The sequence below is a fragment of the Astyanax mexicanus genome, chromosome 18, assembly GCF_023375975.1.
Source record: "Astyanax mexicanus isolate ESR-SI-001 chromosome 18, AstMex3_surface, whole genome shotgun sequence".
NCBI lineage: Eukaryota > Metazoa > Chordata > Actinopteri > Characiformes > Acestrorhamphidae > Astyanax > Astyanax mexicanus.
Genome location: NC_064425.1, coordinates 13575297 through 13678477, shown reverse-complemented (window position 1 = coordinate 13678477; position 103181 = coordinate 13575297). Strand labels below are relative to the sequence as shown.

Below are 103181 nucleotides of genomic sequence, written 5' to 3'. Positions count from 1 at the left end.
TACAATACAAAAATATGTTTTTTTGTGTGTCACTGATGATTGTTTTAAGTGCATCTAAGAGTTATTGTGGTATAATATACCATACTTTTGTGGTATACACATGTAAAGAATGAATTCCCCAGCACTATCAAAAAGATCTGACTGCTGCATATTTTATACCCTAGCTAGCTCCTGATGTTAGTGCTGTTTAGTCCTGCTGTCTTAACTGCTCACTGATGAGCACTCAGCAGTGCTCCAGCTCTGAGATGCTCTCCTAAATGATGCAAGTCGTAGAAAAATTACACACTGTGGTGTCTAGAGTTATACTGAGAGATCATACTGTGTATGTTCACTTCTATGCATTTTAATTGGCTGAAATGTTTTTGGTCTTTCTAAGTGAGACGGCATTTGGGCTACTGTAACTCACGTATCTCATTATTGAACAGTCATTGTTCATTATTCATGTTTTATATGTTTACATCTATATTATGTAGCATTTTTTCTTTAAAAAAAAAATACAAATCTGTGTCAAAATTAACTTCTGGCTAGACACGCTATCAAATGCACTGTGTGCGTTTTTGGAGCAGCATTTAGTCATTTAGCATTATATTTTATTGTTATTTTCTTAGAGAAAGGTTAACTCCTCTTTATAGTTCATGCACATCACTTGAAAGGGAAGCGAGTGACATCAGTCAGAGCCTCTTTGCCGGTGTTGTGCTGAATTCAGCACCCCCGCCAGGAAAAGCACCCCCTCTCGGAGCGTATTTCTAAGTGATGTTAAAGTGCTTTTATCAAGAATACAGTGCGAAGCCGCTGCCATGAAGGGGGTGCTTTTCATGGCGGGGGTGCAGATTTTGGCACTACTATGGTGCCGAATTCAGCACCCCCACCTGGAAAAGCATTCCCTCACGGGAGAGGCTGCAGGTATCATGACTATTTTTCCTTATTGCTTAGAAGTCAGCGTAGCTTAGAACAGCATATTGGGTATTTTAATTTTCCAAAAAAAAGTTTAAAAGTCAAGAAGACGTACGTGCGCACTCCCGAGTGCGGGTGCTTTTCCTGGCGGGGGTGCTGAATTCAGCACAACACCGGTTCTCTGCAGCTTGTCCAAAAAGTTCTGTAACATAGTTCTGTTAGTGTTTGAAGAGCTTTTTGACTTGATAAATGACTTTGACTTGATAAACTCCATGAAAACATCTCACTCCTATTGAAAATGTTCACAGATTGGAAAACTCAATAGCTCAAAAAACTGTGCTCAACAGTCAACAACACCTTTTTATAATGATCAATAGACCCGCGGTTTAGCTGCACTGTCAACACTGTCAAAGATGCTGGCAGCACTGATGGATAATTGGCACGAGTTAATTAGCAGGACATGATCTAACCCTCAGAATACAGATTTTTCTTCTGCTTTTATGAAGAAGATTTACATTTTAAACGAAAGAGTGAATTTAAAACACTAATGACTTGCAATGAATCACAATAAGCCCCATGAATTGTGGATAATCCGGCTTAATTCCCACAAACAAAATGAGAAACACCAACATTAAGGATGCTCTGAGTTCTTCTGCAGAGAATATCTATCTGCAAGCTCAGAAGAGAGAATACACTAAAAGACTGCCTTATTTTATTATAAGGAAGTCTGTTTGCTTAGAGAAGATCTTTAAAACAGTACTTGGTAGTTATTACTATTCACTTAAGAACAGATTTAGAATCTGTTCTTAACTTTAGAACACCAGTTTTTCTGTTTGGGGGATGGTTTATGAAATAAAAAGGCCAGTGTGAAATATAAAATATTGCACACAGGCTTCCAATGCAATAGAAAAAAACTATAACATATTTCAGTTAATTTGATTTATTTGCTATATTAATTTTACAGTATAATATTAGAGTCTTTTTTTCTTTTCTGTGCATTACAGACAGAAAACAGCATTCTTACATTTTTTTTTCTTCACTGGAGATAATGTAGGTCTGAAACGATTAAAGAAGACAAAACCGTGTGCAGTATATGTTTTTAATATATGCTTTTTTATATTAAACCAGGTAAACAGTCCTGCTGTTACAGCTGTACTCGGTGGAGTAGTGGAGTAAATGTGAGGCACTCATGATCACCTTATCTCTACTGCTGATACAATCTCAATAAGTTATGCAAGCATGCGTAATTAGCATGCATCTGTTGACTACATGTACAGTCACCTCTTTTTCTGGTGCTTTGATGGGAACTGCATGTTCTTCAGTTCCATAAGTTTGGCTCTCGCTCGAGAACAGAGGCCTTGGCAGAGCTAATGAATGTATTGTAGTTATTACAGTCTGCCAGTTCTTCTGTACAGCAAAAATACAGATTTGTTAAGAACTAGGGTCTCTTATCATGCTAAATAGAGAATAGAGCTCCAGCTTCAGACCAGGTTCTTTCTAAGACATTATAAGCCTGGATATGTTGAATTTACTTGAAAACTTAAGTTAGCATAACTTAAAACATCAAGCTATTACAACTAAAGAGGGAAGTTGATTTAACTTTTTTTATTTTAGTTAAACTGTAAGACCGAACAAGTTAAGTTTACTTAACTTTTTTAAGGCAGCTGATTTGCTCAATTTTTGCAAGTAATGGGGAATTAAAACTTGAGTTAGCATAATTTAGAACATTAAATTATTACAGCTAAAGGGGAAGTAGATTTTTTTTTTACTGTAAGACCAGATAAGTTGAGTGTACTTAACTTTTTTAAGGCAGCCGTGTTGCTAATTTTTTTTAAGTAATGCGAAATTTAAATTTGAGTTAGCATCAATTAAAACATCAAGTTATTACAACTAAAGGGGAAGTTGATTTATTTCTAAGTAGCCCAGGGGGAATCACTACACACTGATGGTGAGTGTCAGTCAGAAACTGTTGGACACACCCAGTATGCAAATAGATTGTGACAGAAGCCAATGGAAAAGAAGCTGCCAATGGCAACAGACTAAACTCAGTTATTATAAGTTGGTTCAACTCAATTATCTCAGTTTGAATGTTTATATGTGCCCATAAATGTTCAACTAACTCAAAATAGCTGAGTAACGTTAAGAAATCTCCAATTTTATGTAAAACAGACTTAAATCATTTGAGTTTAAACAGCGTATGGGTTTACAGTGCAGTGCTAAGCTAAAGGAGCTCCTGTGAGCGTCAGGAAGAGAGGAGCACTGAAGGGAGCGCTGCAGATGTCCGCTACTTTCTGCTGTGGGGAGCAACTGTTCGTCCTGCTGGTCTCTGTGTAAATGAGCCTGGCAGGCCTGAGGAATGCTGGGAAGAGTCCTGAGGGTTGGAGAAACTGCAGGAGGAATCAGGACAGAGGGTTAGCCTGGTGCCTGCTGACACAGGAAGATACTGAAATCTGGCCTCGTTCTCCACAGGGCTTTAGAACTGTGACGGGCGTATACATGAACTCCTTATCCTTTATCCTTTCTCTTATTATTTTCATTTCTATTAATCTTACTTTTTTATTTATTTGTTTTTATTCATTCATTCATTTATTTCATTTTGCCCATATAAGTAAACTATTTGTGTACTCAAAGTGTACCATTTGTACACCCAAAGCATACTCAAAAAGTATATTTTACATCCAAAAGTAGTCCAATTAAGTTCCAAGAAGTATTGAAATAATACACTTGCATGTCTTCTACAAGTAAATTGATCCAAGTGTTCTTACTACATAATATATACTTGGGAAAAGGGCCATTTCTCCTAATGGGTTCCATTTCTGTCCCTAGGAAATTGTGTGTATGAATGTGCACTCAAAATAACTTAAAAATACATTTTATTACTAAGCATAGTATCTTGCACCTTGCACCATCTTGCAAATTGCAAAAGTAAGATATATAATAAAATAAATAATAAAATCTACATAGAACACTAAAAAATATTTAATTTGTTACCTGCATTTGTTAGTTATTATATTTCATGGTAAAGTTTATAGTTATAGACTCTCTCCTAACCCTACCCTAACCCTAACTATAAACTTTCTCATGAAATATAATAATTAAAATCCTCATACACATTTAATCCAAAATACACATTTAGGTCGTGTCCCTGGGTTTCACTCATTCTTGTTACTGTAACACTTTTTCTAAAAAATCTTAAAATCCCTGGAAAGTGCCTAGTGTCCTCATGCTATTAGAATAACCGTCATTTAGCTATTTTCCTTGGTTTTGCTAATTTTATGCTAAAACTCATTCCTGTTACATTCATACCTGTTACTCAAAACATAAAATGTAACAGGAGTGAGTGCCAGTAACAGGAGTGTGTTCCAGTAAAAGGAATGAGTGCCAGTAACAGGAGTGAGTTCCAGTAACAAAAGTAAGTGCCAGTAACAGGAGTGAGTTCCAGTAACAAAAATAAGTGCCAAGAACAGGAGTGAGTTACAGTAACAGGAATGAGTGCCAGTGACTGGAGTGAGTGCCAGTAACAGGAGTGTGTTCCAGTAAAAGGAATGAGTGCCAGTAACAGGAGTGAGTTCCAGTAACAAAAGTAAGTGCCAGTAACAGGAGTGAGTTCCAGTAACAAAAATAAGTGCCAAGAACAGGAGTGAGTTACAGTAACAGGAATGAGTGCCAGTGACTGGAGTGAGTGCCAGTAACAGGAGTGTGTTCCAGTAAAAGGAATGAGTGCCAGTAACAGGAGTGAGTTCCAGTAACAAAAGTAAGTGCCAGTAACAGGAGTGAGTTCCAGTAACAAAAATAAGTGCCAAGAACAGGAGTGAGTTACAGTAACAGGAATGAGTGCCAGTGACTGGAGTGAGTTACAGTAACAGGAATGAGTGCCAGTAACTGGAGTGAATTACAGTAACAGGATTGAGTGCCAGTGACTGGAGTGAGTTCCAGTAACAGGAGCAAAGCTCCCTGAGTTTAACCAGTACATGTTTTGAATAGTTAAATGTATGTATTATTAGATTCAGAATTGAAAAAAAAGGCACCCATGTTTTTGGACCAACTTTTTAAAGTTTGGATCACCCACAAAAAATAAAGAATTGGACATGTTTGCTACAGTAGTCTTTGACTTGATTGATTCAAAACCTTTAGATCAATAGTAAGTCATTTTTCCTGCTTGTTCCCATGTTTTATTAGCCTGGTCAGAGCGTGGGGTCTGTAAGAGGGATGTTGTTTGGTTTTAATCCAAATTAGCTCACGGACGGCCTTCCTTTAGCAAGGTCCCACTATTGTGTTCGCACGTTCGTGCGCTCAGGATAAGAGCCGCCCACGACAGAATGAGCCGAGACTCATGGGTATAAAATTAAATAAATAATAAAGATCTCTGGACCTGCCTGTCATCCATCTCGCTTTCTTCTACCTGACAACATCCTATAAAACTGTTCCTCTCCGGTGCTTCAGCCCTCCCATCACATCTAGTGTCTACATGAATCATAATTAGTGATTTGCATGGTTGTTTGCATATACACTGTGCACTTTGCTGAGAAGATCTACACTGGTGTGAAAAAGTGTTTGCCCCCTTCGTGATTTCTTATTTTGTGCATGTTTGTCACTCTTAAATGTTTCAGATCATCAAACAAATGAAAGTATTAATCAAATACAACACACATAAACCAACAAAAATATTAATATTAAAGGGAGAAAGTCTCTTTCTTATGGTGGAGTCATGAACGCTGACCTTAACTGAGGCAAGTAATCTGCAATGGTTTTTGACCTCTTGGATGAGTCGTCGCTGCACTCTTGGGGTGATTTTGGTTGGCCGGCCACTCCTGGGAAGATTCACCACTGTTCCAAGTTTTCAGACTAATAGATCTTGATTACTTTCTTTCTCATTTGTTCCTGAATTTATTATTTTTATGTTGGCATGGTGTCTAGCTTTTAGGTATCTTTTGGTCTACTTTTCTTTGTTAGGCAAGTTCTATTTAAGTGATTTCGTGATTGAGAACAGGTGTGGCAGTAATCAGGACTGGGTGTGGCTAGAGAAGTTGAACATGAAATAAACCACAGTTAAAAAGTTATGTTTTAACTGGGGGGCAAACACTTTTTCACACAGGGTCATATAGGCTTGTTTTTTTTCTCCCTTAATAATAAAATTTATTTATTATTTAAAATAATTTATTTAAAATATTTATTTATTTAAAAACTGCATTTAGGTTACTTGTGTTCTCTTTGACTAATAATTAAACTTTTTTGATGAATTGAAACATTTAAGAATAAAAAAAAGAAAAAATAAGAAATCATAAAGGGACGAACACTTTTTCACATCCCTGTATCTCCTATCTGTCAGTCTTGATGCTGTCTGTCAGTCTGTCCATTCAGGACAATTGTTCTCCTAAAAAATCTATTTTCTAGCATTCTCAGCCCATGGACTACAATGACTCGACTGAACACGTGACGCTGCTGCGTTCAGCCTCGCCCACCTTCTGATTGTTCGTTTCCAACACCTGTTTTTACTTGTATAAATAGCCCTCTGTTTCCTTTGCTCCTCACCGAGTATTATCTAGTTTTCAAGCTCTGTTGCGATGCGGTTTCCTTGCTTTCTTGCCTTCTTGTTATCAAGCCTTTTCTGTTCTTTGTTTACTCTCTTGCCTAGCCCTCTAGTTCTGCTATTGATCTTTAGTTACCGATCTTGCTTTCCTCTTTGACTACTCTCTTGCCTAATCCCTTTTACTCCTGCTTGTCGTACTGTGTACCGACTCTGGTTTTGGCTCTATGTTCTGGTATGTTGCTATTTATTGCTGCCCTTTTGTTCACTTGCTGTACTTTGGGATCTATGTTTTTCATAGACTGTGTATAGCTGGACAGTGCATCTTCTCTCAAAAGTGAAGCCACCACAGGTCGGGCGCCCCCTGCTGTTCGGTTTCAGAAAGCCGTGTAACCCCACCCATTCCCATAGGTTTCAATGGCAAAACAGACAACTTTCAATCACGTTTTTTTCTACTGTAATTCTACCTCCATTATTTAAATGCAACAGCTAGTGTAACCTCTGCTTATATTGTCAAATTTTTATATCCCCACAGAATTTGTTTTTAAAAACGTTATTCAGCTCTATTCAAAAAAGGTGTGGTTATTGTAAAAGGGCTGGTTATGGGCGGGACCAATAACAGACCGTCATCTCCGCTCCGCCCCGCTCTGCAGCCTGTGACCGCGAGGCAGCCCTCAGGGGTGGGGTTATTTAAATGAGTATCCTGTCTCTCCACAGTCTTTATCCCTCCTCTGGTCTCTACTGCGCAGACTCGGGTTTCGGGATCTCCAACATGGCGGAAGATTTTAGCTTCATTTTCATTGAATGAATGGGAACAGTGACACAGCGTCCATCTTTTTTTACAGTCTCTGGTGTTTTTAATAGACATGTGTTTTCTAATCAGCACTTGTCTCACTCTGTCCTGGCCCAGCTGACACTATCACTGAACTATTCAACCAGACCTGTTTCTAATTCTTAGGAGATGTTCTACTAATAATGGTTTGCTGTTCCTTTTCAATTGGTATTTCTAAATTGCAGTCACACATTAGGAAGACAAGGCATTGGCCTGTTGTCTCTCCCCTACACTGCGCTCATTAATAAAAAGCTCTGTTAGCTTTTAGTTTTCATTGCAGATTTGGGCCTGTTACTGGAGTTTAATGCATGCAGAACCTGTAATGGGTGTATCCTTGGCTTGTAAAATTGTTTGTTGCTGTTTATGGATGAACTGCTTTCTTCATTTGCCAGGATGCTTCATTTAATGCCGTACAGAAGGGAGTGTTGAGTTGTTCTGGTTTTCCGTTCCGCCTCTTGGTCCACATCTGTCAGTGGCCATGAGGTTGCCCTACTTTGCTAATGAGAATGAATGAATCCTCTATTTTCCAGTCATTTCTGTATAATAAAACCCTGACTCTGGTGCTCTCTCTCTCAGTCATGCACTATATACCAAACAGTCAGAGGTGTAAAAAGTTCTGCTGTTTGTGTAGATATGAGTTTTTAAAGTCAGCTGCTGACAGTTTTTGTGATATTTTCCTGGACACTAATGCCAAAGCATTTTCACCCCTGTATGAATTTCCAATTTTGGCTGGCTAATGCGGATAATCCAGCGTTAAAATGTTCTCCTTCTCTGATCGTCGCATCACTGAACTGGAGTTTTCTCTTAAAGAAACTGTCCTCAGTATCAGCGGTTGGTGGAAACTTTTTGGGGGCTTAATTCTTGGGTCAGCTAATCCTTTTCACTTCTACTTAAACGCTGAAATCTGAAGAAGAATCCAGCAAACTTCAAATCATGAGATAGCAGTATGGAAATTATGAAATGCTACCTGAGGACAAAGCTGTCAAAAGTATTTATGTTCACATAAAATACAAAATACAGATACTAGGATTTAAAAACCTGTCCGTAGAAGTTAAAGAGATAAAACTACTGCTTTCAAAACTACTTATGAACTAAGTATAAAAGTAAAAGTAATTAGGAAAGACAATTACGAATATACAGTATATCTACACTGATGGTGGTCTGGAAATGATGTGTTTAGGTAAATTTCTGGTGTATTGCTATCTTGGTTGCGGAAAACACAGGTGTTGCACTGACTGATTTAAACCCTGACAACAATTAGCTGTCAAATGTTCATTGCTATCTTTGGCAACACAGTTGTGCCATTTGTACACCCCCACTTATTACACACAAGAACACACAGCAGTGCACAAACCCAACTTTTACATCAACGCTAAACAGAATAGCTGTTCTCGTAAATGAGCTGCTGGTACACCTTCACAGCGTGAACGAGCAGGTCAGTTAAAGAAGCTTAGTTGGACTGAGTCTCTACACGGATCATCTTCATACTAGACTACATACGTATGCTATGTTCTTACTGGAGTGTGGGGAGTCAGAGAAAGTGAGAGAGAGAGTGAGAAAGAGAGTGTGTGAGAGAGAGAGGGAGATAGTGAGTCAGCTGGTGGAAGCATTTAGTAGACTCTGAGGCTGAGAAGTGAGGGGGATTCTCATTATCACATCATAATATCACAGTGCTGTTCAGTGAGTGTGCACCAGCAAGTGAGAGATTAACAGTGTGTGTGTGTGTGTGTGTGTGTGTGTGTGTTTTTCTCTGTGATTGGCTGAAATGGCTCGTACTGTTCAGTGTTTTGGCTTTATTGTCACTAATCGCTGTTGTCTTGTTTTATAAAGCCCTGCTAAAGACTGGGATTCACACCCCCTTTATTTACAACCCCAGTTCCAATGAAATTGGGATGTTGTGTGAAACATTAATAAATCTGAATACGATGATTTACAAATCCTTTACATGTAATGTTCAATTAACTTCTCTACAAACTTCTCAACAAGATATTTAATGCTTTAAAGGATAAACTTTATTGTTTTTTGCAGATATTTACTCATTTTGAATTTGATGCTGCAACACTTTGTGGTATATATTGTGGTGGTCTTATAGGGCTAAATGATGGTAAATGTGTGTGTGTGTTGTACAGTGCAGCACGTGGTGGGAGTAGTTGAGGCTGAATGAACAGGATGAGTAGAGCTGGGTTTTGGAGGGTGATGTACGAGGCCGCTCTGCTGCTCGTCCTTGGCCGGCGCTGATTAATGAACACACACTGTCCCATGGTGGGCTTCACTGGAGTGTGTGGAGCTGTGAAAAGTTCTCTAATGCTGAATGAAGCTGTGTGTGTGTGTATTCAGTGTGTGTGTGTGTGTGTGTGTGTGTGTGTGTGTGTGTCTGTGTGTTCACACAACTCATTCACTTTCTCCTATTCACTATTTCTTTTCTCTCTCTTCCAATTTATTCCTGATTTCACTTCCTATCACTCTTTTTTTTACTCTTTCTCTCGCTTTTCTTTCTTTCTTATTATTATCCATCTTTTCTGTCTTTTCTCTCACTTTTCTTTCCAATCTTCCATCCCCTTAACCCTTTCTTTCTTTCTTTCTTTCTTTCTTTCTTTTTTCTTTCCCTCCTCTCTTTCTTTCTCTCGCTTTGCTTTCTCTTTTTCCTTCTTTCATTCTCTCCTACTTCTTACTTTCTTTCTTTCTACCCCTTCTTGTCCTTACCTTATTACTTATTAGTTGATCTTCCCTTTCCTCTTTCTTTCCCAGATCTTACGCATTCTCTTTTGAGGGAAAAGACTAGCATGTTAGATTTTTGTTTTTGTATATTATCGCCTTGTTTGACATGCTTGTAACATGCTTCCTGACACTGACCAATAGGAAGACAGGTGCACAGATGTAAATATGGCAAAAAGAAAGCAGAAGAAACAGAAGAAAAGTTTGTTGAGCTGTAGCAACAATACCCCTGCTTTTATTTTGTTTATTCTTCATGTATTTATTCTGTTTATTCCTTTATTACGTTTACATGCACTGAAACCTAGCTAAAGTAGCTACATCTTTACCATACCTCAAGTTCTCTCTGGGGTACACAAAGCCTGTGATGGCCACTTTGGGTCCTCCAGTAACAGCCCATAGTCGCTTCTTCCTCTCCTTTTTTAGTTTTTCTGAGCACAAAGGTCTACGATCAAGCAAAGCACTTCTGTAACCATGATTATCAGGTACTATCCTCCTCCCCCATGATGACCTACAAACTCACACATCGACGTAGATGATAATTGGTTTAGTTTCCCAAATACGACACGAAACAAAGATAGCTGCTTAATCTGACATAGTACAGATAGTGAGGGACAAAATTGTTCTGTAGTTCTCTTTGTATTTTCTAATTTATAAATCACTTTGAATGAACGTTGTGTATGAAAGCTGCTATATAAATAAACTTGCCTCGTCTAAGATCAAGTATTTACCACTTTTTTATCGCTCTATTGGGTGACGAGTTCATACACTTCTTGCAGATGTGGTGGACACCACACACACACACACACACCAGGCTTTGCCTCAACATGCCGATGAGTCATGTTTTATAAGTTGTTGTTATTGTGCTTCCTCTATGGTCTGCAATATGTAGGTTATACAGCTTTGAAACCATGGTAACCACTGAACCACTGAAAAAATGATCAGTCATTTTCTTCAGATGTTCTTCAGTTCATCTGCATCCATCCTGAACCCCATGGCCTTTAAAAATAATAGCTTACAGTCTAAGACAGTATAGTTAGAGGATCTGAGATAAAAAAGCTTGGAGTCTGTGGATATAGGCTATCTAGAATCTATCTAAAAATAGTCTGAAGGTCTGAGGTGAATAGATATGAGCCTGCGGATATAGTTGGGAGATCTGAGGTGAACAGCTCTGAATCCTTGAATATAATGCAAAGATATGAGGTAATTAGCTGTTAGTCTGTTTAGTAAGCTCTGCGGTGAACAGCTCTGATTCTTTGCATTTATTTAGAGGATCTGAGGTGATCAGCTCTGAATCTATAACTATGCAGGGAATATATCCAAGGTGAACAACTGAGTCAGTGGATATGGGGTATTTAGAAGATATCTAAGGTGATCAGCTCTGGATCTTTGACTACAGTAGGTGAGCAGCTCTGTATTTCTAAACACAGTAGATGAACAGCTCTGGATCTTTGACTACAGTAGGTGAGCAGCTCTGAATATGTGGATATGGGGTAGTTAGAAGATATCTATGGCAAACAGCTTTGGATCTTTGACTACAGTATGTGAACAGCTCTAAGTCTATGGATTAAGGCTAGTTACAAGATATCTGATGTGAACAGCTCTGGATCTTTGACTAGAGTAGATGAACAGCTCTGGATCTTTGACTACAGTAGGTGAACAGCTCTGGCTCTTTGACTACAGTAGATAAACAGCTCTGAGTATGTGGATGTGGGCTAGTTAGAAGATATGTAATGTGAACAGCTCTGAATCTTTGACTACAGTAAATGAACAGCTCTGGATCTTTGACTACAGTTAGTGAACAGCTCAAAAAAATGGGGTAGTTAGAAGATATCTATGGCAAACAGCTTTGGATCTTTGACTACAGTATGTGAACAGCTCTAAGTCTATGGATTTAGGCTAGTTACAAGATATCTGATGTGAACAGCTCTGGATCTTTGACTACAGTAAATGAACAGCTCTGGATCTTTGACTACATTTAGTGAACAGCTCAAATTCTTTGACTACAGTAGGTGAACAGCTCTGAGTCTGTGGATATAGGCTAGTTAGAAGATAACTGAGGTGAGCAGCTCTTGATCTTTGAGTACAGTAGATGAGATGAACAGCTCTGAGTTTGTGGATATTGGCTAGTTAGAAGATAACTGAGGTGAGCAGTTCTTGATCTTTGAGTACAGTAGATGAGATGAACAGCTATGAGTCTGTGAATATAAGCTGGTTAGAAGATATCTGAGGTGAGCAGCTCTGGATGTTTGAGTACAGTAGATGAGATGAACAGGTCTCAGTCTGTGGATATAAGCTAGTTAGTTCTCCCCACCCCTCAGAGAGGAGCGCATGAAGGAACCTCCAGTTGGTTTGGATGAGGTGATGATGATGATGTGAGGTGGTCTGGGCAGTGGGCATTCATGGGTTAATGTGAGCAGGAGAAGACAGCAGAGACAGCAGAAGCTGCAGGGCTGCGCTGGTGGAGGATTCTCACGCTGTCTGAGCGGCTGAAGGTTGGAGTGGTTGGAGAGCGGGGGGACGGGGGTTTATTGTCGGTGAAACCACGCGGCGCGTTAGCGTTTCCATCTCCATCTGACGCTCAGACCTTCGAGCTCCAGCGCTCAGAACATGTGGAGATAGGGAGAAGGAGCGGCTGAACTGACCGGGGGAAGTTTTGAAGCCACTGTTTGGGGTTCCTGGCTGGAATTGGGACGTGTGTGGAACTCATGCTGCTGTGGAGAAGCTGAGCTCTGGAGGAGCAGTGATTGGTTCACCTGTGTGAGTCTCTGCGGAAGAGAAATTTATGAGCTCGGATTTTGGATTTCAGAGCGACGTCGACGGATCTAGCCCGCTTCCAGACCCTGGAGATCACTTTTAACGGTAGGATTTAGGCGTTAAAGTCCGTGTTTGGTCGTGTTTGTGGCGTGGTGGTGGGTGAAGGTATCTCAGGGCGTGTTTGGGTTCAGGTTCTGCTGCTCAGAGCTGCACCTGTTGGGGAGTCGGGGAGTCTCGAGGACGCTGGATTGGCCAGTTAAAGTGGTGCCTCTAATAAAACCTATAAAACACGTGTAATCAGAACGTGCACTATACATTTGTGCTGCTGCTGTTTGGTGTTGTTCTGGTTGTTCTGCCTATTATTATTTCATCATTTTAATGACTATTTTAGTCTGATTGTATTTATTGTACATGTGGTCTCTGTAATTGTAGCCTACTGCTTGTTGTACAAGGTTGTATTATGTGTTGTGTATTAATGGTAGGTAATATGGCCCTAAAATAATATCACAATATTTTAAGAAGGAATTTACGATAATATTGGAATTCTAATGGTATCATCTGATAACTGTCTTTTTTTTTCTAAGAATAATCTGTATCGAATGGTAAAGGCCAATATTTCAAACTTACTTCAACATTTTCAAAATTCAGTCAAAAATAATTAATTTTAAATGTTATTAAAATCTTGCATTCATTTAAAATCTTTATTTTTTTTTTTAAGTTATAAAGTTATACCAGTGTCTCTTTGTAAGTTCTAAATGTGTGTATCGTCATCAACAGACACATACATATGTAATATTGAATATCAGGGTATTTTGTAAGGATGCACCAATGTGGAAATTCTGGGACGATGCCAAATCTTTAATTGTATTATTCTAGTTTTCAAGTTTTAAAGTTATACCAGCAATTTTCTGTAAGTTATAGACTAGGTATTTGCATTATTAAATATATACATGTGTAATATTAAATATTGGGGTATTTTTTAAGGATGCACCGATGTAGAAATTCTGGGACGATGCCGATATTCCATATTACCGGTACACATACACATGTTGTCGCTTTCCAATGCAAAACATGTATCTCAAAAACAGGAACTTTACAGCAGCGCGATTAAACCTTCTTTACTTACAATGGAAGTCAATGTTAAAAGGTTTTATTTCAGCAAATCTTTGGACAATTTCTGTTGGTCAAGAAATTTTGAGACAGTGTAGAGGTCAGATTGTGTGTCAAATTATGTAATAAACTCAACATAAAAAGGAGAAACGTTTTCTTTTTTTTATTGGACAGCGAGGATTAGAATGTGTCAATGCCGATATAAACATTTATAACCATCACCTGAGAAATATATTAATTAATTAATCAATTAATTTATTTATTTATTTAGCTAACTTGTCAATTCATTTTACAGAAGCACAGTGAGTGTCAACCAATTATAGTAGCATGGTCAGCATCACTTGGTCCTTTTTCCAGCATACAATACATACTGTTTATATCAGCAAGTAACGTTTTAAACATCGTCCAAATCGGCCAATGCATATTTTTCTAAAAATTAAAAAATTAAATTAAATTAAATTAAAATAACACACTCCTTCTCATTCAGTGTTTTTCTTTATTTCTTTATTCAATATATTTTCGACATTGTAGATTAATATTAATATTAAGACATGAAAACAATTTAGGGACACATATGGAATTATGTAGTAAACAGTAAAAAAATGTGTTTCTCCTCCACAATCCCCTGATCTAAACCTGATGAACTGAGACGGTGATTTGAGGTGATTTGTGATGAGCTGGAGCTACACAGCGTGAAGAAAAAGCAACAACTATTGTTCAGCACCTCCAGGAACTCCTTCAATACACTGAGAAAACTATTCCAGGTGACTCTCCCTCATGAAGACACTGAGATTAAAATACCAAGAGTGTGCAGACCTGTCCTCAAAGACAAATGTGATACTTAGAAGAATCTAAAGTATAAAACATTTTCTGGATTGTTTAATACTTTTAGTTAACTAAATAATTTTGCCTGTGTTCCTGTACAGCTTTAATATAGTCTTCAAAATTAAGTTTATAATGTAAAAAAATAAATAAAAATAAACAAAACACACTGAATGAGAAGAGATGTTACCAGACTTTTGACTGGTGCTGTAAATCATCGTGATCACACAACCTTTTTATAACCTTTTATCTATTGTTGTCATTTTGCTTGCTATCAAGGTGTTGATAAGAAGGTTTTGTGTAACTGTGACAGTGTATTGTGCCATTATTTTATGAACATACCAGTGTCTTAAAAGTGTCTTTAAAATGACAATATTATTGTTTGTCATAATTATTTCTGGGATGATATAGTATTGTCCAAAAAATTAGATACGTAAATATTCTTATTTATAATATATTTAAACGTTCATTGCTCTTTATGATGATGTGATTGCATTATTTTGTTTTTTAATACAATTGATATATTAGGGCTGGATGATATAAAATGCTTGAGCTATTCTCGATTACAATATTTGTTCTTACACAACTTCACTTTTTTATTCTTAAAAAACACATCATTTAAAGTGATGCACAGCCTATTGTTTCCTTTTTCCATTTAATTTAATTTTTTATTTTTTTTACTATATTATTAATATATCAGTGGCTAAAAATCCTAATGTGTCTTAAAAAATGACAATATTTTAGTTTTTTTTGTTTGTTTTTTTACAATTATACCTGGAACTTTACTGTATATCGTCCACAAATTAGATGTCTAAATATTCTTATTTATAATATATTTAAAAGTGCATCACTCTTTGTAAGTGTGTGATATTCTACTATTAATATATCAGTGGCATAAAAATCCTAATGTGTCTTAAAATAACAATAAATACATATATTTTTTGTATTACAATTATTTCTTGCACAATAGCAGTTATATGCAGGTTATTGTCCCAGGCTTAGTGAGGAAAGCTGCTGCTGCTTCTGCTGCTGGGTAAAACTTCTTTACTTTTGTATTATGTACATTTTATGCAGGTCCGATATGGAAAACACAAAAACACAATAAACTAAAAAGCTATTGTTTATAATTAGCGCTGCTTCCAGGTGACAGTGGCCCATCCATCTCCTCATAGTGGTGATTATTATTATTATATCTCACAACTCTAGTGTGTTCCGCCAGAGAGTGCTCTGACAGTCTGCGCGAGAGCTGGAGGAGAAAGGGGGGAGCCTCTCGCGCACAGATCACTGTGGATAGAGATCAGTCTTTAGGAGCAGGAGTGAGTGTGTGTGTGAGTGTGTGTGTGTGGCTGGCGGGAGGCTGAACTGCAGAGGAGATGCTGCTGAATGCCCCTGAATTCCTCTAATGAAGCTGCTGTAGATGCTGCTGATGCTGAGGCTGCGCTGTGTATGAATGTGTGTGTGTTGAGTATGAAAGAGAGAGAGAGAGAAAGAGAGAGAGAGAGAGAGAGAGAGAGAGAGAGTGTGTGAGTGACTGAGGGGTTGATATAGAGGACTGTACCTCGTCCCGACTGCTGCTGCTGCTGCTGAAATATTAACTCTGGATCTGAGGGCGCAGCTCCATGCTGCTGCTTCAGGAGTGGAAAGAGTCCAGCAGGCGGTCAGGCTGAGCCGCCCCAGAGGACCAGCCTGACCTGACTGCTGCTGTTTCACTGGAGCTGCAGCCAGAGCCGGAGGTCCGCCGTCGGATGGAGGTCACCGGAGCGGACCCCCGGACCCTGGAGGAGGGCTCGGAGGGAGAGGGGACACCCGAGAGCCTGAAGAATGAGGACGGGGTGCTGCAGTACTCTGGAGAGTGCGATCAGTATGGGTAAGAAATTGACAGGGGTTTACAGCTTGGCATCTTTTTGAGGGGGTGTTGAATTCCTTCACTTTAAGTGGATACTTTTTGTGTTTTGAAAAGCTGTGAAGCTTCCTTGTGTCGGGTGGTTTCGGGTGGTCGGTGGTTGAAACTGGAGGTTGCAACATATTTTTATACCATATTTCTGTTGTAATATATTTCAAATCTCTGATGTAAAGAACATCATGAATAGTTTGGGGTTTGTAGGGTTTGGCTCAATAATTCACACACAAAAAAAAAGAAAGTAGTTTGGCTCGTTTTGGCAACTGCACTTGCACAGGTCTCAGACTGGCTCTTTTTGTTCAAGGACGGGACTTCCTTCACTTTAAGTAAATACTTTTTGTGTTTTGAGAAGCTGTGCTTCCTTGTGTTTAGTGGTTTTGGGTGGTCGGTGGTTGAAACAGGGGCTTGCAACATATTTTTATACTATATTTCTGTTCTAATATGTTTCAAATCTCTGATAAAATCAATGTCATGAACAGTTTGTAGGGTTTGGCTCAATAATTCACAAAAAATAAAGAAAGTAGTTCGGCTCGTTTTGGCAACTGCCCTTGCACACATTGAGAGGGGCAACTAGATTGGCTCTTTTTGTTGAAGGACGGGACTTTCTTCACTTTAAGTGGATACTTTTTGTGTTTTGAAAAGCTGTGAAGCTTCCTTGTGTTTGGTGGTTTTGGGTGGTCGGTGGTTGAAACTGGAGGTTGCAACATATTTTTATACCATATTTCTGTTGCAACATATTTTAAATCCCTATTAAAAAAAGAACATCATTAACAGTTTGTAGGGTTTGGCTTAATAATAATAATAAAAAAAGAAAGTAGTTCGGCTTGTTCCGGAAACTGTCCTTGCACAGATCTCCACACTGAGAGAGGCAAGCCAGCCACCAGCAACCGGATTGGCTTTTTTGGTGAAGGATGGGACTTCCTTCACTTTAAGTAGGTACTTTTTGGGTTTTGAAAAGCTGTGCTTCCTTGTCTCTGGTGGTTTCAGGTGGTCAGTGGTTGAAACATATTTTTATACCATATTTGTGTTGTAACATATTTCAGATCTTTGATAAAAACAGCATCATTAATAGTTTGTATTGTTTGGCTCAATAATTCACAGAAAAAGAAAGTAGTTCAGCTTGTTTTGGCAACTGCCCTTGCACAGATCTCCACACTGAGAGAGGCAAGCCAGCCTCCAGCAACCAGATTGGCTCTATTTTGTTGAGAGACTTTTCCAAACCTTTCTGACAATTTTGGCTGAATCTCATACACAGAGCAACTTACATTCAAATCAAAATTTGTAGATAATTATGTGTGATCAGGATGTGATCAGTGTAAGAAATTGCTAGGGGTCCAAGCACTTTTTACAGCTCGGCTGCTTTTGGGGGGGTGTTTAATTCCTTCACTTTAAGTGAATGCTTTTTGTGTTTTGAAAAGCTGTGCTTTCATGTATGTGGTGCTTTTGGGTGATCTGTACTGTGTCAGAATGTTTCAGACTTTTCTGGTTTTCTGATTCCTCAAATCATCCAGGCAGTTGATTAGTTGGCTTTGCCCATCTGGCACATTCTGTCTTTTCTTTGTTATTAAAATGTATTGAATCATTTATTGCCTTGAGTTGTGACTTGCTGTGATTGTGATTTGTTGCATTCACACTGTTTAGATCAGTTTATTTGGTACTGCTTCTAAAATTCACCCTTCAAAGACTTTAGTTTAGTAAGACTTTAACTCTGGTAACTCATCCTGTGCAACAGATGAACTCTTGGTCTTCCTTTCCTGGGGCGGTTCTGATGAGTGCCAGTGACTGCACTTGAGGATGCTTTCAGTTTTTTAAATGTTTTGGATTAGCTGACTAACTGACTAACTCTTTACTTTGTTGAGTAGTTGGGTAATTTAAGTTCTTGAAATTTCTCAGATTGACTAAAGGAAATTAAGTGTAACAAAAATAACTTAATCACATTTAGACTCTCATCTCAGGTATTAGTCACTTCTATACATATTTTTTTCTTCTGAACGCTATTATATTGACATGTCTTGGTTAATATTTGCTTGATTGAGTATTATAATTGGTAAAAAAAAAGATGATTCTTTAAAAAGAAAATGTTTTAAAAATGGTCTGTTTGGAAAGTTGTGTCCTCAGATGAACGTCCTGTCCTGAGCAGAGAGTGCCTGTAATCAATGTGCTTTTACTCTTTTAGTTTTACTCTTTGTTGTTTATCTCTCCCGAACTGCAGCGTGGATCAATGAGCATTTCCTCTTTTTTCCGTGAACACGTGAGCATCATTGGCTGCATTCACATCACCAGGCTGAAGTGACTCAAATCTGATTTTTCTGCCTTAATTTTACACAGATCAGATTTTTTTTCCAGTATGACTCACAGATGAAAGTGAGTCATATTAATCACACTTTATATGTGGTCCTAGATCAGATATCTATCTGATTTTTGGGAATGGAACATTTAGGTGGCCAAAATACTTATAGGTACGTCTGTTCACTAGGTGGTAGGGCTGGGCGATAAGCCCACAATTTAACATTAACATTATATAAGGCTGTATGCATTAATTAATGTATCACTGTGTGCATGTGTGCTGTTTCAGGAAGAAGTTTGTTCACGTTAGACAGATGCAGATGACATTTATTACATTTTTGAATGTGAATCGTTGTGACCGAATTTTGGGAGCTGTTATTTTGTGCTTTTGAGGCTGGTAACTCTGATGACTTATCCTGTGTGACAGAGGAAACTCTTGGTCTTCCTTTCCTGTGGCGGTCCTGATGAGTGCCAGTTTCATCATTTTAACATTTTTGATGATCTTTGCAGTAACTGCACTTGAAGATACGTCCAGTTATTAAGATATTTTGGATTTACTGACCTTCATTTCTTAAAATAATTTTTTTATTTTCTTTGTTGAGTAGTTGAATAATTTAATTTTAAACTTAACCACAATGAACGCTAAGCTGAACAGTTGGTGAAGCCGTATTAGTTTCTCTCTGGTTTTATTGATATGCTCATTAAAATAACACATAACAAGCGGGGCTTTTCAGATGGAGTTGAACAGGTTGATTCTGATGGAGTATAAACGCTGAATGATTGGTTTATTTAAGAAAGACAGAATCCTTGTGATTGCAACATGACCTGCATAACCCTGCTATTTATGCTAAGTGTGAAAAATAGCATGCAAAATGGTAAAATATAGATATATTCTGCATTTTTCAGCCTTCAAAAGCAGCAGAGCTGCTGTATTATTCAACAGAGTGAGGGAAAGTGAAAGCACCATCATTTTAATGCTGTAAAATTGGACGTGTGACATTTAGTTATAAAAAAAAATCTGAACTGAATAGCAGTTGATGGCAGGTGGATTAGTCATTCACTTTCTTTGGTGCCCCACTGGACTCCACCTGGCTTTAAGCCATGTGCTCTCATAAACTGCATGGGGGGCTCGGCTCTACCGCCTCATGAACTCGAACTGTACAGAATAATCCAAACAGAAACAGAGCACCTCTCAGATCCTGTACTTAAATAGTAGTGTTCTTTATCTATACTTTACTGGTGTATTTATTTTTAAATATATTGTATTTTCACACAATTATCTAAACTTTCTCCTCCTTACATTTTAAAAATAGCCTCGTTACTCCTATTTAATTTCAGCTTTTTCATTCTGGCTTCTTATCCTTCAATAAAACCCCTATCCACACACACACACACACACACACTCCAGCAAGAGCATAGCAGATGTATGTAGTCTAGTATGAAGATGATCCATGCAGAAACTCAAGAGGACTCCAGACAAACGTCCAACTAAACTTCTTTAATATATTTACATTCTACTAAAATAAATGTATTTTCAATGGGCATATATGCAGCTGAAACACTAGGGAGCCTAGTGCATCCCAAATTTATCAATATAAACATTTTAATATAACATTATAGTCATTATGACTTTTAGAAAAATTGGTTTTGGGGAAGGAGGGAGGGGGGGGGGGTAGTGCACTAAAGGATTCTGTGGCGTGTTCTAAGCTTTTAGTCTTATTGGCATTTTTTTACTTTTAATATTACTTTTACTATTACTTAATATTTTTACACCTTCACTAAAAAAGTAATATTATGATAATAAAGTCATGATATTATGAGATAAAAGTCATAATATTATGTGAACAAAGTCTGTAATTTATGAGAACAAAGTTGTTATATTATGAGAATAAAGGTGTAATATTACATTAATAAAGATGTATTGAGTATTAATATGGTAATGAAGTCATAATATTATAAGATTAAAGTTGTAATATTATGTGAAAAAAGTTGGTAAATTACGAGAATAAAGTGGTTACATTACAAGAATAAAGGTGTAATATTTTGAGATTAAAGTCAAAATATTACAAGATTGCTATTGTGTTTTATACCTGTAAGGACTAGGTTATAGGTGGTGGTGGAATCAAAAGCTAAAACACAATCAGATTTGTGCTCTGTAATGGAAAGAAGAACATCTAATACCTGATAACACATGCTGGTATTTGTATTAGTTAATACAGAGTTATATACAGAAAATAGAGTGCATATTGGTCCTTTAATAAATGATAGTTTTTTGAGAAATAGTTTGAGCTCTGTTAGAATAAAGTGTTCTGAGACGTAAGGCCAGTTTTTAAAGGATCATCCCAGCAGCTTATAGGGCACAGCCTGTACTGAACCGCCAGTGCTACTGACCAATACGCCCCCTCAAATCAAAGGCCGCAGACACGGATACAGTATAAATGGTCTGCTGAAATGGATGCTTGGTGAGAGTAACCAGCGAGTAAACGTTCCTCAGACACAGGCTTTTCTCCTAAATGGAGTTTGAGGAGTGTGTGGAGGTGGGTTGAGGGTCATAGCGATGTACAACTGATAAAATGCTAAAAGTACAATGTAAACAACTCACAACACAGAGCACTAACACATCCACACATACAGGTTTCTGCCTGTTTGAGATTATTACTGAGATTGAGATTATAGTTTTTATTGTTTATCAAAAAGGAACCCCATGCAAACTAAATCTAAATAAAATAAAACAATTGGCTAAAAATTTTTCATGTCATCATTTACAGGATGCAGAGGCTGCTGCACAGTGTGTTCTCTACCTGGCAATCCAGGGTGTGGAAATTGAAAGACTAGGAAATGGTCAGTGGGTGGAAAAAACAGCTACTCAATTTTACTGTCACATAAAAAATTACTTAAAATAAATAATTAACTCGAACAATATTCATGATTGCAGACTGCAGATTTTGTATTTATTGAGCTATTTACTGTATTTAATGTTTACTTGCTTGTTTTCAGTTTATATGCATGCACTAGATTTGTGTTTTTTAATGTTGTTATATTTTTCATTTTGTTTCACTTTTATTATTTTATTCAAAAGCCTTGGTAAGTAACTGTTTACAAAATAGACTAACTTTTAAAAAAAAAATCCGTTTTTTTTATTAAATGTAGAACTGTTATATTTATACTTAAAAAAAAACTTTAATATTTATTTTGTTGCAGTAGTATAGTATATTATATTTTATAGTATAGTATATTTTGAAGTCAATTGTATTATCATTAAGAATATCGTTATTGCAAATATCCTGAAATATCGTGATACTATTTTAGGGCCATATCGTGTTTATACTTATGAGTGTTCTGATTGGATAGAGCACACCGCACTAATAAATCAGTTTGTTTTTTGTCAAACAATCTCTTTGTGTTGACACATGATTTGTTGGCTGTTTTGTTTTATGAGTCTCTGAGACGCTGCTCTGATTAATGAGCTGTTTCTTTGGTACAGGCCTGCGCTGAGATGTGTAACATACGGTCACGCATTAGAGAGGTTTTGCTTTTTTTTGCTTGCAAAACAGTGTTGTGCTATAAGCGCCGTGAGCTAAAGTGTTTTTAAATGACTGGTGTATTAAATCTGCTGTAGATTGATTTATTTATTGATTTTTTTGTCAGATATGAGCCGCAGCCAATAGGAAATTGATGCGATTCTTCAGAAGCGGCAGGCATCTAAATAATTAGCTTAATTAAATATGCCGTCCCGAACCACTCAGCTCGGCTATTATACTTCCAGGCACATGATTTATTCTCTGTTTCATTTGTTTGGATAAAAAATTTACACACAATGTGTACTGTAATTTATGGAGGAGCACATGCAACATTAAACATTAAAACAGAGGAAAAACAGAGGACTTATTTAATAAAAAAACTGTGTTCAAAGTTGAAAATGAAGAGAGATTCTGATTTGCTTTTTGTGATTAAACAGAAGAGTAGAAAATATAAAAAAAATATATATATATATATGCTCTGCATTTTTTGTTCCTTTAGCCAGTTGCATCCATTTAAACTAACACTAATATAGGATCAACCAGTGTAAACACACATCTCACTTTACAATATAGTATACAGAAAGTATGTTTTTTTTTTTTCGGAACTCTCCCATAAATATTATTTTCACTCGGTCTCTTTCTTATTATTGAATCATTAACACTGACCTTAACTGAGGCGAGTGAGACCTGCAGTTATTTAAATGTTGTTCTGAGTTCTTTTGTCACCTCCTGGATGAGTTGTTCATGCCCTTTTGGGGTAATTTTCATCAGGAAAGGTTCACCAGTGTTCCATGTTTTCTCTATTTGTGATTAAAGCTTTAGAAATCACTTTGTAATCTTTTCCAGACTGATAGATGACCAATGACTTCTTTTCTAATCAGTTTTTGAAAGGTTGAAGTTTTTTTAGATCTTTTAGCTTCTTCATGTTGTTAGACGATTCTATTTAAGTGATTTCCTGATTCTACCGGTCTGGCAGTAATCAGGTTGTGGTTGTGGTTATTAAAATTAAACTCAGCTTTCCAAAAAGTGTGATTAATCACAGTTAATTTATGGGGGCGGTCACTTTTTCACAAAGGGATAGATTTGGAAAGTTTTTTTTTTCTCTTAATAAATTAAATTTTTATTTAAAATGTGCTTTTCATATTTTCTCCAGTTATGTTTTTTATGATATTAAGGTTTTTTTTACTGAAAAATGTAAGTAAGAAAAAAATACAAAACAGAAGAAATTTGTAAGCATATAAATATTTTTTATGCCACTGTATATAAAGGCTTTATGGTCTCTCTCACCTCAGCAGATGTCGGCCTTCCACACGGCGGTCTGATTTCATTTCCTCCTGATTTACAGTCACCAATCCCATTAGGTTCCTCTGGCCTGCTGTGAGTTTGGTGGCTGCATCTGTGTGCTGTAGGCAGTGGCCAGCAATTAGCCCAACGTCCTTCAGCAGCTGATGGAAGACTGGGCTGGACTTACCGGCTCAGCTTTTACTCTGATTTGCACCTGGCTGTGACCCAGTTGTCCGTGCTGGCTCTGCGTGCTGTGTGCGGGTTCTGGTGCCAGAACCTTGTGTTCTGCTGGGCTCTGTGAAGCTCCATGCTGTGGCCTTGCCTTCAGTAGATGCTGCAGAGCTCTCTGCAGAGCTGGTGGGTTCCCCCGCTGGGTGTCCGGATTGCCCTTAGAGTCCAGTAAACTTAACTTTACAGTAAATCGAGATTCTCTGTTCTTTAGCTGTGTAGTGTGCAGTTTCTGTGCTGCATTGGGTGAACTTGCTGAATATGTGTAAAGAGATTTAGATTTAGATCTCAGACAGACAGTATTATTAATTAATGTCATACAATATTGATTACAAGTTACATTGTGTAGTTTCAAAAACGTATAATAATGCTTTTACAGTTGTGATGTGTAAAAATGACTTGGCATTATCTCATAATACTGACTTGCCTTTATCTCATAATAATGACTTGCTATTATCTCATAAAAATGACTTGCCATCATCTCATGATAATGTCTTGCCATTATCATTTAAAAATATCTTGCCAATATCTCTTAATAATGACTTGCAGTTATCTCATAAAATGACTTACCATTAGCTCATAATAAAAAATAACCATTATCTCATTATATTAACTTCCCATTATCTCATTATAATGAATTGCCATTATCTCATTAAAAAGACTTGCCATTATCTCATTATAATGACTTGCCATTATCTAATTTTAATGACTTGCCATTATCTCATTGTAATGCCTTGCCATTATCTCATAATAATGACTTGCCATTATCTCATTGAAAAGACTTGCCGTTATCTCATTATAATGACTTGCCAATTTCTCAAAACAATGAATAAAATAATGTTAACATTTTCTCATAATAACGTCTCTACAGTATTATCTTTTAATAATGTCTCAACATTATAATTTCATAATGATGGCACAGGAGGATTATCTCGTAATAATGTGTCTGTGGTATTATCTCATAGTAGTGATTTGCCATTATCTCATAATAATAACTTGCCAATATCTCAAAATAATGACTTGCCGATATCTTATCATAATGTCTCTGCTGTATTATCTTGTCATAATGACTTGCTGATATCTCGAAAAAAGACTTGCCATTAGCTCATAATAGGAACTTTTCATTATCTCATAATAATGTCTTTGCAGTATTATCTCATTATAAATCAGAGGTAATGTCTCATAATAATGACTTGGCAGTATCCCATACTAATGCTTGCCATTATCTCATAATAATTAAATGGAATTATCTCATAAAAATGGTTCAGGAGTATTATCTCATAATAATGACAGCAATATTATCTTACAGTAATGATTAGGCATTATTTCATAAAAAAAAAAAAAAACCATTATATTAGTGTCTCATAATAAAGGCACAGCATGGATTAATAATAATGACAAAACTAAAAGGTCATAGACTAAACACTATTTCATACTATTATGAGATATAATAATAATAATAATAATAATAATAATAATAATAATAATAATTCTTCTTCTTCTTCTTCTTCTTCTTCTTCTTCTTCTTATTATTATTATTATTAACATTATATTAGAATTGTAATGTGCCATTATCTCATTATATTGACAACATTATTATTGCATAACAATAATAGCTTAGCATTATATCATAATCGTGATTAGGCATTAACTTATTATTTTAACAGAATTATTATTGTATACTAATAACACTCTGTGGGAGGAGTGATGGGCTCACACACTCAGATCACTCTTAGTGTCTCCAAACATGTAAATAGACCAGATAAGGGACAAGACAACACCCGTACTCACTGTACATCAGTTCATTATACATTTAAACATATTCTCAGAGTTTAAATCCCACATATAGAGCTTGTGTCGTCTCTGGAGTGGTAGAGAAAAGCAGAAAGCAGCTGCAGCCACTCTATCAGAAATAAAAGTTCTGTAGACCGTTCATAGAGTCTGTTACTGTTCAAAAACGTGTTCAGTTGTGTGATGGATGGCAGTACGCCCCAGGAAGTCCTTGTTTACAAGTTGAATTGCTTTGATACAGAGCATTCTCAGCTTTCTTTTAAGTACAGTTATGAGGCTTTCTGAAAGGTAAACCCCAGAGAGGGTTTAGTGGCAAGTTTTTTGGGTTTGATCGAACTTTTTGATCATTTCTAGTTTTTTTAATCTGTCTGTCTGTGAATATAATACACCTACCTGTCTAACGTCTGGCTTATTGGTTTGAATTGCTGTTAGGGAGAAGATGCCCTTCCACCATGTGACGGCAGGGCTGCTCTATAAGGGGAACTACCTGAGTCGCTCTTTATCAGAGCGCAGCGACAGTGACCAGCTCGCTAACATCTCAGTGGAGGAACTGGATGGTAAGTGTTTTTTTTTTTTTTACATTGTACACACCCTTTATCAGCCTCCAAAACTCTGCAGCAAGCAAACTTTATATCCTGAATACATAAAGTTCTTTGGCTTATAGTTTAATAGAATTATTTCTAGTCTTCATATCAACACCTGGATTGGTAAATTGGTAAAGATCCAGGAGAAATCTGGATCTACACTTCTGTTCTTCAGCTTGGCTGACAGGATATAACATATTTAGTTAAAAATAAGTATTTCCTATTGCGTTTTGCTGTTTATATTTTATTTTTTGCATCTGTTCAAATCATATGTGGTGCTTTTTCAGGTAAAAACTCTGTGTCGCTGTATAGCTCTTTTTTAATGGACTGTTTTAGGGGAGTGTCCAAAATGACCGGATTCCAGCTTTGCTCATGAATATTCATACATGCAAACAGCATGCAAATATCTCTCCTCTGATTGGCTAGGAGCACTGCGACGCCCCTCCGCCGCTCTGCCGCTCACTGCCTCCCACCTCCTAACTGATGAGCGGTGATGTTGCGTCGCTTCAGCTCCGCCTCTGGGAGTTTCTCGAGCCAAGGTGGGCTGGTCTGTGAGTTTCTGCCTACGTAGGCAGAAAGATAATTCAAAATTCACCTGTTTTTCGGAGGGGGGGAGGGGGGATTTCTTTGCTTAGCTCCTGCAGACAATGGGGGCTGCAAAACAGTTTAATGTGCAGGTGTACACATTCAACTCGGAGAGACCTACTGTATTCCACAAAAAACAAGAAAAATCGGATTTTCGCGGAAGGTGAGCTTTAAAGAATGTATTTTCCACCAAGCTTTAGTGTCGAGAGGTAATATCATCATTAGTTTGGCTGATGTTGTGTTGTTTCATGTGTGTTTGTGTCTTTGTTTGAAAAAATATTGTAAAGGGAAGGTGAGTGAAGATAGAGCTGTAACTGTGGTATGTTTGTGTTTGCAGATTTACTTACTTACTTCTCCTGCGAGTTGTGGGATTTTCACTCGTACAGGTGCATCTAAAAAAATATAGAATATCATTGAAAACTTTTTTCATTAATGCAGTTCAAAATGTTAAACTCATATATTATATAGATGATGATTATGGATTACCCAAAAATCAGTGTCTCAGAAAATTAGATTGTATAAGACCAGTTGGTACTTTTGGCAGTGTATGCAGTGTGCAAAGTCCTGCTGGAAAATGAAATCTGCATCACCATAAAAGTTGTCAGCAGAGGGAAGCATGAAGTGCTGTAAGATTTTCCAGGAAAACGCTGCACTGACTTTAGACTTGGTAATAAAACACAGTGGATCAACACCAGCAGATGACATGTCTCTACAAACCATCACTGATCATCAGTAAAGTTTACATTTTATTTGTAAATCAGGGGAGCAGACTTTGGAGGGAGAGTGGAGAGACACACAGACCAAGCTGCTTGAGGTCTAGTGTGAAGTTTCCACCAATCAGTGATGGTTTAGAGAGACATGTCATCTGTTGGTGTTGGTCCACTGTGTTATATCAAATCCAAATTCAGTGCAGTGTTTTTACCCTGAAAACTTTTATAGAGATGTGGATTTCATTTTCCGGCAGGATTTGGCACACTGCCCACACTGCCAAAAGTACCAATTGGTCTTATATAATATTCTAATATTGAGAGACACTGATTTTTGAGTTTTCATTGGCTGTAAGCTGTAATTATCAACAATAAACAACAATAGATCACTCTGTGTAATACATGAATTACTGAAATAAAGTAACTTTTTAATGATATTAAATTTTTTTGCACATGCACATGTAGTTCTGGCAGCAATTAAGGAAGACTGAGCGAGTGGACCAATCAGTGTCACACCTTAGCCTTTGTATGTCTTGTGTTTTTCCTCTCTTTGTCGTTTCTGTCCTGCTTTTCTCTCTGTTTCTCCTGTTTCTCTTTCCCTCGGTCTGTTTTGTTTTCCTTGCCATGTGTTCTATAGCACATGGCCCTGTTTTGTTTCTGTCTTGTCTGCTCCCTTATCTTAGTTAGATTTTCCTAGTCTTGTTTATTTGGTTTGTGTTTCCCAACCCGTGTTTGATTTGTGTCTTTATTTACTTTAGTTATGTTTAAAATATTTTTACTCGCACCTTCATCCACTCTCTCATTCCTCACCATCTGTGACACTTAGGTCCCGTCCACACAAAGCCAGATATTTTTAAAAACGGCGGTTTTGTCTCTGTTTTGGCCTTCCGTCCACATGAAAACAGCGTTTTCCGTCACTGAAAACCAGAGGTGGAAAGTAATGAATTACATTTACTCAAGCTACTGTAATTGAGTAAATTTTATGAGAAATTTGTTATTTTTAAAGTTTTTAAAATAGGTAATTTTACTTTTACTCAAGTACATTTTGACACAAGTAATCTACTTTGCTACATTGGAAAACTCTCCGTTACTGAGTAAAAAATAAAATGCTGGGAAAAAAACAATTGTCTGAATAATAAAAAAAAACTGGCGTGGATGCGCCGGCGCACGGATGCTCGTGTGTAGAATAACGAGGCAATAACATCCTCATGCAATGCAAAATGTGCCCCGCCGGACAGAGCTGTCAGCTTTCAAAACTTCCACATCAAACCTGTAAAAGCAAGTGGTGGTTAAGTATTTTTATCATTAAACAATCTGCTTAAATGTTAAAAAAAACATGTAAATATCAGTTAAAGCATAGCAATGGCAAGTTAAAAAATAATAATGAACTGTAAAACTGTAAAAATACAGTTTATAGCCACATATATGATCATAACTTTTTAACAGTAAAGAAAAAAAAATGGATCATAGAAACCTATGCCACTAAAAATGTTTTATGGGGGGCTCTGAACAAATACTGCGTGAAAGGTTTAAAATATTATGTGAAACAATAGTTCATTAAAAACGACTTTTTTACATCAAATAATTAAAAGAAACTATGTAACTTTTACTCAAAGTACATTTTAAATTGAGTACTTTTTACTTTTACTCGAGTAGATTTTTAGATAGGTACTTTTACTTTTACTTGAGTAGAATTTTAGCAAAATAAAGGTACTTTTACTTAATTACAGTTTTTCAGTACTTTTTCCACCTCTGCTGAAAACAGAGCTTTTTGAAAACGCCTTCCTAGCGGAGCCGTGTGGACGGGGAAAACGGAACTTTCTGAAAACGCTGACGTCACACAGCGAGTCTGCGCATGTCTGCTTTTTGTTTAGCATTAGCTTAGAGATGGGGAGGGGACTCTTTTTGCCGCAACAACAGCGAACGCCAGCAGTATGTTTACAGTATATTACACACAGCTGATCCAACTAATGAACTAACTGCCCTCTCTGACCCAACAGTGCGGAACTACCCAGAACCAGCTTTCAATGCTGTAACAAGTTTTACCAGTGTAGCTGAAAATTAAGTAGTTGTTGCTGATGAGTGACGAGAATCCCTTTTCATTTCAGCGTTTTTAAGTGGTGTGGCGTTTCCGTGTGGACTGGGATATTTCTGAAAACGCTGCTTGTGTGGACGAAGATATTTTAAAAAATGGAGGCAAAAACCTCTGTTTTTAAAAATATCCGGATTCAGGCCTTACAGTGTTGTTAAACTGTTGGCATAGTTTACCTCAGCTGTAGTAATATGTCTCAGTTTAATACTGGGTGAGCTTTAATTGCTTACATACTGTACATATGTTTATGTGTTGGTTCATTGACTCAGGCTCGGCGTGGCTCTTTGGTTAACGAGCAGTTTAATGAGCTTTGTTTAATTATTCAGAAGCTAATTTGGTGTTTTGTTTTATGATCTGTTGCTAACATTTTCATAAATATATTTTTTTATTACTCAGCACATATTTTCAAGGGAGTTGCTTTGCTTTCATCAGCACAGAGTTCACAAGAGGCAATGAAAGCAATTCTCCAGCCCTAGAAAGGAGCACTGGGTGTCCCGGAGCTGTGGGGATTTATAGCACTGCTACAGGCTATTCACCTGCTGTATGCTGCTGCAGTTCTTCAACTTCTCATTTTCTCTCATACCAAAAGATGATATTGATTAAACATTATAGAAAATTCATGGTTAACGAGTTGGTTTCTTGTTATTATTCATGTAATGAGGATGCGCGCTGTGTAAGCTTCTTTCAGGGGCACATTTTGCAAGCTTACAACCACAAACCTAAATGTATTTAATTAAGATTGTAAGGGATAGACCAACACAAAGTAGCACATAACTCTAAAGTGGAATGAAAATAATAGATGATTTTCACAATTTTAATCAAATAAAATCTAAAGAATGTGACAAAAAGTGCAAAAGTATTCAGCCCCCTTCTTTTCTGAACTCTCTTAATAAAATCCAGTGCAATCAATTTAGTGCATTCAGAAGTCTTAGCTTAGTCAAGTCAAGTCAAGTCAAGTAGTTTTATTGTCAATACTGCATATGTACAGGACATACAGAGAATTGAAATTACGTTACTCTCCTTCCCAATTTTACAGCACAGATAATAGATATAATAAAGGAGAATGGGAGACACTATGTGTACAATACAGCAGGGACACAAATAGACATACATGAGACAAAAACAAGGTGCAGTGGTGTGGGGGAGGAATAGATATATAAATAAGTAAATAAGTAAAAATAGCTATATAATTATAATATAAAAGAGTGGGAAACACTATATGTTCAATACAGCAAGACACAATAAACATACGTAAGACAATAGTGCAATATTGATGGTGATTGAGATGGAATGACAGTAAAAATAGTAAATAACAGTAGTGCAAATACGGTATATGGTATATGGTAGTTGCTTAATAAGAGTCCAGCTGTGTGTAATTTAGTCTCAGTATAAATACAGCTGTTCTGTGAGGGCCTCAGCGGTTTGTTAGAGAACACTAGTGAGCAAACAGCTTCATGAAGACCAAGAAACTCACCAGACAGGTCAGAGATAAAGTTGTGGAGAAGTTTAAAGCAGGGTTAGGTTATAAAAACATATCCCAAGCTCTCCTTTCAGTGAATTAATAATGCACTCCGTCAGTTTATATAAGATGTGCTGCTGATTAATATTGAAGTGAAATCACTTTATTTTTAGCAACAGTTTATATAATGAGACATTCTACACTGATTTATTTAGTTTAGCAGTAACTGTTTAAAATGTATATTTTTTATAGTGTAAAGTAGAGCTGGGAGGTATGGTAAAATACATGTTTTTATGATACACATTATTAATCTCAGTGTTTTGACATGCAGGCAAAATGCATCAGCAGTGTCAGATTCTTAAAAACGTAGTTATTTCAGTGTTCATGAAGCACTGAAGAAATCCTTGATATGCTTAAAATGTGCATTGCTGAAACGATAGGAAAATTGATCACAATACGATATGATAAAATATTGTCATATTACCAAGCTTCATATTGTTCTTTATTTATGAGTGTTGATGCTGTGTCTCTCTCAGCTTGTCCAGAAATGTGTGTGTACAGCATGTACTTTAGTGTAATTATTACTCTTTCTAACTGTAAAGAGAGCCCACAAGCAAGACAAAACATTTCTCGCATAATTCAAAGGACAAAAAACAAAGATAAAAAATATATATTCTACATTCTATAAAAATAAAATGTACAGTACCAGTCAAAAGTTTGGACACACCTTCTCATTCAATGTTTTTATTTATTTATTTTCCCCCTACATTATGAATAAATAGTGAAATCAACCAGACTATGAAGGAACACATAAGGAATCATGTAGTAACTTAAAAGTGTTAAAAAACAAAACAAAATACTCTTTAAAGAAGCATGTAGGTGCTCTTATCTTGGGAGCTGTTAACTTGCGATTTCTGAGGCTCTGATCAACTCTGATAATTTTTCTGTGCAATAGAGAGAACTCTTTGCTCATTGTTTCCCAGGGCAGTCCTGATGAGTGCCAGTTTCATCATAATTTTAATGTTTTTGATGCTCTTTGCGATGTTTTTGATACTTTCAAAATTCTTGAAATTCAAATTTTGGGATTGACTGTCCTTAATTTCTTCATTTTTCTTTACTTAGTAAAGTAGTTCTTGCCATAATATGGATTAGAACATTATTTAAATAGGGATGTTCACTGTATACCAACTCTACCTCTTCACACCTTTACAACTGATGCTCTCAAGCTAACACTAAGAGGCAAGAAATTCAAGTAATTAACTTTTGATAAGTTCAGCACAGCTGTTAACTGAAAGCCTGAATTCCAGGTGACTCTACCTAATAAAGCTGACTGAGAAAATGCAGCTAAAATATTACTAAATACTAAATAATTCCATATGTTTTTTTCTGTTGACTTTAGTATTAATCAGTATTAATGCAGATAATTTAAAATAATAAAAAAACACAGCATTTAAGCTTGTTTTGTGTAACATCATGATATTTTCAGAATTAGAGTACATCAGTTTGTCACTTGTTGTTGTTTTTTTTAATCTCTGATAGATGTACAGCGTCGTTCTGTCATCATGTAAGAATCCTGTCACACACACATATATTGTGGGCGTGTGTGTAGAGTGAGCAGAGCAGTGTGTTTGGAAGAGGATTTGTCAGGAAGTGCTAGAAAACTGAAAGTCTCTAAGAACTGGGTTTAAACAAGCCTCAGACTCGAGCGGCGGCTCAGCGGCTCTCTGATGCTCTTATGTATTTATTCATGAGCCATTTGCCTCTGTATTGACAAATAAATCTAATGCCTTTGATGTCTGTGCACACTTGCGGGAACAATAGCGCTGCTGGAAGACTCTGCCGCTGTGCAGAATGACAATAGCCGGTTTTGCTGCGTCTCAGCAGATGCAGCTCTGGAGTGACTCTGGAGTAGAGGTGTTGATGCAGATGTGCAGGGCTGATGATGGAGGACCATCTGGGTGACTGGGAGCTGCTTTTATATACATGAGGTTTATTTTCTTACACACACGCACATACACACACACACACACACACACACACATATGCGTAAAATAACACATACTAACACACTTTCAGTCAAGCGCTTTATAGCAGCACCCATAATGTTTACAGTTTTTATAAACTGAAATTGTACCAGTGACCTCAAATAGTACACCAAGCAAATCACCCTGTAAACTACTTTTACAGGCTTTTCACAAAAAAAAGATATATTTTTTTTCCTGTAAAACAGGGGTATTTAATTAGAATTCAGTATGGTCCAGTTAGAGAAAATTTCTACAGGCCAAGGTCCGGACCGATTGTTAACTTGTGTTATAATTAAGTGCTATATCCTGTAAGGTTGTTTGAACTGAATTATGAAAAAATACATAATAATAATAATAATAACAATAATAATAATAATAATAATAATAACAATAATAAATGCCTCTCTGGCCAGATTTTGTATACATTCCTCGCCTGTCTCTTTGTCGCGCTGTCACGCTCGGCGTGACATTAGTTTCCGCCCGTTCTCATTTTTCCGCCCGTTCTTGGGCTCCCTATCTCCTTATAAAGGCGTTTTTTCACGGCCTCGTCCCAATTCAACAGCTGGACCGCGACCCTGATAACACGGGTTCTATCCCACGTGAGGAGCAGTGTGTTTATTTATTTATTTTTTCCTTACCGCGTCTGCACAGATCTGATTGACTTAAAGCAGGGGTGTCCAAACTACGGCCCGCGGGCCATTTGCGACCCGTTTCCTTTTTTAGAGCGGTCCGCGAGGTATTTTAGAAACAGAATGAAAGTTGGCCCGCTGTTAAGCAGGTTTTTATAAGAAGCGGAGAGGGTGCGCAGTTGTAGGGCAGAAAAAAGTGCAAACGAGTCTAAAAGTTGCCGTAATTAAGGAGTTTAATATTAAGAGACATCAATTTGAAAAATCTTAGTTTACACAACACTGTCAAAGATAAAGATAGTAAGTCAAGTAAAATGGTGTGTAAATGAAAATTATTATTTAAAGTATTATTTAAAGTGGTATATTTCATTATTTGATTTATTACAGAGTGTGGCCCGTGACGTCAAATATATTTGTCCTTCTGGCCCCCAACAAAAAAAGTTTGGACACCCCTGACTTAAAGAGAGCGTTTGGTTATCTTACCCTACACGTGATTGGTCTGTGAGTTTACTGCGTCGCAACAAAGCACGTATACAATTAAATCTTTCTCGGTAGGTTTGGGTCCGCATTGGACAACGCTAGGCTCCGGACCCGGACCGCGGTCCGCCCATTAGTGACCTCTGCTGTAAAACATATATTTGCAATATCACATTAACCCTAGAATGCTAACGCCAGGTGATTTTCACCCGCGCAATTTTTTCATGTGATTTTCATTTTATTGCTGCTGTCTGAGCTGCATGGGACTTTGGGGAGCTCATTCAGAGGCTCATTGATGTCATTAATGTTATGGTGGATTCCCTCCTCTCATCTATGTTTTTTTCATCCTACGTTAGTGATATAGAAAGTAAGATATTTTATTGGTGTAATTAACCTGATGTTAGTGTGTTTGTGTGTTTAAATCAGGCGCTCACATGTCCCAGAAATGGGTGAACCAAAGACAAAGCATCCCAGTTCCCAGTTAAGTTATCAAATGTGGTTATTTTCTCTATTTCATATAAAGCCATTGTCATATTCATCTATGTATTATTAAAGATGATCACTCCTGTGACAGCCACTTTCTAGTGAGAGCTTGCTTTTGGCAGCAGTGTTCTCATTAGATATTTATCCCTTTGTTTTTACTTTTTTTGGGGCATGAGCCTGAAATATAAATTAAATAAAGAGCTTTATTTAAGTGATCTATAGCATACCGGTCAATTACGCATCAGGCAGCTTGATTTAGGATGTGTCGGTGTGTCTTTGGTATTGTGAGGGCACAAGAAATACACCTTGCGCAGCTCGAAACGCGCAAAAGGCATGAACTAATTCTCTTAATTAATCATGGGTGTGTTTTTGGTGTAACGTGAAATAAACCAATCAGTGTGTTAGTTGTCATTCCCTTTAAGATGCAGGTGCGCTCTGATATTGGCATGTTGGTATTTTAACCAGCCCTGTGTTCCCCTTATGACTATGCCTGTAGCTCCGGCCCTCGTTACTTGTCCCCAGACGTTTCCTGTTTCATGTCTCCTTCTGTATGCATGTATAGTCCTTTTGTGACTTCTTCTTGGTTCTTGTGCATTTTTTCATCTGTCAGGTTGCTTGTTTCTGCCAGTCTGTATGTACTCCGTGTTGTTTATTGTTTCAGTTTTCGGTTTATTGTTTGTTTGTCTTGTTTGTTTAATAAATTAACTTGCAATTGGCCCCACTCTCCAAGTCTCCCTTGCTCTCAACCTGACACAATGTTATTTTATTCTTTATTCTGTTTATTTTTAATGTGAAAGCTAGATTTATTTCTAAGCTTCGACACTATTTTAACACTTTTCTGTTTACTGAATAATTCCATAAGTTTTTCTTCGCAGTTTAAATGACTTGAGGATTAAACTACAATGCAGAAAATTTCAAAATAATGAAAATTATTATTCTCTTCCAACCCCATGAATGTTCCTGACTGTAAGGAACTGTATGAGACACCTGTAGATGAAAGTCTTCTGGCTTTAAAAGCAGGAGGTTTTAGGTTTTAGGTTTGTATGTGTGATACCGGCTGCTAGACTGTGAACAGGCTGTTATTGAATTGTCTAGAAAAAAATGTAATAACGTTAAATAAAGAGATGATTGAATACGTTATATAAGAATAACAACATGTAAGCAGGCTGTCTGTGAAAATATGACCCAGCATGCTTTTATGTTATGAACGGTTGCTGCATTAGTGTGCTGTCAGCCTTAATTGTTCTGAATCACTCAGTATGTAATAAAGTTCATGGCTGTGTTTTTAACAGCGGCGTATGAAAACCCACTCATGTAAAAGGCAGGCAGTGAAAAGGTGGTTTGAAGCCATACTAATACAAAAACACACAAAAAATCAAGGCATATTCTTGTCTATATTTTATTTAAATGGCAATTTAATAAAGCCAGTTATGCACAAGATTTAAAGGTATTTGCTACGGGAGAGGGAGGTGTTGGATCCAAGTGGAGAGCAAAATAGAATTTTTTGTTTTTATTTTATATGTGGTATATTTATAATTATTTCTTTATTTGATCAATTGTTAATAAATATGCTTTAATATTATTTATATTGTAATTTATTTGTATAGGACAAAAAAATGTGAGCTTGTGGAACAGATTTTTACAGAGGAAACCGGAAAATCAGTGGAAAAATAAATGTTTCAAAAGAGGTGTAGAAAAAAAGGCAGAAAAGAGAACAAAGGAAATGCCACACTTAGCAAATATAAACAAAACACAGCTTTTTTTGCTTTCTTTTGAGATCTCCTTTTCTTTTCTTATACACTCTGTTATGAGTTACCCCTCTACAAAGGTGCGACTGAGAAGTGTCGTTGCAGAACTGCCCATCATTTACCCATAATTTTGATTAATTTAGTGTATACAACTTTTTTTACATTCTAGTTTTAATATCCAAATATTCTTAATAATGTTGATGTTATTGTTTTTTAAAAGGTTTGTGAAATTGCATTACTATGTTATTAACTCATCATTATATCAGTGGCGTTAAATAATTTGTAGCAGTTATTTCTGTCATCACCACCTCGGTAAATTAAAAAAAAGCATTCATTTTAAATATTATAAAAATGTGGACGTTTACTTTGAAATCCATAGATTTAAACAAAAATATATATATTTATCATTTATTATTATATTAACAGTTTTTACAGTTTTTATAGTGAGGCGTGGCATTTCCCTCATAATTTCACAAATCAAGAAGACACAAGGTCTGCAGTTGATTCCAATAATGTAATAGATAGATAGATAGATAGATAGATAGATAGATAGATAGATAGATAGATAGATAGATAGATAGATAGATAGATAGATAGATAGATAGATAGATAGATGTATATTGTAACTGTTTGTCATTAAACAAACCATATCAGTGATATAGCAGAAACTTTAGAAATCCCCAGAATCAATAATCAGTTACAGTAGATGAATTCAGAATTCCACTACACATCATCTATTTAAGTCAAAATCCCTCTCAATGAAGTAGGTGTTTCTTTTTCAAAGTTCACAGTACAGAATGTTCTACAAATGGGTTAATTTAAGATGCAAACTACTGGTAACAGAGTTTGGTAGGGAGGGTTCTTCAGTGAAGGTGTCATATTGTGTTCCTTATTGAGCTGGATGTACACATATATGCAGTATGAGTATAAATGCGACAGAGCCTAGAGAGGGATGCTCTGTATAGCAGTGGAGTTAGAGTCTCCACCCTCTGTACTGCAGCCTTCACTCTGAGACATGCCTTTCTTTAGTTTTCCTCTGGCAGTTTTACTGCAGCTCTAATTAGATCCACCTGTTTCTTACATCCTGATGCTGCTAAAGGCCTGATGAGCTGAAGTGTTCCATTAGGAGTTGTAAATAAATAAAAACTGGTTAATGTAAGAAATTGCATTGTTTCCAGTAAAGTTTAGGAGGCTTTCTCTGTGTAAACCTCAGTGTAAAATATAAATAAATGCAAATAAAAACAGAATGCAGTGGTTTGATTATCTTATAGACCCATTTTTTATTTACAAAAGAACATAGAACACATTTCTGATGGGTGTAAGATCGCAATGCTCAGGGTATAAGAGTCTCTTATATGCAAAGCTGCACCTAAACATGGAACGTAATTTTTAAATTTAGTAAAACTGTGAAAACTTTAGATATCCCACCATCTACAGCCCATAATATCATGAATAGATTCAGAGAAACAGGAGATTTATTTTTCAGCCTTTTGTTTCACTTGTTTAATTGTGACTAAAATATGGGTCTATAAGATTTGCAAATGATTGCATTCTGATTTTATTTCTTTTTATCTACATGTTATACAGCATACAAACATTTTTTTTTGAAGTTGGTGCTGTAAAATGCTGGACATGGCGATATTACAGCAGATGCTGGTGATCTCCAGGCCCTTAAGTAGCACTGTATTAAAACAGGCTGTACCGACTCTTAGTAGTTTCTGTAGACTAACATAAGGGTCTAAAAGGTTTGCAAACTATTGCATTCTGATTTTATCTTTATTTATCTAAATGTTATACAGCAATCACGTTTTTTTTTTTTTTTTGGAATTGGTGTTGTAAAATGCTGGACATGAGGACATCAGATGCTGGTGGTCTTTAGGCCCTCAGGTAGAACTGCATTAAAACAGGCTGTACTGACTCTGTAGTTTCTGTAGACCAGGGGTGTCCAAACGATGGTCCAATATTATTTTTGAAATAAAATGAAAGTTGGCCCACATAAACCCAATCTAAAATGCTCCTCATCTTTTTTTCTTTCTTGATTATGCCTTCATTAATGTTCCTGAGCTTTTGAGAGAGCATGGAAATTCCAAAGAAACAGAAAATAGACAGCAATGCAGAAAATTTCAGGCACATTGGGAAAATGACTGAGTTCAGAGGGAAGTGTGTATGTTTAATTTGTCAGGAATCAGTTGCTGTAATGAAAGACTATAATATTAAGAGACATTATGAAACAAAACATCAGAAAACATCAAAAAATCTTAGTTTACACAACACTGTCAAAAATAGATAAAGATAGAAACTCAAGTAAAAAGATCAAGAAAATTTATGATTATAAGTAGTATATTTAATTATTTGTTTTATTAAAGAGTCTGTGGCCTGTGGCTGCACATATATTTCTCCTTCTGGCCCCCAACAGGAACAGTTTGGACACCCCTGCTAAGACTAAAAAATGGGTCTAATAGATTTGGAAATTATTGTATTCTGATTTTATTTCTATTTATCTATCTATTTTATGTTATATAGCATTGTTGGTGTTGGATTGGTGTTGCAAAATGCTGGACATTACATTCGACCAACAGTCACATTTTTGGGGGAAAAATATTGTAAAAAGCCAGTTTGTTGAACTGAGCTCCATCACTAATGGACAAGTGGCTGTCAGTATGGAGGAAGCTCAGTGAGTGGTGGCGTTCTGCTCTGCTCCACAGATGGCCGGGCTTAAACTCGTGTACTGTATCACCCAGGCGAAATTATTCAGCGTTGCACATGGAGCTGCAGCAGCCTGTGCAGTCACGGTGTTCTTTAGCGATGTGACACTCCGCCTCTATTTAAAAACAGCCGTGCCGTACTCCCGCCAGCTGCCGCGAGCGCTCTCCTCTCAGATGAAGCCAGTTATGAAATATGCATCCAAACAGCCGAGGCTTCGCCACCGTCCCGAACGGAGAGCCTCCACCCCTCAGCAACAGATGTAGAGAGAGTCAGGACGAGGCAGAGACCCAGTCTTCAGCTATGTATAAATAACTTTAACAAAAAGAGGCTCTGCTCCTTTTCAGTTGGATGCACATGAAATTGCATGATTCTTTTCTGGGTATTTCTCTCTCTCTGTTATTTTGCCCTCTTTGTCTGCCTTTTGAGTTTGGTAGTAATGGATTACATTACATTACATTTAGCGGAAAAAATAATGATGTACATTAGCAATAGATGACATGAAATCTAAGGCAAAACATTTTAGGTGGCCTGAAAAATAGTTGTGGGGAACAGTGGGATAGAGGAGGAGAGGATGGGATAAATAAAATGAGGTTAGAAGTAGTTAGTTGGTAGAGGTGTTAGGAGAGTAAGTGCTCTTTGAAGAGCTCTGTCTTTATGAGTCTCTTGAAGGTAGTGAGGGACGCTCCTGCTCTGGTAGCAGTTGGTTGTCTCAGTACAGAGCCCTAAGGAACCCCAGTGGATAATGAGTGGGATAAGGACAGCTGTCTTAGCCATCACACCATCACAGGTTTACGTAATCGGAATACAAACAGTCACTGTAATCCATTATAGCTACATTTAAAAAAAAAACATAGATATTACAAGATGGATTACATTACACATTACAGCTTAAAATGACTCACTACTGTCACTGTGTTTGTTTATAATTGACTGAGCGAGCAATGGACAGTGAAACTGAAACACCTGTCATTTTAGTGTGGGAGGTTTCATGTCTTCATTAATTGCACATTGCACCAGTAAGAGCAGAGTGTGAAGGTTCAATTAGCAGGGTAAGAGCACAGTTTTGCTCAAAATATTGCAACACACACAATATTATGGGTGACATACCAGAGTTCAAAAGAGGACAAATTGTTGGTGCACGTCTTGCTGGCGCATCTGTGACCAAGACAGCAAGTCTTTGTGATGTATCAGAAGCCATGGTATCCAGGGTAATGTCAACATACCACCAAGAAGGACCAACCACATCCAACAGGATTAACTGTGGATGCTGTAAGAGGAAGCTGTCTGAAAGGGATGTTCGGGTGCTAACCTGGATTGTATCCAAAAAACATAAAACCACGGCTGCTCAAATCACGGCAGAATTCAATGTGCACCTCAACTCTCCTGTTTCCACCAGAACTGTGTGTCAAGACAATAAATTATTGTGGTCTAAAACCAGGTGTTTCAGTTTCATTGACCAACCCCTGTATATATATATATATATATATATATATATATATATATATATATATATATATATATATATATATACCCTGCTTTTGTTGATGTTCTTTTTTAATTTTTCTCTCTTTTTTAAAAACTCAAATGAAGTTGTTGGAGAATCCTGAGCTTGCACTCTATAGTACGGGCTGAAGCGGGACAAGGAGGAGGAGGTGGGAGGAGGTTTGTGGAGGGAATAGAGATGCTGACTCGCCTGTTTGTTTGTTTTGGCAGAAATCCGCGAGGCCTTCAGGGTTCTGGATCGAGATGGAAACGGCTTCATCTCCAAGCAGGAGCTTGGCATGGCCATGCGCTCCCTAGGGTACATGCCCAGCGAAGTGGAGTTAGCCATCATCATGCAGAGACTGGACATGGACGGTAAGTTGCCGTTTTTGGCCAGTTTGCACATAAGTTTGTTTTTACACAGTACAGACATACTGTATGATTCAGTGATATACAGTACCAGCCAAAAGTTTGGACACATTCGAAGACTATGGTAAAGCTGTACTGGAGCACATGCTGAATTATTCTGTAAACAGAAAGTGTTAAACAATCCAAAATATGTTTTATATTTTAGATTCTTCTAAGTAGCACATTTACCTTTGAGAACAGCTCTGCACACTCTTATTTATTTTCATTTCATGTGAAAAAAAATACCCCATGAAATAGTCAGCTCTTTATTAAGAAATGTTTACATATCAATGTCCAATCTTGTTATTGTTTACTCCAAACATGTCTTCTGTTCTGGTGTCCAAATAATTCAACTTTTGACTCATCTGTCCAAAGAACGGTATTCCAGAAGTCCTGGTCTTTGTCTGCATTCTTTCAAGATGTTTTGAGATCTTTTTAAATGCCTTACCAGACTCATATGCAGCCACAATCTTCTTTTTGAGGGCCTCAGGCAGCTCTTTGGATCTCACCATGGTCCTCATTCTTACTTTAACAGTCAGGGACACAATTTCTGAGGTTTAAATAGGGCCAGCCTCGTTCAAAATGCTGGATAACAATGTTCTGGTCATGTGCACTGGATGTGATACACCTGTGTGATCTTAACAATGGGTCAATATATAAGGGTGTCCTTATTTATTCCTCACCAGAAATTGCATACTTTTTAAATTACATTTTACAGAAAGTTGTAAAAAGGCTTTTCTTAATTTTTATTGTTTAGTCATATTACTTGGATCTCTCAGTAGTGTTAAAATTGATATTAATTATCCACATGTCCAAATATGTTAAGAAATATACAGATTTTCATAGGGTGTCCTTTTTTTCACCTGGAATAGTTTTCTCAGCGAAAAAGAAGAAATAGAATATTTATGTATTTCAAATAAATCGAAATTTCACCAGTCAACGAGTGCTGCTTGTTTTTTTTCTATTTTTGATAATTTATTTTGTTGTCAGGCACCTTGTTGTGTAGTAAAGTTGCGCCAGATCCATCCACATATATCATGAAGGGGCAAACACTCGTTTACAGCACTGTATATGGTGAAGTTATTACCTCCCCATGAGTATTTGAGGTAAATACTGTGAGTAGTGATATTAATAGTCCCATAAAATTGTTAGGGGAGCCCAGTCACCCCGGGCCTTGATATTACTTCCCTGCCAATAGTTACACCACCTTTTTCACGCCAGCATTAAATGGTCTTCTTCCAAACAGCCATAAATATGAAATCTGTTCCTCCTATATACATATATAGCTGCTCTTTATTATGTACTGAAAATTATACAGCATAACTGAAGAGCTGTTAAAGTTCAGGTACAGACTCAGGGTATAGTCGCATAGAGATTATATCTCATATTTAGAGAATAACACCTTTGTTTGTGTCTTAGGCAGTTGACTGTAACCATAAAGCATCTGCACTCCATCAGGCTGCCCTCTATTCTCATTAGCGCTCTCATGTCCCTCATAGCTGAACAGTTCAGTGATGAATAGCATATGGTAGCTTGCAGGCTCCAAAAATGATGGAGTGATGCTGAGAGAAGAATACAAACAGTGACCAGCAGCACTGTTCCTGCAGACGTGAAAACACAACACTGCTGCAGATCAACCGCACACCACTAAATTCACAAGTCTTAAGTCTGGATAAGTGCAAGAATTCATTGTTTGGTTTTATTTACATGTACATTTATTAAATGTTTATGTCCTTAATATTATGTGATAATGCTGATTTGGTCTATTGTGTTTACTTGTATGTTTGTTCACATACAGCTGTGGAAAAAAAAATTGAGACCACTTAAAAATGATGATTTTCTCTGATTTTACCAAATTAAAAAACTTCTGAAAAATAATCAACAGGAAGATGGATAATCACAAGCCATCAAACCAAGCTGAACTGCTTGAATTTTTGCACCAGGAGTGGCGGCATGAAGTTATCCAAAAGTAGTGTGTAAGACTGGTGGAGGAGAACATTCCAAGATGAGCTATTCCACCAAATATTGATTTCTGAACTCTTAAAACTTTATGAACTTGTTTTCTTTGCATTGTTTGAGGTCTGAAAGCTCTGCATCTTTTTTGCTATTTCAGCCATTTCTCATTTTCTGAAAATAAATGCTCTAAATGACAATATTTTCATTTGGAATTTGGGAGAAATGTTGTCTGTAGTTTATAGAATAAAACAACAATGTTCATTTTACTCAAACATATAACTATAAATAGCAAAATCAGATAAACTGATTCAGAACCTTTAGTAGTCTCTTACACACAGAATAAACTATATATTTCCCAAATAATAACTGTTGTTACTAAGGATGCATAAATACAGAAAGCAGTATTGTAATCGGGAATGATACCATGCAAATGTGCTCATACTCATACCCTCCAACTAGTCTCCAATACCAACATGCGATACCAAGTGCATATTGCTGTAATTACCAACACAAAACTTTAACTCAAATACAAAATATATACATATTCAGTCCCAGATCCACAAAGAGAGAAAGAACTAAAAAGTAAAAAGTGAAATTTTGCTTCAAAACATTGCTTGCTCAGCCTCAACTCCTGTCTTATTACTTCCTGTTTGTTCCTTAAAAGTCTCATCTGATTGGCTGGTGTGGTACTGATGTGACATGATGATGCTGGAGAATTTAACCTACATCCATAGAGTAAAACTAATCTCAATTTTATATTACTTATTAAGTATTACTTAGTGCTGGGCAGTCATACTGTATACCGTAGGAGACACTAGAACCAGGATGCGTTTTTCTCATACCGCCATACCACTAGAGGTGCTGCGGAGCGCCGTGTAGAAGCCTCACTCTCTCTCTGCCTGCAGCAGAAACATGAGAGCAGAACTCCTGCAGCTTCTGCTGTTCTTCGTCATGATATGAGTAACTATAGCCCTGTTTAAATATATTAATGCTGTAGTAGCTTAAAGGATAATATTAATGCACACTGAACTAGATGTATTTGTTCACTGGAGAACCAAGGGAATTGTGATAAAGTGATAAAAAGCTGCTTAAATATTTAAATGCCTCAAATGGCTACAGTAATAACACACTGTGAATTGATATTAAACTTGTGTCTTATTTGTGCAATAAAGCGGTTGAAAAATATATATTTTGAATACTTACATGTTGAGTATTTTAGGTTCATTTATAGTGTTTATGGAACTATTTAAAATAGTTTAGTAAAGGTAGCCGTGTTAAAGGAGTTAGCATATCTCTTAAGTCTGATTTCTTGATATATTGTGTAATTTTGTGGGACAAAGTAAATCCAATATTGATCAACTTTTTAATTTAAAGCCTTAATGTTTGATATTATATTCACTCCTAACAGTACAGTAAGTCACAACCCGTATTAAAGCCTAGTCATGCAAAAAACTAAAAATAATTAATAATGAAAAATACTGTGATATACAGTGAAACCGCCAGAATCTTGCAAAATACCATGATATGAATTTTTGATCATACCATCCAGTACCATCCAGTACTAGTATAATTACTTTTATAATCCAGTACTAGTATAATTACTTTACTCTAATAACTACATGTTACACAATGTTCCTAAATGCTTAAGTACAAAACTTTGGTTAGAAAAAAAAATGGTATTGATGCTCCCCTAGTCATAACCATTAGAAAATAAATCACAATATGATAAAATATCGATATATTGCCCACCGCTAGTTGGCTGTATGGAATGGAATAGAAATGTACCTTGCGCTTTTCGCCTTAATCTGAGCATTTGTTGCTGAAGCCGCTTAAACTCCCCTGCAAATCTCAGAGGATGATGTTCTTATTCAGAAAGCTCTTTACATCGACTCTATCTGATGTCTTATTCATATTCGCCCTGCCAGGCAGGTGTACATTCACCGTCTGACACATCTCAGATACCATGATCAATCAGGCTGCTTTGTCTCGCTAATAATCTGCTGCAGCAGAGCCGTATTCTCACAGATATTTGCTCTATTTTCTCTTCGGGATTCTTCGGGATTGCACACACAGAGACACAGATACGGCCAGACGACAGGAAAATCATTTTCTTACCGAATATTTTATAGAGGCTTTGAAAGTTAATGGTGTGTGTAATGTGAGTGAGTTTGAAGGCCAGTGCGTGGGGGAGAAAGCTGGGGGGTCGCTGACCTCACCATTAGCAGAAGGCCAAACTCATTTACACCTGCTCCTTATGAACCCACAGCACTGCTGGGTGATGCCTCATGTATGCAGATGATGGGACTGATGAATCCGCTGTGAGGGGAAGATGTACGGTGGAGTCTGATCTGAAGGATTTAAAGACTCTTTGCTTTGCTTATTAAACGGGACACGTTTGGAACTATTTTTGTGTGAAGAACATTTAGAGCCCTTTTTTAGTTAACTGTGCACTGTGTAGCTTGGTTTAGGGCGTGTCAGTGTGTCTTTGCTATCGTAACGACGGGAAAAGTACACCTTGCGCGGCTCAAAACTATTTTGCTATTTAAACCTCCTGTTATGTTCTGGGTCAAATTGACCCATTTTAAAGTTTAAAGATTTCTTATTTAACAATTTCTTCTGCTTGCCTTAATTAGTGTAATCAACATATAATATAAAAATGGTTCATCTCACATATTTGCAACCACTCCCTGCAAAAACAAATACTAAATTGCAATATTATGTTTCAATGTTATGTAAAACTATTGTGTTTTATATGTTGGTAGGTCTTTCAAAAGTAAGAAAGTAGTGAACATTTATTTTTTTTATGAAAAACGAGTGTAATATCCTAACTGAATCATTACCCATTACAGGTAAAGAACACCATTGAATTAAATATTGGTAGAATAATTAGTAATGGAGTTAGTAAATAAATATTCACACTGCTTTTTAGGATTTTTTTGGTTTCATTTGTATACTTTTGTTACTAGGGATGCATAAATACAGATCCCATTACTGGTGTCGATCCCTATACCATGCTGATGTACTGATACTCATACTTGCCAGCGAGGCCCCGATACAAAATGTTGTGTTATTTACCACAATTGGTTGTTAATTACAGTGATTTTTGTCTTGGCACTATGCCATGCAAGCCATTTTTGCCCAGTATCTTTCTTATGGTGGTCATGAGATATGAATGCTGGCCTTAACTAAGGCAAGTGAGGCCTGCAGTTCTTTGGATGACGATGTGCGGTCTTTTGTGACATCTTGGATGAGTCATTCCTGTGCTCTTGGGGTAACTTTGGTTGGCCGGCCACTCCTGGGAAGGTTTACCACTGTTTCACGTTTTCGCTGTTTGTGGATAATGGCTCTCACTGTGGTTTGCCGGAGTCCCAAAACTTAAGAAATGGCTTTTTAACATTTTCCAGACTGATAGATCTCAATAGCTTTCTTTCTCATTTGTTCCTGAATTTCTTTGGATATTGGCTACTTTTGTTTGTTTTTTGTAAAAAAACTTCATTTAAAAACTGCATTTTGTGTTATATTGGCAACTTGCCTTCTTGATAAATTGATAAGACACAGCGAGACCATCCATCTATCTGCCAGTTAAAGGTCTCAGCACTTTGGCGATGGTCTTTGGCAGTCAGTAAACATTAGCTGAATTTGATCAGTCAGTGTAATCAGATGGGTGAGGGCTTTACAGCTCTGGAATGGAGTTAAATTGAGTGCAGTTGACTCATCTTCTGATCTTCCGGTAACTGTGAGACATGAGGCAGGACAGGGACTCGCTTCAGAGAACTGGCCGTGTCGGTCAGGTCAGCGTCAGCGAAGGAGGAAGAGGAGGAGGAGGTAGAGGAGAAGGAAGAGGAGGAAGATGCTGCCGTGACATTTAAAAAAGCAACTCAAGTCTCAGTTTATTCGGCTTTACCTCTTCCGGTGATGATTCATTCAGCTAGAGTGAGGGAGTGAGGGGCAGCACTTGAGTTTAAGGTCCCTACTTAAGATCCCCGTAGAAAATTCTCAGTACATAATAGCCTGCAGTAAATAACACTGTCTGCGGTGGTTAATAGACACCTTCTTATAGCTCTGCATATGACAGTGCATATAGTCTGTTGATTTGATTATTTTTTTCTGATTTATGTAAAAATACATTAATAGGTACAGTCCCATCCAAACGTATTGAAACAGAGAAGCCAAACCCTTCATTTTTGCTAAAACAGAGCGTTTTGACATAATTTCAGCCGTGCAGACGGTTGTGGTTTTTGTACAGCATCAGATATAAACCAGCCTTTTCCATACTTGGTTTCCCCCCCAGTTTCCCAGTTTCTGACCCTCACAGTCAGTGTGTAATCTCTCCACTTATGCTGCCTTATTTAAAATTATAGCTCATACAGTATTGTGATTAGCTGACTCTATGTTGTAGGCTGTAGGAGGCCATCAAACCTAGGGATGTAAGAAATTAAGGAGGCTAAGTAATGCAGTTGTGGTGTTGAAATCAAGAAAAGCTGTGATTACTCAACATTAATTTGACAGTCCAAATTTTATGTCATCACCAAAAATACCAGTATTTCTTAAAGAGTATGTATGAATGAGAAAGTCAATAAATTACACTTTATTTTAAATCCGTTTGTTTAATGTATTATTTTTGTTACCATAAAGGAAAGCAAGATTATGCAGTTCTGTTTGGACATCCATCCAAAGTGTTTGGATCATGACACTTCCTCCACTGTGTTTCACAGATGAGCTGGCATGATTGGAATCATAAGCAGATCCTTTCTCCAAACATTAGACTTTCCATCACACTAGTAAAAGTTAATCTTTGTCTCATCAGTCAATAATCAGTCCACAGGCTTTTCACTGTACTTCTTGGCAAAATCCAGCATGGTCTTTCTCTTTACCTTGCTAATAATGGTTTGCATCTTTTGGAGAAGCCTCTGTACTTTTGTTCATAAAGTCTTTATTGAACAGTAGATTGTGGTACTGTCACTCCTGTCCTCTGGTGGTTGTTGCTGATGTTACTAACAGTTGTTTTCGGGTCTTTTTTATAGCACTCAACACAATGTTTCTCTCATCATCTGCTGTGGTTTTCCTTGGTCTATCAGTTCATCAACAGCTATTTACTGTAGTACACCAGTGACGACTTTCTTCTTCAGGACATTCCAAACTGTTGTACTGGCTGTGGCCAATATTTGTGCTCTAATTGCTCTGACTGATTTTCCATCTTCTCTCAGCTTCACAGTTGCTTGTTTTTCACCCATAGACCGCACTCTGGATTTCATGTTGGTTACTCCTCTAACTATAATGCATCAATGCATCAGACAAATGTCTTCACAGATAAAACCCAAATTTGAAACTGAGCGTTCAGACACTCAGCGCTAGATCCATGTAGGACACATCTGTCACATCTTTTCTACAGACAATAGGTGCTATTTTCTAAACTGTGTATCACATAATATACCTGTAAATAAGAGCTGAAATGTAAAACAATATCTATATTTTAATGTGAGAACCAAATGTTTTCAGCAGAAATAAAGAGATTTGCCTCAATGTTCCAATTCTTTTGGGAGGACTGTATTTAGGATTACACACTGTGCCCTGATTTATGAAACATTTACTCAGTAAATATAAAACCTATAAATTAATGTCCACACTGTTTAAAAAAACTGGGTCTAGGGAGGATGGCATCTTTAGAACGAGCAAAATAACACATGCTGTTCATGTTTATCTCAATGATTATGCAAATTGCTAAGTGCAAATTAAAGGAGGTTTCAGTGCAAATAGAGTAGTTTAGAAGCTGCAGTCCAACACTGTATTGGGTCTTAACAGCAAACAGATGCTCACAGTTTGGGCATCAAGATGCAATGTAAGCAAACTGCAGATCTGTCACTGGAGAATTTGAGACTATCAGTGGTGCTGTTTTTCACTTTTTGACAGTGAGGCTGTTGTTCACTGTTGTCGCAAAAAAAGAGAATTAAGAATGGGCCAATAAAAACGCTACTAAAATCTTGAATTGAAGTCATTTTATTACTAGGGATGGAGGGTGGATGACACTCTCTCCCTGCATCACTCCTACGTTGATGTCAGTCAGCACAGGCATCTGTTTGCTAACTTATCAAAGCTGAGTCGCTGCGCTTTCCTCCGAGTGTGCTGTGAAGCTACTTTGTGTCCAAAAATGCATTTTTCAAGATTCTGCCGGTTTCATGGTATATTACGGTACTTTTATTATTATTATTATTATTATTTATTTAGATATTTTTGTATGACTGGGCTTTTGTATAGGTCTTGGGGGTCACAAGACCAGGCGGACCATGACTGTCCGCGTTGTGTAGTTTTATTTCCAGAAAGATGCGCATCGAGTTACAGCATGGGGTATGCGGCTCCACAAAGCTGAGCTTCCAGTGTGTTAGCTTGTTATGCTAACTGGCTAGCATTATTATCTAGTGAGCTGTCCCAGCGCAGCGAGCTTGTTTGCTGCCGCTGTTCTACACTGTGTGATCCTACACAGTGCTCCGCAGCGCCTCTAGTGGTATGGCGAATGAGGGGTATGAGAAAAAACTGACACACGGTATACCCTATCAACCACCCAGCACTAATGCTACCCAGTGATGCTGAATCAACAGCAGTTTGAAAAGAGGTGGAGTCTGACTTAACATGTATGGGAGGAGGCATGTTCTATCTACACTTTACTCTCCTGGTGTTGGGGCATCACTAGTGATATGGAGAGTGCAGCTGCGTGAGTGGGGTAATCAGTTTAGCTAAATTGTGGGAAACAGTTGGAACAATGCATTAAAAGACATTAAACCCATTAACAGTCTCTGTGTTTCTGTTTCTTCTTGCAGGAGATGGACAAGTAGATTTTGACGAGTTTATGACGATACTGGGCCCCAAGCTTCTGTCTTCCGACACACGGGAAGGCTTCCTCGGACAGACGATAGATAGCATATTCTGGCAGGTAAGCATCCAAAGCATGAGATTGTTCTGTACCAGTGGCGGATGCTGGTCTTTTAAGGAGGGGAAGCTCAATTTCGGCCTACATCTTAACATATGTAGTTTTATTTATACGTAAATTCTACTCTCCCTGAGATTTTTTTTTTTTTGTAAACAAAAGGCATTATTTTCAAGTTTTCACTACACAACAAAAAGGTACCCATTCTTTACATTGAACAATTACATAAAAAAAGACGCTATGACATGAATAAACATAAAATGATCAGTAAAAAAACATTACGCAAAATCTTTAAAGTTGGTAAAGGAAAAAATGCACGTAAATTTATTTTACATAGTTTTAATTTCTTTAAATAATCCCTTTAATAATTTAAATTATTTTAATTATTTTTAATGATAACACAATACTTACTACTGGCCCCTGTTCATTTATGTCCTGAGATGGTTTCATCAAGAGGCAGGGACAACAGTACAGAAGTCAGTCTCTAAACACAAGCAACTACAGAAAAGCACCAGAAATAGAAGCTAGATTTGTCGCTAGTCGTTTTTAATAAAGAAAATGCAGCTATAAGGATCAGGAAAGTCTCAGGTTCAACTCAGAACACAATGAAAATGCTTCCATCACGGAGTTTTACACTAAAAGATCGCTCATTTTGCTGTCAATCAAAAATGGACTCCGCCTCAGACAGATCATCCAATCATCATGCAGAAGCTGAGCGTCCGGGCCGGCCGAGGCCAGCCCACTGCTCCATAGACCCCCAGAGACGCTGAGTGTCCGATGGGCGGGACAAAGCCCAGCATTTATCCAATGACTCGTCTCGTTTCGCAGCGCGCTTTGCTCCGCTATTGAAGTCTGTGCACTGTTTAAAGCAGCACTGTGAAGCTGCGGGAATGAGTGAGAGGAAAGCCGCGGCGTTACCGGTGATAAGAAGCTGATTCTGAACTAAGTTCAGCGCGGTGTAGCGCATATTTAATCAGTGACATGTACACACAACAGTATATATTTAATCACTTATTTTTTTACATTTTAGGAGAAGCTGAGCTTCCCTTGCAGTCTTAGAGCAATCGCCACTGTTCTGTACATATCTCCACAAACATGCTAATATGGAGATGTTTGGGGCTAAATGGTCATCAAGATCTGTTTTACAGTATTTAGTGTATGAATGATGTGCCTGTGTTGTTCCAACACTGCCAGAGCTTTTCCACCAAAAGAACTCTGGTTCTTGAACCAGTTCCGTTCAGGCTAGAGATGGAACTGATCCGATACAATATTGGTATCAGGGCTGATATTGACGTAATTTAACGAATCGGACATCGGGTGACCGCGGCCGATCCACTTACCGATCCATATTCCAGTCCGCAGCTTGAGCTGGACAATAAACCTGCTGTACCTTTAACGCGATTCACTGATCCATATTCCAGTTCCACAGTTTACCCTGAACCCCCAGCAGCTTCAGTCTGCGGCTGACTGAGTAAACTTTAGCTGTTTGTCTGCAAAAAAAACGGCAATTGTCTGGAGAGTTTTCACTTTGGAAACGCCAAACAGCAGAACGCCTACATGTAATATTTGTAAAATCAGCAACCAAAGGATGAACACATTAACATCTGCAGTCTGTTAGCCTAGCTAGCATCGGGCCAACAGCTGCATTTTTTTTGTTGTGAATATAATAGGTATAGCCATAATCCACACCGAATATCAAACCACAGATCCTACCCACCCTAACCAGCACTAAAAAATCTGTTATTTAAAAAAACAGTGATTAATTAAGCTAGGAAACACGATTAGCCATTGGCCACTGAAGATATTCCACTACGCTACATGTCAAAATAAGTCTCCTGCGCAACCATTGCAACCTGTATTTAATATTTAACATATTTAATATTTAACTTTTTTAAAAAATATTTACAAAAAAATAAAATATTTAATTTGAAAGAAAACTATTGTGTGGTCTGTTTCAGCCTCATTATGTAACCTTAATCATAGTACCAATAATAAACTAAAAGAGCCCTTTTATCAGTATTTGTATCGTATCTGCAGTTTTATATTAGTTTTATATCGGAATCAGATCTGAGCTGAAAAAAGTGGATCATCCCATCACTAGTTCACTAGCTTACTGTATAAGAACCATGGTGCTTTTCAGCGAACCAATCTCAGTTTGTACCAGTTTCAGTGCAACCATCAAAACATCACATCATACATCATCAACAGAAGGCGTTGCACAGCAGTGGTGCTCCTGTACAAACAGACACTCCCACAGATGTCACAATGTGCCTACGTTTGTTGGTGGAAACGCATATGAACCGGTTCAAAATTAGGTTTGGGAACCAGAACGGTGCCGGTTTCACAACAATGGAATCTGATATAGGAGTTATAGCTGTGTAATCCTGCCGGCGTGGTGGGACCAGGATGCTGAAGCTGTGTGATGGATGGATGTGTTTGGTAGCAGCATGCTGGGATAGAATAAGTGGCTGTAGTAGCTGCTGCACCTTTAGCTCCAGAGCATGATGGAGGACTGTTTGATGTTATCTGGTAGGATGAAGTACAGCAGTACTGGGTCTGGTTGTATTAGTGTGGTCTTGGCCACGACCTTGGTTGGGCTGTCAGGACATGTCAGTTCTCTCCATTCAAACAGCTGACAGACCTGCAGAGGACAGAGCGATCTTCTCCACCTGCTGCCTGTCTGACTTAGCATAGGAGATATCTATTTTTAGACATTTATTAATGAATGTGGAGGTAAAATGTCATTAATAAGGAATTTTTAATGTGGGATTAAGATGGGCTGCGGCTGACGGGCTTCTTTGATGTGGCTATCTTCTTCTTAAAATGTACAAGAGGTTTGTTATGATTAAATAAAAGCTTCAAATTAAGTTGAAACTCACAAAAATGAGACTTTAAAAGCAAATTAAAGAAGAGAAGAGGCTAAAAACAAACTATACCCTAGAACTGCAAGCTAGGGAAACAGCTATAGCTAAACCCCCAAACCACAATGCTCCCTCCACCATGCTTCACAGTTCAGATGAGGCTGTAGTGTTGGTGTGGAGTGTTCTTGGTCTTCATAAATCATGTCTACTTCAAAGTAATGTTTGTTAAACACAAAAAAATAAAACAAGAATTAAAAACAAACTACATCTTAGGGCTGCATGCTAACGAAAACAATTCACTCCATGAATCACTGTGGATTTGAGAGCACACAATATTGTTTTATTTCCCTGTAAAATGTTGGCTTCACTATATAATTTAATATTTCTTCAATGACTGCAACGTAATGCACCCAGGCCTCAAGGCAGCAAGGCTTCACAGGTGGAAGAAGGATTTGGAGGATTTTTTTTTTCTCTAAACATAGCATTCTGATATCAGGGCATGAGCATAAAATGTATGGATTTCTAATTTGTGATTTTTGTTTTATTATTCATGAGCCTCAAGAGCATGGTGGATTTGACAGCACACTATATCAGATTCTTTTACTTTTACTTCATTGAGGTGTTTTATTTACTTATATAAGTTGAGTGTTTTGGTCTGTGTTTTATTGAGTGGTCTTTGTTGACGTAATGCAATTATTCACAGTGGTGTTCTTTAATAGCAAGGCGAACTGTGCTCTCTCAGGGCTCCGGCAGCTGACGGCAAGCTGCATGACCGGGATTCAAACCAGTGGTACACTCTTTTTTTTTATACCCTTTATTTCTGAAGAAATGATGATAAAAGAGCAAAAGTCGCAATGCTTTTTTTTTGGATCTTGTCTGATCTTAGAAAGAAGTAAAGAGGTGTTAGCAGGTCTTATAGAACACAATGATTCCAGTCGTGATCCAGCTGATTAAGGTCAGCAATTGACTCTCATCTTTACATTTTCTGGGTCCTCTGACTCATTCATTTCTCCTGTAATGTACAATAGAGCATGCAGTGACTAAGCTCCCACCCCCCCCCTCCCCCCCAGAGCGCTGTCTGGATGTGCGCTGAGTGCCGGGGGACCGGTGGGTGTTTTTAGTCCACACTGTGTTTCCGTGTGCGAGGCTCAGATCTTGGTGCCGACATCTGAGATGAACCCAGCCCTTCTCCAGAGGTGGCTGCTGGGCTTCTAGCGGAATCATTTGGGAAGGACAGAAAGGAAATTACAGCCACATCATATAGAGAAAAACTTTTTAACATTTGCTCTACTGATTAACGTGCTAAAGTTAATTAGATGTTCAATGGTGTAATTTCTTCTTGAGGTGATAAAAGCAAGCTGAACTAATGAACCCAACAAAGGAATAAAACATTAAAGGTGCAAACTAGCATCAATGGCTAAAACAGCCACAAACCATGATCCTCCCTCCACCGTGCTTCACAGTTGAGATGAGGTTTTAGTGTTGGTGTTGAGTGTGCTTGGTCTTTTCCCACAAGAATTATGGAACATCCAGGTGGCCTTTAGTAAATGTTAGGCACTAAACTACAGTGAACCTAAAATTAAAGGAGAACTCCAGTGTAAAATGGACTTTTGTTGTAGTAAAACATGATAAAAAGTACTTACCTTTGATGAATAGCACACCTCTGTTCTCCCACAGCGTTTCGAGATCCAGAAATCTTAACAGTTTGTCCAAACACCCGGGGCATATTTTGCCCCAATAAATCGTATTTTCCTATGTTTTACAAGGCTAAAAGTAGCTCTACACCTACTTGCTAGAATCAGGAGAGCCCAGACAATTAAAACAAGGCATTATTAACTTAAAAAGTGAACAAGAAGCTTATTAAAAACCTCTGTTTACATCCCATAATGCTAGCTTAAGCTCAGAGTGCCGCCATCACTGTACTAAAAATAACATAGACATGTATATACATAGACTCCGCATAGCCTGCCTCCTGACGCCGGCTGCTACGCTATGCGGAGTCTATGCATATACATGTCTATGACATATCAATACAAATATGGCGACGCATGTAGCTGAAGCTAGCGTTAGAGGATGTAAACAGTGGTTTTAAAGTTTTAAAGTAATAACTTTTAAAGTTATTAATGCCTCGTTTTAAATGTCAGGGCTCTCTGGATTCTAGCAAGGAGATGTGGAGCTACTTTGAGCTGGATAACGGTGGAAAAGCGATTTATCAGGGCAAATTATGCCCCGTGTCACCCAATCTGAAGGATGTTTGGATAAACTGTTGAAATGTCTGGATCTTGGAATGCTGTGGGAGAACGGAGGTGTGCTATTCATCAAAGGTAAGTAATTTTAATCATGTTTTACTAAACCAAAAGTCCATTTTACACCAGAGTTCTCCTTTAATAGCTTAAATTAGCTATTTAACTTTTTACATTCAGATTAGCTCTGAATCATTTTGAAAGGAAAGGATGTATATTATAGCTAAGAACAGCCACATTATACAGATAAACCATTAACTTTAGTTTACTGATTAAACTGCCTGCTAAAGTAAATTAGATGTACAATCAATTTTAATCAATATAGATTTAAAAAAAAATAGAAGAATAGCATATGTTGCAACTGAGTTCATCAAAACGTCTACAACTGCTCTATTAGATAACCTCAGTCTCACTCTCTCATTAGTCACTGCTTTCCTCTAATTAATCTACATATGTCTGTCTAACAGCCAGGTGTACTTTGTCTGTTTCCTGTTTTTCATCATTCCTTTAAATAGCTGTATGTTCCTGAGCTGCAGCTGCAACAACAAAAAAAGAAAGTGAACCTTTTTGAAATGTCTGGATTTTTGTGTAGATTACTAATAAATAAATGCTGATAAAACAGAATTACTCTTCATACATTGAGTAACAGTAAGTGAATCATCAAATTTAATAGTCTCTAGATTAAAGCTATGCAAATGGTCGTTATATCGATTTTTGTTTTTTTAAATACCATTTTCTCCCCAATTTTACACGGCCATTAGGTCACCCCACGGTTACCCAACCCACTCATTAGGACTCCCCCAATCACTAGTGATGCCCCAACACCAGTAGGGTGAAGGCTAGTACATGCCTCCTCCGATACATTTGTAGTCAGCCACCACCTCTTTTCGAACTGCTGCTGATGTAGCATTTCCGAGTAGCATCACGGCGTACTCAGAGAAAAGCGAAGCGACTCGGTTCTGATACATAAGCTCACAGACGTCTTGTGCTGATGGACATCACCCTATGGGGAGATGAGGAGATAGAGGCCAATTGTGCTCTCTCAGGGCTCCGGCAGCTGATGGCAAGCTACAAAACACGTAGTTATCAGCGTTAAGTGTATTAATTGTATAGTATTCTTTAGGAAATTAAGAAATCTGGGTCATTTCAACAGTTTCAAGAGATGACTTACTTGTTGCAAGTTTTGCATCTGCGTTATATTATGCAGTTAATTCTTGGGCGGCACGGTGAGTTAGTGATTAGCACATAAATACAAACAGCAAATTTACAAAAAGTAGAGCTTTTACAGCACTGTTTTCCTGAACACATCTCAACATAACAACACCTAGTTTGACAAATCAAATCTTTCTGGTGTTAAATCAAGTGAGCTGCTGACGGAACTGAACATTTACACATGCTGGCTGAGGGCATCCAGCAGAAATGTGAAACTAAACTTTCGTCTACAGCTTGGCTCAGGATACAACCTACTTTACCCAAAAATGTTATTTTTTACTGTGTTTATGTTTATTTGCACCTGTTCAAATCAAATGTGGTGCTTTTTTCAGGCAAAAGCACTCGTATTGCTTAGATAAATGAATTAGTGTGATTTGCTTAGGCATCTAAAACTTTTGCACAGTACTGTAGATGCAGTCCCCCATGTGGACGCTGGTTTCTGGTTAAGAGTATGTTGTGCACAATTGGCTGCTGCATCTCACCAGTGTGTGTGAGCGTGTGGGTGAGTGCAGAGTGTAAAATGTGAGGTTAATGTGACCTTGGGGGTCCACAAAGTGTACAGTATGTAAGTTTAAATGTTCAATAACTTCACTCATTACACATTGAGTCAGGTGAATGATTTTGTAAATTCTAAGCATTTGAAAAAAATCTTTTTTTAATCACAAAGTCAAATAACCTTCAAGCCAGACTCTGGGAGGAGCTCTGCTGAGTCCTCCCTCTGAAACGGCTGTGTAAACATCAGTACACCCAGCACGGCACTTGAGTAAACACGGGAGCTTATTGGAGAAGATCGGGAGACTCTCCTCAAGGCCAGTACTCTCACAGTCAGACTTTTATTGGCTGCAGTTAGGATCATAAATATTTGGACATTGACACAACCTTCATGATTTGGGCTCGGCATGCCATCGCTTAATCCCTGTACACTTCAGAATTCATCCTTCTGCTTCTGTCTTCTGTAACATCTTTAAGAAACACTAGTGACCCAGTGCCACTGGAAGCCATGCACGCCCATGCTATCATACTACCACCACCATGTTTAACAGAGGACGTGGCGAGCTTTGTGTCACGCTGTTTCGAGCCGTTCCAAGCCTTCTTTATACTTTCTTCTTCCCATCATAATTCTGGTACAGGTTGATCTTATTTGTTTTATTTGTCCAAAGAACTCTGTTCCAGAACTGGGCTGCCTTCTTTAGATTATTAAAATGTTTTTTTGGCAAAGTCTAATCTGGTCTTACTGTTTATGATTTGAACCCTCTGTATTTGCTCTCATTAAGTCTTCTCTTTACAGTAGACTGACAAACTGATACACCTTCTTCCTGTAGAGTGTTCTTCACTTGGGTGGATGTTGTAAAGGGTTTTTTTGAGAACATCCTGAGAACATCCCCTTCTTTTGTCTTCTCTTGATGTTGAGGACTTTTTGAGTTCCTGAGCTCAACCACGGGACACTTTTTTTATCAGAAAGTTTCTAAAGTGTTGATTTGGTCACTCCTAACATCTCCACTATCTCTATCTGATGGATTTCTTCTTTTTTTTAAGGCTAATGATGAGCTTCCAAATTCGAATAGATTTCAGACCTTTTAACTGCTTAACTGATGATGGATTAATGAGGGAATAGCCAACGCAGCCTGTAAAATAGCTTTTGAGATAATTTGTCCAATTACTTTTGAGCCCCTGAAATGAGGAGGCTTTGTAGATAAATGGTTGTAATTCCTAAACAATTCATAGGATATTTTTGTTCAACCTCTTGAATTAAACCTGAAAATCTACACTTCAATTAAAAACATCTAATTTATTTTACTTTAAGTCCAGTGCAGAGACCACATTATGAAGAGTGTGTCATTATTTATGATCCTGATTGTATCAGTACAGATCAAGACCTATGAATGGTCTCCAAACACATTCCTTACTGAAAGCCTAAGCGTTCCATAAAGCACAGAAAACGAGCCCAGTTCCTAAAGCTCTGCCGGGGCGAGTCTCCTCACAGCACAAGGCACAACGCTGGTGGGTTTAATTATGTTTTATGAATGGCTCCCCAGGCTTCTTGGAAGATGCAGGCGTTAAGTATTTATTTGCTGCGCCGCTCGGCTCTATCAGGCCTGCTCCGTCCTGCACCGCCTCACTTCACTGCTCACGCTGCCCAGGGCACCTCTTACTTACTGACGCTGGTCACACGTATCAGGTCAAGCAATGAACATGAAGGTGCCACGATGTTGGTGTTTTGTGTCTGTCTTAATATACAGTATATAAGTGGCAGAGGATGTTTTCATGAGGCTGTACATTTGAGTTTGTAGATTTTGTTGTCATGGCATTCTCTTACCATCAGAGGGCTACCTTGAGCTCAGGCTCTGGAAATCACTTATTAGGAAAAGAAGAAGTGGGCATTGTTAAAAGCATCACAGCCACCTTGTTTAATTGTATAAAATATATATATAATGGAAAAAGGTTTTATGGAACGAGGGTCCTATTATTTTAACCCAAAATATACATTTTACTGAAAATGTGGAACAAAGCAGTAGAATATTTAAATCGAATTGACTTGTAGCTATGTAACATTTCTTATACGTCTGTATTGACTGTATTTACAACTGTATTTATTTCATAGACTCTTTTAGAGCTTAAAACACCGGTAATTATTCTCTTTGGTGTGCTAACAACAATGTGTTTGTTTGTTTGTTGAGATTGATTCAAGAGCTATTTTCCTGTACAATTCAATTACTTTGAAAACAATAAAACATTAACAAAAATGTGGCCATTATGATCTGCTGCAAACAGCTTGTTTGCTGCTGTCATGGCTGTTTGAATATTTTAATTTCTTCTGTTGAGAAAATAAAACAGTAAATGCATTTATTTGAATGATATTGATGGTGTTTTTCTGTTTGTAGAAGGAACGTTCATGTACTACTCTCTTGTCTGGGGTTTAAATGGACGATGGACAGTAAATGGAGGGTCTTGGACCACAGTTTCCTGCTGTATTGATCTTTCTCATGGGTGCTGAGGACAATGATGATTGGTAAATTTCAGCTAATCACTCTGGATGACTTCGGATTGGTCCACTCCTTGGTCCACTGCTGTTAATGCCTTGTGAATCAACACGTAACTACTCAGTAGATCAGTAATTTGTATTATTTAACTTTTTTTGTATTTTTCTTTAAACAAATGCTCAACTGGTTCAGGATTAGGAACTGTACCCAAAGACTGCTTAACCTCTGGCTGAATATTGGCTGTGTACTAAGTTGTAAAGTTAAGAGAGTGAAAACATATATTGTGCATTCAGTATGATTTGATATGTATGAAGTGATTAGCCTTTTTTGGGAAGGTGTTTGTTACAAGTTGCTGTGGAACTCTGCAACATGGCTTTCACTACAGAAAGAGAGATAAACAGACTTCGAGCCCTTTTATAACACCAAAACCAAGAGGTGGTGGACCCAACATATGAGAAATGTTCTTAGCCTTTCAACTTGACCTGTTATTTAGCTGTGAGGTTGTGTGGAACACTGTGGTGTAGGTGGGAAAAGGTTAGTCTGAATAAATATTACTCCAGGATCTGGAAGGCATCAGGATCTGAGTGGTCCAGCAGTTTTAAGTGCTGCCAATATAGATCATGCCATCAGCAGCCAGAGTCAGAGAAAGCGCAAGTGGACTTTCTCTGCCAAAGTGTTCAATTGGGGTAAAATTAGAAATAAATGAAAAGAAATAGAAAACAGACGAAGCACATTATATATCAAAAGCCATAGTGCTACAGTATGTAAGTTTAACATAAAGTGATCTATAGTCAAGTTAGTGTGGGTGTGTCAGTGTGTCTTTGCTTTCGTAACAATGGGAAAAGTACACCTTGCATGGCTCGAAGCATGCAAAAAGCATGCACTAATTCTCTTAATTAATCATGGGTGTGTTTTGGGCATATTGTGAAATAAACCAATCAGCGCGTCACTTGCCATTCCCTTTAAGAGCCAAGTGTGCTCTGACCTTGGCAGATTGCTATTTTAATGGCTCAGCTACATTGACGCATCCAATGCTTCTCAGCAGAAGAAACTGACCTGCTTGTTTATTCTTTTTGTTGTTGTAAAAGTTTGTATAGCTGTCAACAGAAACGTGCTACAGATTTGTGCACTGCTGTGTGTATGTGCATTGAGTTGCACCTGTGCACCTGTGTTGACAATTCACTGCCAAGATAGTAATGAACGTCTGACTGTTGATGTCTGTCTAGGTTGTAATCAGTCAGTGATGCACCTGTGTTTTTTTTTTTTGCTGTCAAGATAGCAATACGCCACAAATGTACCTGAACACACCTCACTTTCACACCAAAAGGTGTGGTCTGTATTTAGGGGGCAGCTTGGGAAAGCCCACACCTGTGAATTACCAAAATTTGAGTGATAAATCATAGAAGGCTTATATTACCACCCGTAGTGGACAGCTCATTCTTTTTTCCTATATTACATTAACATCATTCCCCCCTATTACTGATCTACTCTGAACCTGAACAGTGAACATTTTATTTACAATGTAGGTCAAAAAAACAGTATGGTAATCAAATCCTCCAGAACAAAGACCATCCTTTTAGCAGCTGTACAGTGAATTTCCCTTCTGAACTATTTCCTCCTCCTTTATTGTGTATGACAGCAGGAGAAAACAGCATTTTGGAGACATCAAAATGGCTTCTGCTGTGACGCCCAGCATGAAACCTCATCTGAGTGCCAGCTTGATAGAACTCGCGAAACAAGAAGCAGAACTCAGCGATGGTTCCTTTCTAGCTTTCAGATCCGAGCAGTAAAAGGCATCTGCATATCAGAATCATCAGGTTTTTCAGCTTCCACTGCATCCTCAACTTCCCAACACCCTCAGCTTCCACTGCATCCTCAACTTCCCAACACCCTCAGCTTCCACTGCATCCTCAACTTCCCAACACCCTCAGCTTCCACTGCATCCTCAACTTCCCAACACCCTCAGCTTCCACAGCATCCTCAACTTCCCAACACCCTCAGCATCCACTGCATCCTCAACTTCCCAACACCCTCAGCTTCCACAGCATCCTCAACTTCCCAACACCCTCAGCTTCCACTGCATCCTCAACTTCCCAACACCCTCAACTTCCACTGCATCCTCAGCTTCCCAACACCCTCAACTTCCACTGCATCCTCAGCTTCCCAACACCCTCAGCATCCACTGCATCCTCAACTTCCCAACACCCTTAGCATCCACTGCATCCTCAACTTCCCAACATCCTCAGCTTCCACTGCATCCTTAACTTCCCAACACCCTCAGCTTCCACAGCATCCTCAACTTCCACAGCATCCTCAACTTCCCAACACCCTCAGCTTCCACTGCATCCTCAACTTCCCAACACCCTCAACTTCCACTGCATCCTCAGCTTCCCAACACCCTCAGCATCCACTGCATCCTCAACTTCCCAACACCCTTAGCATCCACTGCATCCTCAACTTCCACTGCATCCTCAGCTTCCCAACACCCTCAGCATCCACTGCATCCTCAACTTCCCAACACCCTCAGCTTCCACTGCATCCTCAACTTCCCAACACCCTTAGCATCCACTGCATCCTCAACTTCCCAACATCCTCAGCTTCCACTGCATCCTTAACTTCCCAACACCCTCAGCTTCCACAGCATCCTCAACTTTCACAGCATCCTCAACTTTCACAGCATCCTCAACATCCTCAGCTTCCACAGCATCCTCAGCATCCACTGCATCCTCATCATCCACAGCATCCTCAACTTTCACAGCATCCTCAACTTCCGAACACCCTTAGCATCCACTGCATCCTCAACTTCCCAACATCCTCAGCTTCCACTGCATCCTTAACTTCCCAACACCCTCAGCTTCCACAGCATCCTCAACTTTCACAGCATCCTCAACTTTCACAGCATCCTCAACTTTCACAGCATCCTCAGCATCCTCAACATCCTCAGCTTCCACAGCATCCTCAGCATCCACAGCATCCTCAGCATCCACAGCATCCTCAACTTTCACAGCATCCTCAACTTCCCAACACCCTCAGCTTCCACAGCATCCTCAGCATCCACAGCATCCTCAGCATCCACAGCATCCTCAGCTTCCACAGCATCCTCAGCTTCCACAGCATCCTCAACTTCCACAGCATCCTTAATTATCACAGCATCCCACAGCTTTTACAGCATCCACAACTTCCACAGCATCCTCAACTTTTACTGCATCCTCAGCTTCCACAGCATTCTCTGCTTCCACAGCATCTTTAGCATCCCAGTAGCTTCGTGAATCTATAGAGGATTTGTCCCTCCTCTGCTGCACAAAGAGCACTGCGAGTGCAGATAAAAGAGCTAAAGCACATCTCAGTGTTTTTAATTACTGCCACACGTCAGGCTTATTAATCGCTCCCAGAGTGGGGGACCACACTGAGCTTGGCTAATAAGATGGTGATTCAGTCGAGAAGGTTTTGACGGAGGGATAATGATGGATCCATGCAGGCTCCCTCAATGGGAAGTGATGAGAAGATTAGGGGACTAGAGATGCTGATTGTCTGTTCCCTTAAGCTGCTCTTCAAAGCACTGTGAAAGAACTACTTGGTGTGTGGAGCAATACGTCTTGCTGACAGTTTGAAGGTTTAAGATCCAATAGCCTGTAAAGAGCACCAGCATTAACCTTGAGATGTTCTCATACATCAGAACGGTCGCCATGAATCAGTGTTCCAACTAAGGATTGAGTCGTATACTTCGGATAAATAAACTGGGTGGTTAAGTAATGAAGTCTAGAAATAGCGCTATGTTCAGAGCGGATTTAGCCATAAATAGTAATGAAGTGTATTGAAGTGTACTGAAGATCATATAATATATAATCACATAATTTATATTTTGGTTGCTATATAGATTTATGGCCACTTTTTTTGAGATATCAACAGTGTTCCAACTCTAGCTTGTTCAGTTTGTGTGCTTCTTGTTTGTATACAGGTTTTTGGTCGAATGCACCGTTTTCATAAAAATGTCTCTAACATCCAATTTTTTTCCAATTAAGAATGAAGAGGGTGCTAAATTCATACCCATCTACTGTACTTCGTCAAATACACATAATTTTAGATATATTGTCTCAAGGCAGATCCTCAAGAACAAATTCACTGTCAGTATGGTTGCAAACTATAAATCACTATGAACCAAACTATGATCCACAATCACCTACTTGTTGTTTGTTTTTTTTGCCCTCGTTCCTCCCATTAAGTCATTTAAATACTGCATCATTTAAATACTGTTGCAACAGTGCTTCTGAATATATCTACACTGATGGACATGGTGGTTTAGAAATTAGTTGTGTTCGGATAAATTTCTGCTTCCGCTTTTACGAAAACATTAGAACACTTCCAGATAGCTGAACCATTAAAATAGCAAACCGTCTTAGTCAGAGCACACCTGGCTCTTAAAGGAAATGGCAACCGACACTCTGATTGGTTTATTTCATGTTACGCCCAAAACACACCCATGATTAATTAAGAGAATTAGTACATGCATTTTGCACATTTCGAGACGCACAAGGTGTACTTTTCCAGTTGTTAAGATAGCAAAGACACACTACTGATACAAGATCGCTAAAAATGGGCCCTCTGTTTTCCGACAGCCTCAAAACTTTATGTTCTTCTGCAGAGCAGGTAACTGAGTTCCACAACACAGCCATACTGTTTTTTCATCCCTTAATTCTACCACTGACTCCTATTCATTTATGCCCACACCCCACACCTAGAGTTTTGTTTTCCCAACAGCCACCAAACAAATTGCTTTTGCTCCGTCAGGGCAGGTCCTGAAGCTCTAATCTACAGCCAGACTGACCCACACTCGTCTGTTGTTTTTTTAAACCCTCGCTCCTTCCACTTAAGCTGTTCAACCGTTCTGCATTTCTTTCAGGAAATGTACTTTTCTGGTTATTTTTGTTTTCTAATTCTAGCTTTTCAATTCGTGAAACACAGGATTATTCAGGCTGAAGTTTACTTCTCAGTCACTATTCATTTAATGCTTCCCAATACTTTTTTAGGAGGTTTTAGGAGAGCATACAAACTCATGGCGGCTTATTATTGAACAATAGTTGCTGCGTTTCCTTCATTCTGTGAAGCTCCAGCTCATCCTAAATCACCCCAAATCACAATCTCAGTTGATCAGGTTTAGATCAGGGGATTGGTCAGGTGGAGGACACTTTTGTACCCTTTACTATGTAATTCCATATGTGTCCCTTAATAGTTGTCATGTCTTTAATTTTAATCTACAATATAGAAAATAAATTGAATAAAGAAAAACACTAAGTAAAGAGGTGTACAAACTTTAGATGGGTACTGAACTTTAAAAGATGGTGAGTTCCACGCTGCTGAGATGTTTCTTTAGGTTCAAAAGGAATGTTTGATTCAGATTTGTTTCTTCCTGTTAAATATTGAAGAGGTTTTCCCTTTTTTTTTGTGCAGTTGGGAAATTGCAAAACTGCAGCAGCTTCGAGGAGCCTGTTTCTTTTTGGGTAAAATTTCCATTCTGCTGATGGAAAATCAATGATGCAAGAGCAAAAAACTCTGTTTAAAATGTTTAAAAATCAGCTCCTTGCTAAACTTCCATACGCTGTGCTTATCTTATGTTCGGCACCTTTGCCAGACCGGTTGACGGTGTAGAAGTATCACTCAGGTTGTGTGTATAGTTTGGCTCAGTGCTGACTGAGACAGTGTGTTAAATCTGGTGGTGTGGAGTGTAAATTGGATGTGGTGAAGTGTATCAGTGCTATTTTTTGACCAGACTGCCCTGTGCAGGAAGTTTCAAGTGCAGAACTGACATGTAGGTGGAATGACTGATGAGAACCTGCCAGACAGAGTGACATGAAGCAGCGGGAGGCAGATGATTATGGTCCTGCTTCTGCAGCTCATAGTTTCACCCCCTTAAATAAAAGACAAAACAGTGCTTGCTGTGGTATGAGCCTGTTATTGGAACTGTATATTTAGAAAGTGGTTGCTTTTCAGTTCAGAAACTCACAGACATTTTCTCTAAATGTGTCTAAAGTTTACAGATGCATTGAGTATTTGGCAACCAGAAGTTTTTGAGTGCTGTTTCTCTTACCAAGCTCAGACTACACAACATTTTTTATCTCTCACGATGTTCACTATGTCAGAATAAGCAGTCATCTTTTTTTGTGTGTCTGGCAACACTACACGTTACAGACCAATCATTGTCTACGTCCTTACGTAAGTTTGTAGGTCATCGCGGAGGAAGAGCAAAGAATCAGTGTCAGGGAGCATGTTGTGGAGCACAGCAAAATAGGCGGTAAAATACAAAGCATTCTAAAGCCCTATCCAGACAGGATTAATATCTCAGGGGGTCCTGTGTTAATTTTCCCTTTTACGGAGGATCCTCTATGATTTTGTTGCCGTCCAGAACGACCATGTATGTGTTTTTCTCAGACGTCCTCTGAGAAAATTACAGGCAGAATTATCTACTGTTTTTCGCTGAACTCTGTGGTTATAAGGTAATGTTATTCCCGTCCGGACGCACATCTTTGAGTTTAATAATATATAGCTATTTGTCCACTGCCACGCACCGTAGTTACACTTTGGGTGTGCGTTTTCAGAGATCCACGTGAACACAACAGCAAAGGGGAAATGGAGAAGCTACTGAACACGTCTCTTGGTCAAACAATCATACTGTGTCATTCATGTCAAATACTGTTCTTTGACTAGGTCATACTACACAGACCTTTCTCACTTGCAACACTGAAATTTGCATCCAACGCAGACAATTTGTCAGCTCCAACAGAATCGTGTAACATTTGGTATAAATTAATGTAGTCTAATCTGGTCATAACTTTATAAGTACAATTGAGCTGCTGAGGAAAGTGTATTGGGTGTTAACCCTCTGTTGCATAAATTATACTTTATATTTTTTTTTTTTAAAGCTTGGGAGTCCCTGTGAATATCTCAAATATACATTTCCATTTAAAATTTTGCTAACAAACCAATCGTTTGAATCAGAGCAAGGATCTGATGCTCTTAAACACATAAAGAAGCAAGAAATTCAAGTAAATAATTAACTCTTGACAAGATCAACACAGCTGTTAACTAAAAGCCATTCCAGGTGACTTTACCTCATAAAGCATATTTTACATAAAGAATGTAAAATATAAAACATTTAAGTTTAACACTTATTTGTTTACTAAATCATTTCAAATGTTTTCTCCATAGTTTGGATGATTTTTTTAATTTATTTTAGTCTACAATGCAGTTTATATTTTAATATAGTGAAAAAACACTTTTTCAATTGAACTGGTACTGTATATATTTTGACCACAAACACTGTAGATCGTTTGGAGTCTTCTCATCTTCGCTTATGATTTGATGATGTGTCTCTTTGGGTTTGGTTTGGCTTTTATGTTTCTGCTTTTAACGTTGTTTTTTTAGAACATTGGACTGTTCTACACTCATCCCCTGGTTCTGGAGGATGTTGGTAAGAGTTCTTTTTTGGGTTTTTTAATCACAGAACTCACAGTGTTTGTCTTCAGAGGCTGATGTTTTCCTTGTCTGACCTGATCGATGTCTGTTTTTTATAGGAACGCTGATCGTTAGCCAGTATTGGGGCCGATACAGCTCTTGTCATTGTTGTTATTGTCGTCTCATCCTCTCAGTTGCAACTTCTGTTGGTAGTTTGTGTCTCTTGCTGAGATTTTCAATCATTAAATTCCTCTCAGTGCTATCTGTCATAATACCGCAGTCGGGGCTCAGTGGGAGCCGATGATTCGGGTCTTTGAAGGCTGCTGATAAAGTGCAGTCCCCCCGCGGCGATGATGCGTGGCCTTACAGTCACCCAAGGCCGGACTCATGATTCTCTATAAAGCTCTGTCATAGCGCCGGCCAAACTTTGAACCACTGCTCCACCCTGATGTCCAAAGACATGAAAAGGCCAAGGCTCATTTGAAGTGGACCGTTCAAAGCACATCAGCTTCACAGCGGGTCCGGGACTCAGGCGGTTCAGTTCGTTTATACGTGGTGTAGACTTTCTGATGTGACTTTTACACGGGCATCAGTTCAGCCCTGGAGGAATCGCACTGACGTAATTTGTCAGCTAATTATGAAACCCTTCATAAACAGAATCGAATAAGACTGAGCGGAGAAGACACAGTGCAGTCGATGATTGGGTGAGTCACTGAGAATGTGACACCCATGTTTTGATCTGAAAGACATTTATAGTAGATGTAAACTATGAAGAAAAAACATATACAGTAGATACAGCTGAATAGCAGCACTACTGAGGTAGAGGATCAAAATATATAGATTATGTAGAGGTTAGATCAGGCCCAAAAAATCCGACCTGACCCGGCCAAAACCCTGCATGTTCTGCCCGAGCCCGACCCAACCCGAACCATAAACTGTCATTATGAGCCCGAGCCCGACTCGACCCAAAAACTGTCTGTTTTCAGGCCATTTAAATGAGCGAAATCTGTTCAGAATGATATCAATTAACACTAAAACACTGAAGCAGCGCAGAAATATAATTTAATAAAAATGTTTTTTTTTTTTAAACAGCTGCACACAGCGCTGCAAGTTAAACACGGACAAAGTGGAGGAGCTCACGTGCGGCCAGAGCTGCGTGATCAGAACTTTCTAACTGGTGCAACTTTCTTTAAACACTTTAATTAGTAAATTGTAACTTGTAAAATAAATTTTTTATGATAGTTTAATTTTATTTTGTTTTCACTTTTTCTCCTCCAATTTAGTTAGCTTTAATTCTTTTTTATAGTGGGTTTGCTAGTTTTAATTAGTTTAGTTTTTACACATCACATCAGAGAGCTTAATTTGAGAAACACATAAACAAACTCAAAAACTCAATAAACTTTACAGGTTTCACAAATGTTCTCCAAAATGATCAAGTATGAGTGAGTAAGAGAGAGAGAGAGGGAGAGAGAGAGAGAAAGAAATTTATCAGTTCATCCATCTGCGTGGGGTGTTCAGGTGTTGTATGAGCTACTCACAGGTATTTATAGCTGTGTGTTGTTTATTGCACTGTATCTCCTGTTTCACTACAGAACACGCGCTTTTATCTCCCTCGCGCTCATAGTCTAATCCCATTCTGCAGTTTCCTCAGGGTTTTCTGTCGTAATCTCGCTAGCACGAGGCGCCGCGCGCTGCCGCTGTTGTGCCGAATCTGTTGTGCCGACTCCCCTGCAGAATCTGGCTCCGCTTCGCGTGCGGACATTACCGCGCGCAGTAAAACTGCTCGAGTGGAAACAGCGCTTATTAATAAATTAACAAACACAAAAACGAAGGATTTTCTATCAGTAATTTCAATTTGTTTTAGTTAGTTTTATTAAAACACAATACAGTTCCAGTTAGTTATGTTTTTTCCTTTTAATTACTGTTTTTATTAGTTTCAGTTAACAAAAATGTTTTTTCACTTTCAGTTTTAGTTATGTTGTTCATTTTCATTAACGATAATAATTGGTTACTTAACTATATTGTGATTATCACACCAGAGCTTTATATAAAATAAAAATATAATTAAAAAACAGATGCCTTCATCTCAGACTATTTTCTGGAGTCCGACCCGGCCCGAGAAATGAGGTGTGAGTTCGGGTCTGGCTTTGGTTCGGGTCGGGTTCAGGCAGAGAATCTAAGCTCTAAGAGTATCAGCCTGAGGTCAGTCTGCCTGCTCTAGTCTCTGTTACTACTAAAGACTCTAAATCCCAGCATGCTCTAGTCCCTGGACTACAGTGACGCTGATGAGCATGCGATGCTGTCGCGCTCTGCTTCGCCTTCCTATTGATTGGTTGATTACTCGATTACTCCCAGTTGTGTCCCCATGTATATAAGGACCATTGTTCCTCTCCCATGTTGCCGAGTATTACCTGCCTTTTGTTACTGACCTCCTGCTGTCCTTAGACTACTCTCTTTGCCTTGTCCTTTTTTTGTTATTCGGATAATCTGTTGCTGACCTCCTGCCTGACCCTCACTACAATTCTGGTATGATCTTATTCAGCACGTGTCTCAGCTTTCCCTGGTACCAGTGTTCCTTACAGAGTACCAGTCAAATTCAGTGTTTTTTTACTGTTTTAAAATGTTCTAAAATGTTAAAATCATCCAAACTATGAAGATAAAATATGAGTTTATGTAGTAACAAAAGCGTGTTAAACAAACCAAGTTATGTTTTGTATTTTACATTCTTCAAAGTAGCACCTCTTGAGGGAGCACAATTGGCCCTGCTCCCTCTGGGTGGGTAGATGGCGCTCTCTCCCCACATCACTCCTACGGTGATGTCCGCAGCACAGGGTGTCTGTGAGCTGATGTATCAGAACTGAGTTGCTGTGCTTTCCTCTGAGCGCGCTGGCTGCTCGGCAATGCTGCATCCGCAGCAGCTCGAAAAGAAGCGGTGGCTGACTTCACATGTATCGGAGGAGGCATGTGTTAGTCTTCACCCTCCTGGTGTGTTGGGGCATCGCTAGTGATAGGGGAGTCCTAATAATTGGGTTGGGAAATTGGCTGTGCAAAAATTGGGGAGAAAATGGGGAAAAAGTAGAAAAAAAATGTAGCAACTCTTGATTAAATGACAGATTTGCATATCTCTCATCTCTGCATTTCAGTTTTATCAGAGGAATCAATTCTTTTGTTAATCTTTGCTCTCAAACACAAATATTGTTTTAATTCTTAAGGAGAGTCTGTAGACTCTAAACCTGAGTGAGTCACAGTATCAGAGCCCTGAGAAATTTGGTATTTAATAAAGCATTTTATTCGCTCTGCTTACAGGCCTTAATGATGGCTGCATGTCTCCAAATGCACTTTACCGTTCTCCCAGTTAACCCAGCAAGTGTGAAATCTCACCTCGCCAGAATTGGCAGGGACTGAGCATGTTAATTTGCCAGTTAATTTGCCTCCTGCTTTTACAAGAAATTCTATGATTAAGTAATACAATTAGGCCTCTACTCGGCCAGCTCAGCGTTTATGACCTCCCTGTCCTACAGCAGAGGACATCCCAGCCCAGTACTGTCAGAAACTCCAGACTCCCTGTGGTCTCCATGTTAGAAAAAGCCAATTTGATTCTCATAAATAATATCCATTAATCATTCATGCCTGTTTGAAGCTCGGCCTCCTTTTGTTCAGTCATTCTTTAACTAATAAAATAAAATGAATATTGCATGAAGTGCACTGATTTGATGTAGTGCCTGCAGAACAGCTTGGTTTCTCTCTTTCCTCTGTGGTTCTTCAGTGTTGGGGTCAGTATCACAGTATCAGCATGTTAAATCTGCCGCTTCAGCCGACCAGCAGACATATGGCACATTAATTAGCACTTCATAGTGAACTTCTAGAGGGCAGGAGTAGAACATAATGATTTGAACATCCTCAGAGTCGTCTTTCATTTTCTTTTAACTAACTTTTCAGGGGCAAGGTTTAGGACAATATGTTGATATCATGATATATACAGTACCAAACTATGAAGAAAAACATATGGAATTATTTAGTAAACAAAAGTGTTAAAAAAACAAAAAACAGAATATGTTTTATATCTTAGATTCTTTAAAGGTGTCCTGCACCTAAAATCCACTTTGTCTGCAGTAGCTAATAAAAGAAAATATAAATAAAAATGCTGAAGCTGCAGTATTGTTGGCAAAGCAACGCTGTATTGTCAGATAGGAGCTAACAGCTCTAGGAACAGCATGGCAAGTTTGTTCCTGTTGTATTTGTGCAAATAACACATCAGTGTTTATATGCTTTGCCCAGTCATTCAGAGTTAAGGAAAAAATGGTTAGAATTTATTTATGGAACACCACCAGCGAAGTAAAAGTGAGATAGGTAGGTGCATGTTTAGAACAGTTCTGTTCTGTCACTAGTTAAAAGTAAAAATCCACCCGGGAACTACCAACTGTGTGAGTAACTAGATTTAAGTAGGATCTCCGGAGGATTTTACGTTTTACAGAGACTCACTGTTAAAATAGCAATCTGCCAAAGTTAGAGCTTTCCTGGTTCTGAACGGGAAAGACAAGTAACACACTGATTGGTTTATTACACGTTACGCCCAAAACTCATTCGTGATTATTTAAGAGAATTAATACATGCCTTTTGCTCGTTTGGGGTGGGCAAAGTGTACTTTTCCCGTTGTTACGATAGCGAAGATGGTGCACACGCACGTCTCGCTTATAGATCACTAAAATATGGCCCATAGGATATTCTGGAGTCTGTGCTGTTGTTCTCTCGGATGGTTGGTAAGGTAACACTCTAGAGCAGACTATTGAAATGGCTGAAGGACTAGTGAGTCAACCCCCCTCTCATGACTACCGCAGTCTCAGTGGGCACACGGTGACACATAATGACTGACGCCTCACTCTCCAGCTCATGACAAGCGGCAGCAGAGGGCTAATTGTGCTATGGGGGCGTCTGCTTTTTCCAAAGAAAAGGCTGCATAAAGAGAAAAAAACGCTGTAAAGCAAAATGTCATTACCAAAGCTCAGCGATGATCCAGACTACTTCTGCTTCATAATACAGGCTAATCTACTCCAGGCTGCTCAGTTCTAATCATATCAGCTGAGCATTATGTTGGGAAAGCTGGAAGCTGAATCTGTGTGAAAATGGCTCTGAGTGCCTTTATGGGAGTTCCATTATACCATTTTCTGCTATAGTGAAGATAATAAGCATTTTTGGGCGGAATAATTAGCCCTGTTCTTGACATCTGTTAAAAGCATAATTTGTAAATCAGTTGTTAATCTGTTGCAGTGGTATTTTCAACTACTTTTTATTATGCATATGTTTGTTTGATGTATTTTGTTAGTTAAGGTTCCGTTTAGAGATGCTCGTCAGAATTGCTTTGGTATATTAATGGTTAGAATAGCATTACTGGAGTAAATGTATGATTTAAATAGCACTGCTGAGGTACATTAATGATTAGAATTACATTACTCAGGTAAATGTATGATTAGAATAGCACTACTGAGATAATTTTATGATTAAAATAAAAAAGCTAAGGTATTTTTTGATTAGAACAGAATATCTAAAGTGCATTTATGATTAGAATAGCACTACTGAGGTACATTTATGATTAAAATTACATTACTGATGTAAATGTATGATAAGAATAGCACTACTGAGGTGAATTTATGCTTAGATAAGAATAACTAGGGTAAATTCATGATTAGAATACCACTGATAATTAGCCCTGTCCTTGACATCTGTTAAAAGCATACTTTTGTAAATCAGTTCTAAATCTGTTGCTATGGTGTTTTCGACTACTTTTAATAAGAAATGTATTTGTTTGATTTATTTTGTTAGTTAAGGTTCCATTTAGAGATGCTTGTCAGAATTGCTTTGGTAAATTTATGGTAATAATAGCACTACTGGTGTAAATGAATGATTAGAATAGCACTCCTGAGGTAAATGTATGATTTGGAATTGCTATACTGAGGTAAATATATGATTAGTATAGCGCAGCTGAGGTAAGATTAGCATAGCACTAATGAGGTAAATATGCGATTAAAATAGCACTACTGAGGTAAATATACAATTAGAATAGCACTACTGAGGTAAATGTAAGATTAGAATAGCACTTCTGAGGGAAACATACGATTAGAGTAGCACTACTGAGGTAAATATACGATTAGAATAGCACTACTGAGGTAAAAATATGATTTATAATAGCACTACTGAGGTAAATTTAAGATTAGGGTAGCACTACTGAGGTAAATATATGATTAGAATAGCACTACTGAGGTAATTGTAAGATTAAAATAGCACTTCCGAGGTAAACATACGATTAGAATAGCACTACTGAGGTAAATATGCGATTAGAATAGCACTACTGAGGTAAATATGCGATTAGAATAGCACTACTATCTGTCTCTACCAGCAAATGAAAGCTGTGTAGTATGGAGATTGTGTGAGTGAAATGTAGGCCAGCAGTGGTTGTGAATGCTGTGTGAAAGCTGTGTGAATGCTGTGTGAATGCTGTGTGAATGCTGTGTGAGTGCTGTGTGAGTGCTGTGTGAATGCTGTGTGAATGCTGTGTGAGTGCTGTGTGAATGCTGTGTGAATGCTGTGTGAGTGCTGTGTGAGTGCTGTGTGAATGCTGTGTGAGTGCTGTGTGAGTGCTGTGTGAATGCTGTGTGAATGCTGTGTGAGTGCTGTGTGAATGCTGTGTGAATGCTGTGTGAGTGCTGTGTGAGTGCTGTGTGAATGCTGTGTGAATGCTGTGTGAATGCTGTGTGAGTGCTGTGTGAGTGCTGTGTGAATGCTGTGTGAATGCTGTGTGAGTGCTGTGTGAGTGCTGTGTGAATGCTGTGTGAATGCTGTGTGAATGCTGTGTGATTGCTGTGTGAATGCTGTGTGATTGCTGTGTGAATGCTGTGTGAGTGCTGTGTGAATGCTGTGTGATTGCTGTGTGAATGCTGTGTGAATGCTGTGTGATTGCTGTGTGAATGCTGTGTGATTGCTGTGTGAATGCTGTGTGAATGCTGTGTGAGTGCTGTGTGAATGCTGTGTGAGTGCTGTGTGAGTGCTGTGTGAGTGCTGTGTGAATGCTGTGTGAATGCTGTGTGAGTGCTGTGTGAATGCTGTGTGAATGCTGTGTGAATGCTGTGTGAATGCTGTGTGATTGCTGTGTGAATGCTGTGTGAGTGCTGTGTGAATGCTGTGTGATTGCTGTGTGAATGCTGTGTGAGTGCTGTGTGAATGCTGTGTGAGTGCTCAGAGTAAGCAGTTCTTATCGTGGTTGTTGTAATGGTGGACGACAGCTTGGTTTCTTTGTGATAAACTTCGTCCCTAGAGAAACGTTGTGATCTGAGTTTTAGACAGCATCTAATGGATCTGTGTTCTTCTAAATCTCAACAATAATTAGCTTTCTTTTGAAGCTTTTGATCTCTTTCTTGCTCCCGCACACACACACACACACACACACACACACACACACACACACACTCAGGCTCTTGCCACTTTAATTACATGCAGGTTACCTTGGCTACCTTTTTATGGTACATTTCATTAAGACTGGTTTTGTCTTTCATGCAGTCTTCAGTTCTGTGAAGAGGCCTCTTGTGTGCACCTTCTCCAGTAGCTCCACATCTTACACACACTTCTAGCACACCTACATACACACACACACACACATGCACTTATCCAGCACGACTGAGTGCTCTGCAGAAATAACTAAGATTCTAATCATAAATATATAATATCAAGGATAAAGGAATTTGATGAAGGAATTTGATTAGGGAACAATTTTAGAGCTTTGTTAGGATGTTGTTTTGCCAAGACATTGGTTTACTATGGAATTCTTAATGGTTACAACTAGGCCTGTCACGATAACATTTTTTTGCAAACAATATTTTGGTCCCAGAAATTATTGCGATAAACGATATTGTTGACATTTTTAGACCACTAATTTGGCACTAATAAAATAATAACATAATATTGTAACAAAATAATTAACCCTTTAAAAGACAATAAACCTTCCATTCTTGTTTACGCACCTAAGCTTGAACCAAAGTAGTTTACAGTAGGTTCTTCAGTGTGTACTATATATATATGTACTTACACATTGCAAAGTGCGGAGGCAGGGGAACCATGTGTCTGCCCCATATCATGACATGAAGCCCCGGTCTGTCCCAGCTGGCACGTGTTGGACTGATATAAAGACCCTGCCTCAGCCTTCACTCAAGAGATACGCTGACGGTGAGAGGAAGACTGAGGCAACACGAACCTAAGACACTAAAGTTAAGCAAGTAGAGCTGCGCTGCCGTTACTATGTTGCTTTAAGTTTGTTTTGGGTGTTGATAGAGGGCATTTTTCCTAATAAAGGTGCAGCCACGCCCACAGTCACAATATATGTAAGTGCATTTTGTAGGTGCAAACACAAAGATGATTGAGGTCGTCCTTTTATAGAATGATAAGTCAATAATGTAGTTATTGTGACAGGCCTAGTTACAACATTTCAGTTCATGTACTGAGCAATGAATCAAACATGGTTTGGGAATAGATTTTAATTCTGATGAAAAAATCCTGTGCAAAATAGGTAACTCTTGATCTTCCTTTCCTGGGGCAGTCTGATGAGTGCCAGTTCCATCATTATAACATTTTTGTTGGTCTTTATTTCTTTACGTTCTTTTTTAAGATTGACTGACCTTTATTTCTTAAAGTCTTAAAGTATTTTCATTAGTTGAGAAGTTCTTGCCATAATATGGAGAACATATTAGAACATTACTCAAATAGAGGACAAGAAATTTAAGTAATTAACTCTTGATGAGTTTAGCACAGCTGTTTACTGAAAGCCTGAATTTCTGGTGGTTCTACCTCATAAAACTGACTGGGAAAATGCAGCCAAGATGTGCAAAACTGTAATCTAAGCAAGAGGTGCTACTTAAAAGAATGTAAAATCTAAGCATATTCTGGTTTGTTTAACACTTTTTAGTTTATTAAATATTTACGTGTTTTTCTTAATAGTTGAATGACTTTAGTATTAATCTACAATCCAGAAATTTTTAAAATAAGGGAAAAAAACTGAATTTTAGGTGTCCAAAATGTTCTTGAGTCAAATACTGTATCTTTGGACTTATGCAGTTTTGTTGCAATTTTCTTAAAGGCCTCATACAAAGACTTGGCATAAATTGTCAAATTGGCCAAAAAATGATCCGAGGTGAACTGAGGGGAATGAATTTAATGTAAATCCTTTAAAATTGTATTTTATCTTGTTTTTACAAGCATTTCTTTAGGGAATAACATTTGCAGCAGCTTCTTTAGTTTTCGTTTCATATGTAAATAAGGTAAAAAAGGTGCCCCAAGACACCAGTAGACATTACTATGCAATTCTCAGTGGTTCCACCACTTCAGGCCAAGTAGTGTCATTCCAGGAGAAATACACTGACTCGCTAAAAGTCATAAGACAGCAGTATGCACAGTTACCTCAGGTGACTGCTCGGGAATGCCCACATCTGTGTAAGTTGAGAGGTGCTATCTTGTGAGTGAGGTTGAACACTGGCCCACTGTAGCTCATGGCAAGGTGATGTGATTTATTGGAGTTGGAGTGAGGTCTGATAGTGGGTGCAGATGGATGGGACATTCTTTTCTGAAGTTTGTGTGTAAATTTAACATTCCACTAACCACAGTGTCAGTCAAGCGTTTGGACACACCTCCTCATTCAATGAATACTGAAGTGATCCAGACTATGAAGGAACACATAAGGAATCATGTAGTAACTTAAAAGTGTTAAACAAACTAATATACTATGTAAAGCATTTAGGTGCTTTTATCTGTGGAGCTGTTAACTTGCTGTTTCTGTGGCTGGTAACACTTATGAACGTATCCTGTGCAACAGAGGGAACTCTTGCTCTTCCTTTCCTGGGGCAGTTCTGATGAGTGCCAGTTTCATCATTAAACTACATGTATAGAGTAATGCTGTAGCCCGCTGTGGTCCATCTGGACGGCTAGCAGATGGGCGCTGTGAATTTGCATGCACGGGATGGCACTACCGTCTCCAGTGTCATGGGCTGCATGCATATGATAGCGGGGGAGTAGATTTTAATTTCAGATATGGAAATGGGGCGGCGTGAGGACTCTCGCTGGACTGGGAACTGGGATAAAAGCCGGAGATTGGAAGACGTATGCCGCGCTCATGCTGCGCTCTGTGCTTTCAGCTGTACTGTAACATCACGTGTGTGATACTCTCAGATACAGCTGGCTGTCCAAAAGTGTTCTGTGCTCTGATTGAGTTTAATGAGTGACTCGGCTCCGCAGCTCCAGCTCTTGTGTAGTTAAAAGCAGAGGGTCCCTGTTGCTGATGGATTTATGATTCATGTTTATTAATACATAATGGGATGACTGCTCGCTGGTTCCAATGTATGCTCTTTGAATCTTGTGTGAGCTGCACCAACTTAAGCAGCTTTGCGTTGCCTGGAGGAAGAGGAGTCTTTGAACAGTTCCAGCTCTGCCTTTTTGTGACAGTACAGAGGAAACTCGTGGGGTTGTGTGAATTTTTAGTTTAGAATGTCCCCTGCTCTGATTGTATGCAATAATTTGTGCACTCCTGATTATCTTCGGGACTTTTTTTGTATGTCTTCACAGTGGATGTATAGATATCAGCTTATCGATTCATTTGTAAATTGCTTTAAAAATTATTGGATATTACTGTTTGTACTTTTTGTACATCTTGTAACAATATATAGAACAGGGGTGTCCAAACTACGGCCTGCGGGTCATTTGCGGCCTGTTTCCTTTTTTGGAGTGGCCCGCGAGGTATTTTAGAAATAGAATGAAAGTTGGCCCGCTGTTAAGCAGGTTTTTCTAATGTGAGATTCAAAGTTTGAACGCTAGGTGTCAGAAACGGGCCAAAGAGTCTAAAAGCTGCAAGAGTGAAGTTGAAGCACAGAAAATCGGGCCAAAGTGTCTAAAAGCGGAGAGAGTGCGCAGTTTTAGTGCAGAAACAACGGGCCAAACAGTCTAAAAGCGAAGAGAGTGCGCAGTTTTAGCACAGAAAAACGGGCCAAAGAGTCTAAAAGCGGAGAGAGTGCGCAGTTTTAGTGCAGAAACAACGGGCCAAAGAGTCTAAAAGCGGAGAGAGTGCGCAGTTTTAGCGCAGAAAAAAACGGGCCAAAAAGTCTAAAAGTTGCCGTAATTAAGGAGTTTAATATTAAGAGACATCATGAAATGAAAAATCAGTTTGAAAAATATTAGTTTACACAACACTGTCAAAGATAAAGATAGTAAGTCAAGTAAAATTATGTGTAAATGAAATAATCAGGAAAATGTATTATTTAAAGTGGTATATTTCATTATTTGTTTTATTACAGAGTCTGTGGCCCGTGACTTCAAATATATTTCTCCTTCTGGCCCCCAACAAAAAAAAAGTTTGGACACCCCTGATATAGAATATGAAATTGACTAAGCTGTTTAATATCAAAATAACAATATTACAGACAATAAACTAGAAGATGTCCCACACCTCTTATATGATTTGCGGGAATCATGAGACACTACCAACATTTCTTTCTAAAATCAGGACATTGTGCTACATATACATATCAGGCTCACACCTTAGCCCCGTGTCGGGCTTCGTTTGACCCTCCATTGTGTTTTGTTCCACGTAGCTGGCATCCTGTCACCAAGTCTGAGTTACTAGGGGTGGGCGATATGGCCCTAAAATAATATCATGATATTATATGGTATTTTCACGATAACAATGTTCTTGGTGATATGACAAAATATTACATTTAAAAAACAAATTAAGAATACACTACTGCAACAAACTAAAACAATAATTTTATTATCGCATACAATATGATATGGCACACCCCTAACTGAGATATTAAAAAATACAAAAAAAAAAAATCAGATTTGTAACAAAAGTCATGATCCAGAATGTGATGATACTAATAATAATGCACTTCAAATATCGCCATATATCCAGACAGTGACGTGCAGACGCTATGGCCCAATGTGCTTGGGCAACTGCCCTTTTGCCGTCCTTGGCTGATATTGCCCTTCTTAGGCAGGGGAAAAATAATATAGGCAAATATGATTTCATATTTCAACAAGATTTTCTTTATAATTCGTAATTTTGATTGAAGTTTCGTAAAACAAAGTTTTCAGCGTCAATCATTCAGATTCAGACACCACGAGAGATGGGCGCGGGCGTAGCGGGGGACAAGCAGCACGCTTCACCTGCCCTTTCTTCAGGTTAGAGCAACTGCCCTTCAAGATTCCTGTGCACATCCCTGTATCCAGGATTAAAGTAAAATAAATGATACTGGACAGATATAATCTGTCTCTAGTAGATATATAATGGGAAATGAGAACAGTGTGAATTTTTCTTTTGCTAAAAACAGTAAAAATGTAGTACCCTGATGTGATAATTAGGGGAAGCAGAAATGGTACGATATTTCAGGGTTTAATATTGCTCACGATATTCAAAAATTATGGCAATATTATTGCATACGATACGATATGACACACCCCTTGTTGTTACATAAAACAAAATGTTTTATATAGGGGAATTTTGGAATTTTGGGATTAGTCAGTTAAGGTTTTTTTTTAGATGGAGTTCTCTGTTCTCAGAACAGGTTATGAGCTGCTTTAGCACAGAAAGGTCATGCTGATTTGCAGTCCTGACCGAGCGCTGGAGGCCCCGTGCCGAGCAGCCCTCAGGATTTGGCGCCTAAATAACGAAGGTAAAGGGCGGAGAAGCACAGAGGGAGAGAGATGGAGGCACTGGAAACCCTGTGAGCAGACGCTCATCCTGACGAGCACATCTGCAGCCTGTTTGATATGACAGCGCTGTCATCACTGTCACTGTCGCACGTTTGACAGAAGCCATGTGTCTGGGTCAGGTTACCCTCACTGAGAGAGGAAGGACCTCAGAGATCTGGGCTAGAGATCTACAACCCCAAATCCGGTGAAGTTGGAATGCTGTGTAAAACATAAATAAAAACAGATTACGATGACCTGCAAATCCTTTTTTTTTATTTGTATTCAATTGAATTCACTACAAATACAAGATATTTAATGTTTAAATGTTCAAATCTCACATCTCTAACCATGGCCATGTCTTGGTAGGTTTGCATAAACAGTTCATTTTTGGATGATAGATTGAACGATGCTCCTTGGGAAGCTGAAAGCTTGGGAAATGTTTTTATATATCTCAACTCTGCTGTAAACTTCTCCACAACTCTATCTCTGACCTGTCTGATGAGTTTCCTGGTCTTTATAATGCTGATTTTTCACTAGTGTTCTCTACCAAACCACTGAGGCCTTCACAGAACAGGTGTATTTATCCTGTTTTACTTAATCTTATTTATTCTTAACTTTTTTTTATTCTTATTTTTTTTAAGTTCTTCTTTTAGTTTTATTAGATAGATAGATAGATAGATAGATAGATAGATAGATAGATAGATAGATAGATAGATAGATAGATAGAAAGAAAGATAGATAGATAGATAGATAGATAGATAGATAGATAGATAGATAGATAGATAGATAGATAGATAGATAGATAGATAGATAGATAGATAGATACTTTATTGATCCCCGGGGGGAAATTCTTGGCATCCAGCAGCAGGTTACACAATACACAAAGTTAAAAAAGATAAAATATAAAATATAAAGATACATATAAATACAATCAAATAAGAAATAGAATATACAGTGTAAATGTACAGTCTTCGTGTGTGTGTGTGTGTAATGGAGATGGAGAATGGAGGTAGTGCAGTTGAACACAATAGACAGTGAACACCAGTTGATGTGCATAATGTGAGGATAACTGATGTCAGCTATACAGAAAGTGCAAATACACAGTTATATAATAATTTAAATTAAATTAAGCAGTGCAAAAGATACGTAAACAGTGCAAAAGATACGTAAACAGTAGATGAATTAACTAGTGAATGAACTACTAGTGCAAAATATGGTAGAACTATAAAAAGTGTTCTAGGCATCAGCAAGTCTGAGAGTGTGTCCATAGCTGGGGGTGTGTCCATGGTGTGGCCAGAGTGGCCGGAATGAAAAAGTTTCACAGAGTCTTTAGTTTGCTGTGCTGAGAGGAGTTGAACAGTCTTATGGCCTGAGGAACAAAAGACTTTCGGAGTCTGTCTGTGGAGCAGGACTGGGACAGCAGTCTGCCGCTGAATGAGCTCCTCTGCCTGGTGATGGTGCTGTGCAGAGGGTGGTGAACATTGTCCATGATGTTCAGCAGCTTACTGAGGGCTCTCCTCTCTGCCAGTGGTGTTAAGGACTCCAGCTCTAATCCCAGCACAGAACCAGCTTTCCTCACCAGCCTGTCCAGTCGTCCAGCATCCCTCTTGCTGATGCTGCCTCCCCAACACACAACAGTGTAAAAGAGGACGCTGGCTACCACAGACTGGTAGAACATCAGGAGGAGTTTCTACCAGTTATTATTTCCTTTTTCCCCCTTATTTTATTTTCATTTTATTAATTTATTTTATTATTATTATTCTTATAGTTATTATATTATTATTTATATTATAATTTTTAATAGTTTTGTATTTTTGCTTTTTATCTTATTTTGATTTTCTTTTATTGTTATTACTGTTTTATTATTATTATTGCTTTTATTTTGGTTAGTTCATTTATTTATTTGAATTTTTATTGTATTATGTACGAGTTAGTTTTAGCTAATTTTAACCCATTTTTGTTGTATTAGTCTTACTTTCTTTTGATCTTAATTTTTTGTCAATTAAACCATACTTAATTATAATCATTTATTTTATTTTATTTTATTTTTTTATTGTTTTCTCTATTTTTTTTTATTCTAATTCTACTTTTATTTATTTTTTATCTATTTTTATATTTTATTTTCTGCTATTTTACAATAATTAAATGTAGCTTTTATTTTCTCTGTCATATCAATCCCTGTTTTTGTAAATGCTCGGCTACATTAAAAATGAGGGCTGCTCTCAATGTACATCCGAGTTAAAATAAAGGTTGATTTTTTAATTGATTGATACTAAGACTAAAGTTAACACAGCTGTACTCTAAAATTCAAATTAAATAATTTTAATAGAAAGCGATTGATTGCACTTAATTTGATTATTTAGGGTTTTCTGTAAATGGTGTGTTTTTACACTATATAGTGCTGTCCTCACACTCGTCGGTGCAGATGCAGGTAGATGTCTGCACTTTCTCTCTCTCTCAAAGCAAGGTTATTAGCACACAATATGCTAATGCCATCACTTTTATTAACGAGCCGCACTTTGACATGTTGGTAAGCTTTGATAATGGAGCCATAAATTATACCTTTGAGGGAGCAGAGGGGGCTCTTGGTCCTGTTGCATAATGGAGGCTGTTAAGAGATTGGGATCAATATTGTTGCTGAGCTGCAGCGTGAACAACAAGGGCACGTCACTCACTCTTATCCAGGGTTTAGCCGTGCGACCTGATGCCTCGTAACTCTCGCGCTCTGGGCTCTCTTTTTCAATAAGATACTCTATCAAATTAAACCAAACCTCCTGCACATAAATTTCATAGACACTCCTGTTCAATTTATACATGCTGGGCATGCTGGCTGGAGAACTGTCCGGCGGGTTCAGTGATAGCATTGGTATATTGCTTTGTTTGTACATTACATTTATTTTGCCCTTTAGTGAAGTGTCACTTAGTTTAATTATATTTCTACCAACCTCCTTGCAGTAGACATTGTTACAGAGAAACCTTACAGAAACCTTAAGCTTAGAAAATGATTCTAAGATGTTTCTCTGGGACCTTCAAGGTCCTTTCTTTATTTTGGGTGAGAAGAACGCTGAAAAGAACTGAAAAAAATACAAACAATGCAACATCTTTCAGGACACATTTTCACATCGCTGGCGTCTCTGGCGTGTTGAAGGTCGAGGGTTCAAGATTGAGTTAGTTGGTCTTCTTGGGTGCCCTCCAAGTCTTTTCTTTTGTTTAGCTAATAGAAAAATAAAAATACGAAAAAAAAGGTTTAGTCCTCTGCTACTTTCCATTTGGAATTTCCAAAGTGTTGAAGGTTGAGGGTTCGAGACTGGGTTGGTTCGGTCTTCTTGGGCGCCAAGCCTCCCAAGTCTTCTCTTTTGTTTGGCTGATAGAAAAAAAGGAAACAAAATACAAATGATGCAAAAGCTCCCCAAAACATGTGACAGCTTAACACAAAAGTAACGCAATAGTTACATTTACTGGTAACTAGTTACTTTTATAGTGGAGTAACTCAGTTAGTAACTCAGTTACTTTTTTGGAGAAGTAACTAGTAACTATAACGAATTACTTTTTCAAAGTAACGTGCCCAACACTGCTGATGAATACATCATGCATAGATCATAACTGGAAATCATAACTGTTAAATATGATCTGATTAGCTCTGATTTTGTCAGAAAATCAATAAACATCTGATAGATTTCCAATTTCTATTAATACTGGCCCTAGGTCTAAATGACACCACTATAATCTATTAATAAATGTGGTTATATATTTTTTTATGATAGTAAAGCATGTAGCGGCAGTCAGGCTGTAGGGCTTCCCCCTTGCTGCTGAGGCAGGATTCTATTAGCATGTTGGTAATTGATGTTAAGCAGAATGATGCCCAGCGTGAAGCACGGGTCGATAAACCTCACGCTGTTTTACAGTGAGAGTTCAAAGCAGACCGATAAGTTGTAACCCTATTACCATTAAACTCAGTTCACAGAACCGTCAATAGTGCACCATCAGGACATTAGTGTGGGCGTGGGATTCTTTTTTTATATATATGTTACCATTGACCGGTTAATGTGTTCTCAGTGGACGAGGGCACATTAGAAAGCATGCACAGTGTAAGTGTTGGTTAGTTTTGGCACGCCACACTGCTCTCCTTCCACACTCCTGAACTCCACTTCCAAAAAAACCACTGACGATGACGTCACCGTCAGCCGCTTACCTTCACCCAATCGCATTACGCTCCCCCGTTCAGAGTCACCTGTGTTCTAAGAGGTTCCGGTTCAATGTAATTCTCTGTTTTGTATATATAGGTTTCAGTTAGCATCTGTACTTTGCGAGGTATTGTCGACTCATGTTGCGTACTGAGCGTTTTTCCAAACCTTTTTCTGTCTGCCCTTTTGTTATTACCCTTTTTTTTTGTATCACAGATTTTGCCTTTTATCTTTGCCTTATCGGATTTGTCACATTATTGGACTGTCTCTCTGGCTTTGGATCTTGGCCTTTTTTTACTACTACGTCTCCTGTATTCTGTGTGAGTGTTGTTCATCCTGTTATCTGGCTGTATTATCCTGTTTACGACTCTGTAAATAAACCAGTCTTTACCTTTTACTCGGCAAGCGTCACTCCTATCCGTCTGGCGTTACAAGTTTCAGTCTGTTTCCAATTATTTTATTTTACTCTTTTTAGCTTTTGTCCTCAATAGCCTTTTTCCCCCTTACATTACTTTTACTTTTATACTTTAAGTAGTTTTTAAACCAGTACTTGTATACTTTTACTTACAGAGTAAAAAGCAACTCAATTGAGCTGATACTATAACTTCTACAAAAGTATTTTAAACCCTAGTATCCATACTTCTACCTACAGAGTAATGAATGCACTATATGGCCAAAAGGGGTAGACACATGCTTCTACCGTTTCAGCAAAGGCCTTACAGTAGATTTTGGAACATTGCTGTAAGGATTTTATGGCATTTTGTCGTAGCAACATCACACACACACACATATACACACACACACAGAGTCATGATTACAAAGCTTATTCACTGCTTCCCATTCTGCCGTCCTGCCTTGAAGGTCATTCTGATTTCACAGTTTCCACAGTTTCTAAGAAGTAAACGTACGAGACTGAAAAGAAAAGGGATTTCTTCATAAAGCTGCGACTCCAGCGACCTTACTCCTGCCTCCACAGTGAACCGCAGTGCCAGTAATGTCCCAGAGTAGCGCCACTTCGCTAGCTGTGGGTCACCCAAAGGTCACATCAATGCCAGTGAGGTTTCCCTGCCTCACCAAAGGCCCAGAACAATCCCAGATTTCATCTCGGAAGACCGGACTGCTTTAAACTGCAAATTCTGTCATTCTCGAGAGGAGAGATTTCTGGAGAATATTCAGTAAAGAAAAACTATTGCTTTATTTGTGATGTTTGCACAGCATTTTCTCCGACGACAGAGACTCTTGTGAGGAGTCCGGGCCCTGTCTTACACCCTGTCTGTTTATATGCCTTGCACCATAAATTACGTAAATTAAATAGCAAAAGATTTTAGCAATATATCTACGATGATGGGCCTGATGGTCTGGAATTGAGGTGTAAGATAGCAATGAGCACCACAACGTGTCTTGCACTGGATGTACGATAGGACCTATGACAGTTGCGGCTTTAATAAAGTGTATAGAAGTGTAGAACAGGCATTATTCTCCACATATTTTCTTTCTATAGCAAATAAGAAAATAGCCTTAATTAGCGCATTGATTAACGTCTTGAGACCCCCTCAGGAATAAGTTAAGACATCCTTGGGGGTTACAAATCATAAGTTAAGAAAATGTATGTAAATTACAGGGATATGCAGCCAACTTATCTGTGCTAAAGTTCTTTATTTCACTCACTAAGCTGCAGTGTGTAACCAAAACTAACTAGGTTAAGGTTTCTGTTATGTTCTGGGTCAAACTGACCCGTTTTAAGCGAGTTTGAAGATCTAAGAAAATGTAGTTAAAAGTATTTTTTTTTTCAGTATGAAGCTTATTCTGCTGGCCTTAATTAGTGTAATCAACATATAATGAAAAATGAAAAAAAATCATGCAATCACACAAAATAAAAAACTAACAAAACAGCAGCGTTAAGTTTCAGTGTTATATAAAACTATTGTGTTTCACTATGAGCGGGAGGTCACAGGTTCGAACCCCCTCTTTCTTCAGCTTTGCCATCAAGCTGCCGGTGCTCAGAAGGAGCAAAACTGGCCCTGCTCCCTCCAGGTGGGTAGATGGCGCTCTCTCCCCACATCACTCCTACGGTGATGTCCACAGCACAGGGCATCTGTGAGCTGATGTACCGGAACCGAGTCGCTTAAGCTGTGGCTGACTTCACATGTATCGGAGGAAGCATGTGTTAGTCTTCACCCTCCTGGTGTGTTGAGGCATTACTAGTGATAGGGGGAGTCCTAGTGAGTGGGTTGGGTAATTGGCCGTGTAAATTGGGAGAAAATGGGAAAAATTAGAAGAAAAAAAAACTATTGTGTTTTATATGTTGGTCTTTTAAAATTAGTATTTAGTTTTTTTTTAAATGAAAAACAAGTGAATTATCCTTATTGAACTATTACCTGTTAGAGGTAAAGAACACGATTGCAATAAATATTGATAGAATAATTAGTAATAGTAAGAGTTAGTAATTAAATATTTACACTGCTTGTTGGGATTTTTTTTTTCTTTTGGTAATTAAAGATGCACTGTTGCTGTTCCTGTGAAATGAACATAACAAGAGGGTTATACAGTATCTACAGTGTAACAAACACACAAACCATGGTATGGAATGTGGTCGGGACTTTAAGGTGTGAAATTGGCCTCACACACACTTTACTTATACTAGAGTTTAATTGGGGATACAGTAACTTTCACATCATCTGCTATTGCTTGCAAAAAGTGCAATAAAATGATAACAGAGGAACTATATGTACTGTCTGTAATGCTTTATAGCCTGTCAGATTTATTAGCTTGCCAGCTATTATAATATCCTGTTGTATCTCCTTATGAGCCCCATAAAATAACAGCTGGTCCACCATCCATTTTTCTTCTGTGCTCCAGAAGCAGAACCTGAACTTTTCTTCTGATGCTGAACAGAATGACTTTCTCTTCCTCTGCGTGCCCCAGTTTCAGATTCAGTTTTTTATTCTGTGTAGTAGCGCTTCATTTCCCACCCGTAAAAGACTTGATGATGCTCTGTGTTAACTTGTCAGCAGCCGCAGCAGCATCAGCATCATTTTACAGAATGACTGTTTATCCTTTAACCTGACAGCTTTGTAAATAAGGCGTTACGCTGATCCGCCAGCGCTGTAATTACCTCTCCTCGAAAAATCTATTTGTAAGATGGATTGTGTCTCTGCGATTCTATACGTACTGTAAATAAACACACTTTTGTACAAGTGACAAAAAGTATAAGATACAAGATATTGATTACAAATTTTGCAGAAAGCAAAACTACAGATTGATTTAACACTTTAAAATCAGGTGTAAACTGTGCAATTGTTTCATTCTACATTGTTTGTCATGCAGTGTGAAAGGAAAAGTGATGTTCAACTAACTGCCCGAATTTTAGCGCACAACAGGGTACAAGTTAGCAAAGCTAGGGGCTTTCTCAACATTTATATCAACATATCCAGGGTGATGTCAGCATACCACCAAGAAGGATGAACCACATCCAACAGGATTAACTGTGGAGGCTGTAAGAGGAAGCTGTCTGAAAGGGATGTTCGGGTGCTAACCCGGATTGTATCCAAAAAACATAAAACCACGGCTGATCAAATCACGGCAGAATTCAATGTGCACCTCAACTCTCCTGTTTCCACCAGAACTGTCTGTCACCACAATAAATTACTGTGCTCTAAAACCAGGTGTTTCAGTTTCATTGTCCAATCCCTGTATATTAGCGTTAATAGTGCGGGTGTTTGTACATGTGATAATAGAAGGTAAATGTGATTCTTGGTTCCTCCCAGTGATTCTTCCTCCTGCAGCTCTGAGGGAGTTTTTCCTCTGTTGATCTCTGGAGGTTCTGTGTTGGATGTTTAGTGTTTTGTCTGATTTTCTCTTCTGATTCCACATTTCTGTAAAGCTGTTTTCAGCAACATCAGTTGTAAAAAGTGCTGTAGAAATAAATTCAATTTGATTTGACAAAGCACATTCAGTGCAGTGGCATTGTGAACATTATGAAAAGCAGGCAGCCCAGGAGCTTTATCCTCTGACACTGACAGTTTTCTGTCCTCACAATAGTTTGTTTGTTTTTCAGGTTTTCTATTGTTCTGTTCTGTTTTGCAGTTTGATATGCAGCGAATAACGCTGGAGGAGCTCAAGCACATCCTGTTCCACGCCTTCCGGGATCATCTCACGATGAAGGACATCGAAAACATCATCATCAACGAGGAGGAGAGCCTGAATGAGAATTCGGGGAACTGCCAGACAGAGTTCGAGGGAGGTGAGTGTGGAAAATGTTATTTTAATTTAATACTTTGTGATTTGATCAGGCATAACATTATAACCATATGTAAGTAATAATAAAAAACACAATAATAGTCAAATATATATGGAAAATAACAATTACTTTAAATATGAGATGATACTGATTGACCTTATATTGGCAAATGTAAGAAAATGAATAACACTGTATTGGACTATCTATTAAGACTATTAGAGCAAATATTTTACATAAGAGAAGTCAAATATTGTAGAGCCTTCTAGTAAAAAAATCCATATATTATTAATATATATATATAAACAGTGAGTTTTTGACAAAATATGAGGACCCTCTACGGGTTACATAAAAAAGTTTAAATAATGAAGAACTTTAGACTAGTCATGAGTTGTGGGTTCACATTATTTTGAAAGGGGAAGCTGTATATATATATATATATATATGGTTTTCTTTTGTATCTAGTTTCGTCTGCAAAATGGTTTTATATACAAAAATATTTACCAGGCAAAAAAGGGGAGAGGGGTGAAAAAACCCTTAAAAACAAAGGGAAATAAAATTTAAAAAAATATAGCAAAAAAGAGATAAATATTAAGAAACAACAACAAAGAAAGCAAAATAGCTACAAAAAAGAATAAAGAATTAAATATTCAAATAAGTATTGAAGAACAGGGTGAAAGGATGATACAGAAACAGAACTACAGTCTATAATTATTATACAACTACAGAGAGAACTTAGTGGTCAGCAGAGCTGAAAATTGGGTAATTGGTGTAGAAACATGAATAATAAAGTCATGCTTTATTTGTTGTGTAATGCAGTGGTTACAGTTACATTGAATCCCGGCCCTCTGTATCTGTGTATGCTTCATATCGGCAGGTTCTTGTCAGTACAAAGTCCTGCTGATTTTATCTTTGGGCTCATCATTCCTTCTTATAAAAACAGTTTAAGGGAGAATATTCCCAGATGCTTTATGGTTATTAAAACAAAAAAGAAGCAGATAATTAAAAAGCTGGCCGGTGTAGGTCCTCCATCCATATTTATGAGTGGGGGAAGCTCTCGTTAAAGCTAAAGGTCCCTCTGGTCTGGAGTCACACAAAACCGTCTAATGTTCATAAGACTGAATCAGGGTCCAGAGGTTTTTAAAACCTTATAAATCTCTACTTGATAGAAAGTTGGTGAAGCGAGTACAGAACTAGACTTTACCTTCAAAAGAACTACTTGGACAGGATTCGTATTGCATTTTTACTAAAGGATATCAGTCAAATGTATGACCAGTTTGCATGGGTTAACAAAATCTCAGCATAAATGACTAAAATGGCTAAAATAAAAATATAATGCAATATCTCATAACTAACTTAGGGTAGTAATTATTTTTTAATTTAGTAAAGTATTATTTCACCGGTCACACCATGTTCAATCACTTGAATATAATTATAATTATAAAAATCATACATGGTAAAATCTATGGAGTCCATTTTGTGCCAAAACGTTAAACACAAAAAATAAATAAATCTGCACTCAAAATTTTAATAATCAAAAGGAAAAGGTGTATGTTGCAAATTCAAAACAGAAAAAAATATATCAAATATATGTGAAAATGATTTGCGTATGGATTTTGCCTGTCTTTGCTTTCATTTTTGTGTTTTTATGGATTTTCTGTGCATCTTTTATTTTTTTTCTCGCTAAAGTCTTTTGCTTCTGGAAACTCCCATTTGCTTCTGCTTTATTTATTTAGCTACTTTTTTATTTTTCCTTCTGTATGCAAATAATCTGCCATTTTTATTGCAGAGTTGATATTTTTATGTAAAACATTTGGCACAAAATTAACTCCATAAAAATCTCCTTACCAATTTTACCTGAATTTTACCATACAAGGACTAAATGAGTGATGGGTCAGGACACTTCAGATTTCCCCCCTAAAACTACCAGTCTGGAGGTTTGCTACAGATCTGCATATAATATAAATATCTGTGCCTTATACAACAAGACTAAACTCTTCCCTGACTGCCTCCGTTCTTGTGAAAAGCCACAAAAACGTATTTTTAACAGGATGTGATGGAATATTTACTTATTTCGATTTTCACAGGTTTGTTTAAGGCGAGGTCATTTTTAGGCTTGTTTAACAGAAGGTAAAAAGGGGTGAAGGAACTAAAGGACTGGAGGAGAGAAAGTAAACACTGATCTTTAACAGTTCAGCTCATAGATAAAGAAACAGGTATTGGCTAATTAAAATCAAATGAACTGTTTCTCAACCAATCAAAGTGTAGGAACAGTCTGAAGATGTTTACTTGTAAAAGTACTGGTTTCAAAACTACTTAAAGTATAAAAGTAAAAGTAATGTAAGGGGGGAAAATGACCACTACCCCCCCCCCTCCCCAAATAGAATTTTTCTATTTTTAAAAGCCATAATGACTATAATGTTATATTAAAACGTTAATGTTGATAAAATTGGGGTGCACTAGGCTCCCTGTTTCAGCTGCATATATGCTCATTGAAAATTAATGTATTTTTGTAAAATATGTAAATATATTAAAGTTAAAGTTTAGTTGGAGGTTTGTCTGGAGTTCTCTTGAGTCTCTGCACAGATCATCTTCATACTAGACTATATACTTCTCCTATGTTCTTGCTGGAGTGTGGGTGTTGGGGGGGCATGTTGATTGATAACAGTATAATATATAATATAAATATTTATACTTCTCTACATCCAATCACAATCAGATTCACTCTATCTGGATGGAGAGATTTATATGGATAGAGGTTTTACTGAATGATTAGAAGCGGGAATGAAAACAAGCTGAAATGTAATAGGAGCAACCAGGCTTTTTTTAAAGCCTATGTAAGAAGTAGAAAGTTCGGATAATTGTGTGAAAATGTAAAAAAATACTCCAGTAAAGTATCGATAACTAACATTTCTACTTAAGTATGGTAACGAAGTATTAGTAATTTGTAACTTGACACTCCTTCTGCTGCCAGTTGCTTCTCTGTTATTTTCCTACATGAACATTTAAACCCAGCCTTTACACACTCTGAAGTATATTAAATGATGTAAATTTAAACATGGAAAGGCAACATGCTGTGTGTGACTGGGGCTCGGTCCAGGTTCTTGTCAGCACATATTCACTCCTGGTCCTTCAGGCCATGGATTCACTGCTAGAGGAGAGACTTGCTGACTTGCTGCTGCATCTATAGAGGATTAGAGCTGGAGGGGATGATCAGGGTGAGGCTGATACGCAATCTGTCTTAGTATGCCTTCCAGCGCCACCTAATAACCACCACTCTGTTCTTATACTGCGGCTCTCGACTGCCCCAGACTCTCGCGTGGCACTGCCAGCAGTGATGCTTGCTCTAACAGCCTACAACATTAATGCCAGGCAGTTAATCATGATGCATCTTAACAATAAAAACTAAAAAAATCATAATGATAATGAGGCTACACTGACTGACCTGCAATAAGGAGACTAGCAGGTGTGAAGTAACTAAGCACAAATCCTTTCTTCACGGACTTAAAGGAGAACTCCAGTGTAAAATGGACTTTTGGTTTAGTAAAACATGAGAAAAAGTACTTACCTTTGATGAATAGCACACCTCCGTTCTCCCACAGCATTCTGAGATCCAGAAATTTTAACTGTTTGTCCAAACACCCTTCAGACTGGGTGAGACAGGGCATATTTTGCCCTGATAAATCACTTTTTCCATCGCTAGAATCCGGAGAGCCTGACATTTAAAACAAGGCATTAATAACTTAAAAAAAGTGTACAAGAAGCTTATTAAAAACCACTGTTTACATCCTGTTACTCCTGGCGCCGGCTGCTATGCTATGCAGACTCTACGTCATACCTGTCAAGTCTCCCGTTTTGGCCGGGAAACTACCGTATTTTACTCCTCTTTCCCGTCGTCCTCCCGTATTAGTATTTTCCCGTAAATTTCCCGTATTATATTAAAATTAAAAATATATATATTATTGAGGAGACAGGGCACTGACCGCTCTGTGTCTCTTAACCAATCGTGGAGCCGGTTCAAGGAGAAAGTCCCGCCTTTCAGGAAAAACAGCCAATCAGCTTGCAAAGGAGGGTCAGTGTGGGGAAGCCCCCCGTCGCTGTAAGTTCAGGCAGCTAGTCGGAGCTGCTGATGTTAAAACAGATCTGGATATATGGAGATTTTTCTAAAAGAAAGGTAACGGTAGGCTAATCATGTAAACTGTGATGAGATTTTTCTGATAGCTGCTTAAAAATACTCGTCTCCGAAATAAAACACACAGATTAAACCTTTTAAAATAAAAAAAATTACAGCTTGTGAGAGAGGACCGAAATTAACTGAACTGATCAGGCGTTGAGTGATCAAAAGAAAGAAGTATTAATTAAAAATTACTAATTGTGTAGCGATATTAAATTATGCCCAATGTCACGCAGTCTGAAGGGTGTTAGGACAAACTGTTAAAATTCCTGGATCTCAGAATGCTGTGGGAGAACAGAGGTGTGCTATTCATCAAAAGTAAGCACTTTTTATCATGTTTTACTACAACAAAAGTCTATTTTACACACACAAGTAGAAATGTTGGTTATCTATAAATAGGTTGTTTTATTTTGGAACCTCTAATTTTTACTTAATTACTACTTGTTTGGAGCCTTTTTTGCCTCTTTTTACCTCTCCTGTTATGTTCATTTGTCAGAAGCAGCAGTGGTGTTCCCCGGTCATTTTGACCCGTCGCATGTTTAATTATCCAAAAAGATATCTGAAAAAAAAATCCTAACAAGCAGAGTGAATATTTTATTACTAACTCCACTGCTTATTATTATCAATATAATTAATATTTAGTGCAGTGGTGTTTCTTACCTCTAACAGGTAATGGTTCAATTAGGATAATGCACTCGTTCTTCATAAAAAAATACATACTTTTTTATGTTTCCCTATTTTAGTAATTTAAAAAATGACCAACATATAAAACAGTAGTTTTACATAACAGTGAAACATAACATTAAAATTTTGTTTAACATACAGTTTTTGTTTTTGCAGGGGGTGGTTACAAATATTTGAGATGAACCATTTTTATATTATATGTTAATTACACTAATTAAGGCAGGCAGAAGAAGTTTCATACTGAAAAAATACTTTTAACTATATATTTAACTATAACTATATATACGGGTCAATTTGACCCGTAACATAACAGGAGGGTTAACACAGTTTAAGTGAATTTGTGTGAGTTGTCCTACTGAACTTTAAAAACATATTAAAAGTGTTATTAAAGAATAGATTTAACACATCTAATCACATTCAGTTTGTACAGGATTGTACATACATTGATAAAAACAAAAGCAAGATATCTAATTTCTGCAAGCATCAGCTATTAAAGTTCTTTTACCCAGACTATAAAATAACTAAAGCAAACTCCTTTGTTGTCCTTGCGTATGCAGAGGTTGTTCTCTCCCATTTTCTAATATTCAGTTGTTTAACTCATGACTGATCGTTCTGGTTCTTCTCGTTTTGTGTGTTGTTGTGTTGGTGTGTAGTCCACCCCAAAAAGAAGAACCGGCAGACGTGCGTGCGGAAGAGCCTGATCTGTGCTTTCGCCATGGCCTTCATCATCAGCGTCATGCTCATCGCGGCCAATCAGATGCTGCGTAACGGCATGGAGTAGCGGCACCACTGTGAGCAGGGCGGGGGCGGAGCCTGCATGTGCATGTCCGTCTGTGACGTCATTTCCTTTTGCCTAAAAAAAACAATAACGAACGACTTGAACCTGCGAAAACTCTCTCTATCAAAGGAAACCAAACACCTCGCTGAACGAACAGAGGAGAGTTCCTTTCTTCCCCTTCTTTCCACAGTGTTTCTTTTACTTTCCTTTTCTTTTCTCTGTTGTTGTCTCAAGTGACAGCCAGCAGGGGGCAGTGCTTTGCCGAGCCCCCTTCACCACACTGGCAGGGACTTTAAAGGGCTGACTTTTGCTTTTCGATTCTTCGCCGCCTCCCCACAACATCCCCCCCCCCCATGCCACCAACCTCTGTTCCCTTAATGCAATAACATACTGGAGCCTGCAAGCACCTCTCCAACCTGTCCAATCCACGGCTCCGATTTTCAGCAGGGATCCGCTGATGAGCTGCTATTAGCGAGAGTTATGGATGTTCGTTTCACACTTAGCAGAGAGGAGCTGCGACGTCTGCCCAAATAGCCTTTTAATGCTTTATTTTTGGTTATTTATTTTTTTTGGACGTTGAGGGAAGAGATGAGATACACTTGTTTTGTTAGATAATCACTTCTCATCACTTCTGTTCTTCACTTCTGTTTGGGGGAGCCTTGACCCGCAACGGAAGATGATTCGCTTGCATAGCATTACACCATGTTCCAAGTTATTATGCAAGTGATATTTTTCAGTCAGTATATTTCTATATCATGACCCCATAAGTATAAATCCAGTTTTATTGAACAAACCTTCCAATGATAAGAGTAATACAAATAAATAATAAAAATAAAAACTCAAAATGCACTGTTCCATATTATTAAACAGGCCACAGGTTCCAAAATCTCTGCTGCTGAAAAGCATGAAATGATGCAGTACCGTGGACAAGGAATGAAAGCATTGGATATTTCACAAAAAACTGAAGTGTGATCATCATACTGTGAAGAGATTTGTGACTAATTCAGAGCACAGACGGGTTTGTACAGATGAAGGTAAAATTAGCAAGGTTTCTGCCAGACAAATTCATTGAATTAAGAGAGCAGCACAGTTAGTTGAAGCTACTTGTCACTCTGGAGTCTCGCAAACCTCAAGGTGTAGGATCCTCCACCCCTAAACAGAGCTCACAAGCAGAAACGGTTGCAGTGGAGCCCAGACATACATGAAGACTAATTTCCAAACAGTCTTGTTTACTGATGAGTGTCATACAACACTGGATGGTCCGGATGAATGGAGTAGTGGATGCCCAACTGTCCAAAATCTCACAAGCTCAATCGATGCAAGAATTGTGTAGGAGATATCAAAGAAGGGGTCCTTTTATATGTCACATTTTATATGGCTTTAAAACCTATGAAATGTTTTGAAAATGCATTTGTTTAATAAAATTAGATTTATCCTTAATGGGTCATGGCTTGAAATACTGATTTTCATTTGCCTCAACCATTTAGGAAAATCTGAGAAAAATATCCCTCGCATAACAAATTGGAACACGGTGTATGTTGGCGGTATCAAAACATGGACTAGTTTGAGTGTTGGGTTCCCAAACATTGGGTTTCTTAACCATCAAGTCCTCTAAACTAGAGCTAAACTGACGGATGCCATGTTCTGTTCACCCTGAATCCCAACACACCTGGAATACTTTTTTTAGAACATACTTGTGAATACCTGGAACAGGTGTACTGGAAGTTTGGCTCGAGCTGGTTATATCTAAGGATTGAGGTGACAGGCTCTGGGCTAAATACTGTAAGCATGATGAACATGATGAAGCTCAGGACATTCTACCCCTTATGTATTATGAACTATTTATTGATGAGGCAGGACAGGAGCAGAGCAGGCTTTTTGATTTTTTTTTTTATTATACTGTATTTACTATGTGTATGTGATTAAGGCTATGTTTACATCACAGGTTTATTTTCTTTATTTATGTAGATTTACAAATCTGATTCTTTCAGTAAATGTGAACTCGCTGGACATCTTTGCAATACCAGCATGCAGTTCTCTACCAAGAACCAGTGCCCTTTTCCCTCTATAAAAACCCTTTCCAATGTGGAGGAGATCTGTGCAAGTGCAGTAGCCAAAACTAGTAGAAAAATCACAGGGACTAGAATTGAACACTAAGGAACAGTTGTTTGTCTGTTCGCATGGACAATTTGAGCCAGATTCTGCTGGTCACAATCATTACCAACCACAGTGCTGTCCATCGTGGGTGGTATTGCCTACTATAAGTATTCCTGGTACACACGTGACATGACACTGTGGCTCAATTCGTGTTATATAAATACCTTCATAAATTCAGAAAGTACACAGGTGTGGGCGTTCCCAAGCCATCCCTGGTGTCCCATGATTTTTGGCTTTTCAGTGTAACCGAGCAATAAGCCTTGTAATGTGAACATAGCCTGAGACTGAAGACTCTAGCTTTGGGTTTTATGAGCAGTTTTGGTCGGTATTGTCCCTCTAGGAACACAACTATTAATTTCTGCACGTGGTTTTGGTCCTTTTAAGCCATTTCCTTAATGTTTCCAGATCCAAGCCCCCCAGTGTCATCACTCCACCCTCAGCCCCGTACCCTCATCCTGCATCTTCTGTTCTTCTGCTCTCATCTTTACACACCAAACCCTTAGCAGCCATTACAGTGATGTTTCATTCTCAGGCCATCATCCTGACGTTGCACGTTGCTCTGTAGTGTCACAGTGTGTTTCAGGCTTGTCTCCAGCTGTACCGCTCAGACATACATGGCTGTAACTGTGTCGAGTCTCTGGGATCTTCTGGTTCTTTCACAGCCATAAATATGTGACCGTATTTCATGAGCTATGTTCAGACTGCAGGCTGTAAACTGGATGTGTTTCTTCAATCAGATCTGTTGAGATGACTGTCTGTACTGTTTTTTGAAGGCTTAGGTGCTCTTCTTGGACCACAGAAGTATGTAAGGGTGTTCCAAGTGGTCCAGTGGTCCATAGTGCTGCCACTATGATCTGAAGTTTGCTGGTTAAAATCCAGCTCGTGCTGCTCGCTCAGCCATCAGCAGCCAGAGTCTGAGAGAGAGAACAACTGGTATACAAAAATTTGTACGTAGCTGGGCGTGGTGGTCTGTATTGATATCTTGGCAGCGAAAAACACAGGTGCACCACTGACTGAATAAAACCCTGACAACAGTCATCAGTCAGACGTTCATTCAGACGTTATCTTGGCAACACAGGCCCGTCCCCAACTTGCATGCACCCCCTTATTACACACACAAGGATGCACAGCAGTGCACAAACCCAACATTTACATCAATAACATTGATGTTCCTGTAAATGAGATGCCGGCGCACCTTTACAGCGTGAACGAGCAGATCATTTTTCTCTGCTGAGAAGTATTGGGCACATCCAGGTAGCTGCACCATTAAAATAGCAATTTGCCAAAGTAAGAGCGCACCTGTCTCTTAAAGGGAAAGGGAAGTGACACGCTAATTGGTTTATTTTATGCATTGTACCCAAAACACACCCATAATTAATTAGAAGAATTAGTCTATTGTGTCAATTGTGCGTTTTGAGCCATGCAAGGTGTACGAAAGCAAAGATATAAGTCAGGCCCTAAGTAAGGTGCCTGGTTGGTTTATAGATCACTAAAATAGGGCCCTTTATGTGGTTTCTGGTTGTCCATATTGTAAACCTGTAAATCTGGATTAAATCTTAATACACCAAAAGTCTGATTTTATGTAGTTTCTGACTTTCTAGACTTTCAAAACTCAATCTGGATTCAATTTAGATTTGACTGTAATTTGATTCCATGTGGTTCCTGACTTTCTAGAGTATCAAAAATCTTTCTGGATTAAATATTTTTACACCAGAAATTGTAGAGATTGTATGTGGATTCTGGTTGTCCTGAGTTTTAAAAATCAAACCCAGTTTTCCAGTGGACTGAGGTGCTGCCACTATGATCTGAAGATTACTGGTTCGAATCCATCTGCCATCAGCAGCCGGAGTCTGAGAGAGCACAGCTGGTGTTCAAATGTTTTTACTCTGATGGGCGTGGTGGTCTGGAAATGAGGTGCGTTCAGGTAAATTTTAGGTGTTTTGCAAAAATCAAACTGTGTACAATCTAGATATACCAAAGCAGTCTGAACATAGCCATCTCATATTCTGTCTGATAACTACACAGATTCCCCAGAACCACTGCAGAATTGTGTTTTGGATTGAGACAAATAGAAATGTCACCCGAATCACAGCAGCTTCTCTGCTACGTGAATTTACGCGACTCCAGTCATCAGAGCTTCAACAGTTAGGACAGTTCTGTGCCTGATACAGCTCAGTTCATTGTTTATTTTGTTGTTGTTGTTTTTAATCACAAGATGATCTTTCTCTCTGTCCTTTGGGCTCCTGAATGAGCCTGTCCTATGATGCTCCTCATGTTCCTCAGCTTCTCCTCATGTTTTCATGAAGGACTGCTCTCCCTGAATGCATGTGATCTTGTAGAAGTGTGTAAATAGGTGTCTGTGTTAGGAGATTTCTGTATGTGTGTATGTTTGTATGTATATGCATGACGGTCTATAGGTCGGTACAGTCGGTACAGACGGAGTGTTGGCAGGCGTAGAGGAGGCGGCTGAATCCAATACACGTTCGCCAGCTCTCAGCTCCTCCTGCAGCCTCTGACTAAAGCCATATTAGTCTGCACAGACTACCGTACCGAAAGAACACAGCCGTGCGTTTTCTACTCCTTTAACAGCGAGAACTACTGTTAGGTTGTGTGGAGGGACGACGTTCACCCACTCCCTCCTCCTCCTTTTGCACTGAAATGCTCATCCTCATGTACATAGAAAGACTAAAAGAAAGAGAGAGAGAGAAAGATGGAGATAGAGGGAGGAGGGATCCACACGCTAGTACAATGTCTCCACCTGGTGGTGCAGGTATGAATGGATCTTAACTAACAAGGATTTCCAAGGCATTTATCCCCCATGTTGTCTTTTTTCTTTGTCTGAAGCAGATTTTACACGTTAGCTCGTAGCATTCGATTACACGAAACCCAGGGGGAGTAAACAGGGCACTGTACCATATGTGTTTGCATATGTCGGAATATTTTGTTTACCACATCATTAGCTGTGGGCTAAATGTACATACACTCTAGTCTTGATCTAGAACATTTTGATCAATATTTTTTTGGATTAGCATTGATTTAGATTAATTGCTTGATTAATTTTTACATTTTAGATGATCTTTACTGAAAACGGAACTGAAAACGTTTTGTTTTTTTTCAGACATTCTCATCATTTCTCTGTGTGAAAATGTTTGAGGGACATGATTAAATGAGGAAAAGGAGATGAAAAACTGAGCCAATGACTCATATAATGACAATAATATTTACAGTAATAATGATAATAATAATAATAATAATAATAATAGTGATTTAAAATGTTGCAAGAAAAAAAAGCAAGCTGTTCTACAGACCTCTAAGATGCTTTGCATGCAGAGTCCTTTTCAAATCACACAATAGCAATTTATGTTATTTAGGTCATTATTGAGGTCTTGTCTCTTTAATTCAATAATTACAAGTTGTCCAGGCTCGGAGTCAGCCAAGCAACATTAAACCTTGATGCTCCCTCCACCATGCTTCACAGTTCCGATGAGGTTTTGGTGTTAGTGTCTTTTTGTCTGTCTGTAGAACATCTTCTCAGAGAGAAGAGAACCCTTTGCAAGTACCATGATTTCATAGTGGCTACTAATTAATGTGGTCTGGTCATTATCAAAGTCACAGTTATAGACAAATACGAATCTAATTAATTATATAATAACGCTGAGAGTGCTGTCGTCTTCATGCCTTTTATTGAGTAAACAGAGTAAGCATCCACAGCACAGGCTAGATAAAGTGAATAAGCAAACTCTTTAAAAGTACCTTCAAAGTTCCTGTAATGATTGTTATCTGTCTGTTATCGAGGTCACAATTACAGACAAACACAACCTGCACAATTAATATCATACAAAAAGCTGTACTTCCTTGTCTTCTAGTGAGCACATGAAGCAAATATCTGCATTGCAGGCTAGAAAAAATAAGTGAATCTCTAGATCCGCCTTTAGTAGCAACCCAACAAACAATTTATGGTTAGTATAATGTTTTCTGAATGTTACAGTTAGCGTCCTTTGGCGTTCTATCTGTGAAGTTTTTTTTTGATGTTCTCAGAATGTTTTTATTTAACGTTATTAAACGTTCTGGTAACGTTGATGCAACTTCACTTGTGTAAATGTTTTAAACTTTTAGTTTTGGAAATGTCACTCTTAATCTTTCCATAAGGAGGTCAGTTATTAGTTTCTAGCTGGGAATGTTATCTAAGAAATGTTCTAATGTCCTAATGCAAATAATTTTTATATCACATGTCAGAATGTTCGTGGAACATTATTTCTGTAGTGTTACAGGCAAAACCTTCCTGGAACCTTTTCACAACATTGCTAGATGTTTTTAGAATGCTCTCTGTTAGCTGGGAATTATGTCCTCCAAAGATTTCCTGTACCTACAGAAATTATTTTCACATTTACGCTCAGTTTAATCGTTCATTTAATCAGCTGAACTAAAATATAAGAACTTCATAAATAAAACAATAAATATTAAATGGTAAGAGCATTAGAAAAACAAACCAACAATAAAATATTTAATTAAGAAAAAATTAAATAGTTCAGAATAAAAGGATACGTGGACAGGCAAAATGTGGTGCTGCCACTGTGATCTGAAGATTGCTAATTCAAATCCATCTTGTGCTGCTCGGCCATCAGCAGCCGGAGTCTGAGAGAGCACAGTTTGTATTCAAATGTTTTTACTCCGACGATCGTTGTGGTCTGGAAAGAAATTACAGGTGTTGCAAAAATCAAACTGTGTACAATCTAGATATGCCAAAGCAGTCTGAACATAGCCATCTCATATTCTGTCTGATAACTACACAGATTCCCCAGAACCACTGCAGAATTGTATTTTGAATTGAGGCAAATAGAAATGTCCTCCAAAGATTTCCTGTACCTGCAGAAATTATTTTCATATTTACACTTTTTCATATTTACACATTTAATCGTTCATTTAATCAGCTGAACTAAAATATAAGAACTTCATAAATAAAACAATAAATATTAAATGGTAAGAGCATTAGAAAAACAAACCAACAATAAAATATTTAATTAAGAAAAAATTAAATAGTTCAGAATAAAAGGATACGTGGACAGGCAAAATGTAATGCAAAAAACAATGAAATAAATAGAATAGAATAATACAATATAAACGCAAATAAAGAAATAAAAGACTAAAAAATGAGTAGCTTAAGTAGCACTACAATTATGAAGAAAGTAAGTGAGAGAAATAAAATACAACTCAAAATATAAGATAGAATAAATAAAATAACAAAATAAATTAAATAAAAAGAGAATAAAATAAATAAAAGGATAAAATGAACAAAATAAATAAGAAGGCTAAAAGGTAAAACAGACAAATTCAAATAAAACAGTTATAATCTGTCTGAAGGTTGTTAGAAACTTTATGATATGACAGTGACTTGGAATATTTTCAGTCCACATTTGTGGTATTATTATTATTATGGTAGTTCCAAAGGGTTGCAACAGTTTCTTGCAATTTTAACAGATTTTTTTTAATGGGAATATGTTTGTGGAACAGCATGTGGTTTGATATTTGACTGCTGCATTAGGAAATGTGTAGAATCACTGAATTGCCGAAAATGAATCCACAGCACTCACCTACACCCCACCAAATACCAACAAAAAATTTGCATGCAGTATCTAGCCAGATAGAATTTAGATGATAGAAATTCTTATACAATGCCCTAGATTATTCTGTAAATATAAAAACCTGTATAGAAAAATGCATTTATGCAATAAAGGATTTTTTATAATATCTATTTGAATGTCCTCCTTATTGACACTTTGTTGAAGTTTTTTTTTTTTTTATTACTCTCATTTGGCAAATTCAAATATATTTACACTGAAATGCCATATGTCATGGGACAGTAACTATTATCATGTCTCATGACAGCTGAAGAACACTGCACTGACCTGTGGGATGTATGTGTTTGGGGTAAGGGTGTGCCATATCGTATCGTATGCAATAATATCACCAACATTTTCTAATATTGTGAACAATATTATACCCTGAAATATCACCTACCCCTAATTATCACATTTTTAGCAAAAGAAAATAAATTCACACTGTTCTCATTTCCCATTATATATCTACTAGAGACCAGTATCATTTATTTTACTTTATTTGGAGTGCATTATTAGTATCATGACATTCTGGATCACTAACTTCTGTTACAATCGAATAAAATTCTTGTATTTTTTAATATCTCAGTAAGGGGTGTGCCATATTATATCATATGCAATTACAGAATTCAATTTTCATTTTGTTGAAGTAGTGTATTCTTAAAATATATTCTTCAGTTCAAAGTTTTGTCATATTGTCCCAATTCACTAGCCGGGGCAGCGGTAGTGAATTGGATTGCGCCCCTGACAAAACAGGTTAGATCCCGCGTGAGAAGCTGTGTGTTTATTTATTTATTTTTTCCTTTTTTCTTAGGTTTACCTGCTTTGCGATTAACTGTTCTGCAATTGGGTTCAACAACCCTCAGGGCTGGAGAGCTACTAGTCTGTAGCACTCCATCCCATTACACTTCATTTTCACATTTTTTTTTGTGGCCTGCCACGTAATGGCTTGGAAAATATCTGGCCCGCTGCCAAACTTAATTGCCGACCCCTGGTTGGTGTAGAGGTAGTCAGTTTGGAGTTTTTCTTATGCCAAACTCAGACTACACAACATTTTTGTCCCTCACAATGTTCACTATGTCAGATTAAGCAGTTATCTTCATTTTGTGTCGTTCTCGGGGGACAGGCAACACTACACGTTAGTCACCGACCAATCATCATCCACGTCCTCGCGTGAGTTCGTAGGTCATCGCGGGGGAGAAGAATAGAATCTGAGAATCACGGCTACAGAAGCCCTTTGCGTGATGGAAGCGCTTTTGTGATCAGAAAAACTAAAAAGGGGGGGAAAGCGACTGTGGGCTCATGGGTTCCTGGGTGACCCAAAGAGGACATTACAGGCTTTTTGTACTCCAGAGAGAACTTGAGGTATGGTAAAAATGTAGCTACTTAGGTTTCAGTGCCTGTAAACAGAATATTTCATGGATGATGTAGATTATTAGACGATTATTAGATTATTTTTCTGTTTCTCTGGTCCCGCGAACTGCAGGAGCACCGTCCTGCTTTCTTTTACCGTGTTTACATTGTGTGCCACAGAACGCTCTGTCTTCCTATTGGTCAGTGTCGTGGAGCATGTCAAACTAGGCAAAAAAATTAAAAAAAATTCTAACATGCTAGTCTTTCTGAAGGATGCTACGACGGCTTCGCTCATGTCAAATTACTGCTCTTTGACTGTTTCACACAGAGACTGTAAAAAAAGATGGACGCTGTGTCGCCGTTCCCATTCATTCAATGAAAATGAAGCCAAAATCTTCCGCCATGTTGGCGATCCTGATACCCGACTCTGCGCAGTAGAGACCAGAGGAGGGAGAAAGACTGTGGAGAGACAGCCTACTCATTTAAATAACCCCGCCCCTGAGGGCTGCCTCGCGGTCACAGACTGCAGAGCGGAGCGGAGCTGACGGTCTGCTATTGGTCCCGCCCTTAACCAGCCCTTTTACAATAACCACACCTTTTTGAATAGAGC

The 103181-nt window shown here is 38.1% G+C and overlaps 1 protein-coding gene across 2 annotated transcripts; it reads left to right on the top strand.

Moving 5' to 3' along the window:
* The first annotated feature begins 12285 nt into the window (after nt 1-12285).
* caln1 (calneuron 1) lies at nt 12286-101353 on the top strand. Of its 2 annotated transcripts, none has more exons than XM_007248651.4 (6): nt 12286-12827; nt 26097-26221; nt 40869-41012; nt 49817-49929; nt 87660-87816; nt 93322-101353. In XM_007248651.4, exons 2-6 carry the CDS (start codon nt 26104-26106, stop codon nt 93447-93449), a joined length of 660 nt encoding a protein of 219 aa, XP_007248713.1. In that variant the 5' UTR covers nt 12286-12827; nt 26097-26103; the 3' UTR covers nt 93450-101353. The 2 variants fall into 2 exon arrangements, with proteins under 2 accessions (XP_007248713.1, XP_007248712.1); XM_007248650.4 differs by lacking the exon at nt 12286-12827 and adding an exon at nt 15934-16521.
* The last annotated feature ends 1828 nt before the right edge of the window (nt 101354-103181 follow it).

Excerpts from the sequence above, each read along its gene's own strand:
- caln1 (XM_007248650.4), top strand. The coding sequence starts at position 16,400 with ATGGAGGTCACCGGAGCGGACCCCCGGACCCTGGAGGAGGGCTCGGAG. Across the intron at positions 26,222-40,868 it reads CTCAGTGGAGGAACTGGATG|AAATCCGCGAGGCCTTCAGG; the intron begins GTAAGTGTTTTT and ends TTGTTTTGGCAG. Across the intron at positions 87,817-93,321 it reads CCAGACAGAGTTCGAGGGAG|TCCACCCCAAAAAGAAGAAC; the intron begins GTGAGTGTGGAA and ends GTTGGTGTGTAG.